Source organism: Mustela erminea, chromosome 1, assembly GCF_009829155.1.
Source record: "Mustela erminea isolate mMusErm1 chromosome 1, mMusErm1.Pri, whole genome shotgun sequence".
NCBI classification, from domain to species: Eukaryota; Metazoa; Chordata; class Mammalia; order Carnivora; family Mustelidae; genus Mustela; species Mustela erminea.
In genome coordinates this window covers 148,248,227-148,392,405 of record NC_045614.1, presented here as the reverse complement: position 1 = coordinate 148,392,405, position 144,179 = coordinate 148,248,227, and the positions used below count along the sequence as shown (strand labels likewise).

The 144,179-nt window shown below is 36.4% G+C and overlaps 1 protein-coding gene across 2 annotated transcripts; it reads right to left on the bottom strand.

Moving 5' to 3' along the window:
* Positions 1–41,150: 41,150 nt before the first annotated feature.
* On the bottom strand, positions 41,151–136,024 carry PLOD2 (procollagen-lysine,2-oxoglutarate 5-dioxygenase 2). 2 transcript variants are annotated; one of them, XM_032346492.1, is made up of 20 exons: positions 135,376–136,024; positions 92,979–93,070; positions 89,499–89,635; positions 78,064–78,227; positions 74,534–74,646; positions 72,279–72,342; positions 70,745–70,842; positions 63,684–63,785; positions 60,645–60,770; positions 58,866–58,987; positions 56,447–56,551; positions 52,589–52,714; positions 49,783–49,924; positions 48,549–48,611; positions 47,421–47,534; positions 44,426–44,491; positions 43,278–43,382; positions 41,937–42,083; positions 41,702–41,827; positions 41,151–41,522 (listed from the first exon to the last, which is right to left on the bottom strand). In XM_032346492.1, the coding sequence occupies exons 1-20, from the start codon at positions 135,482–135,484 to the stop codon at positions 41,367–41,369; spliced, it is 2,277 nt and encodes a 758-aa protein (XP_032202383.1). In that variant the 5' UTR covers positions 135,485–136,024; the 3' UTR covers positions 41,151–41,366. The 2 variants fall into 2 exon arrangements, with proteins under 2 accessions (XP_032202383.1, XP_032202390.1); XM_032346499.1 differs by lacking the exon at positions 48,549–48,611.
* Between the last annotated feature and the right edge of the window lie 8,155 nt (positions 136,025–144,179).

Sequence of the window (144,179 nt, the reverse complement as noted above, 5' to 3'; positions counted from 1 at the left end):
GGTAGAGGATACAAGCCAAGATGTCCTCCAGGTAAGAGTTATTGGAGGTGGCCGAGACCTCATATTGAGCTCACTATTCACTGGTTCTTCAGAAATAAATGAAAGGTGGCAGCTCTGGTGGATACCAGAGCCAAATGTATTCTGTAGTGCATGGTAACCCTCCAAAGTTTTCTGGTTCCCTCAGCAACACTGATGGTTACAGTGCACAAACAGCTATGATCAGGAAGTTCTTTTTGACCTGCAAATTGGGCATTCTACCACCAAGAAAATAAGATTTTCATCTCTCCAATACCAGAGAACATATTGGGCATTAATATCCTACGCGGTCAAACACTACAAACCTCTATTGATGAATTTCACCTCCACATTAGAGTACTTAAACCAGTTCCATAGAGAAATACCAGTTGGGAACTGACAAGCCTGCCACCCCTATGAAGAATGGTAACTCTCAGACAATAGAAATTGCCTGGCAGGCATAAGCACACAGGAGAAACTATCCAAGAACTGCACCAAATGGGTATTTTATGTCCTTCCCATAGTACTTTCAGTAGCCCCATATGGCCAGTAAAAAAGCCAGATGGTTCATGGCAGATGATGGTGGACTACCAGGAACTGAACAAGGTAGAGTTCTCCATCATGCAACTTTGCCCAACATTGCCATTTTGTTAGATACCTTGGCCATGGTCCTAGGAATATACCATGTTCTACCAGACTTAGCAAAGGCCCTTTTCAGTATGCCCCAGCACTGGGTCACAAGATCAATTTATCTACACACAGGAAGGGCAGCAAGGGGTCTTTTGAGTACTTCCCCAAAGTTACCTGCCCAGGCCCACCATATGTCATAGAATGGTAACCCAAGACCTGTTTCTATTCTTCTTCCCTATATCAATAAAATGGGCCCATTATATCAATGACATAATCCTAACATGGGAAGACTTGCCTCTGCTGCTGGCTTTGCTGGAACATCTGTGAAGGAGAGGATGGGCAATGAACCCACAGAAAATCCAAGGCCCAGGCACCACCATCAGGTTTTGGGAATCATTTGGTCAGGTAAGATGTATGTGTACTGTGCTTAAGAAGATGCAAGCCTACCCAACCCCTAAAAATATAAAGAAAACACAAGCCTTTGTATGACTTCAGGATTTTAGGAGATTTTTATTCCCTACCTGGTAGTACCACCTCCCTTTGCACTGGAAGTTGCAGTGTTCTAAGGAGATTAACTCTATGATTTGGACAATGGGAACCCAAGGGTTGGATGATCACTAATAAGCCCCTGTGTGGTCAGGATATATAGAAAGTCATTAGATCTGCCTGCAAGAGCCTGAGGCCGTCTCCACAGTTTTCCACTTCCCAGTCCATAAGGAACTGACACCCTGCTGGCAATCAAGAAGCTGTTGCCCTCAGGGGACCTGAGTGGCTCAGTTGGTTGATTGTCTGCCTTTGGGTCAGGTCATAATCCCAGGGTCCTGGGATGGAGCCCCGCGTCAGATTCCCTTTTTGGTGGGGAATCTGCTTCTCTCTCTCCTCCCCATTCATGTGCTCTCTCTCGCTATCTCTGTCTCTCTCTCTCAGTCTCTGTCTCTCTCTCAAATAAATAAAATATTTTAAAAACAGAAAAAGTAAAAGAACCTGCTGCCCTCATTCATATATGAGCTCTACCAACTGACCATTCTGTAGATACACCAGATGGGATGCACTGAAAGAGTGTCCACCGTTGCCCCCCAGGCAGGTTGGTATATTGGCAAGGATGCAAGATGGCCCTTAGAATACTTGCTTAATGCAATAACAACATGGCATATGTGTTCTAAACAAACTGCCAAAGGAATCTGGGTCCATCCATCAGAGTTCCCAGACAGTGAAGAATTGGCAAATTGATTATATTGGCCCCTTCCCTCTGAGTGGGAATTCTAAGTTTACCTTAGTTTGCATGGACAGTGTGTTCATCTCAACCCAAGCTTTTTCCTGTCACTGTGCAAACGAGGCTGTCACCATTAGAGGATTAGAGAAGCCAAGCATCATGTATGGATACTCTCGTTGAATAAACAGATCGGAGGTCACATTTCAAAAGTCGGAATATGTAAGACTGGGCAAAAGAACCTGATAATGAACAAAGGTTCATCTGTCCTATAACCTACAAACAGCAGAGTTGGTAAAAAGAAAAAAATGGAATATTAAAGCAGCAAATTAAATTACTAAAAGGTAAAAGCACTTGGCCAGGAGAACTAAAGTACGGTCCCAGGCTTTAACACATATGAATTATCAACCATAGGGCCTATTGCCCTATATGCCAGACTGGGACCCTTGTCCAGATACCCAGTACCATAAAGGTGTGGAAATCACAGGAAACAGCCATTGCCCCAACCCTCATCATAAATTAACATGCTATGCTGCTGAGAATACTAAGCCCCACCATGCCTGAAAAAGGAGTTATGTATCAGAATTTACAATGGGGCATCCCATCAGGATGGGTGAGTTACTTGGCACCTCTGAGGGTGTGGGGTTAGGGACTACTCAGTCTCCACTGGAATCCCACTGTCCTGCTACTAGCTGGACCTGTTGAAATACACTGTGTCCAGAATGGAACATCCACCATGAAATAGGGGTGAAAGCTGGAGTCCTGGTATGGCATATCCTACCCTCAGACCATCTTCTCATGCCTGAGAGTGCTGCCTCTCCAAACCAGTATGTATGGTATATAAAATCAGGTCAAGTTCCTAAAGCTGCCAACCTTCATCTCCTTAAGGCCAGTTAGGTATGTTCTGTCTTCTACTGGTACAGTTATTTGGCAGCTCTTCTTGTTCTCCCACTGTCCTGGAGGATATTATAGCACACACAGAAGCCCTCACTAAATTCCCTCAGCAAGCCTTCAATGATAACCAACAAAACCTGGTCTTCATCGGACACTGGAATGTCTCTGATGAGAAAAGCTGTCCTCTAAAATAGGATGGCCTTGGATATTATTACTTCCTCATAAGGAGGCATCTTTGCCATTATCCGTCTAGAATGTTGTGTTTATACCTAATGAGACTGTTAATGTATTATCTTTATTAAATTACACAAGGATAAAAGTGAATGTCCTGAATGATCTGATTCCTAGCCTAGGGGACTTAATAAATCAGTAGTTCAGATCATAGGGCTCTTGGTGAAAAAAATTGTCACTGACTTTGGGAACCATTGTCTTAATCCGTGTTTCCGCTTGCATGTACCTGTATCATTGCTGTGCCATCTGCCTCCAATGCAGCCAGAGAGCCACCAAACAAGCGGTACCTTGCTAGTGAAACCCCTTGCTGACCACTCAGGGCACATTGTGGAAGAGGCGGCCATAAGAGATTTTAAGAGCTGGTCACAAGGGATAGAGTATTGGGTGGGGTCGCTGAGAAGCTATGATGGTGAGTTGACCCCGAACTGGACCTCACCAATTAGAAACTACCTACTCCCTCTCCTGTCTCTGGAATGTGCATTCAGCATGTCTTCCTGCTTCTAGAAGCTGCGCTAAGGACAGAGCCTTGGCTTAGTGACGTGGTGTTGAAAACACCTGGAAGGCATACATGTACAATATGTAGAGAGACTTGTACAGTCAGACTGGCTGGCTGATGTAGAGATCTGCTTCTTTTATGGTTATCCAAGACAAGGCTCGTAGTAAGTTCCCTTATGAAATCTGCCACGTACTGACCTGCAGTGGTCCCCCACTTCTCTTCAGTCTCACCCGCCTTCTGAGTACTGGGCTGGTTTCTGATCCCACCCAGAAATGCCCTAGGTTAAGAAATAACACCTGGAGTCCCATGTTTCCCAAACTTCAGTTTGCATCAGAATCACCTAGAGGTTTTGTTAAAAACAGACTGCATGTCTAGTAAGTTCCCTGGTGCTGCTGATGCCACTGGTTTGGGGAGCACACTTTCAGAACCACTGGCCTGGCCTAGCCTGGCTGGCAGCGGCTATGAATCTTGGGGCTGAATAATAGTTTGAAGAACTCCTACGTAATTGTAGATAATGAAGCCAATATTATTGTTTATCCTAATAAGCTAATGAGATGAACATCAGCCCATCTATGTTATGAGAAATTAAGATTATGTATTAGATGGAATTTATTATTATTATTATTATTAAATAATAATAATTAATTATTATTAAATAATTAATTATTATTAAATGTACTTTGATTTACACTATTCTATCTCAGGTATTGTCTACATCAATACAGTGGCATCTCCATGCATCCTTTTCCTTCGCCAGCCATTAGAAAATACAGGGGTTACATTGTATTTCAATAAGGCTAGTCACACAATTTAAAACTTGGCTTGGAAAAAAAAAATTCCTCTTAGATGGTCTCCGACAAATGGTACAATTTATTTACTAATCGACAAAAAAGTAAAACTAATTTTGCTGAAACAGTTTCTAATAAAAATTAACCTGGAAATCACAGAAATGTCTCTAACTGCCCACAAAGGATAAGGACTTTATTTTCAGCAAAGATATCCAAGAAAATCCACTGCTTCTATCTAATGTGATTAAACACACACACAGAAAGCACAGACAAAACCCCTCAATACCCAGGTATCTCACTCTCCTTCACTTGGGGGCAGTGTGGGTAGCCATATCTCCAACAATGCCCAACAGAACATAACCAGCCACATACAAGTAAAAAGTAACTTTTAAGAATGACTCTGTAGCCTGTGCCCAGTTCTTGTCTTCTAATGCCACTCTCCAGTTTTTCCTTGAAGAATTAGCTGATTATAGGATAGGACAAGTTGAGCCTACAGCATCTTGAAGTGCCAGAAAGTAAGAAAGTGTATAAAAAAGGACACAGAAGCCCACGGAAAGAGCTCCAAATGGCTAGAGTTGGAAAAATTGGAGCAGCAAAAAACAACACACTATTGCATTATTACCTAAAGTACAAAATAAATATCTAAGAATCCATAGTCAGATAAATAAGTCATTAGATAAATATATAAATAAATGGGAGAGAGAAGACAAATCTCCCCTACAGGTAAATTCTAAATAAATCATATAAGTAATTATGTAGATCTCCCCCACCCCCAGGGAAATGGTGATTTACCTGTGGGCTATGCTTAGTGATTTGTTTCCAACTACTACATACAGTGTGGAAAGGGCAGTGGGAGGAACAAGTTACTTTATAGTGGAGAAGACTGGCAAATGCTTCCTTTCCTAGGTGATAAAGACTGGCAAATGCTCCCTTTCCTAGGTACATACATAAAGGTATGTACATGGATCATACATACCTTTCATTTATAATGTTGAGAATAACGTTTCACCTCTGTTGTCTTCCTCCCAAAAAATCATAATCCACTTCGCCTGAGAAAAACATCAGACAACCCCAGACTGAGAGACATTCTACAAAACATCTGATCATCACCCTGTAAAACTGTCAAGGTCATAAGAAAGCAAGGAAAGTCTGAAGAATTGCCGCAGCCCAGAGGAGCCTAAGAAGACATGAAGACAAAATATAATCTGGTATTCTAGATGAGACTTGGGAACAGAAAAAGAACATTAAAGAAAAACTAATAAAAAATACAGTATGGGCTTCAGCTAATTATTTTTAGCTAAATATTATATATATTTATTTATATATATATAAAATATTATATATTGATTCATTAGTTGTGAACAATCTGTAATATTAGTATAAGACAGTAACAATAAGAAAACTCAGTATAGTAAATGTGGAAACTTTGTGGTCTGTCTTTGGAACTTTTCAATAAATCTAAAATTTTCTAAAATAAAACTTTTATTTAGATATAAAAAGATGGTAACTACTTAAAAAGAAAGTCCTCATCTTTTAATTATGAGATAGCTAAGACAAGATTTGAGTCTTTCACATCCTGAATGAACTTCTAGAAATTTTTCCTGACCAGCTTTCTCAGAGGGTGTCTGTGTCAAGTAAGGAATGCTCCCTTCCTGAAGACCATATGTGAGCCTTCAGTCTGGTGAGATTTTCTAGTGTTCAAAATGACACAGGTAATTGTTTCAACTAGGCTTGAAAATGAGTTTCAATCTATGACTTGAAATAAACTGGACGATGGAAATGATTCCACTCAAAGTCCCTGTCAACTGATTTATAACATACATAGAGTGTGGAAGCCAGGAATGTGATATGTGTTCAGATTTCATACATAGACTTAATCCCCAGTTGTTCTCAGGGCACCTCTGCGGCTCAGTGATTAAGTGTCTGCCTTTGGCTTAGGTCATGATCCCAGGGTCCTGGGACTGACCACATCATCAGGCTCCCTGCTCAGTAGGGAGCCTGCTTCTCCTTCTCCCACTCCCCCTGCTTGTGTTTCTTTCTCTCGCTGTGTGTCTCTCTGTCAAATAAATAACATTAAAAAAAAAAATTCCCAATTGTTCTCATATAACCAAATTCAAATTTCAAGCTAAAAATGTTTTTACAATCTTTCCTTTATTTTTCCCTTTGACCTCTCTCTCTCTCAATTTTGGAAGCTTGTTCATAGTTCTCCATGTCCTAGAGAGACACCTGAGGATGGGAGGTTTCCAGGGAAGCCTGGGTGCCTGCTGCTGGATGGGACAGAATGGGATGTGCACACATACTCCCATATCCCCGTGTGATGCAGGGCCAGCCCAGGGACAGCATTACCTGCCCTGTGTATTCGCACAGCTGCAGAGTCATTGAAATGACCTATGGGCCCTATCGCTGTACATATTCAATTAGAACCCTTTACTAATGGGCCAAAGATGAACAGGGAAATGGGAAAATTACCGTGCAAATTGCTTTAATCCATCCAGTCCTCCTTGGCTGTGCCTTCCCTGATTAGTCTCTAAATTTTTTCTCTTTACTTATCCTCTGTCTATAAAATCTATTTACCTTACTTTGTGGTGTTCTACATTTATTTTCCTTTCCATTTACCATGCACACACATGCACACACACACATCCCAGAGGTGCACTAATGTACCCCTCCCTGTGAAGGGTTTCTTGACTATACTAATCTACTTGCTCCTCCCTGCATATAACTTCTTGAAAAATACTGCCTAACATAGTGTTCTAAATCTCATAAAATGAATAAATATATGGACTAAGGGGAGAATTCAGTGTTTGACTACAATTTTGTAGGAATTGTATAGTGCTACTGACTTCTAGATAAGAAATTAAAAAACCCTTAGTCAAATAGTTCTCTACATATATCCCAACCATGTCCTTTAAGAAAATCACATTGGGTTCAATTCATCAGACATCTTAAAGTTCAGAATAACAAATCAGAAGTCATCTTTTAAAGTAAAATAACTAAACATAAAAACATACCTACTGATTATTATATAAAATCTACTTTTTCTGATAAGGTTAAAGTGAATCATCCAGACAGTAGTTCAGACCCAAACAATTCTTCCTGGTTGTATATAAGCAGAATAAATCTCCCAAAGATATTACTCAGATCTAAACCATGGATTAAAGATTGTGAGTCAATGATTTCTGCATTTGACTTTACAAATATCTGCCTTTAGCCCTGCATAATTTTTTTTGGTCATAAATTATTTATTTTGCCAAATCTACCATATGGGCCATATTATGCTGTTGGGTTAGGTGTAATGGAAGACACTGAGGATGGTAAAATGCAATTTATACCCTCTGGGAAATTATCATTCATTTATCATACTATTATAATATAAAAGAACACAGTTCTGCCACCATAAATGTGAAGACATATAGGTAGACTGAAAGAGTCAATGTTACAGTGACATTCCTCATCGGCACCCTTACCCCTTCCTATCTACCCATATCTAAAGAAGCGCCACATTAAACAAAAGATACTGGGCTTATTTAAAATGTTTTTTTAATATTTATAAGTTTCCCCTTTCCTTTTGAACTGCTGTGTGTATCACCTCTCCTAGTCTTTGACTCTTCTGTGCTTTTTTTTTAAATTTAATTTTATTTATTTGAAAGTGAGAGAAAGAGTACGAGCAAGGAGAAGAGGCAGAGGGAGAATCAGACTCCCCACTGATTAGGGAGCCTTATGTGGGGCTCAATCCCAGGACCCTGAGATCATGACCTGAGTCAAAGGCGGGGCTTAACCCACTGAGCTGCTCAGTCACCCCTGACCCACTCTATTTTTAATCTGGAACTGGCTATGGGGAGCAAGGGCCCTGGAATGTACCTGGCTGTCTCTTGGGAAGCTTTGTGCCCTTGAACAAGTAATTTACCCACTCTGCAACTCAGCCTCCTCCTCTGGTAAATGATGTTAATAATAGAACTTTCAGCATTTTCATGAGGGTTAAATAAATAATGGTATTAAATGTTAGATATTGGATAAAAGGGTTTGATATATAACAAGCACAATCATTTAATAAATGTTGACTGTTATTACTGATCTAGTGGTTTGCTGCCTCTATTAATTGCTTCCTTGGATGTAGGAACTAAATCACCAGCCAGATGCCCCAAGCTCCTGCAGCCAGATGATGCTTTAAGGCAGCAACAGCCAGACCCGTATCACTAGGCTCTGGGAAATGGGGCATATAGCCATTCAGAGGGTAGAGAAATTGCTTTTTCAATGTAGGACAGTCAGATAAAGCTTCACACCAACATGAAATTTGTGATTTTCCCACACAAATATATAATTATATTGAAATTCTCTTTACAATGCTTTCTTCAAAAATTTAAAATAGACTTGGCTTTCAATACAGGTTGAAATGACAACGTGTTGTATTGATCCATGACTCCTCTCATGGAAATCATGCTGATATATTACCAATTGAAATTTAATTTTGCCTTGTTCTTTCGTAGCTCATTTTAACTATTACTTTGGGTTAACTCTTTGCTCTGAGAGCCTTAGGTTGACATTTAAAGGCAACCTCACATCTTCAACCAGGGAAAGGTCTCACAGCGGATGAGAAATTTGAACGTACAAGAATTCTTATCTCTTGAAGCACAGCCATCATCAGCAGACCATGAGTAAAAATATAAAAGGATAGTACTCTACTTGTAAAGAATTAAAGCATTTCCACCATGTAGAACAAAGAAAAGCTACACAAAGGAGAACCCAGGTTCTCCAAAGGGACTGCAATCATTTGGCTTTAAGTGACAAGGATAATTTACATCAATTTACAAATTAACCACCAGTATGACAAACATGAAGCCAGTCGGTATTCGACGTGGGGATATTATTAAATAACTGTCATCTTGCAGTATGTTTAAATTAGTTAATTTGTTTCAATTCATTAATTTTTAAATTAATCAGTTCTATATGTTCTTTTGCACAAAACAGGAAGGATTTTCCTGCAGCTCAACATTGCCCTCCTATGGACTAAAAACCATAATACGATATTTCAGATATTTAAAAAAGAAATAGGAAAGTCATTCTCCTGTATAGCACAGGTTTTAAAATAAGCAATCAGTCTCAGAAATCTGAATAGCAGCATTGTTAAGTGATCGTATCGGATTTGAACACCTCCTTCCACAGATCAGTTCTGCCCTGGAGAGATGTCCTGACCTTAGACTACGTTCATGTGGTCTTGTGAGTGGGCAATCATTACAGAGAAATGAGCAACATCGTGAAGAATCAGTTATTTCACTGAATCTCACCAGTCATTACAGGGACATCCCAAGGTGATTTTGCTTACTGGGTATCAGGTATTTTCTAAGGTAACAGTTTATAAAACCTGGTAGATTTCTGGGAGGTGTGGTGAGCTTACAAATAAAGGATACTTTCTACCAATTAGGATTAGATTATAAGTGCTTGCCAGTTTTGTAGTCTAGGCTGCCCAAGAGAAATAAACCCGATTCTGTGAGGAATTCAACTGACCTTCTGGACTGAATTTGTGTAAGCGAGAGAGTTCAGTGATTGAGTATCCTAGAAACAACCAGGGAGTCATCAGATGGGATCAAGCCGGGTCAAGGAAAACAAAATACGGGGGGATGGGGCAATGATATTTTTAAAATAAAAACCATAAAAAAAGAAAAAAAATTAAAAACGATTACACTCTCCTTTTTTGAAATTACAAAATTAAGAAAATGTTTTATGCATATACAGCATATACAGATAATAGTGGGAAAAGTGCTCCAACAGCAATCACAAAGTGCATGAAAAGCACATTCCTAAATGATTGTAAAATAATAACAAATCCATAATGATAAGTTATTTTAACCTTTATGAGTCTCAGTTTTCTCTTTTGTAAAGTAGTACTTCCGTTCCTATTTTGCAAGTTTGAGGGTAGAGATAAGAAACAACCTGGAGAAAGTCTCTCACTTAGCACACGTATCAGTACAGCCATTGTATAAAGGGCAACTGATTAATAAACAGTATCCATAATTGTCACCTTGGATTTTAGAATTTATCATGTTTTTTTACAGATATTAATTAATTTTATTTTATTAAATTTGGTAGCATCGTCACAGTCACTACTCAGTGGCGTAGCTTCCTTCAGAGTAGAGAACAGAGAGATCATTCTAGCTTGGGGAACTTGAAAGAATGTAATGAGACTAAGCAACAGATTCATCATCTCAAATGCAACCGCCAAGAGCACAACCTTTAGCCAAAGCTTTATTAAAAAAAATCCACACTTGAATGCAAGCTGGTGCAGCCACTCTGGAAAACAGCATGGAGGTTCCTCAAAATGTTGAAAATAGAACTGCCCTATGACCCAGCAATTGCACTATTGGGTATTTACCCTAAAGATACAAACGTAGTGATCCAAAGGGGCACGTGCACCCGAATGTTTATAGCAGCAATGTCCACAATAGCCAAACTATGGAAAGAACCTAGATGTCCATCAACAGATGAATGGATCAAGAAGATGTGGTATATATACACAATGGAATACTATGCAGCCATCAAAAGAAATGAAATCTTGCCATTTCGACGACATGGATGGAACTAGAGCATATCATGCTTAGCGAAATAAGTCAAGCAGAGAAAGACAACTATCATATGATCTCCCTGATATGAGGAAGTGGTGATGCAACATGGGGGCTTAAGTGGGTAGGAGAAGAATAAATGAAAGAAGATGGGATTGGGAGGGAGACAAACCATAAGTGACTCTTAATCTCACAAAACAAACTGAGGGTTGCTGGAGGGAGGGGGTTTGGGAGAAGGGGGTGGGATTATGGACATTGGGGAGGGTATGTGCTTTGGTGAGTGCTGTGAAGTGTGTAAACCTGGTGATTCACAGACCTGTACCCCTGGGGATAAAAATATATGTTTATAAAAAATAAAAAATTAAAAAAAAAACCCACACTCACAATTGACTAATTGACTAAATCCCTTCTCATCACTTTTACAAATCTACATTCCAAAAAAAAGTGGTAGGAGCCATTTGCAAGAGAAACTGGAGAAATGAGGCCAAGGCCTTCATCTTCAGGTCAAAGTGTTCCCAGAAGTCTTTTCTGGAAATCATATCTTTTTCCTCAATATTCTTGGTGTGCCAGGATAGGAAACTTCAGCCATTCACTCTACAAAGCTTTACTGGAGGGACGCCTGGGTGGCTCAGTCAGTTAAACATCTGCCTTGGCTCAGGTCATTATCCGGAGTCCTGGGGTCCATGCTCATTGGACTCACGGGGCTCCTTGCTCAGTGGGGAGCCTACTTCTCCCTCTGCCTGCCACTCTCCCTGCTTCTGCTGGCGCTGTCTCTCTCTCTCTCTTTCTCTGACAAATAAATAAATAGAATCTTAAAATAAATAAATAAATAAAGCCTTCTTTGCGCTTAACACACTCCTATCATTTTGGTCCCAAGGACTATTTACCCCATATGCATACTCTTCAACATCCAGTATGTTTAGGTAATTCAAATACTAGCTGCAAGCAACGGTGGGGAAGGTAAAGCTTCCATTTATTAAATTATGTTCCAGTCACAGAAAGGAGCTGAACGAGTCTTCTGAGGCAAAAGAAAACACAGTATGTTACTTGCAGTTCTCAATATCAATATGCCCAAAATATTAGTAGACATTAACTGTCTAAAAAAACACTATCAAAATATACAGAAAGGAAATGTAAGCCAAACCATAAAGTGGTTTGAAATAATAAGAGTTAGTATTTCATTAATGCTAAGGCACTATTCTAAGTCCTTCACATGAATTGACGCAATTAATCGCTATAGCAAGCATATGAAATATGAACGTACCATTATACACGTTTTACAAATTTGGAAACAGGCCCACAAAGGATAGGTTCCTTACCCAAGATTATGTGTGTTAGCTAAGTATACCCATATTAAAACCACAGACAGGGGCTCCTGGGTGGCTCAGTCAAGCATCTGCCTTCAGCTCAGGTCATGATGCCAGAGTCCTGGGATCCAGCGGAAAGCCTGCTTCTCCCTCTCCTACTCACCCTGCCTGTGTTCCCTCTCTCACTGTCTCTCTCTCTCTCTGTTAAATAAATAAAATCTCTAAAAACAAACAAACAAAAAAAGTCCAACAATAACGAAGATAAACCCAATACACAAATCAAAGTTGTCCGAATCTAGAGCCTGAGCTCTTATCACTCCCTGGTACTGCCTTTTTAAAATTATTAAAACCATTCATACATACTTTTTTCTCATAAAATATTCCACAAATCAGATTTCTTTGTATTGGTTAAGACACCTAGTAAGTTTGATTTAATATGTCTCCTTCTATGAGGTAAAAATCTGAGCCAATGTAATTAGACTTGTACCTTACTAAGAAATGACACAATGAAAAATCACATCTTCTGCTTGAGGGAGAGAGGCTTGTGAAAAGTTAGTTTTCTTTTGAAGGGTGTCATCTTTGTGGGAGAATATGGAATGCCTGGTCCTGAGTCACAGACCAGGATTGCTTTGGGTGACATTCCATTGTCCCTAATTAGATGCTGCTCAGGGATCCAAGTCCACCCTGCTTATCTCTCTGAGACATGAAAATGTAACTCTATGTCCCTGAGCCATGGCAAGAGGGCATCACTTTCAGCAACTACAGAAATCATTACTTGTTCCAGGGGAAAGAATGCCTGCCCCCTAAAATTAATGTATGCTCCAATAAAGACAATGAAAAGATCATAGTTAATGACACTTTCTTCTTTGTTTATAATACCCAAATACTTTTCTTTTCCCAATGTAAAAAGTAATTAATTTAGTTGATCGTTTTGTTTGGGGATGGAACAATTTACAGGAGCTGCTGGAAAACTTGTCAAGCTGGTATGGAAAGCATTCTGGAACAGACCCTTAAGCTGAGTCTCCCTAACAAAATGCTTAAGCGGAGTGGGACTTATCAGGAGTCAGACTAGTTCATTTTAGAACTGACTTTCCACAAGTAGAAAGTTAAAGTCAGTTATAGCATACATAAATGAAAATAAAATGAGGCTCAGTTTTGTTCAAAAGAAAGAGAGTAAGCATTAGAAAACAGACTTTCAAAGTCTTGACTATCTGGCTCTTATGGAGGAATTCAAAACCCTATCAGAATCTTAACCAATTTTAATATAAATTTCTTATTAAAGACAATTATTGATGTCAGAACAGTAATGAATATTAATCAACTGTAATCAAGAACTTTGTTCGCGAAGAGAGCACATTGCCAGAGAAGGAAACAAGGCAGTAAATTAGAAATAGTAGTAAAATTCAGCCCTTATTAGCTTTGAAAAAGACACATCTATTCCAAAGATCAGCAGAGGACTAGATTATAAAGGGGAGAGGGGATGGAGTGTAGCCAGATATCACAAGGTAAGTACTGCATGTTAATGAAGAGGAGCACTGAAAATAGTCATTTGTCTCAGAAGAAGATATAGACAATTTTCACAATGCTTCAAATCACCATTCAGAAACAAAGATAAGCCAATTAAAAGGTTTGAGCTTGAGAGACATTTATTTTAAAAGTTCCCACAAAATTCACGATCCCAAACACAAACCCTGCCTCCAGAGACCAACTGTACATCATGATTGTGCAGATTCCTTCTGTAAGGCATATTTGAAAAAAGTTAACAGAAAGCTTTTCATGTTCAATAATACTTGATATAACTCCAATTTCAATTAGATATATAAATGTTGCAGGATGCATTGTCAGGTTTAAAAAGAAATGAAACAAATTAAATACACCAATGGCCCTGAACTTAATAGGAAACATGGAAAACCATTCGGAAACAGGCTCCAGGTGCCTGCCTTGCCTCTGTTTCCTTGTTTGCCTCACTCACTCAGGGCATGAGAAGGCAGAATGAAGAGGGGAGAGGCAGACAGTGGTGAGGGAGGAGAAGGGGCTTGGAAAAGGGGGAGACATTCTGGGGATGAAAGGAAGAATAAGAAACAAAAGGAAGAAGTGTGTATTGGGTGGAAAACTTGGGGTGGAGAAAGAGAAGTAGATAGGATATGGAGGGAGGAAAAAGCTTCTTGATCTATTATTTCCCTAAAAGATGAGACCATTGGGAGAGTCGCCTATGTTGGAGTTGCTTAAATTCTCAAGCAAATGCTTTGTAAGTTTTAAAGTTGCATGCTTTGTAGTCCAAAAAAAGAATCAGTTCTAAAGGAGAACAGGAAGCCATTTTTTAATTACATCATCCTGTTATGAGGATATGGTGGTTAAAGAGAAAGTCAGTGTCTTCAAAAGATGCAGGAAGATACATGGTATAGAAAGTCTGCCACCCACAAGGAGAATCTGGAGGAGAACAAATTTCTGGTTATGTTACTTAAGTCTGGTCTTGTACTAAGGTTTTCCAGCCTATTTGCCAGGTTGCTGAAATGGCAACATAAATAAGATGTAATTATTGGTTTGCCTTTGAGAATTACAGACTTTCTGAGATGAAAGGAAAGCATCAGAGAGGTCACAAACCTAAAATCCCTTAGGTCACAAACCAGACATATGGACTGAGGCCAGGGGCATGAGTGTCTGTGGGGGGCCCAGTGGGGAGCGCAGTGAGCAGCAGAGGTGAGCCTGGGGAAGGGGGCAGGTGACATCACTTAGCCCCAGCTGGTCTTGCCATGTGAGAACCCAGGCTCTGCAGGGTCAGATCTTCTAATCTCTCACAAGAGACTGGAAACACAGATTTTTTTTTTTTTTAAGATTATTTATTTATTTATTTATTTGACAGAGAGAGATCACAAGTAGGCAGAGAGGCAGGCAGAGAGAGAGGAAGGGAAGCAGGCTCCCTGCTGAGCAGAGAGCCGGATGCGGGACTCCTTGATCCTAGCACGCCGGGATCATGACCTGAGCTGAAGGCAGATGCTTAACCCACTGAGCCACCCAGGCACCCCTGGAGACACAGATTTATATGTAAAATAACCTAGTTTTCTTTTTATATTTGCTTATTTATTTTAATCAACTGTTTTCTGAGTAGTCTGTTCATGACAAGATTGAACAGAAGGTAGAGAACTTCCATATACCCCCACACATGTATAGCTTCAAATCATGTTTGTCTGATTCCACATGCCATGTTATTTTCAATGTGTCAAATGACTTCTCAATTCCAAATGCTTCCAAATGCCCACCAACAACTTTTTTTTTTTATTAATAAACTTGATTTTTTAGAGCAAACTTGAAGGAGTGGCAACTGAGCACAAATGGAATGGAAAATAAGAGTCCTGGGTGCCCTCCTCCCCGACACATGCCCTGCATCCCCTACTACCAGCATTACCCACCAGAGTGGTACATTTGTTACAACTAATAATCCGACATTAACTCATCATTGGCCCCCAAAGTCCACAGTTTCCACTGAGGTTCACTCTTGGTGCTGTACATTCTATGGGTTTGGATGAATGCATAATGACATACTGTGCACTATCATACAGAGAAGTTTCGCTGCCCTACATATCCTCTGCTCCTTGCTTGTCCATTCTTCCCTCCCTCCAACCCTGACCACCACTCATCCTTGTATTGTCTCCATAGTTATACCTTTTCCAGACTGTCATCTAAGTCCCTAACCATGCAGTATATAGCCTTTTCAGATTAGCTTCTTCCACTTAGTAATATGTGTTTAAGATTCCTCCATGTCTTTTCATGGCTTCATAGCTCATTTCATTTAGCACTGAATAATATTCCATTGTCTGGAAAGGACCTCAGTTTTTTTATCTGTTCACCTACTGAAGGATATCTTCATTGCTTCCAAATGTGGGCAATTATAAATAAAGCTGTTTAACCATCTGTGTGTAGGTTCTTATGTGGACATAAGTCTTTAATTCTTTTGGGTAAGTACCAAGGAGTCCAATTGCTGGATGGTATGGTAAGAGTATATTAGATTTTTTTTTTAATTAACATATAGTGTATTATTTGCTTCAGGGGTACAGGTCTATTAGGTTTTATAAAAAACCAGCAAACTCTCTCCCAAATTGACTGTACAATTTTGCATCCCATCGGCGATGAATGAGAGTTCTTCTGACTCTACATCCTCACCGGCATTTGGTATTGTCAGTGTTTTGGATTTTGGCCATTCTCATTGGTAGTAGAGGTATCTCTTTGTTGTTCCTGGAAGTTTTTAAATGCTCAAGAATCTTTGGGGGCACCTGGGTAGCTCAGTCTATTAACCATCCAACTTAATTTCGGCCAAGGTCCTGATCTCAGGGTTGTGAGAGTGAACCCTACGTTGCACAAGGTCATGCTCAGTGGGGAAACTGCTTGAGGTTCTCTCTTCCTCTCCTTTTGTCCCTCCCCCACACTCAAGAAAGAAAGAAAGATCTTTAACAAAAAAGAAATGCTTTGACTAAAAGCAAGAAGAAAGAAAGAGTGGGAGGGAGGGAGGTAGAGAGGAAGGCAGAGCACTATGTGAATCAAATAAATCACACCTAGGGGCTACCAGAGTTCTGATCCCATGCAGCATGTCAGAGACAAGGAGACAAAGAGCTTGGTCCATGAGATGGGAATGACTTGCTCAAGATCATACAGTTAGTTATTGGAAGAGCAGAGGTCATCTTAGGATGCAGGTTTCCTTTTCCTCAGCTCAGCTTGCCTGGTTTGTGCAGATTCAGATATTTTCACAAATTCACACTGAAATTCTTATGTCTCTTCAGAGCTTGGCAGTGGCCTTGTTTGTGTGCTTCCCTCAATTTAGCAGTTTGGTTGAAAAGTTTCCAGAAAAACTCTAGCTCCACAGCCAACGTTGCTCTGGTCCATCAAGTAAATCTTCTCTCAATCTGGGAGGCAAGTTGGAAAAGAAGGTTAAACACTGATGTTTTATGGAGGATCTGAGAGTTGCAGTCAGTGCAGTTGAAACCTTCACTCCATGCTGGGCCTAATGTTCTGGAATCTATGTCTTTTCTTTCTACTAAGTATTTCCAGTGTGTTGGTGCTGAGGCGAATATAAAAGTGGTTCAGGAATAAGTATTTAACAAAGGTTTTTGTTTACTTTTGTTTTGTTTTTAAGTACTCTGACTTGACTTATATAAGTAAACCCTGGAGACAAAGCTTCCATGAAAGAAACCAGGTTCTAAGTAGTCAGAAGCATAAAGATGTGCATAAAATGATGATTATTAAAGGCCAAGGGACAGAAAGATGACAAAAAATGAGGGGGGAAAGTGTGCTCAGTTAACACTATTATGGAATGATACTATTTCATTAAATTATAAACATGACTTAAAAGGTATTTTTTAGAAAAGGGATCCTTCAGTACACCTTCAATGATATACAGGAAAAATTAAGGCAGTTTTTGAAAAGTAATTATGTAAAATAAGTGTCTATGGCTTATAGCCCCTTCACTGTCAGAACTCACTCTTACAATCAATCACTCAGTAGCACATGTGTCTGTTTTTTTTACTCTAAAATTGGCCCCGAACAGAAACTTGGTAGATTTCTAGAAATTCTCATATAATGATGATTAATTGAAGAATTAGGAGTACTGTGAATTATAAGTATTTTAATTATATCTCCTTTTATATACCAAAAATACTTACCATTTTAATGTGTGAGAGATTTGAGGAGGGCGATATTTTATAGTAAAAAAGACCTGGTGATCCCAGAAGCCAGAGCACTATTTTCTTCTGGGAACTGATGTGGTTATTGTCATTAGAAATCTCCTTCAAAGACCTGGAGATTTTGATAAAAGCAATAGAGAGCTACACATAAATGGGAAATCTTTTATGAGCATTCAACCAATAGAATTCAATAAGATACAGTTCCTGTGTTTTGTATCTTTTTATTTATTTTTTTATTATTTTTTTATTTTTTTAAAGATTTTATTTATTTGACAGAGAGAAATCACAAGTAGATGGAGAGGCAGGCAGAGAGAGAGGGGGAATCAGGCTCCCTGCTGAGCAGAGAGCCCAATGCGGGACTCGATCCCAGGACCCTGAGGTCATGACTTGAGCCGAAGGCAGCGGCTTAACCCACTGAGCCACCCAGGCGCCCCAGTTGTATCTTTTTAATTCAAATCTTCAGATTTGTCTGCTATTGTTGATAACTTTAATCAGCAAAACAAACATTTTGGGTGAGAAGAGATGTAGGCATAGTATTTACCATTGAAATTGAGGAAGGGAGGAAAATAAAGGTAAGGTGGTAAGGTGGTTTGGGTTTGATTCTTTTTCTCTATCAGTATTAATAAAGACACAACTTTCTGGGCGCCTGGGTGGCTCAGTGGGTTAAGCCGCTGCCTTCGGCTCAGGTCATGATCTCAGGGTCCTGGGATCAAGTCCCACATCAGGCTCTCTGCTCAGCAGGGAGCCTGCTTCCCTCTCTCTCTCTCTGCCTGCCTCTCCATCTACTTGTGATTTTTTCTCTGTCAAATAAATAAATAAAATCTTTAAAAAAAAAAAAAAGACACAACTTTCTGATAATCAAATTCATTTCCAGAAATGCTGTTACAAAATTTGGAATATCTTTTGTCGTACCTCTAGAATAAAGTCTTTTCTTTCTGCCTTGCTTCCCTATTGAGGCAGCCTGTGGTCAGTCTGTGTGGGATGTACAGAACCTCCTAGGATAACTACAAACATGGGGCCCTCCCCTCAGTTGGTACAGCATTGAGAAACTTGACCCCCCATTCCACAATTCTTTGGATTGTGTCATCAGCCCTGAACCTGGAGACTGCTTTATCTTATGCCCTAATACTCTTCTTGGGGTTGGGGGGTGGTTTCCTCATCTAACCACATGATGGGAAATACTACCTTTATCCTTAAGTCATATGGATTTCTGAGGAAGAGGATTCCAGACAAAAGAACAATGCACACAAAGACAGATGGGAGCTGAGCCTAATCTAGGACAAGAAGAGGCTTAGGAGGTAAAAGGAGAAGATAGGGGTGAGAGCAGAAAAGAGGGACTAAGGGGCAGATGGCACAATCATTAGGCCACTGACAGCTCTCATGTACACTCTGGTTTTATTTTACCTAGAATGGAAGCTATTGAGTTTTAAACAGAAGAATAATGGGACCTTACTTAAAAGGATTACTGACTGCTGTTTGGAGAAAAGACTGTAAGAGACAAGGTGGGGGAAAAGAGAATATTTGGAAAACTACCGCAGTCAGTAGCCTTGGCAAAAGCTGATAGTAGTTTAGACGGCTATGTAGTGTTGGAAGCAGTAGGAAGTGGATGTTCTTGGAACACATTTTGAAGGTAAAGTCAAAAGTATTTGTAGATGTCTGGGACACAAGTTGTGAGGGAAAAAGAGGAGTCAAGTGTTACACCATAGTTTTTATGTGAGCAACTAACAAAGTAGAGCTACCATTGTGTGGAGATAGAGAAGTCTATGGCAGGGCCAAAGATGGTAGGGGGAAATCAAGAATTCAGTGTTGGGTAGGTAGATTTGAGATGGCCGTGAGGGATCTAAGTGGAGATATAGAGGACCAGTTGTATATATTAATCAGAATAGATGTAGTAGTCTCCTGGCTTTATCACAACCTGAAATTAAACTATGTGAGGATTAGGACCTGGATTTAAGTTTTTGTTTTTTAACTTTTGAATTCCTATCCTTAAAATGTGCTTGGCACGGGGTTAGGCATTCCATAAGGAATTGATATTTGATTAATAAATGTGTAAATGAATTTCTAGTTTCATGATTTGGAAAGGGCCTCAGGCATTTTGGGTGATTTCTGAGTCACCACCAATGATTCTATGATTTCATTTGATGACAAACAATGTGAATCAGGAATGAGGAAATGTTCACTCCAGAAAAGTGTACTCTGAAACAATATCAAAAAGACAACACAACTCATTTTCACTGGGCAAACCAGGTGGGGAATTGTTTACTGGAAAATTTACAAATTCCACCTATTCAAGGTCTAAGGGTCTATGATCTTGTATCCAAGAGATACTTACTAAGCTCTGTTTGCATAGTCCACCTGTGATAGCCTAATCACTTCTTCTTTGTAACTGTGATGAAGTAGAGACAACCGCCCTCAGTCAGCAGTCACTGCCAAGTCTAGGCAGGAGCTTGCAAACTGCCCTCAGAATCTAGATCTGACTTTATTCAGTGTTGGCCTAGAGAGTGCTAAAAGAAAATTAATTGTCAACTAATAAATAATGAGAGAATTTTACTAGTATTTGGATTTCTGCTTTTTAAAAAAATAACAAAAAATGGTAATATTGAACCACACAGGGCCAGTCCTCTGGTTCTGCATTAACTGGCTGGCACTGAGTGGCTACTCTGCTCTAGGATGGCTATGAGCTCCCACTCCAGGAAGCGATCTAATTAGTGTTATATTGGGCTGACAACAACGACCCAAAAACTCTCTTTCTTAAAAATATATAGTTAAAAAAAAAAGTATCAGTATTGTCTCAGTATTGTCTGGGGGGAAAAATGAGCTTCAACCCATTCCTCACTTCATATAGAAAAATTAGTTCGAGATGGATCATAGTCCTAAATGTAGAAGCTAAAATTATAGTTTCTAGAAGAAAGCGTAAGAGAATATTTTCATAAATTAAGGTTAGGCAAAAGTTTTCTAGATAGAATCTAAAATTAATTATTCTAAACTATTTAAAATAGACTATTTTTAACTATCAATTATTGAAGTACTAAAAATCAATGCAATAGACTTTATCAAAATTTTAAATTTCTGCTTATTAAAATGTTAATTTTCTGTTCATTAGGTTACCACCATTGTGTTCTATTCATTAATACATTGAATAGGAAAGTCTTGGACTGAGAGAAAATATTTCCTATACATATAAACAATTCTAACTCAATAAGAAGGAAAAAACCTAATTTAAAAACGGGCAAAAGGCTTTTGCAGACAATTCACAAAGGAAGAAATACCCATGGCCAAAGAACACATGAAAAGATGTTCAACACCCTTAGTCATTGGAGAAATGCAAATTAAAGTCACAATAAGAAAGCATTACATATCCACCAGAATGGTTAAAATAAAAAAGTCTAATACCACCAAATATTAGCAAGAATATGGAACAACTGGAACTTTCATACATTGCTGGAGTATAAATTGGTAAATCAGTTTGAAAGTTAGTCTGGCAATTTCCTATTCAATTGAACATGCACCTAGTCTGTGATACAGAAATTCCAATTCTAGGTATTTACCCAAGAAGAATGAAAAACATACCTCCACAAAACAATGTGTACAAGAATATTTATAGCGGCTTTATTCTTAGTAGCTAAAAACTGAAAATAATAAAATGTCCATCGGCTGTGAATAAAGAAATTAGGGTGTCTTCACACCATAGAGTAGTATTCAGTGACTGGTAGTATTCAACAATTGACTAGGAAGAATTTCTAGGGTGTGAAATATTTTCTATCTTCATTATATGGGTATATGCAAATATCCACACTCTACAAATTTTATATTTAAATCTATGGATTTCTCTATATGTTAATTTTACCTCAATTAAATATTTTTCTTTTTTTATTACCAAAAGAACATTGTATTCAATTAACTAAATGTAATTATCTCTACCAAGCACCAAACTAAACATAAATACCCAGTAAGTAAATGTTTAAAGAAAACAACAGGGACCGGGTGGCTCGGTCGGTTAAGTATTCGCCTTTGGCTCAGGTCATGATCCCAGGGTCCTGGGATCAAGCCCTGCATGGGACTTACTACCTGTTCAGTGAGGAGCCTGCTCCTCCCTCTCTCTCTGCCCCTCCCCCAGCTTGGGCTCTCTTTCTCTCTCTGTCTCTCTGACAAATTAATAAATAAAATCTTTAAAAAAAAAAAAAAACCCAACAGTTGTTTTCTTCACTTAGTACCACTACCTCAGATATCAATTTAACTAATAAACCTCTTAGCGAATTTTGATGAAACTATTATGTTGTTTTCATCAGCTTACACTTTGTACATCTTAGTGGTGTAGTAAAATCAAAATCTGACAGGTCCAGGGATTACTGCAGCTAAACACAGCTTCATAAAAGCCTAAGCAGAATCCCTCCTTCAGCAACAGAGGCCCCAAGGAGCAAGTGAAAGCACATACTTTTTTTTTTTTTTTTTTTTAAGATTTTGTTTATTTATTTGACAGAGAGAGCGCAAGCCAGAGGAAAGGCAGACAGGCACAGGGAGAAGCAAGCTTCCTACTAAGTAAGGAGCCCAATGCAGGACTCCATCCCACCACCCTGGGATCATGACCTGAGCGGAAGGCAGACGCTTAACCGAGACACCTGGTGTTCTGAAAGCACATACTTTTGCTTAAACATCAGAAGTTCTGCCTCTATCAATATTTCTAATCCACAGCTCCCCACCTGTCCCTTCCCAGTTGGCAGAAACTGACAGAAAATAATAAGGATTACTCAGTTACCATCTGTGTAAAATTCCACCAAGAAACCCCCTCCCCTGTGTCTTTGTCCATTTGGACTGATTTAACAAAATACTAACAACTGGGTGGCTTATAAACAACAAACAGTTATTTCTCACAGTCCTGGAAATGGGGGAGCCAGAAATCAGGCTGTTGGCAGATTCAGTGTCTGGTGAGAACCTGTTTCCTGGTTCTTAGTTGGCTGTATTTTCTCTGTGTCCTCACTGGGTACAAGGGGACCACTGTGGTCTCTTGAGATTTTTTTCCTGCTGTTTGTTTGTTTGTTTGTTTCCTTCTTTCTTTCTTTCTTTCCTTCTTTTTTAAATATTTTATTTATTTATTTATTTAGCAGAGAGCCTAGAAGAGCCAGAGAGCACAAGGGGCTGGTAGGGGTAGGGGTGGAGGGAGAGGACAGGAAATGGCAGAGGGAGAGGGAGAAGCAGGCTCCTGGCTGAGCAGGGAACCTGACGGGTGGCTTGATCCCCAGGGTCCTGGGATCTTGACTTGAGCTGAAGGCAGCCTCTTAACTGACTGAGTCATCCAGGCGCCCTTTCCCTGTTTTCTAAAGAGGGCACAGTCTCCCCTAACCTCACTCAGATTTCTGATTCCTCAGGAAGCCTCTGAACTACACTAGCACTTTCCCTTGCTGCCCTCAAGAGCGTAAAAGCCTGCGACTCTTCAGGGCTCGCTTTCTGGAACAGCTTGATTCTCTTACCACAGATGATTACCTTTAGAACAACGGTTTCAAACTAAAACTAAATGAGACTTTAAAAGGCGATATGAAATGATTTTGTTTTAAAAAGTTGCTGTATTGACTACCCAAAGGAAATAAAATCTTTTCTTGCTTACTTTAATCCTCAAACACTAAAACCCCATATATTTTGTTCCATAGTAAATAGAAGTGCAATTTTACTGGAATCCAGGGCATCTCCACAGTCTTTTCAAATTCCATTTTCCCACAATATAATTTTTTCCTCCAGAGACCAGTAGTCTAAGGTTGATGTGGTGTCCCACCCAAGGAAGGTTGAGAAATTGAGTATTTCCACTCTCCAGCTGTGATAGTGACAAGAGATGAGAAATCTGAATGACATGTAGGCAGCCAAAACTCACACCTGCCTATAAACTGACATTCTGGATGGCTTGATGATGACACAGAAGGGGCACCAAAAGTCACAATCTATAAATGAAATTCTTCTGTACAAATATGGAGTATATCAGCCTTTTGTAATAGCACCTCTCACAGAAGTTTTGACTCTTATTCAGAAAAAGATGAGATATAGACATTGTTTAAATCACCTAGAGTGTTTGCATATTGCCTTTAGCTAGGGTCATCAGATGTTGTTCTTTAGAACACAGTTGATCTCTCAATAACATGAGCCAGATCTTGGTCAGATGCTAGATGTAGCTAGACTTGACCCCAAATGTGACTTTGCTGTTACTGTGGTAAGTTTGAATTACCATTCTCTGTGCTTTATTTATCCTAGGCTTGTAAATTAGCAAGTCGTGGCAGTCTGTACTCTCAAAATGCATGCATGGCAAACCTCAGTATTGTCTGCGTGGCACAGACTAGGAGCATACAGGACTGATAAATTTCACTAGGGAGAAGTAGCGGTGAACTAGGGCCATAATTAGAGCTGGATTATAATGTGATAAAATACGTAATAATTATCTTTTTAAAAAGACGATTCTTGACCAAAGTTCAGGTCTTCAGTACATGTAAGTTTCTCTACTTACTACCTCTACTTACTACCTTCTGAAGTACACATATAAATCAATAGATTGGCATTTTAATGACCCCTTTCTAGAATTAGATCTCTTTGTAGTGAATTTGGGGATTTTAAATAGATTCATAAATTAACATCCATGCTTTACCTTCAAAATATCAAATTTCTTGTCTAAAGCTATACTGTCTTCATTTTCTCTTTTAATAAGTATCAATCTCCTTGCATTTCTTTTGTTTATATAAACTTAATTTACACAAAAACCTAAAGTCAGTCGAAGAGAAAAATGATTTTGAATTGTGTCCAGTCTTGACCATTAAAGATAGGAAACAGGAGTCCTACAAGAAAATGAGGTTACATACATACAATTTATTGCTGTGTTATGTTCCTTAATTCTTAAAATTATTTTTTAACTGAAAGAAGCAGGAGTTGTAAACAAGGATTCAGATAACACTTTGCTAAACACCTGGGCTTTATCTCTAGTATAACAAATGGTACAACTACATAGCCTGGATTTTTGTGGCGGTCCCAGATTCTAAGAGGGCCTTCTAATTACTTTTACATAATAGACCATGGTGTGAAAAATAAAGCCTTGAATGGAACTTTAGAAAGATAACCAAATATACATTATTTTATTTTGTGTCTGTGGTTCTTTAAAGCCTCATGTCCTCCCCAAATATCTTTTCTTTCTATAGTCACATGCCTGTCACTGAGCAAGACTTTCCATTTGACACGTAATTAAAAGGTGTAAAGATTTTGCCAAGGCTTACAATACTCTTATTCAATGTTAAAGATACCATAGAGAAGACTTTTCTAGAATGTAATTATAATATATAGTTCTACATTTATTTCTGCTTAAAAGACCTATAGCAAGGAAAATAGCTGACAGACAAGTCCCTAAACCTATTCAATTATTTCTTGGGAACTCAAAATGTACAGTAACCTTTCAGAGACTCTAGGAATTTCTGCTGTAGGGAAAGCTGTTTAGCTTTGTTTAACATGGGTTCTCAACTTTTCAGGCACTGTAATATTTATTAACATGGCTGTGTATGTTTAGGGAACCACCAAAAGTGAAAAAGTTGAAACAGGATAAAATGTTTTCAAATTGCATGTAGGTATTCAAAAGTCAATATATCACCACGATCACAATCCTAGGGTACCTTACAGTTTACAAAACAATGTCAAATATGCCATTTCATTTTATTTCTGTAAATATCCTGGGAGTTAGAAGAGGCAAGTATTAATCACATCTACTTTGAAGATGAAATAACTAAAGTTTACAAAACTTAAGTGAGGTTTCCAGTTCTGGGGAAGATGAGATAAGCAAGTCCACTCTATCTTATCATCTGAGTTGACCAAAAGTCCCTCCCAGAATGCATGCAGTGAATGCTCCATGACAGCTCTAAGTAAATGGGAGCAGGTGATTTGGTGAAGAAAACCAGAACTCAAAGTAGAAGAAATCAGTGGAAAGTTTCCTTGTTTTGTTCTTTTTCCATCCATATTTTTTTGTCTTTGAGTCAGCACAAGTCACAGAATAGTATAGCAGGCATGGACAAAAAGAGCTCCAAGAGAATTTTGTTTGTTTGTTTTTTGTTTTTTGTTCTTAGTACTGGAAAGTGGAGCTTCTCAAAGGAGGATAGACTATGGAGAAATTCATGGTCTTTTCTCTTTCTCTCTCAGCTTTATCTCCAGCAGGCCCCACTCCTGAAGCTGGCAACAAGAGGTAGATACTTGAAGGGAAGAGAATCCTTCTCTCTAACCAGAGAAACTCTGTGATTCAAGGACCATGGAGGAAAATCTTCATTTTCCCTTCCATCCTCCTGCCACTTGCTTCTGGAAGCAGAGGGAGACTCAGGACATGTATGTAGTGTAAGGAGACTAGCATGGGACAAGGAAGGAGGAACCCTGGGAGCCAGACCATCTAGGGAAGACAGGGGAGAAAGAAAAGGACCCAAACATTTTATATGAGCCCTTGGGCTTACTCCTGAGCTGAGTAGTGGATCTGACCATAAACAATATATCAAAAGCCTTGAGGACTGAAGTAGGAAGTAGACAACCACCCAAGCCTCAGACAGGCCCCCAGGTGGGACACATGCAGGAGAATGCTGAATAATAGCAAAAGCTTTAAACAGTATAAGGACATTTGAACCATAGTCCACATAAGCATTTCAGACATTGCAGCCAGTACCCAACTGACTCAACTGCCTACTAAAACAAAACAAAACAACAATAAAACATTCTCCATAGGATTCAACCAGGACCCAGAGCCTCATAACTTAATATTCAAAATGCCTAGCATCCAACCCCAAATTATTCAACTTATAAAAGAATAAAGAAAATCTGACAAATTACTAATGGAAAAGAAATCAACAGACATCAATTAATATGAATCAGATGGTAAATTATCAAAGACATTAAAGAAGTTACCCTAAAATGCTAAAAAATGTAACACTCTTAAAACAAATGGAAAGATAGAAAGTGTTATCAGAGAAATAGAAGTTTTAAAAGAGAATCAAACAAATTTTAGAACTGAAAAATACAATTACTAAAATTAAGAAGAAGATAAAAGGAAAAGAATCACTGAATGAGCTACATAGCAGAATGAAGGAGGAAAAAGTTAATGATAGATTAGATAGATCATAGAAATTATCCAGTCTGAACAATAGAGAGGAAATAGTTTAAAGAAAAAATGAACAGTCTTAAAACTTGAGGACAGCATCAAAAGGTCTAACATTTCTGTCATTAGAGTTCCAGAAAAAGAGAAATGCATTTGGAGAAATCATGTCTGAAAACTTTTCCAATTTGGATAAAGATATAAAGTTACAGATCCAAGAAGTTCAGCAAACCCCCAATAGGATACACTTAAAAAAAAGATCTATGCCCTATTGCATCATAATCAAACTAATAAACATCAAAGATAAAGAAAAATCTTGAAAGCAGTTAGAATTAATGTATTACATATAGAAGAGTAACTATTTAAATGATTCTAGATTGGTCATCACAAAGAAAGCTGGAACAAAAATGATATTGTATGATTGAAATCACAATTTTTAAATGTATTTAAACTAGTAAAACTAGTTTAAACTATTTAAACTGGTAAAAATAACTTTCGTTCACAAAATAAAGACATTATCAAATGGATGAAAACTAAGGGGATTCATCACCAGTAAAAACCTGCTATGAAAGAATTGCAAAAGGAGTTTCTTTAGGTGAAAGGAAAAAGATGCCAGAGGGAAATAGATTTGGGAATAAAAAAAAAAAAAAAAAAGAAGAGCAACACAAAAGGTAAAAATCTGCGTAAGTAGACTGTACATTCTTTAGTAGTTGAAAGTAAAAATTATATCATTTTCTGATGGGTTGTCCAATAAACATATAGTTAATGAATATTACAATTGGAACATAAAGGGAGATATGGTGGTAAGGTTTCTAAATTCAACAGAAAGAGTAAAATATTAATTAAAATATGTTAAAATTTACAGAATTATACATCAAAACCAGAAAAGGTTAAAAAACAACAACAATAAAAAAACCATTAAGTGAATTGCCCAAGACTGTGTGACTTTTATGTGGTGAGTCAGAAGAAAAAGCAGATGCATTTTTACTGGGTTCTCAAATATTTGTTGAAAGAAATGAATTGATAAATGAACCAGCACTCTTCTCTCAAAATAATAATTTAGCAATATAGTATTTCATTGTAAAGATTGAAATCACAATTTTTAAGTGTATTTAAGTAAGGCTTTATACCTTTCAACAATCCTCCTTGCTTCAACAGTCTCTGCCATATGACTTTGGAGTTTTTAAAGGTTCCACGTATATTTCTCCAACCCTCAGTCTGGATTCAGCTACGTGACTTGCTTTGGCAAAAGTATAAGGTAGAAGTGATGATGTGACCATTCAACCTACAGCCTGAAAGGCCTATGTTTCCATTTGCCCTCTTATGCTTCTATCAGTGCTATGAGGAACACGTGCTAGGATTAGCCCACCAGGCCTGGGAAGGAAATAAGAAATTTGTAGAGAAAATCCCATTATACTGAGCCCACGGGACTCACAGATCCATGAGTCTTTTGTGTGGCAAAATCTGACTGCTAGCTTTCTAAGCACAAGCTGACCCCTAGTCCCTGAGAGGATCCCAGTCTTAGGGTAATAGCAATGAGACTCAAGATATCTAGGAAGGTATTCAGACAAAAGGAACAAGACAAACCCAGTTCTAGCAAATGGAGTGTAGGATTTCTCCACAGTCTCAAAATAAAACTTGGTTAACAGATCTGAAAGGGAGAAGTCAAAGGAAGACAAGCATCAATCTTAACTTGTTACTTGATCTACTTGGGGCCCCCTTAAACACAGACAGGATTAGAATGGAGTTAAAATCAAGCAAGACTGAATCTCTAACGGCCTAATAAGTACAGAAATAGAAAAAAGAAAAAAAAACACAAGATGGTAGCTGAGGAGAAAGGAACGCCTTTATGGCAACATAAAGAGGCCACGACATAGATAAGCACTGTGTTTCTTCTTTTGACTTGGATAGCAAGGGAGCTTAATGATAAGTTTTATGTGCAATTACCGTAAACTTCTTACCACTTCCTGCAAATGTTTCCTGACCTTTTTTAAAATTTTCAATGGAATGGTATACACACTATTCCTTTGGATAAAATAAAAAACGAAAATAAAACACTATTCCTTCAGACTATCCATAATTCATTTTACAGATAGGTATGACAGATATTATAAATATCAATGTATGATGCCTTAGCCTATGAACTAATGCCTTCAAAATTGTACATTATGATCATCATCAACAATGTACTCAATATACCAAGAATAATGGGGGTTACTACATGAGGGCTGCTTCTGGCCTTTTAAATAAAGGTCTAATAACATTGACTTTTGTGAAATTCTCATTCACTACACTGAAATATTCAGGCAATATTAACAACTTCGAAAAAAAAAATGCCTTTGCCAAATGCCCCAGAAATGCAAATTTAAGTAATTACAGTTGTTCCTCTTAACTCTTACTCAATACTGTGATTAATTTCAGATGTGCCAGACTGAAAGCTTTCTGCTGCCAAACTATCTGAAAGAATGCTCCTTTTAACAGCTGAAAGATATCAAAAGTCAAGGGACCAAAAAGTAGTTTAATTTGGATACGCCTTATAACCCAGTGCTTTGAATAAAAAGAGAGCCAACTAGCATAGCATTAATGCTTGTTTTATTTGGAAAGACCTTGAATTTGGAAAACCACTCTTTTATCCCATGCTTACTGGGCCATGTCATTTGCTATTGATGATCATCCAAATTTATTCATACTATGATGGCAGAATGCTTTTATATACAGTACAATTATGTTGTGCATAAATTCAATAAGATAAGAAAAATGAAGTTGAAATGAATTAATCTTTATGCTTTTTCAAAATCCTTTCCAAACTTTTCTAAACATTTTGTGGACATCAATAGCAATTTCAATATTCTAATTTAGTTGAAAATTGACCTCATAAAATTACATTTGGATATTCTGGGAATCCTATTATTAGAGATAATTACACTGGGACAGAACAAAATCTGATATTTACATTCAAACTTCAACATTGCATTTACACATAGGTGGAGAGAAACATCATTTAAGAGCAAAACCCATTTTGTTATACAGTAGAATTGCTGAAGCACATTTAAAAAATACCTGTACGTGGGTCTTCCCTCCAGAGATGCTGGTTTATTTGGTTAGCGCCAGAACATTAGGCATCAGTATTTTTTATTTTACTTTTTCTAAAGATTTATTTATTTATTTTAGAGAGAGACTGAGAGAGAGAGTGTGGGGGAAAGAAGCAGAGGAGAGAGAATCTCTTCCAGCAAACTCCCCGCTGACTATGGAGCCCAATGTAGGCCCAGATCGTGGGGCCCTGAGATCATGATCTGAGCTGAAATCAAGAGCCGGATACTTAACTGACTGAGCCACTCAGGTTCCCCATGCATCAGTATTTTTTAAAAGCTTCACCAGGTGATTTTAATTTGCAGTCTGTTTTTAAAACCACTGATCTAGTATTTTCCTTTAAGTCATTGTGGTATGACCCCCATAAAAATTAATAAAATCTTAAGTGCTCTTTCTAGAAGTACAGTGACTAGACCAAAGGAGGCAATCAGAACCACTGCCATAGTCGATGCTCTACTCAGATGACACATGGCAAGTGTCATGTTGACAAAGGAGAAAGCAGCAGGGAGTCACAGAGGACAGGATGATGAGATGGTTGCGAAAACCTAAGATATTTACTTTGGAGAGCAGACTTAGGAAAAGTACAATCCATTGGCATTGCTAACACATGGAGAAAGCATTCAACTTAAGTCGATGTTCCTCCAGAAAGCAGAACTAGAGCCAAGAGGAAGAAGTTAAGAGGGTAACTTGCATCAGCTTAATACACAGAAAATTCTGATAACAAAAGCACTTCATCCACAGATGAGCAATCTAAAAATCCTCAAGTAGAGGCCAAGTGATCTGTCACTGACATGGGAAGGAGGTTGGACAAAATGATCTTTTCTTTCTCATTGTACTAATAAGCTGAAAGAACATCTTGAAGTTTCGTGAAATTTCTCAAACTCTGTTCTAGTGCTTTGGGAGCTAAAGCAGAAGAAAGAATTGACTACAGGAACTTGGCTGGAACCAAGGCTGTCTATAATCATAATCTGTTTTTTGTGTGGTGTGTGTGATCACGCTAGGTCCAACATGGCTGCCTGAGCACAGCTCAAGTCTCTGGATATAGTAACCTAGGGAGAGGTTGGTTATTTTTGCCTTCCAAGATAGAAACCTTGAGATTTCATTTAGATTGCCATTTGACGATTAGACACTTTCCATTTAACACGATTCCACGGATTAGCTGAAAACCCTCATGCAGTAAGCTAAGTATAGGTTATGAGTATTGTATGATAATAGAAATAACATCTTTGTTAAAGAAAAAATATTTAATGACACCATTAAGTTATAGTAAGGCGAACTTTATTCAGAACGATTGCAATAGGTACAGGGATCACTTGCAGTGAGGGGTAGAGACTGGGGTCAACATGGAACACAGCGTGGGCAGTGGGAATATACAGGTGAGGAGCAGGGTGGAGGTCAACTGATGGAAAATTCTTAAGAGACAGCACCGGGGAAAGGAGGAATTCTGGCCAAACCAACCTAACAGGATTCTTGCTGAAGGCAGGCCAGAGCGATCAAACATCCATGGACATACTGATGGATCATTCCAAGTGGAAAGGAGAGTGCTTGCTGTGATGTTAACACTTCGTAAAATCAGCAAGCCACACTGAGCAGGAGGGAGGTCCAAAGGTCATCATACAAGGACTAGTGGAAAATATGATATTTTAACTGTGGAAAAGAAAATATGGCGAGGTGAAGGGGTGAGGGTGGGAGCAGGGCAGAGATTGGACTACCTAGCTTCTAAGACTGCTTCCAATCCTGAGATTCTATTGTCAGATGAGCAAATTAAATCACTAAACCCTATAATAACTCTAGGTTTTTATTAATTTATAATCAATACATATCTCAATCCATCTTCTCCAAGCAAAATATGTATCATTTTCTCAAACATGTGATTGGTTTTATAAATCAGGTGAAAAGCTCTCTTTCAAAGCCTTGAAACCTTAACATATAAAGCTTCATTTCTTTCTCACACGCATCTGTTGTAGGCCTGGCACCTGTTAAGGCAAACTCCCTTCCAAATAGTGACTCGGGACCCAGACATTTCAATTATATGCTTTAAGGGTCACTACTGTGGGCTCTTAAATGGTTGGCCTTGGGAGTGATCCATACCGCTTCTGCTCATAAGCCACTGGTCAAAAGCAGTCACATGGTTCCACCTATGAGTGGGAAATCTGGAAGCATATGGATATTCTGTGAAAAGCACATGAAATTGTCACAAAAGGAAACCATCATTGAAGATTTAGATTCTGGGCTACAAGCATCTGAGAGTGTATACCAATTAATCATGTCACATAGACAAGCACATATTATTCTGCACTTCTTGTTCCGTATTCACTTTGCACCTTAAAAAATAGTGTAACATTGTGCTGAATATTTGCAAGAAAGTCTGTTGACGGATGAAACTGAAAAACAGTGCACACGACATACAAAAAAGAATAATCTGACATTTTAAGGTTGATACAAATGTCCCAAGTTAGTAGATGTGACCCTTCTAATTCATGGTAAGTTAAATGTAGGTTTTTGCCCATTTGTCATATTCTTGTTTTTAAATATAATTAGATTGATTATAACTTCTGAATCTCATTGCTCTCTCCCAAGTTTTTACACACTTGAATTCACTGTTTGTTATCTTTTAAATGTTTCAGAGCTACCAAATCCTTAACCAATTTTTAAAAATATTTTATTTATTTATTTGTCAGAGAGAGAGAGCAAGTGAGAGAGAGCACACAACCAGGGGGAGTGGCACGTAGAGAGAGAAGCAAGAAGCCCGATGCCAGGCTCCATCCCAGGACTCTGGGATCATAATCTGAGATGAAGGAAGAAGACCCTTGACCCACTGAGTCACCCAGGCACCCTAATCTTTAGCCAATTTTAAGTAGTTAAAAATAGCTCCTCCATATTTTATAAAAATACTGCTACCCAAATCTGCTTTATTCAAACTCTTCTTTACACGCAGTCAAGAAGTTTCTAAAAATTCTGGGTTTTTCTGACATAATCTCCATCACAACTCTCCTACTAAACAAGTCTTTTTTTTTTCTTTTTTTAGATTCATACAGGTCCATACTTCTGAAATTATGAAGTTTTAATGCCATTATTCGTCACATTTCTAGGACCACACTGATGTTAAAAATGGTGCTTGGTCAAAATCAAGGAGCCACACCCAACAGCAGTGCAATCTGTAACCATAGTAACAACCTTAGTTCAGTGAAAATGCACATCAAGGCCACACTCTCCTTGAGGTTTCAAAATGCACTGTTTTCCATTTTTCTATTTTATATTTTTCTGTTTAAAGTGGGATGATAAAACAGAGTTTTTAGTTGCTATATAAGCATAATACTTTTTAAAGCATTTTGTTAAAAACTGTTTGAGGATAGGTAAAAACAAATTCATGCAATTCAAAATACTTATTGAAATTCTAATACACATATGACCACTAAACAGGTTACTCATGAATTGATCACTCCCTGTCTCAGTTCTTCAGCAGAAAATGCTGAGAGTAACAATGAAATCAGTTTTTTTTAATTAAATTTATGTATTTTCAGCATAACAGTATTCATTAATTTTTTCACCACCCTGAAATCAGTTTATTTTTACAACATCATAGTATATCATTCTATCCAACTTGAGGCCACCTACATATCCCTTTATTCAAGAACAAACTGTACAATCTTTCTCAAGTCTTCCCCTCACGTCTCAAAACTGAAATATACATTAAAAACAGATTTATTTTTATTTTTAGTTTGTTAAATTCAAAACTCCTATTCCCTTCAGGGATCATTTTGATTCAAATACAATAAAATCTGACATAAAACCAACTCTCCATTACTTATTCACACATAAGTGTATACTATATGCCAGGCTGTATGCTAGGGTCTAAAACAGGAAAGACTAAATAAGGCCTGATCCCTTTCCTCAAATTGCTTATGACCTCACTGAGGAAAAGGAAAGGTAAATAAACAATGCAGTATGTTAAGTGCTCAGAAAAGCAGGGGCAATTAGAGAGGCAGGATAGGAGATTATCCCTGTTTCAGTTATCTGTGGCTATATAACAAACTACACAGGACTTAGTGACTTAAAACAAGGTTATCTATGTTTCTCATGGTTCTATGGGTCGACCGGGCCTAACGGGTAGATTTTTCTTGGAGACTCACATGTGGTTGCAATAGGAAGTCAACCATGGAGACAATAGCCATCTGAAGATTCAGGTGGGCTCATCACATCCAAATAATTCACTCACGGGGTGCCAAATCACACAACAGCCCAGCTACAGCTGTTAGCTAGACTGCTTGTACATCGCTTCTCCATGTGGCCTGGGCTTTCCACAGAATGGCACCTGGATTCTAGAGGGAGTGTCCTAAGACTGAATATTCCAAGACAGCAAAGCTGCAAGTTCTCTCATGACTCAGCTTCACAGAAGACCCACCCAGATTCAACATGGGAGGGAACAGGACAAAGGTATGAATCCTGGAAGTCATGGCTCATTGATGACCACCTTTGGAGACTTGCTGTCAGAGGTACCAAATCATTTAGGTTTCAATAATACATATATTTTTTTTTACATTTCTTTTTCTCTTACCTCACAGAAGGTCAACAGAGAAGCTGTCTTGAGACAATGTGGAAATCCGTGGAGTCACTCTAGGGTTAGAGGGGGAACACCTGAATTCAGTCAAGCAGCCAGGGCACAGGGTGACCCAATGGAAGGAAAGGCGATGGAGAGGATGTGTGGTCAACATTCGAATATAGGAGAGCTGGAGTAAATTAGCACTATTTTAGTACATCTCCTGTCAACAACTTCAGCAGGAACACATTTCATTAATCCTCAAAAAACCAAAAAGGAGATTATTAACTTTCATAGTTTGTCTGAATCACTCAAATTTCGTACCACAGGAATCCTGTCCCCATTGCTGCCCTTACTAGCCCTTTGCTGATTATAAAGGAAAAAAAAAAAAATCATTGTGATTCATCTTTGCCTACCATGGAGTTTTAAAAAATGTATTTATATTTGCAATTAAACTCTGGAACTGTTCTAATGTAAGGTATTTTGTCTACTCAAAACCAACTATTGTAGCAGTTGTAGTTGAGTCTGACCGTTTCTACACTGATTTTATTATTCATCTAGGCCCATATTCCATAGTGAACGTAGATTAGCAGTTTACAAAGTAGGTAAAAAAAAAAAAAAAAAAGAAGAAGAAGAAGAAAGAAAGAAAAAGAAAACAAATAGGGACACCTGGGTGGCTCAGAGGATTAAGCATCTGCCTTTGGCTCAGGTCATGATCTCATCGTCCTGGGATCGAGCCCCCCACTCCTGGAGTCCTTGAGCGCCTACCTTGAACCCCAAGTAATCTGCTTCTCCCTCCGCTCCTCCCCCTCCTCGCTCACCCCCTTCCCTTGCTCATGCACACTCTCTCTCACACATGCATTCTCTCTTTCTCAAATAGATAAACAAAATCTTAAAAAAATAGAAAACAAATTATTTCCTCAGTACAAACTGAAAATAATGTTGGCTATCCTTTATTTCAGAATAAGGTATCTAATTCTCTTTAAAATATTGTATTATATTACCAAAATAAATAAGAACTCTCCCCCAACTCATCCAATGTTATCATTTTTATTCATATTCGCCTTTAAGAAAAATTTTGAAAGTATAAAAAAAATTAAGGTTCCTGCAAAATTTTTGTATCAATTCCGGACTCTACTAGTTATCTACATTGACCACAAGATGGGGCTGTGATGTCACAATTTGGCAAGATTTATAAAATACATAAAGACAGATAAAAATAATTTAATAAAGCAAAGTTTAATAAACTAATCTCATGTTTCAAATATGCATATATTTTCAATTAATCAATTATCCAATCTCTAATGCTCAGCAAAGGAAAATCACACTGTAATTTGTCCATTTCTCTCTTGGAGTTACTGAGCTTTTTTCAAACGCTAAATTCTCCTTCATAGGTGCAAAATTATATATAATGATGTGATTTCTTTAAGGATTCTTGCTACCCCTTCACACTGCATTCTTAAGTTATTGAACTTAAATCAGTGTTAGGAAAAATGTCTTTTAAAAAGACTTTTAAAATTATTATATAAGCATAGAGAAGTTCATTCCTCATCACAAATCTACATGAAGTTTTTTTCTCCTTTTCTATCCCTTAGTTCTTTTTTTGTAATCTAATATAGTTGACCCTTGAACAACACAGGTTTGAACTGCACGCATACACTTGGTGAGGTTTTTTTGCATACCGTACTGTAAATGTATTTTCTTTTCCTTACGATTCTCTTTTTTTTTTTTTAAGATTTTATTTTTTTATTAGACAGACAGAGATCACAAGCAGGCAGAGAGGCAGGCAGAGAGAGAGAGAGAGGAGGAAGCAGGTTTCCTGCTGAGCAGAGAGCCCGATGTGGGACTCGATCTCAGGACCCTGAGATCATGACCTGAGCCGAAGGCAGTGGCTTAACCCACCGAGCCACCCAGGCGCCCCCCTTACGATTCTCTTAAAAACATTTTTTTCTCTAGCTTACCTACTATAAGAATACAGTATATAATACCTGTAACAAAAAGCATGTGTTAGACTTTATATTATCAGTAAGGCTTCCAACCAACAGGAGGCTATTAATAAATTTGAGAGGAGTCAAAAGTTACACACGTATTTTTGACTGTGCAAGGAGTGATGGTAGGAGGGTGGTCTGGGTGCCCATAACCTCTGCATTGTTCAAGGGCCAACCCGTAGTTACTTTGGGGTAAGGATGATTTGAAAGAGACCGTATTTTCTTTATGTTATTTATGGCATGCATGATCTCTCCATATCATCTGTTAAAACTTCTTTTAAGTTGTGTGTTTTGTATTGTTAAATAGGCCAATATTCCTTTCCAATTTTCAAAAGATTATATTCAGATTTCTCAGTTAACCATTTTTCAATTGAGACACAACAGCATGCCAAAATAATGTTACTTTAGTAAAGAAGCAGGCACCACCACCTCAAAAATCAGCTAAGAAACTATTTTCACATGAAGTGTTTTCTTTCTTTTTTTTTTTTTTTTAAGATTGTCTTTATTTATTTGAGAGAGAGAGCAAGCGAGCACACGTGAAAGGCCACAAGCAGGGTCAGCAGCGAGGAAGAGGGAGAAGCAAAGTCCCCACTGAGCAAGGGGCCAGACAAGGTCCTGGAGTGGAAGGGAACAGCTGAATTGACCGAGCCCCCGGAAGCCTCCCACGTGAGTATATTCTGACCTATTTTAATATATTAACAATGATACAAAAATATAATTTAATCTTTTAAAAAAAGCTGTCAAGACAAATTTAGATGTAGAAAGTCCTCACATCCCTAGAAAGATGTATATTCATCTTTCCAATTTTTCTAGTTCCTTTGATTAGAATAATTAAGCTATATCATACTTTGCTTGTTAAAGCATGTCTACATGTAGTTTTCTACCCTTTTCACTGCTTATTTGCATTTTTCTTCAAATTTCATCCAAAATTCATTGCTATCTTTAAAGAGTTTTATACCCCAAGGGCTTTTTCTTAAGAAAGAGTTATTCTTAAGTTTGTACCTTGCTATTCTGAAAGACCACAGGAAAAAAAGTGCTGTTTGACAAAGACTGCTTTCATGAAGTTTTAAAGACTTTAATTTTCCAAAATAGTCAACATCTAGTCAAAGAGGGCTATTTGCTGAGACTTTCAGCTGTGACTAAAAATTATATCTGGCTTTTCCTGCAACTTGAAGAGATCTGTTGAATAGACTACTCCATATTCCAAATAAATGACAGGCCCCTAAAATGTCATATAAGATGGACTGTATGGCTTAGCAAGCAGAGAAATTAATAAGTGCAGATGACAGACAAGAAAATGGGAGTGAAGGAATATATAAAGAAATTCTGCCATTAGGATGGACAGAATGGACTCAATTCATATGGCAATAGTTTTCCTTATTTTAATGCTATAGAGGGGTATTTGATCTCTTCGGTAAGTTACCAACACAAGTAAATTATTAGTGTTTTTCAAAAATTAGCAGGATCAAGAAAATCAATATACTAGACTACTACTAAAGTATCTGTATTAAGGAAAAATATTCACATTAATTCCTCCTATGCATACTCAGAATTAGGAAAAAAAGCCACCAATATAAGCATTTAAAGCTCTCTGGGAATACATATATATACACACACAGAGACACAAACATGTATCCATAAACACAAATAGTTACTATTGACATCAATATACTTCAAATAGTTACTATTGATATCAATATACTTCTAATTATTCAAATTAAATGTTATAGGAATTTTCCCCTTTTCTTTCTACTGTTTTTCTTTATATTTAACAATTAATACACAAATATATATCCACAGTAAAAGATTTCAGTTCCACAAAACACTAAAAATAGCAAGGATATGATCTAGCAATTTCATTTCTGGGAGTGTATCTAAAAGAAAATCATTATCTCAAAAAGCAACCTCATGTTCACTGTAGCAGCATGATTTATAATAGTCAAGACATGGAAACAACAAGTGTTCACAGGTGGATGAATAGATTAAAAAACATGTGGTATATATGCAAGGGAATATTATTCAATCTTAAAAAGGAAGGAAATATTACCATTTGTGACAGCATGGACAAGTCTTGGGGGCATTATACTAAGTGAAATAAGTCAGACAGACAAAGGCAGAGACTACCTATCACTTACATGCACAGTCTAAAAAAAAAAAAAAACTAACAGAAACAGGAGAACAGATAGGTGGTTGCCAGAGCGGAGTTCTCCATACATCCAATCCTACCTATTTTCCATCTTTCCAATTTGCTGGTCTACTTATGGGAATTTTTCACACTTTCCCTCACTAATCATGAATTGTTCTTTTAAAAATTTCATATCATTTCAGGAAGACTGGGACAAGAGGGAAGATAGAAAATGCTATTGACTGCCTTGATCCAATTTCTGAAAAGAAAGCATGAGATTAAAATAGTTACTATAGGTTGCCACAGATGTGAACCACAACTAAAAAGAACGAGGATCTAGCAGATGTCTTTCTTCTTAGGTATACAAGGGGCATTATGCTGGCTTGCACTGTTTTTTTATAACCAGAGTCTGCTCTGATTGGCTGACATCCATGACATATCAGTTATTACATATTTAGAATACCGTCCTTGAAGTATAGTAATGTAATTCAGAAATAATAACATGTCTCTTCAACAAAGTTGATGGGCTATAGGAATTTACTTTGAGTATTAAGTGCCACCAAAGAAGAGAAAAGAGATAGAACCCAACTTTCTTATTTCCTAAGTCCATCATCCAATAATCATAATCTTGATCATCACTATCTCCTCAGTGCTTGGAACATTGCATGGCCCATAGTAGGGACTTGAAAAACACCACTGAAGACATAAAACACAATGGAATATTACTCAGCTATCAGAAAGATTGAATACCCACCATTTGCATTGACATGGATGGAACTGGAGGGTATTATGCTAAATGAAATAAGGAGAGAAAGACAATTATCATATGGTTTCACTCATATGTGGAACATAAGGAATAGCGTGGAGGACCACAGGGGAACGGACGAAAAACTGAACGGGAAGAAATGAGAGAGGGAGACAAGCCATGAGAGACTCTGGACTCTGGGAAACAAACTGAGGGTTATAGAAGGGAGGGAAGTGGAGGGATGGAGTGATTGGATGATGGGTATTAAGGAGGGGACGCGTTGTGATGAGCACTGGGTGTTACACACAGCTAATGAATCGGTGAACAATACATCAAAAATTAATATGTACTATATGCTGACTAACTAAATATAATAAAAAAATTATCCCCCTAATAAACATGATCTGAAGAGTCAATAAATAAATAAACAAATAAATAAATACATCACTGAATAAATGTATTGAATGAATGTTTTGTCTCGATTTCTTCACTTGTAAAATAAATTAGATCAATCTCTAGTCATTATGAGACTGAAGATATTACAATTCAACTCATAAGTCAATAAGTAGAGTTATAATATTAAGTTATAATATTAGTAAATATACCAATCAAAATGAAAAAATCATAGCCTATTACATCTAGATATTCTTTTAGGATACTCCCAATCATACATTCTCTTCTAAAGATAAATCACCAGTAATAAAGAGACCAACAGAAACTTATTTTAAATTATTTTATTTTTCATAATTTTCTAACACATAGTGTTAGAAAAATGAATTTTGGCACCATGACTTAGAACTTTTTTTCAAGTTTAACCTTTAAATTAAAACAGTAGCTACAATAAGTATATTTAAATCTCACTCAGAGAAATGGTGAAAAATCAAGTCACAAATTTTTTGTGCTGGGGAGTTTTTTAAAAATGGGATTAAGAAAAGGTAACAAAAAGAGTAGGAAGGATGAAAGGAGACTATGCTGGAAAGACAAAAAGGCAAATAACCTTCTCTAAAAAAAGAATAATGAGGGAGACAAGGGGCAAAGAGAAGAAGAAAGGCTCACCAACTTTATTTCCTGATATAAATTCAAGTACTTAACAAAGTTTTTAAAAAACTATAAAATGTACTAGTAATCTCGTGAAATTTTCTTTTTCCTCATTATTTTCTAGAATTAAAATCAAAAGCCTGTTTTGACTTAAGGACACTTGGCGATCTTAAGTTCATATTTGATATCCTTTGCAAAACGGAAAGGCTTGAAAACTTTCCTAAATCTAATACCTACTCAATATAATCCACCTTGGAAAATTAATCTGAAGGAATATAGGGTTTGATTTTTTAATACAAACATAACAACAAAAAAAATCTAACAATCTAAATAATGTTTTCAACTGGCTCTAAACCTCAGTTGTATTCTGTACCAAGTTTCTTGAAGAAAACCGTTGCGTAATATTTACTGCTCTTTGTATTCCTTCAGTAACTACTGTAAAAGGTATCTGTATAGGTCATCAAAAAAGTACTTACACAATTAGTTGCATACAAATTCAGTTACAACTCCAGTTTTCCAATGTTTCAAAAATTGCCAATTTTCACTTATATTCATTTTGTTCATATGTTAATAAATAAAATCCTTCCCATGCTTTTTTAATAATAAAATACTATGTCTCTTGTCCCTTGTACATTTATAGCTGAGTATTTTATCAACTGAAACACAAATCCAGAAAACTGTCGTTATTCTCAGAGACAGTAAGGCATAGAAATAAATATTTGTTTTTGCTTTTTCTTTCTTTTCTTCTTCAATCTGTGTTTTAAGGCTCAGAGCAGACATTAAGAAATATCAAACAATTTTTTTACAAAAAAGTTTTTCAAATGTTTGGCCCAAAGTGAAGTTGTTCTGTTGAAGTTATTTAAATATTCCTCTCATCTTCTCAAGCACAACTTCAAAGACATGTCCGTCCATTCCAAAAGAAAATTCAATTCAATGAAAAGCAAATAACTTAGGGGTCTATAAATGACACTGCAATGTATCTTGTTCCATTTTTAACAGGAAGTCCTTCATGCAAATGTGTGAGTCTCCCTGGATGCATGAAACTCCAGCCTTTTCTGGGTGATTCAATAGAGCAATTGTACCTTAGAAATTTGCATCCACCTCCCTAAAAGAGATGGAACAAATAAATGTATCAGCTTATTATGTTTAATGTTGAATCTTTAGGAAAATTCAAATTATGCCATCTAACCAGAATCTAAAAAATAATAATAATAATAAGGCAAAGGCCTTCTTGTGAACGTAAATTTATGATTTCAAAATGTAAAAAATCAAAGCCATAATTACCTGAAAATCTTCTCCCACGTTATTGAGTGCAATGTTGATGGTAAATGTAGATGCGTCATGATGAGGGCGAAGAGAGCGCTGTCTTTCAGGGGAGTATTTTACTACAAAATTCAATAGTGCAAACCCCTAAAAAAGCAAAGTAAACCAATGGATTTGTTTATCAATAAAAATATAAAATAGCACATTTGTGTAAAAACGAGTAGGAGGTAGATGGGGGGAATGGGAAGATAACTACCTTCGTATAATAACCTGCAAAGACCTTCAGTGTAACGGGTGCAATAAACTCCCGGATAAAATGAAGCCATACATTCTCCAGATCAATTTGCTTCATGTGGATATCATCGGTTGGGACATTTTCATAACCACCAGATATACGGCTATCCTAGAAACAGCATTAATGATGTCATAAAGTGTGGTCCACATGCAATTCACATTTATATTACCTTGGATTTTTTTTCAACCATGAGATCATAATAGACAATAAAAATAACAGTTGTTCAGTTATGGTGTACCATCTGCTTTAACAGCAAAACTATCAAAATAATATATATAACATGTTATATAACATGGTGTTGCAAATGTATCAATGATGAAGCAAAGTTGGGCAGAGTCAGTAGACTCCTTTTTTACTTACTTAATATATATGGGCGGTCTGACTATAAAGTAAATAAAACATATTTCCAAAGCCCTCCCATGCCTCCTAAAAAACTGGTTTTTTACAGTAAGCTTTCAGGCAGTCTTAGCTACTTGACCGACAAAGATCCTGCTTGTCTGCCTTTGAATCCCCAACCACTGAAAACAAGCTTTCCCTGCTATGTTCCCCACTTCAATTTTAGGATACCCAAAGTCCTTCCATGATTGCTTTCTATTATCCTACAACCTGGTGACTCCAAGTTCTTCCTCATACTTTGAACTTCTGTCTTTCTGGTCAGTTGACTAGCTAGAGTATGAAGTTGAGCAGAGGCAGTAATATTCCAGAGTATTCCCCTAGAATTCCTTGGTATTGTTAAGGAACAGGCATCTGTGGATACTCTGAGGAAAAGAAACACACTGAAACAAAAACAGCAATACTTCCTGCCAAGCCTTTGACACTGAATATAAATGCAAAACTGAATTACACCAATGGCATTCAAACAGATTTTTTCTACCAATGTTTACACACCCACAAAAAGCTTTGGCAGTCAACCAGATAAACTTTGTCTTGGTACTTCCACTATAGCTCACTGTGAAAATGGAGAGAGAATAGGAAGTAGCCCTGGAGAAGACCAATACCACACAATAGACATAAATTACCTTACCATTCCAGCCTAGAAACAGTGACCTTTAGAAACCATCCAGTGAAAAAAAAAAAAAAAGAAACCATCCAGGGTAATTATATACATAAAGGACAACCTGAGGCCAGACAAATTAAATGCTATCAGAGTTCCCCTGCCAGCCTTGTCAGCCTTACATTTAGGTCTAAGAGTCAGAGATACACAACAAAACAGATATATCCCCTCTAAATTGTCTAAAAACATTTACCCCGCATCTATCCCCACATACACATTATAGTTCTTTGTGTGAAATTACCACTTACATGATGTTTCCCCCCAGACCACTGGCCATAATGCTCCATTTCTTCCACCAATTCGTCACAGGCTTTTTCAGAAAAGATGGGAAACCAAAAGACATCTGGACAAGGCTATAAAACAAGGCATCACCATGAAGAGAATAATAGTTTTTATCTCTTAAGTAATAAGTGGCATTTCAAAAGTAACAGGATGGAATATTCAATATTCATCTCACTTAGATGCCTTTTTAAGAGGTTTGGCCAATATTACTGACATTACTGTTACAAATAATAGTAGCTTTTCTTTAAAGCTAAAACTTTTTCTTTTTTTGCATTTTACATCTGTAAAATCAAGACAGATCTTAGTCTCACATTTGACCAGGCAGCCACTGATACAGCTGTAATGCTACAGTCTGCCTTACCTTGTATGTACGCGTACATCTGTGTGTGTGCACGTATGCACACCCATATACCTGGTGTTGCACTTGAGTTGACTTGCCCTTTGAAATGTTTTCTAAATAATTTATACTACAATTTGCCATTGAAATCAAAGTTATTTTGTATACAAGGCTCTACGACATGTGATAACATCTATACCTTAATGAGCCTAAATGAGCTCTTCCAATATGTAAAAAATAAAAAATTTCTAAATGACTAGACAATGTTGTGTCCTAGTTTAATTGGCAGTATTCTTATTCTTTCTCACAGTACACAAAATAACAGCATCTCAGAATCAAAGATGCCTTACATTCTCTGAAATAAGCTATTAGCAACTGTTTGGAACATTTAGAGTTCACTTTTTAAAAAAAATATCTTTGAAAAAAGACTCCTGAAGTTCAATTTCTTTCAAAGATAAATTTAATGAATGAGGCCTACACTAGAGATTTGCCAAGGGTTCCTTATTTTCTGTGGTTTGAGAAAGATACAGCATTTGGAAGCATCCCCCAAAAAAGGGCAGGATCTTAAAATTATTGTTCAATTCCATGTTCTACATTTTTACAACTACATGACCCTTAAGGCTATAACATTGGTAATTAGGCCACATGATTTTTACCTAAGAGATGGTTTCTGTACTTTCACAACATCCTCCGCAAAAGCCATACTGGATTAATATTGTTCCCTTCTGAAAACAAGGCAAAAGTGCCTTATACAGCATAGTAATTATTAATACAAACCTGTTCAACTATATTTTCGGTGAAAATCTTTGAATAATCACGGTTTATATACTTTTCCTTCCAGTCCTATAAAAAAATTAATTGCACAGATTAAAGCAAATACCTTTTTATAAGTAATAGAAAATCCAAAGATCATGCATTTTAGAAATTGCTCAATTTATAAATGGCTGTGTGTACTAGACAAAAAGGAATTTTCAGAAATCAGTTTATGTTTTTTAAACAGTCTGAGTCTGCATATGCTCACATCATTCTATGAAAATCAAATTTTTATTTATGAAGTTATACCTCAAGATTTTAAAACCTGAGTAATCTTATAGCAATTAGATTTATATACTGTATTTTATGCATATACACAGGGATAGGTAAATATGTGCTTAAAAGTTAATGATAACAAAATCCTTAATGATAACAAATGATAACAAATGTTAATGATAACAAAAACAAATGTTAATGATAAAAAAATCCTATCAACAAATACTAGTAAAATCAGCAAATTAATAAAGTCTTACTTATATGTACTTTAGTAGTGAATCACTCTAAAATAATTTTGATTTTAAAAATTATTTCAAAATTTTCTCTTCACTTCAGTTTTTAATATGTATCAAAGAATGATCATGCATTACTAACATTTTCATTTCTTTTAATTACTGAAATTAAGGTATAGAACCATACATTGAGAAATAGCTTCTCTTCATGCTAACTTAGGAACCTGACTCTTCTCTTTGATAATGACACCTGAACCACATACTAAGATATCTCAATTTTTGTCAACATCAGCTAAGGAATCCTTTTTCTTGGTCAAGTATTTTATTTAAAAACCACATATTTAGAGGGTATATATGAAAATATAGAGTGATTTAGTATCCAAAAAGATCTCTTCTTAAATATATTTAGACATGTTTAACAAACTTTCAATTTTCTCTTTACCAAGTAAGACAAAGGGAGCCAGGAGGGAAGAACTGAGGTATAGACTCAAAATAATTCCAAACAAAATATGTTGCAGAAAATGTCTCTGAAATACATCTTTTGAGGTCAGATTTCAGAGAGGCCCTGATAATTTATACACCATTCTTAGTTTTGTACATCTTTGCCTATATGAAGCTCAGATATTTTTGATATGAAAGAACCAAAGTTATCTTCTAATTCTTACATTTCATTTATACATAGTATGTAATTATAAGAATCAAATTATTGCATTATGTCATTAATCCCTTTAATAGTGGTTATTTTCTGATTCCAAAATATGGTGGGAAATTAGAAAAAAACAGTCATTCATAACATTTCAGAATCTTTAAGTATTTTTTTCCTATGCATCATTATTGATTTTTTGGAGAAGGAAAAAAATCCCTAAGATCTTACAGTAAGGCATTTACTTCTCATTTTAGGCTAGCTTTCAAGTATCATTAAACAAACTGTGACTTTACTCATTGCTTAGAAATCCTGATAATAGGACAATAGTCAAATAGTTTGCTATGGGACATCCCTCAGGAGGCATTAACCATCAGGCTAATTTACCAAAACAAAACAAAGCCATGGAAAGAAAAGCAGTTCTACTTACTTCTGATGTTTTCCTTTCATATTCTCCAAAGATATGAATTCTGACACAAATGTCTACAATTCAGGATATAATTTGGGACATTTTTTCAGGAACTAATACTACCCAAGAAAAAATTCTATTCCTCAAAATAACCAAGAGACTCAGTGCCAAAGTAAAATATGTAATTCCATCCTCACCATTTTAAAAAGCCTTTTTTTAAAATTATACTCCTGTGAAAGATTAAGATATATAGCTAAGATGAAATGAAAATACTTCTAAAATACAAAAATGTCAAAAGACATTCTTTTTCTATTGAAGAGAGTCTTCAGAGACCACTAAAATTCCTATACCTGGGTGTCAACTACTCCTACAAAATAAAAGACAATTCTGACCAGGTGGCTAGAGTCTTTACAATTTAAAATTTTTACTATGGAAAAGGGGAAAACCATGAACAGTAGCATTACAGAGATGATTACTAAAAAGAGTATTTTCACTTGAATCAATGTTCCAAATTGACAAAAATAGGCTCCCATAAAACAAACAAAAAAAGGTAGTGAATTCTTGTACGATTCAAATCTTTAAGATACGAAATAATTTTAGAGTTAGAAGGTAATAATTTCTTCAACCTCAGACTTTTGATATATGCTGAATCCCCTTCTCTGACTGTCTTTGGCATACATTCGCAAACTTGTTATTAAAAAATAAATAAAATGATAAAATAAAATGTATGTTCCCATACTAACTTCTTGAATTCTCTTCTTGAAAATCAAAACATAATATTGTCATATGCGAGCTACTTGTAAACAGTTTTTCCAAAATTACAATTAAAATTTTTATAATGCTTTTGAATATATAAAACAGAAGTATTGAGAAAAACCATAGAAACTGATAATTCTTTTACCCACACCTAATATGCATCTTAATTAAAAAAAAAAATTCTTGGCAAAAAAAAAAAATTCTTGGGGGGTGCCTGGGTGGCTCAGTGGGTTAAGCATCTGCCTTCGTCTCAGGTCATGATCTCAGGGTCCTAAAATGGAGCCCCACATCAGGCTCTCTGTTGAGTGGGGAGCCTGCTTCTCCCTCTCTCTCTCTGCCTGTCTCTCTGTCTACTTGTGATCTCTCTTTATCAAATCAACAAATAAAATCTTTTTAAAAAATTCTTGGGAAAGACCAAAGAATAAATTATTACAAAAAGCTTTTAAAAAGAAGAAAAAAAAGAAAAATTTTTAAAAAATTTAAAATTCTTGGTCAAGAAATATAATTGCCTCTTTTAAAGAATAATATAAATAATAATATTTTAAATTATTTTATTTTTAAAAGGCACAATTATTTCTTAAGCTGCTTTTAACCTTTTTAAAGCCTCTTACCACATTTTCATATTATTAACCCAACTGACTTATATCCATTTAGAGTTATAGGAAAAGAAGAAATGAATGAAGTTGAGTGTGAAATACTTACCACAGGATTTTCAAAAATCTGCCAGAGGTCATTGTTATAATGGGAAGTATTGTAATTAGCAGTTGATAAAAGTCTTCCAAATTCATGTCTATTAGAAATGTACATAAATACACCCTATGTGCCAAAGAATAACAGTATTAACAATCTTACAGGAAAATACAAGGAAATAAACTTAACCATAGGAAAAATATAAATGAGATATTAATTTCAACTTTCATCTCTCATTCCTGAACATGCATTTTTATTTTTCATATAAAACATGCATGATTTAAAATAAAAGAAATAACATTTTTATTAATTACGGATTCAGACACCACATAAAGCTAATTGATAGCACTGACACTCAACTGAAAAAAAGAAGAGGAAGAACGACTGTTTTTGTCCCTTTCTCATTGATCCTAGATGTAGACATCAGGGGAAAAAAATCCTGTTTGAAAGCAGAAATATTTTTGAGACACCAAAGTGCAATGAATTGTACCTCTTTTGGCTTCTTTCCCTTTCAAAGAAAATGTCATATTTTTAAACAAGAATTCAAATGTCAGTATTATTTCATCAGACTATGTCATTCTTTTTATTGTCCTTACATTTAAAAACTGAACATAGAAATTACTTATTCATTAAAGGCAGCTAAAGAAAACCAGTCTCATTCCCTTGCCCCAGACCAAATAAATGTGGCAAACACCACTATGGTAAGTTTGTTTCTTTTTGTACCTGTTTTAATGATAAAGGGGTTAGTTATTAATAAAATATAAAAATAATGAAGAGTACCGCAATCTCATTGTAGTCAAGATGTACTTTATACTTACTCCTATGTCTTCTCCCCCTTAAACACAACAACAACAACAACAAAAACCTAGAAAAACTAGTAAAAGGGATTTGGGTTTAACTTTCTCATTTATCAACCACAAAATATGAATCGGCCCAAAGAACTAAGAGTTGAATATCACAATTATGATACCCCAACACAAAACATACACACACATATACAAATTAATAACCAATGAATACCAACATTTTACTGGGCTAAATGGAAAGAAGACTCTTAAAGAAACTTGACTGGTAGGCAATATACCATATCTAGTATTAATTAAATAAACAAAAACAAATAAAAATAAATAAAAATAACACCTTTGGGGGGCTGAGCATTTGGAATGTTTCCGGAGTAGGGGAGTCTTTTTCCCTTTGTAAAGTCTAAAATGAAGAGAAGCATTGGGTAAGTTGACCTGCACACCCACACTCTCTCAGGTAATCTTAGATAAATAACATTAGCAGCCCTTGATCAAAAGCTGACATTTTGAAATGTCCTTCAGAGACAACATGCATAACAAGCAAAGCTTATAGCGCACACAAAGAAACAACTCCAGCCCCACCCCCTTTTTTTTGGTCAAACATAAATCCAAGCTCATTCCTTAGTAGAATTGTCATTAGACACAAAATTAAGACAAAGGAAAAAATGTGTAAGAGAGGCCATTCCAGGATGCGCTGTTGAGTCAAATTAGCAGAACATGAGCACAAATTACAATCACAAGTACTGAAGATACTCGATATAACAATGCACATAGGTTTGTGGGAAAAACAAATATACTCAAACAATACATGCCTTATTAAACTGGAAAGAAATATTTGCCAACTTTCCTGATTTTTCCCCAAATCACATCTGCTTATATAAATTTGAGTAAAATAACCCAACCACTTCTAAAATAAAAAATTATAGAAACATGTTTTAAAACATTTACACATTTTGAAAAACAGATTATTTTTTATAAACACTGAAGTTTTAAAATGAAAGTACATTTGTAGAACAGCAATCTATCATTACTTTTCACACAGATGAAATATACTACATATCCCAATCCCTCTCTCAGTTTAGTGGTAAAGAACTGCCTTGAGGAGTGTGCAGTTTATAATAATAAAGAAATTGACATTGATTTCAGAACAAAAGTCTGTTCTTCTTAAATGTGTAAATGATTATTTCACCCTAGGTCAGTTTTCCACTATAAAATTTCAAATGGAATTGAAGATGAATTCCTAAAAACGCAAACTTATTTAATGGGCACCTGGGTGGCTCAGCTGGTTAAAAATGCCAACTGAGTTGCAACAAATCCATGTTTACGACTGAAATCTTTCTGTTGCTTATGAATTAGCCTAAGCACAGAACCTAATATTTTCCAAGCTATTTCTACAGGTAAATGTTCACAAATTATCTCCATAACTGCTCCCAATTTTTCAATATGGAACCAAAAAAATTGGCAAGTACTTACAAATTAGAAAGAAAAGGGGCATCAAAACACAATGACACATCAACTGGTAAAGCAAGCCATTTTATAGGAACATTCATGCAAGCCATCATTGTATACCCTACCATTTCTCTAGCATTTCGGCACAGAGCCATATCAGGATCCAATTTATCACGAACAAAATAGTTCCTTTCATTCATCTCTGATCGAAGCGTTTTTCCCTTAATTAAGTACACATTAGCCATGTATGGGACATTCCATATCCCTCTGAAAGTAAAGACAGGACATTCCAAAATACCACAAATAAAAAATATTTAAAGTTTTATTTTTATGTTCTCAAAACAAATGCCTTGTATGTTTTAAATTTTGTATATATAAAGCATTGAATCAAATTACATGCAAATGCAAACACATGTAATGATATGTAACATATACACACATAGATGACATTACTTACTATATACCACACAATAAATCACTATCTCCCTACATAAACTTCATTTAGGGTTATCTGTTCAGCATTTTGGCTATACTCTTTCACTTCATTTATAAGAGTATAATATTCTGTTATACAGAAAGAGCTTCCATTTAGGATCAAGCAGTTTCTTGTTGTTGTTTTTTTTTAAAGATTTTATTTATTTATTTGACAGACAGAGATCACAAGTAGGCAGAGAGGCAGGCAGAGAGAGAGGAGGAAACAGGCTCTCCGTGGAGCAGACAGCCCAATGCGGGGCTCGATCCGAGGACCCTGGGATCATGACCTGAGGCGAAGGCAGAGGCTTTAACCCACTGAGCCACCCAGGAGCCCCTAGGATCAAGCAGTTTGACAGCAAAAATAATCACATACAACCTGTGGTGTGCTAGAACTAGCTCACACTGACTTCCCAGAGCACTTAGCTATGCTCAATGACTTCATCTTGGAAGCTTGACATCAGTTATGGCAGAAGCCATTTACGCCACAGAAATGGGCAAACATTACAAATCAGGGCAACCCTCAACCTCAAGATCCACTTGTTAGACCCTTACCAGCACACCACTGAGTAGAACCTAAACTTCTCCTAAAATATATTCTTTTGAAACTCACTGAACTATCTCAAAGTTCTTGAGAAAGAGAAGATAACGAAAAAATAGAGCTAGAAGTACGTGAGGGGTGGAGATACTTTATTTTGTCCTTCATTCTTCCCGACATTTGTCTTTTTACTCTAAACATGACTCATTTCCTAAGAATAGTGAGTAGGTTTCACCGAAAGGCATATAGGCCTGTTGCTTTTAGAGAACAGAAAGGAAACATTTTGACCAAGGTAATGTAGTTAGATATTAAAAGGAATATGATTTCCTTTTGTTTTGCTAGATGAATCTCAAGGGAAATAGCCATAAAAGATACACAATGTATCATCTGAACTCAGAAATTTGTCACTGGCAGAGTATGCAGTATCTCAGTTTTGAAGAAACACACGCAGACACGCATACTCGTGTGCATACATGTCATAAGATGTCATTCCTTCATGTAGCTTTTGGACATGAAATGCATTTTTGTATTAACTACATCAAAAACTTCTCCCATATTCTTTTCCTTATACTTTAAACAACAGTGACAGGAGACTGTACAAAATATCACCAGTGCCTAAAGCAACTTAAAGGAAACATTAATTCTATATTCTACTTCTGTAAACCCTTACTTATTTTGGTTATACCCCCAGACAATATAGGGCATTTTGTCTACACAAATCATCCCAGAGACAATAAAATATTTTGAAACAACAGAGTATGATCTGAACAGTGTTTGCTCAGCTATCATGCTTCTCAATTGCAGCTAAAAAAAGCTTTTATCATATTATTCAAATCTACTATTACTATTTTCACAACTAAAACATCTTTTTAATACTCAAATATTCATCAAAAAATATGTGGGGTTTTTACTCTAAATTTAGAGGCACATATCTTTAGTCATGAAAGAATGTTTTCCTTTTTTAATTGGGCTGATATATCTGAGAAATTAGGCAAAGCCTTTAACATCTGTCACTCTGGTTCATCATCTATATGAAGAAAAAGGACAACATTCCACTTTATTACTACCTTAGCAAAAAAAAAATTATTTCAATTCTGATTATTTTTTAGTCTAAAACATATCAACTGTTGTCTCTGAAATAAGTATCAATCACGTATACACTTGGTAGCAAGTATATTCTTTTCAAACTCTAGAAATGGAAATCAGATATTGGTGAAGAAATTGATCTTTAAAGCAGAATATTAGCTATGTTACATAGAAAACTCTTGCAGTAGGAAATGTTGGAAGGTAAATCATTGCTTTTGGTATTGATTTTGTTTGTTCACTTGTAATTTTTTTTTTAATTTTTTAAAATTTTATGTCTTTATGTGAAGGGAGAGAGACAGCAAGAGAAGGAATACAAGCAGGGGGGGTGGGAGAGGGAACAGGTACCCACCCCCGCTTCCACCCATACTGGGCTTGATCCCAGGCTCCTGGGATCATGAACAGAGCCAAGGCAGAGGCTTAAAGACTGAGCAAGGGGAGGGTGGAGGGGCTGTTCACTTGTAAATTTTAAAAGCCATCAAAACAACTGTCATCCTGGCTTCATCCTGCCAATAGATAAGCTAAATGAAATTCCTTTTCTAAACTTTTAACTAAATAATATTAGTCTTCTGACACCGTCTCATGGCTACTCCCACCTACCATGCAGTATCTTAGTACTTTCCACAACAGTTAAGTTTATTCCTGGGAAGATTTAGAACTTCAATGACAGATTTTTGTAATTTTATTTTACACTAGTATTTCAGGATCTCAAGTGGTCTCCAGGTTTTCAGATTTTCACTAATCATGAAGAAAAGAGGAAAAAAAACTCAGGTAATGTGAACAAGACCACATTTAGAGATTATGGCACTTTACATTAAAAGACTGACCAAGTAACTTACACTCTATTCCCTTGAACAATATCCACATAATCTTCAGATCGGGCATAGTATCCATCAGGACTCAAGGCTCCCCAGAAGTTGGACCACAGCTTTCCATGACGAGTTACAAGAGGAGCAATGATCTTTCTAAAGACAGCGTGAAAGGAAAAACAAATCCAAGTAATTATTTATTCTTAAATTACCACAGAATTTTGTTTTGGGCTTAGCACGATACATGCAACACTAAAGCTTATTTAATACCTATGTAATGAGTTTTAAAAAAAGTAAAATAAAAGAGAAACAGGAATTCCCACTTTTTCTTAAATAAGCACACTGCTGATTTTCAATGATGTTTCTTAAGAGTAAGAAGAAAGGCAAAGTAATTGAAAATGCTAATGAAAGTATAAAAATGACTTTTAAAAGTACTTACTTATATCCAACTAAGTCAAATTACCTTAATTATTTAGTTATTTTAAGCATTTCAGAAATTATACAAAATGAAATAAAATATTTTCATTGTCATTGAGAAGACATAACAATCCCTGGTGCATTGATGTACCAATAAATATTTGTTGAATAAAAAAATGAATAACGATGAACTGAGATATTTGTAAATAGGCCAGTTTTCCTAAAGTTAAGTCCTGAATTACTTTAAAGTATGTTTCCTTTTTTTTTAAACTTTTAAAATGGGTTGTGCTAGTCCTGGCAATACTGGACATTCTTCTGGCCCTTCAACTACTTAAAAAAAACAAAACAGAGGGTAATTGCCATAGCACCCTGTCTGACTACCTACCAGTTCCTTTGAGACAAGCACATGTACAAATTCAAAATATGTCAGTTTTTTTCTTAGGAAAATCTGATTTATAATGTGTCAACACTTTCCAAATGAGGTAATTCTGGGATTCTTCTAGAATTACTTTAAAAACGAAGTGAATTATAGTGGTGTCAATTTTTAAGAAAAGCTCACCCAACTCTTCCATGAGGAAGTTTATGAACCAGGTATTTGCCACAAAAAAACCTATACTCCAGGGGCGCCTGGGTGGCTCAGTGGGTTAAAGCCTCTGCCTTCAGCTTGGGTCATGATCTCAGGGTCCTGGGATTGAGCCCCGCATCGGGCTCTCTGCTCGGCGGGGAGCCTGCTTCCCTTCCTCTCTCTCTTCTTGCCTCTCTGCTTACTTGTGATCTCTCTCTGTCAAATAAATAAAATCTTAAAAAAAAAAACCCTATACTCCAGTCCTGTGAGCACCAGGGGTGCTTTTTCCCTTACCTACAGAAAAGTGAAACATAGTCTGTAAATACTTATCATTCAAAATAGTGATTTTTGTTATTTTTCCTGGTTCCTATTAAAAGGACATGTTAACCAGAAACATTTAAATGTTTTTTTGTTTAGAATATCTATAATATTAGAAATGATAATATAAATTAACATATTATGTTAATTTAAGGAATAATTCAATAGTGATATCTGATAAGATCGAATATATACTAGAAAAACAAATCTTGTAATTTATAATCCCAGCTACCTTCCAAAGAAGGTTGGGCAAAGAAATGGAACTCAAAATCCATCTTAAGTGTGCCTCAATGTTTTGTTTTGTTTTTTTTCAAAATATTCTATTTATTTATTTAACAGAGAGATACACAGCGAGAGAAAGAACAGAAGTAGGGGAGTGGGAGAGGGAGAAGCAGGCTTCCCACAGAGCAGGGAGCCTGCTCCATCCCAGGACCCTGGGATCACCACCCGAGCCAAAGGCAGACGCTTAACAACTGAGCCACCACCCAGGCACCCCTCAACGTTTTGAGTACCGAAATACAGTAAAGCCCCCATCCATCACTTTCCATGAAGCGGATGACTTCTTCTGAAGAATCATCAGATCAACAGTAGCTTAACACTAAGTCATACTGCCTGTGTCATTCACCTCCCTTCATCTCCTCACACTGGCATTTTATCATCTCACATCGTCAAAAGAAGCATGAGTACAGAACAAAAGGATATTTTGAGAAAGATTGCATCCACATAACTTTTATTACAGTATCTTGTTATAACTGTTCTATTTTTATTATTGCTGTTAATCTCTTATGTGAACAACTTATAAATTAAACTTTATTGCAGGTCTGTAAGTATAGGAAAAAAACAGTGTATATAGAGTTTGGAATTATCTGTGGTTTCAGGCATCCACTGGAGGTCTTGGAACGTATCCATCCCTTGTTCCTCTAACCTTCAGTCAAGTCTGCTAAATCTTACAAATTTTTGTTGTGTGCAAATTCTTTACGAAAACTATACGCTTGGATACAGAAGCAAGAACCATAAGTATCATATGAACCTAAACATTTGATCAGTAACAGAAATTTATGGAATTGGAAAAATATCCTAAGTTTTATTGGCCTTTCAAGGGCAATGACTCCAGAGGGCAGTTGAGTTACTTATGAGGGAATTTTATTTTTTACAAGGTTTAAAACATTAGATTAACATTAAAGGGATATATATATATATATATATATGTTAAATACATAATATGAATTCATTAAATAGTTCACTGTAAGAATAAGTACCTGCAAAAGTGTCATATAATAAACACATATAAATATTATCTAAAAAAATGTACATTCCAGGGATGCCTGGGTGGCTCAGTCAGCTAAGCGACTGCCTTCGGTTCAGGTCATGATCCCAGGGTCCTAGGATCGAGTACCACATGGGGCTCCTTGCTCGGCAGGGAGTCTGCTTCTTCCACTGCCTGCTCTGCCTGTTGCTCCCCCTGCTTGTGTGCTCTTTCTCTCTGACAAATAAATAAATAAAATCTCTAAATATAAAAAATAAGAATTGTACATTCCATAATATTGAATTTAAATCAAATTAAGAGGCAATTAACAGTGCAAATTCAAGAAAGTATTACTGAATTCCGCTAGGTTTTAAGAGTCACAAATTGCAATTCAATCTCATATCTCTAAGATAGGCTGTTCTTCCTTACTTAATGATCAAAGCATTATTTATATGTTTTGAAAAATTGCTTGCAATTTATAGATATACAGTGGGGCTGTATATACAGATTAATACTAAGCGGTCTTAGATTTTGAAGTAATAACTGAATTCTCAAACTGGCAAATCATGACATATAGAGGAGATTAGTAGAGATTAGCAGATTTCTCATATATTTTACTCAGCAAAATAAAACCAGTAATTCTAACATTTCACTGCTAACTGTACTATTTGCTAAGAGAAATAATTGCATTAATATATGTAAACATACTTAAAAACAATACCTGGCATTTAGTAAGCGCTCATTAAAGGTGGGCTATTAGTAGGAGGATTAATGACTACTAGGAGCAATAGGTGTAATATAATAAATAATGATTAATATCATGATAAGCTGATATAGATGATTTTTCACACTTCAATTTCATTAAATAAAAATAGTCACTGCCGAGTAGTAATTACTAGTTCAGTACTAAAAAAAATCACAGATTTCTGAAATTTCTTTCAAATCTAAGAACTTAGATCTTTGTTTGCAGTAACTTTTTAGGTCATAAGTTTTATTAAATTCTACTTCAAAAATATGTACAGATAATTTAAAAATTCCAAATTTACAGATATATCATGATTTCACATTATTTTAACAGAAAAATAGGTCAAATATAATCGATAAACATTGCATTTATAGTTGTAACTAATATTAAATACTTCTAATTTTCATTAGGTTGTTTTCTATTTAACTTCTTTAAAAGAAAACTAATCAGAATTTTAAGTTTATAATGCACAGAAAATAACTTCATGTGATTTCCCTTAATTCACTAAACACAGGTATGTAAGCATAGTGTGTCCACATAGACACAGAAAATGATTATCATTTTAAAAATAAATTGACAATGAATCTTATGCAGTACCTGTTTTGTTCAATCAAAATTTTTAAGGTCCTTGGATTTGTCAAAACAACATCTGCATCCATACTAAAATAATAATCACAATTTTCATCCTGACGGCAAAAATCCCTAACATTGAAAAAGAAATAAGAATCAGATAAAACAAATAGTTGCTAGTTGAAAAATGTCAACATAAAGCTTATATATAAAATAAAGTTTCTCTACCATATTCTTCTAATCAAAATAGTAAGACAGTCTCCAAAGGGATAAATATTGTCTTAGATTTCAAAATGGTCACTTTATCAACATAGATATTCATATGGAGATCAACACTAAAAATTTTAGGTCAAGTATAATACATTTTCAAGCTACTAAAAAGTTTAAGGCATAAAAGACCTAGTCAGAATTGCAATTTAGAAGTTAATACTTAGACCTCTCTAAAAGGGAAACAGAGTTTATCTCAATATATTTATCAACAACTTTTTTTCACAAATCAAATGTTTTTTTGCACACATACACATACACACAGTGCAAAATCTCGTTTATTCAACAACTCAGTTTTAAGTGAAACTTGGAGATACAAATGGGAATCTTGGAGATACAAATGTATTATTGCTGATAACTGATTCCTAGATATTTAGATATACAAATATCTTGGAGATACAAATGTGTATTATCAATACTTTTTAAACTTGATTTGCATGGAATTCTTTCTAAGACATTTACTCCCCTGCTTCTTATCAGGGGTCAGGGATTATGATATATGTTTTTCTTGGGAGAGTCTGTAGCATTATCATCAGGAACAAGAAGGAAAGAACTACTTTTGGTACGCAGGACGCTTCCAAGTATTAATGGTTTCTATATTCGGGGCTCTCACCTTTTGAGCTCCGCTCCCCCACTGCTGATCCCAGTTACCACTTTCCACCATTGTCAGTATGTATCCCTATTCCACATTTGTTTCTACACCACTGTCATATAAGACAGCAGAGAGGAAACTTTGCTAAAACTTTGTGCAAAGAAATAGAGAAAACTTTTTTAAAGTTTTGTAATTATGTATGATGATAGATGGTAACTAAACTTATTTTGGTGATCATTTTTCAAAATGTAAACAAATATTGAATTATTATGTTGTACATCTAAAGCTAATATATGTGAATTATAAAGCTAAACATATATTGACTCTAACCCTACGCCCTAGTTAGTCTACTCTAGGGTATTTTCCTAAAATATACTGAAGCAAAATATGTACACACATACACATAGACATACACTTCTAATAAGGAGTTTTCATTAGCAATCTTAATCAAGGGGCTCCAAACTGGACATGATCTAATTCTATCAATCAGTAAGAATAAAATCATTTGTGGTATATTCATATGACAGTCTTAGTGATGAAAAGAATGAATTGCTGATAACTGTATTGACATGAGTGAATGAAAATACACTGTACTGAGCCAAAGAAGCCAGACACAACAAAGTATATTAAAAAAACTTAGAGAAAATAAGTTCCAAATGTGGATCCATTTATTCATTCTCCAATGAATAAATTATGGAACCATTAGTTTTGTCTTTCTGAGGCCCGTTTTCCTGCCTATATCTTTATTCTCACATAAGGCACTACCCATCACTCTGTACCGTGAGCTTCCACAACACATGAGAACATCTGAAGAGAAGTCACATGACTTATTCACCTTTTTCTCACCAGCTCTTAACTCACTGCTGGCATATTCAATTAACATTCACTGAAAAATGATTGTTTTATTATAACCAGAACTTTACTAGTAATCTGGCTAAACAAAGAACCTAAAACTTTCTTTGGAGGGTTATAGTTTTATCTAGATTAGTAGGTGGCTAGAAAATAGGAATACCCTTCACACCCCATAATCTGAAACACACATTTTCGCCACACATAATCTTCAGATAGTAAACATTTAAATCACTGCTACCACAACCATACTATTGATTTGTCTAAGGATTTTTTTTAATATCTTATTTTAAGTAATCTCTGCTCCCAACGTGAGGCTCAAACTCCTGACCCAGAGATCAAGAGTCATATGTTCTTCTGACTGAGCCAGCCAGGCACCACTGTTGGAGTATGTTTTAAAATCTTGATCTGCAGTTCAATTAATAGTTTGATTAAATATGTTGACTCTTAGCCATATCTGTCTGTCTCTCTCTATATATGTATATCTATATGTATTATGTATGTAATTTCCATTGCCAAGTAAATACACACAAATGTAGATACAGTGTAACAGCAGAGGTGTGGCTCATGAGCATACACAAGTACATACACATGAACACACACACACACACACACACACACACACACACACACACACAGTTGACATACTCAAGTTCAGGATACTAATTTTGAAGAAAAGTTGTTTTTCTTCATATTTCTTTAGTAGCAATTACTTAATTTAAATTGATTAAAACATACATTCCCATGTTCCTGGCTTCAGCTTGACTTAGATTTTCTTCTGGTCCTACTATTTTTATAGTATTGATTTCACGTTTAGCTTTATCAAAAAATACTTTGATGTCCTTTTCATGATAAACTTCCTGTAATATATTTTAAAAATGGAAAATTAGTGTGAAAATGACAATAGGATGACTGAACTATTCAGAAGCATTCATATGTAGCTTTGGCATCATATTCAAAGTTGTGAATTCCACAATTAACATATTCCCTCAATTACAGATGAAATAACCTATATCAAACACATTATATTTAAATGTCACCTAAATATCAAATGAAAAATCTAAAATAGATACATATCAATATCTTATAAATAGAATATACACAAGATTTTTCTAACATCTACTCCTGGACATGTACTTGAAGAAATAAAAATCCTGAGTGCTACAAAATGTTTCTCTTTGAAGGAAAAATGGCTCGTAGACTGAGAATTTCAGACATGTGCTTTAAAACATCCAATATCCAAAAAGAAGTCTATTAAACCTAATAGATATTAATCTAAGTTATAAATATAATATTTTATAAAATAAGTATTATAATTCTCTCTGAAGCCAGAGAGAAAAATGGTCATATATAAAATTGTATTTTTACAAAAAGTAGGTAAAGTTTAACAAAACTTTGTTGATAAGGAAATATAATAGGAAATCATGAACATAAAACTCATCAAATTAGTATGATTCAACTGTGCTAAAATTTAGATAAGATTATGTGTGTCCAACATTAGAGCATTTCAGAGCTTTTTGTGTATTGTTTCACACTAAGTTATTTGAAAGATTTTCACAGTTTGTTAAAACTACATATAGCATAAAAGCTGCACAGAGTTAATTTTATATATAAAAAAAGAGAAGACAAAATCCCTTCTCATCACAAGGTCCTATGAAAGGAGGGGGACATAAATATAATGACACAATATAAAAAAAAATTTCAATGTAAATAAATATATCATGACACATTTTACGAAGCAAATGCTAAATGATTCACCCTTTAAGCTAATTTTAGCTGGTTTTCTGCAAATTTAAAATATTCTCTGGAAAAGGCAAATGATAAGCTGACATATACATTAGGAAGAAAGAACAATGTTAAACAAAAAGCATTGGGCAAAACAGAAAATGCATACTTCATAGTTATTGTATTTTTCTAGAAGATGTTGAGTGTCAATTGTTTTAACTGGAAAGAGACAAGTAAATGGGAAAATATTGAGGAAAAATGTCTTTAAGTTTAGATTATATGTGGGAGGTTTGGGGGAGGTTCTGATTATTTTTGGAGGAAATGACAGATTCAAAATCCTTTAGGGAAGAGAATGCCATTATATGATTAATCAAAACAATACAATATCTGGAAGCTATTTTCAGTTCTGATGTCACAGTATTAACTTAAACTGCAAACAATTTCATGACCAGTTCCATCAAAGGTCCTAGAACTAACCCAAAGGCAAAGGAATATGAGGACCTTTGGCATTTCTTCACTTATATATTAAACTGAGCCATATGAAAGTAGCTGATATTCCACTATTTGGGGTCTACAAAATTGGGTTTCATGGAACTCACTCCAATATTGTGATACTAGTTTTCAGACTCTAAAGTCCTTAGGTCCTAAAAAACCGGGCAGTAAATTACCCCTCAAATTCTCCACTGTATTTAGCTCAATGGGTTATTTTAGACATAAATAAATAATAGCAAATAGTTCCAAAGAAGATCAAAAACAGTTTTCACATAAAATATTCATTTCTCAAATACTTACTTTGTTATGAATAAAGAGTTTAAGTGCGTCTTTTGGGTAATCCAGTGTCAACAATATGTCCAGAAATCGAGGTAGGAAAGGGGTTGGTTGTTCAATAAAAACTCCTATTGTTACATTTGGATGGACCTTTGTTTTATGGCAAACATAAAAGCAAATTATTACTAGTGTGGATGTACTCTAAATACTATTTAAGTCTTAATCAATACAACATAAAATATATTAGGAATATGAGTTCAACATAATCTGCTAAATATAATCGTCCTGTGGCAATTGTCTAACACTTAGAATACATTCCTATGGCCCCCATCAAAGTGATTTACCCAATCATATCTTGACATTATGACTTAAGTTTGAAGAGGAAACTCACTATCATATTTATTATATAAAAGTAATAAAGGAAATTGCCTACTCTACCATTCAATGCTTCCTTTATGATAGTTTTTAAAGAAATGTCCTTCAAATTTGAATCTACTTATCATCTTCATCTAAGAATCAGAATGCTAATTGTGTTTCCCTTTTGGTTTCTATGGCTTGGAAATTCAGCGTTTAATTTATAGCTCAGATAAAGCAATCATAGAGGTCTTGAGCCTTTATCTCTATCTTTAAACATTTCTTTTATTCTCCTTTATGGATAGTACTTTATTTTGCTTCATTATTATATATATAAGAAAACCATTTTCTTTCACTAACATAGTTTATCTTGTTCAATCTATTTCTATAGATTTTTAAGAATTCTTTTTGGTTATGTTTTAGAGGATAGTTTATCTTTCATTCATTGCAATGAGAACTCTTGAAATAGTCATTATTATTTGTTCATCCTTATGATGAGCAACACTTACAACAAGGAGTAAAACGTTCCTGGCTTAAAAAATTTACAAATGATTGTGGAAGACCGAAACGTAAGTAAATGACCATGTAATAGTGTTATTATCAAAACTATATGAAAGATTTTGTTATAATGCCTTTTTAAAACATGTCTTAAAGCCTGAATTTAAAAATTAAAGATTTTTATAAGTATCATATATGTTTGTACTGAATTAGGTACCTCCTCTCCCATCTTTTCATGATGGATGCTTCATATATTTGTTACCTGGATCATAACTTATTATTTGTTTGCATTCAAGTACACCTTATATACTATCATACTTCTTTATCAATTTATTCACTCACCCAAATATTTATTACTGAATAAAAGAATACAAACAACTAAAGACAAAATATCTACCCTCTAAGAGTTCTCAGTTTAAGAGGGGAAATAAGTAAAAAGAAGATTACAACTCTCCTTTATTAAACGAAATAATACATTTCATAATAACTTTAGAGTTACTTATTATTCCAAATTTCCACATGAGGAAAATGGAATTTACAGAAATTAAGCAACTCAGAATACGTAATTAGTAGGTAGAGATCAGGGTTTCAATGTGTTATCTTTTCATTATCCATCTAAGTTTGTTTTATATATTAATGATAATACAACAGTTAACATATATTGAAGGCTTAGCACTTCATATGTATATATAATTTATACATATAAAATATTATTTATATAATATTTCTTTACATGAAAGAAACTTGCCAATGCCCACATCTAAGAATATGGTAGGCCTGAGATCTTAACTACCCACATAATTTTAATTTTCATATCCCTACTGCATAATAACTAAAATGTTTAAAAATTTAAGTATTTTTTAACTTAAGTAAATATTTTTCTATCTTTGCACAAGAAAGTTTATGTAAAAGAAGACCAAACAGATAAAAAGCATTAACGCTCCCTCTAAAGGACAACGCTACTTTCTGCAATAAAGATCAGGATGGATTTTTAAACATCACGGTGCTGCTTCATTCAGAAATATTCTGGCACTCTTTCCAGATAGGAAATATTCAGTTTGTTATTTGAGAGACCAGCCAAAAAGTCTTATTTTTAAGAAAAGTAAGGCTCTATTCAGAAGCTCCTAAATGGGCACAAGTTACTCTTTGTCCTCCTTTTAGACAGTGATAAGCAGAGAAACTAATTCAGGAATTTCAGTTCTTTCCAGTGAGAGTATATTATATTCACACGGATCCAGGAGTTACCAAGACCATATAACTGGGAATTTTATTTTTGCTTATATTGGTTCTACCTATCTGGCATGTGGTAGAAACTCAATAAACCTATGATGAATGAAGGAAAGAATCAGTCTTAATGACAAAATCATCCCTAGAATCCAGCTGTTCATATACACAATAAATCTTCCAAGTAACGAGCAATTTCTTGGAAGAAAAATGTTACTATAAGGTATCCTAAAACTGCTCTGGTTGATGACAGAAGAAGAATGCATCAAAATGTTCTATAGGTAAATATTATTTCTAATTGCTCCTTTACCCTCAAGGTATAAAAGATAACCTACAGCTATAATTGTCTATGAATGTCTATGAAACATATAGCACCGTGCCTGGCATATAATATGTACCTGCTGTGGTCAAGAACACAGGGTCTAGAGCTGACTGCCTACATTCAAATGCCACCTTTAATGCCTAAAAAGACCGGGTGTCCTTAAGCAAAATTATTTAATTTGTATGTACTTCAGTTTTTCATTTGTAAAACTGAATCAATGGTACTTAAGAGATTTTGTGAATTTTAATTGAGTTACTTTATGTAAAATACTTATAATAAAATCTTTAGTTCTATAATCATATATTTTTTTAAATTATCAATTTTGAAAATCAAGCACAGAGAATACTAGTCAATACAAATGCTAAAGCATTTTTTCCTCAGTGTTTTGATTAAGTTAGCAGACTAAAAACAAGAGCATCCAATCATAAAAAGCTATTAAATATTTAACAACTAAGTCCCTTTTGTTGTAGCCAGTTTTACTTTCAAAAACAGTTCAGAAACACACAAATCTAGCAATTTTCTGAGTCATCATGTTTTGGCTTTATAAATCCATTATCTACCAGATCACTAAAACTATAAAATGACACGCTTCTTTTGAAAAATCATTGCATTTCATGACACTGTGCTTTTTATTTCTACATTTCACACATAGTCAATTCACTCACATCTACTGTTGATAAGTCAATGGTATCCAGATCACAAAGAGTGCAGCCATTATCCTGCGTCCATGCATTTGGTACATAGTTTCCAAAATAGTTCAGGAGAATCTAGTAAATGAAGGAAAACTGTATTAAGAAAGTAAGCCTTTCCTATCAATGTGCTTTCATTCCATAAACATCTAGCTTCAAAGCAGATTTTCTGCATTAGATAGATTCCTTAATAATTCTGCTAACATTTAGCACCTAGAGGTATACACTGAACTAAATTCTCTCCAGACAATGAATCATAAAATCAGGGCAAACTTTGTCTAGAAAGGCCAAAAAATTATTTATAACTCACAAGGTCACTTTATTTCAGTATGTAAGAAATAATACCAGATGAGACAGAATTTAAGAAATATGCCAAATAATGAAACACAGTTTTATTTTTATTTTTATTTTTTTAAAAGATTTTATTTATTTATTTGACAGAGAGAGATCACAAGTAGGCAGAGAGGCAGGCAGAGAGAGAGAGGAGGAAACAGGCTCCCTGCTGGGCAGAGAGCCCGATGCGGGACTCGATCCCAGGACCCTGAGATCATGACCTGAGCCGAAGGCAGCGGCTTAACCCACTGAGCCACCCAGGCACCCTGAAACACAGTTTTAATTGAGCTAATGAGACTTAGCAAAAACACCATTGATAAGAGCCGTCATGGGAACTGTAATCTGGTAATAAAATAAATATGATAAAAGGCCTAGTGCAGACACCTGCAGTGGATGGGGGCAGTGCCAGTGTAATCTCTTGCCAACCATCACCACACAAAACAGGTATTATATATTTACCTTATCACCAAAAAGCACTAAACTCTTCCAGGAAGCTCTGCGACCTATGACTATAAACTAGGCTTCTGGGCAGTGGTTCAGGGGCACTGACTTCAGGAAAAGAAAACTTACAGATTAGAACAGATCTAGAACAAGGTCCTAATTACTGCCCCCTACCCCCCACAAATCCTATCAGTAAACTGAAGTACAATACTGCTTCCCCATCTACCCCTTTCAGACCACTCAGAGCATCTCCTTTGTAACTCATCTTCCCCTCTCCTCAGGCATCTACTGGCAATCATTTCATCTGTAAAATAGGAGTCGCTTGTATGTGTTTTGGGTGAAGAAAATGAAGATAGAGACAAACACTAAAATAGGAGCCCTCAAACAAATCCAGAGTATTTCTAGAGTGCAAACATTATAGGGAAAATTCTGATTTACTTTTTAAAAAATCAGCACACTTTTCTACTGCAATTTCAATACCTGAAGTGGTAAGAACATTTGTAGTTTTTAAATTTTTATGTTTTTAATTTCTTTTCAAAAACTATTTTACCTCAAGACAGTGAAGCTGCAGCAAACTAGCTTTAGCTGTGATTTTATAGTACTGTGAAAAGGAAGCACATAAAATCATCACTATGCTTATAAAATCATTAAGTCTTCATTAGAAAGGTGAGATAAACTCAAAAGAAAAACATGTCAATATATTAAAGATGGTCAAAAATGTACGGAAGTGCCAACTGGATTTTTCTAGCTTCCTAAAACCATAAAAGATCCTCCAGTTCGGAATAGGCGAGGTAATTAGTATAGTACCATTTTTCTAGATTCCTCTCAAATATTTCAGATACCATCCACATATTTCTTCTGTACTAAAACTGAAACAAATGTTGTTCAAACAGTACAATATTCATTACAATGAGAATATCTTTCTGTAATCTGTACAGTACGATCATAGGACGTGGAAAAGTAACTCATTCACATCTCTTTTGAACTACATGATAATTCAGAAAACAAATTACAAGGCAGGAAATATGTACTCATGAAATTCATTAATGACATTTCAAGAGTCAATGTGGTCATTTTAAATGTGCCTCTAAAGTAAAAACAAAAGTTTTGCTATTGTCAAATTACAAATGCAAACATTAATCATTCACATTCTATATAATATGGTTTTGAAGGAAGAAAAAAGATTCATGTGAAAATGGATCCTATACTAAGCATTATTTCTAAAAGAAATTTTAAAACCCCTTTTTAAAAGCTAGTGGGAAATATAATTTTTTTTTTTTAAAGAAAAAACCTCCCCCAAATAGCTGGCCATATCTAGAATTCCCAACAATGTGTAAACACTGGGACTTTCCTCATCTCAGAAATCTCATAAAAATTAAATATTTATTTCATGAATTATTGATCAGTCTATTAGAACGCTTATGTGAATGTGAAAATAATCAATCTCGTTTAAAAGGTTAGAGCATAAAAGGCATTACTTTTAGTTTTCAGAATTAAGACTTTATTTTTAACCATTCCACTTTCTTTTTATACCTCAATTTAATTTTCATAGGATAATTAAGATATTTTAAAAGCATTACTTTTGACTGGACACCTCTCTCTTTTGGATCTCTCACTACACATGGAGAAGCTTTCCATCACCCACCCACCCCCCTTCATTTACATCTGTTTTCTTCATTAAAATCTGCACACATTTATGCTGGCAGTTTTGGAAAGTTCAGAAAACTGTTTCTGTCGTTTGGCTGTTCCAGGCAGTTCTCAGCTACTAGGTGGTAGTACTTTCCTGATCCTTCTTGCACAATTATCAAACCCTTTCCAGGAATGATGTCATTTCATTGGCAGAGAAACTTTTCCAACCAATCTTTTCTTTTCTGTTTCTTTTCTTTTTTCTTTCTCTTTCTCCTACTCTTTCTTCCAAATCATCCAATTATTCAAGGTCATAGTGAACAAGTATGTACAAAATTAACATCCCTATTTTTATTGCAAATTATTTTCAGAAATGCTTATTTTCATATGCATAGTAGGTGATTGGATCTTCTTCTGTTCAATCTTAGCTTCTATAAAAATACCACCAATTTCATGATTACTTTAACATGTATATTATCTGATATTTAAAAGAAAAGGTTAGGTATTAAAGTAAGCATCTTATGATGTGTTACTAACAGTAAAAGAGCTTCAAGAATAAAAAGTAAAGTTTCAGTCAGAAATCACAGTTCCTGTCTAAAAACTTATTTATATCAGATTCTATGTATCTAACCAAGTATGAAAATAATTATGTAGATAACATATTTCAAATAAAATGAAACTTTATTTTAAATAACCCATTTTAAATAAAATAAAACTTTATTTTAAAGAACATATCTTAAATAAAATATTACTTAAAAACAAAATTATTTACATATCATTATGAAAACAAATGAAAACTTTAATGCTTATAGATATAGACTGAAAGGACATAAAAACCGAAAGAAATCATGAACAAAACAATATCAAAGTGTAGGTTAGTGGAATAAAGTGATCTTTTATTAATTAAAAAATTATATATAAAAATTTAATTTATAATTAAAAATTTTTAATAGCATGAGATTTAGAGAAAATAACTTTAATAACTTCAGTCCACAAACACATTAAAAACAATTTATCATTTACAGATTATGTTCAATTTTTAAATGAAAGAAATGGCTTAAATTATTATGTTAGGTCAATGTTATGGTCCAAAGACACTGACATTAGAATCACCCTTTACTAAATAAAATAATAAGTAAAATTAACTTACAAAAATTCATACAGAATATCCTTTTGCCTTTCATGACAACTAAAAAAACCAAGTTTGTATCTAGAGAATAATCTGCTTTCTTTCCCCATTAGCCTGGATGCAGGGGAAAATGTGATATATTCATGTGCCTCTAACTTTAACATAATATTACTAAATAAGTTATTAACATAAAGTAAAAGTTTATTTACATGATCTTTTCTCAGATGTTTTTGTTATAGTAAGTATATTTTTTTAAATTAACATATGATGTATTATTTGCTTCAGGGGTACAGGTCTGTGAATCATCAGTCTTACACAATTCATAGCACTCATCAGAGTGCATACCCTTCCCAATGCCCATAACAAATATAATTTTTATAATAAAAAAAATTTACTTCACTTTGTTGCCAAATAGAATCCCAGGAATATACACAAGATGGGATCATTTCACTGTTTCAACTTTATGGAAGTATATTTTAAAACCTGAATAAAGTGCATGATTGTGTAGGAAAATATAAGATATTAGAAAAAGGGCAAGGATGAGGAGATTAAAACAATGAATTTACATTTGATTAAAAAAATTACCAAGAAGCAGCAGCACCCTACTTAGTTATAAAAGATGTCTGGTTGTGCAAAAGTCCTGGCCTAACTGGCACTAAGGGTCTCAGACAGAGAGCTAAAACAGACACCGTGAGCATGCATGCACATTCACAAACACACGTGCATGTACACACACGCACATCCTGTAAAGTGCTTCATAGACAAATCTGTCCATTTATCTGCTTATGGAGAGTTCCAGGACCCACCTCCATTTTATGAATTTTTGCCCTGCCAAAAAATCATCTGTCTTAACACTTTCAAGAATAATGCTAGGTCATTAGATTGTTTCTATACTCTTAACATTTTTTTGAAAGGCTAATATACGCCAGACATGGGCTGGACCCTGAGGAAACAAAAAGTAAATTTCACCCCTGTCCAGCGTGTGGCAATATGTACTGTGACAGAGGAAGTTCCAAATATTATAAAAGTATGCAGGAGACCTAAGTCTTTAGTCCTTAGTCCTAAGTCTTTAGTCCTTTAGTCTTTAGTCCTTTTAGACACCTAAAAGGTAAAGAAGATTTAGTAAGTGGGTACAGCAAGTGGGAACTGGGGCCAGAGATGTGAATGAAAGGCAGGTACATAAGATTTGTAGAAAGAGAAAACACTAAACTTGCAAAGTTCAAAGTAATTCAGTATGGTAGGAGTTAAGGGAGACAAAGGGGGAGAGAATGAGTGAGTATGAGAAATGGATGTGTGGATATTTGTAGGGTCAGGAGAGGGGTAGTAGATGCAATGGTGACCACTAAACCCGGAGTGAAATTTTAAAAAGTGAAATTTTAAAAATTTTTAAAAATTTTAAATTTTAAAAATTTTAGGTCTCAGGGTCCTGGGATCAAGTCCCGCATCAGGCTCTCTGCTCGGCGGGGAGCCTGCTTCCTCCTCTCTCTCTCTCTGCCTGCCTCTCTGCCTACTTGTGATCTCTACCTGTCAAATAAATAAAATCTTAAAAAAACAAACAAACAAAAAAAAAACAGTTGAGAATTTGGATCTTTGCCCTGAAGTCCACCGAGGGCATTACACAAGTAAGTGACGTGACTGGCTTTCTTCTTTAGCCAAATGCCCTAGTTCCAGGCACCTGGTGGGTGAATGTGAGGGGTGGTAGGGTGCAGGTGGCATGAACTAAGGAAGCTGTCAATGGCACTGAGAATATTAGACAAACCTCCATGTACAGAAGTCAGAAAAAGCAGCTCTTGGATTGGGAGTGGGCAAGCGATCAGAACGCAAACAAAACCTAGTTTCCAGTTAACCAAATGGAAGAAAGAAGAGGCAGAGCTGGTCTTAAGCTCCAGGTCTCATACGATACACAAATAAATCTACCAACGAAGTATGCAGACGTGGAGGTCAAGGAAGACACAGGAGCTAAAGCAAGGACTTAGAAATCACCAGCATTAAGATAGGATTGGCTGACGTAGGAATGAAGCAAATTAACCAAGAATTTGTGTAGAAGAGAAAAGGAAGAGGTCTCAGATCGATACCTGTGGAATGCCTCACTGAAACTAAACTAAGTAAAGGGAATGCCCCCAACCACCCCCAAGTCACCCCCACACACAATGTGTTAGATTTTTTAGATTTAATAAAGAGAAAAAGAGAGAGATTCAAGAGGCCAGACAATTAGTGGACAAACCAGCAGAGAACTGTGCAAACAAAGAGAAAGAGAACCAAGTGGGATGAACATGGTCAAATGTTATCTTTGGGTAACGTAAAAATGAGGGCTGAAAAGGATGTCACAACAGATGTCAGCGGAGCACTTCCTGTATGGTGGGAAGAGGAACTAAGGCGGCAGTAAGTTGTCTCTTCCTTAAAGAATGTGGCTGTGAAGAGGGGGGAGACGCGCAGGACGGAAGGCCAGGGGATGGAGGAGGATGTTTTAGTTTGTGCTGGCTCCGTTTTGTTTTAAAATGGGAAAAACTAGAGGATCTTTAAAATGCTGATGAGTATGAGAGGATAGAGCAAGGAAAACTGATCCAAGATTGAGAGTCCTTACTGACCCAGCAAGAGGGATGTGCAGGAGGTCTGGAATGGGACAAAAAACAAGGCAGAAAGATGAACTAGAGAAGAGGAATCTACTTCTTCCAATCTGATCACGGAAAAGCTGCCAGTATGGGCTTCCCCTTGCATTTCTTCCCATCCATATAGCTTACACTGGAATTCCAGACTACTCAGTCCTCTGAAACAGCAGACATCACCCTACCCGCTCTTCCCACAGCGCAGATCTGTTCATCTCTTTTCCAGGGACTTGTGAGTACACTAGGCATCTTAGTATCTCCTAACACTGCTTTAAGCACAATTTTTATGAAATAGATACCTAAATGATAAACAGATAGATAACTACCAAACTTATCCATGAATTTTTCTCTCAATAACATTTTCAGCAAGCTCAATTACATATATTTGAAAAGGATCCAAAATTTCATTAGTCACATTAAATCTTTGTCAATGATAACCCAGTAAACTTTGTAGAACATAAGTGCAAGAAGCTTCCGGCCATAACAAGTTACACCTCAATCTCAACAGAGTTGTTAAGCAAGAAAATGGTGACTTACAGACCGGAACATTTCCTATTCAGATAGGATATCCTGTATGAGGGAGATACGGCTTATTCTCTCGTTTGCTGTTATTATTAAGCACTAAAGGGAAATGTGTTAAAAACAGAATGGAAAGGTATCCCTCTGCTTAGGAGATCTCATCAGCTGGATGAATCTGAAGGAAACCACATAATATACAGTGTAAAACATGAAGCTAGTAGATTGCTAGCATCAAAATAGAGCCTCTTAAAGACACTAAAAAAGGACGAGGGGAAGGTGAGGAAGGGAAGGGGATGAAGGAGAAGGAGAAAGGACATTCTACATGTTGCTCTAAAGTCTATCTCCATGAAATAAAGAAACGGGGAAAAATCACTGTGACTCACCTTGGTGGGTCCATTTCCATTAATTGCCACTGGTAAGGTTTCATAAAATACATTCTTAGCTCTGGCTTTGCCATTTTCAAATCTCAAAACAACTTCATCTAGGTTAAAAAGAAAAAAAAGAACAGATTTTAGTCATTTAAAATGTGTGTGTATTCATATCTACATATATGTGTGTACATTATTCTCTATCTTCTGGTTGCTAGAGAATCTCCCGCAAGTGCCATTCCATGTGCCACAACATTTCTATGAATTTTGCCTAAGCCACACCAGAGAGCACTTCAATCACTCCAGCCAGGCACCAGCAAACTGAGGTGCTAAGCCACTGAGGTTTCCGGCAGAAGGAAAGCTTCTTTATAATCCTGCCCCCAAGGACTCTGGATAGTAATGTGATCCAGGATGAACTAAACCATTGAATTGATTCAACTGTGAAATGGGATCCTTGCCTGCCTTTGAAAGTTCTTATGATGATAATAACAACATAAATATGGGAAATAGAACACTGCCAGACATAAGCAAGGTCTCCACAGTTGGACATCATTGAGAGCACTGCCAGTTCTTGAAAATCAGGCCTCATGCCAATTCCAGGAATACACAGGTCAGGTGATGTTGTTTCCCACATTTTCTAAACACTCCAAACTAAATGCTTTCATCCTGAGAAACTTTATAGCGTATGCACTGCCTTGAAGAGTTGTACTGAATTGCAATGTATTTTTAATGTTTAAAGTATTAATGCATTAGTGAATTAATGTGTTTTTATTTTTAATATATCAATTAATTGATGTATTAGTATATTTTTGCTAAGATATATGTCTATCAAGGAAAACAAACACAGGCATACATGCATAGGCACACAAAAACACAGACACACAAACACCCACACATTCCATAGTGTATGTGCCTGATTACCAGTTACCTTCAGCTAGGTAAAGTACTCTAATACTCATACTCCTGATAATTCACAATATGAAGAATTTATACTGAAAAATGTGTAATAATAAGGTATAATTAACTTAAAAATATATCTACAGTCTCCAGATGGTGAAACACTAAATTCTAAATTACCTAAAGCTAGAAGCTTATCTTTTTTTGCACCAGTCTTAGGACATGATTTTAAGTAAATGAATTTCATTATGTCAAGTTAAGCTCAAGTCCATTATTTTGTATTTTTATTCTATTTTATTTTTTAAGATTTTATTTATTTATTTGACAGAGAGAGAGAGATATCACAAGTAGGCAGAGAGGCAGGCAGAGAGAGAGGGGGAAGCAGGCTCCCTGCTGAGCAGAGAGCCTGATGAGGGGCTCGATCCCAGGACCCTCGATCCCAGGACCCCGAGACCATGACCTGAACCGAAGGCAGAGGCTTAACCCACTGAGCCACCCAGACGCCCCCTCAAGTCCATTATATTTTAAAAGTGGTAATATCTATACAATAAACCTTAATCATACCCCCAAAATAGATATGACAAAGGACAGACAGTTGAAAACACTTGTATTCATTTGTATACATGAGCAATTCAGTATTTAGGAAACATACCTACAGCTCCGTTTAAAGCCTGGAAAATTTTGCATTTGTGATCCAATGTGATGTTAATAGCTTCCTAAAAAGGAGAATACAGATACCATTGAAATATGCAAACAACACTATCATGTTACTATATTTTATTTTTTGCAGATTTTAAGGATCTTATTTGTGAATTTTTCCAGCAATATTCTTCTGAAAGACAGAAAGACTGTAATTTTATAGTTGATTGAGTTAAAGGATAAAGGGAATGGCAAAGTATTCATGCTACCCTCCAAATATTTCCACTTCCTTACCTTATGACTAATTCTGACCAGTGACTTTTAGCAGAGCTGAAATATTTTGCTTCTAACCTGGAGCATGGAGCTTACAGTTTGAGACCCTAAGTGTGCTCTCTCTCTGGGACATGCACTGGGAAAGTCTAAGATGGCTGCTCCATCAGCCCGGGTCCCAGGTGAGAACAGTAAGCAGAAACCCTCTGCGGACCTACAGTGGACGTAGAGCAGGAGAATCAAACCTCTGTTGTGTTAAGCTCTTGGGGTTGGGATTATTATTGCAGCATAATCCCCAATCTGCCTACTACAATAGGTTTATAATTATCAGTGTAATCATAAAGATTAATCTGCTTTACAAACTTTATGATTCTCAACATACCAGTTTTTCAGCATTTCTCTGTATAATAATACTCCTAAAATTGACTTTATATATTGTTAGAGACTGATGTTTGTGTCCCCTCAAAATTCATATGAAGCCCTTATCTACAATGTGATGGTTGGTATTTAGAGACAGGGCCTTTGGGAAGTAATTAGGATTAAACTGAGGTCATGAGGGCGATGTCCTCACGATAGAATTAATGTCTATATAAGAAGAGACACCGAAGAGTTCATATATACTCTCTCGCTCCCTTCATGTATGTCTGAGTGTGCCTTTGTGTCTGTGTGTGTGTGTGTCTCTCTCTTCAGCATGAGAGGACAGGGCAAGAAGCTGCTGTTGTCTACAAGCCAGAAAGAGAGTCTACACCAGAAACGAACCAAGCTGGCACCCTGATCTAGGACTTGCAGCCTCCAGAACAGTCTATGGTATTTTGTTATGACAAACAGACTAGGACACATGCTAACCAGATAAAATTTTATACTGCCAGAGAATCTTTTTTTTTTTTTAAGTTCAATTAGTCAATATATGGTGCATCATTAGTTTTTGATGTAGTGTTCAATGATTCATTAATTGTGTGTAACACCCAGTGCTCATTACCACATGTGCCCTCCTTAATACCCATCACTCGGCTACCCTATTCTCTCACCCCCTTCCCTTCTGCAACCCTCAGTTTGTTTTCCAAAGTCCAGAGTCCTGAAAAAAATCTTAAACAGGATTTATACGACTAAAAATATTATGGACTCAGCAGTGAGAGTTCAGAGAAAGCATCCTGAAGCAGAGACAACTAATAAGACTCAAAGTACATTCATAGTTGAACTACACTGAGAAAGACAAGCATGATGCTTCATGGGCTAGAACTCATGCCAACAGTAGGTCTCTCCTCTCAGATTAAAAGCAAGTTCTCAGGCTTGCTCTGTCAGGCACATAAGTGGGAAAGCAAAAAATGGAGATGAAGAACAATAAACATTTTAAGAATAAACATTTCTTCAGTATTAAGTGTCTAATGAAAATATTTAGATGATTAAACTATTTATCTAAGGAACAGAAACAGCTAGAGTTGGAAACTCACCATAAAATATACTTTAAAAAACTTGTTTAGAGTAATACCACCTACAAATTACACAATTCAGGACACTTGAGAACTATGTCAGTTCTAACTTATATCAGTTACATACAGTGAATTTATGAAACATTAACTTACATTATGTAAATATACTAAAAATATTCTCAAATTAGGGAACTTCGGTTTTACTTTCCTCCAAGGTTTCATTTAAATCAATCTCAGGATTATTCTCTCAGGGACTGGTAACACAGCTATTGTCCCTACATTCCGTTCCTTAATAATAGAACTCAGATTTTCAGTAGGATGTTTCTGCTTGAAATAAAGGCCAACATTTTCTTTCCATATTGTGCATAGCCACATAAATATGTTCTGGTCAAAGAAAAGAGAATTTTTTTTCTTCTAGAAAGGTTATTTAAAGAAAGTTGATACAACTGAGATGGCCCTTTATTTACTATTTTGCCTGTTAACTGCCTAGAATATGGATGCAATGGCTGGAGCTCCAGTAGCCATCTTAAACTAGGAGGTTACATTGAAAATGGGAGCTATTCCATACCCTCTTCAGTGGATCAATGTAAATTTTGGTGTAAAATAGCTGATCATCATCATTGTCCTGGAGATTCCATTGTTGAACAATCTTGTTGATATATGGAGCATAACCAATAAATCCTGCAATATAACAGAGTGAGATTAGAGAATTTAGTAGTCAAAGACCAAAGCTTGTGTCTATAAATTCCACTGACCAGTTGCATAGAATTGTAAAGCCATTAGGCCTAATCCTTAGGTTGGAATTTTACAGCTCACCATGAAAAAAAAGTTATTGAGCATTGTTTGTTTTATATGTAAACTAAAATAGAATGAGTTTTTACTACCACCAACTACAAATCAGAGACTCACATAAACACATTCCCAAAATTAACTGACACAAGAGAGGGAGTAATGTTTTCCAAGGCCCCTAAGGGAAAAAGTTACTAGGAAAAGAATAGAATAAGACAGAGAATTTTCTTCTTGACCTTCTAAAATGCTCTTTCTTGAATCCTTTGGAGAGAATTCACTGTTTCTGGGAAAAAAAGAAATGTCTCTACTACAGTGGTTTTAATATCAGTGCCAGTGATGCTAACAAAATCAAAGGAATGTTGGAAATGTCACTGACTGCAAACATCTCAAAGAAATTCTATATCTAGGCCATTTTGGGAATTTTTCCTTTCCTTGAACTAGTCATTATTGTACCTGCTAAACCATTTTCTGGCAAGATTTTGTGTGTCATAGTCTGGAGAAGGAAGTCTAAAATTGGATTGTTCCCCTTGGCCTTCGAGCATAAGTATTAAATTTGCCACTAACAGTTGTTTATAAAAGACAGACAAAAGGATCATTTTTCCCCCTTTTGAATCTTCCTCTCCATTTCAGAAATGCAGCCAAGATGCTAAGTTTCATTGACATGCAATACTTCTAAAAAGGGACCAATTGTTAACTCCTTGAATTGAAAGAAAACCTAATTTTTTATACTCAGTATTAAAATTTCCTTGTAGGAATAAAAGAATGAAAAGAAATACGTCTAGGAATAATGTTACCTAGAGAAAACAAGACAAAATGAAAACATGCTTAAACCAATCATTGGTTGCTCATTCTTATTATTTTCATCAAACTAAAAAATTCTAAAACACTGAAAAATAGTGCATTTTTAATTCCTATGGCCCAACTACTATGATGAAAAATATGTCCAAGTAGTGACACATAACATTTTCCAAAGGCTTATATTGCTGTTTTTCAAAAATTAGTTTCTCTTATCCTTTTTATAAATCTATTTCAAAATTGAAAAGAAATTCCATCTATTTTCAAATTATGTGAGATATATTTCATATGGTTTATATTTTTTATTAAACTGCCATATTATGTTTATAACATTGTGAAATTTTCCTGGTTAGGAACCATGTTTTCTTTCCATGGCATATATTTTTAAACTAAATGATAAAATCACAAACAAAACTCTTGTCCCTTAAATAACTCCCCATTCATGAAATTACATACACTTTTATTGAATATATTTAGATTTCCCAGCATCACTTTAATTACTATGACTTCAGAAAGCACAAAAACCATGTTTTGATGTCCTTATATGATCTCTTTCCCACTTAAAAGCACCTTTTCCTTAATTAAACTAGCTCATAAAGGCACTCACTTGCTAGTCTTCTGCTGTTTCCACAGCACTGTACATCTGTCTGAAATTTAGATTCCTGAATAAATATATCAATATCTAGATGAATTTACATATGATATTTTATTACATATGTCATGTTAAGAAAGATTAATATATATAAAATAAAACTTCTCCCAGAGGTCCATAGCTAAATGGTTTTTAAACAATCTAGGACATCGGATAAATTAAAAGCTGTGTGTTACTGAGAACCTGACCGTTTGGAAATAGAAGTTGCACCAATCCATAATTAAGAATTCAGACAGAGACATCAAAAGTGAGCAACAGGGTGCCTGGGTGGCTCAGTGGGTTAAGCCGCTGCCTTCGGCTCAGGTCATGATCTCAGGGTCCTGGGATCGAGTCCCGCAATCGGGCTCTCTGCTCAGCAGGGAGCCTGGTTCCCTCTCTCTCTCTCTGCCTGCCTCTCCATCTGCTTGTGGTATCTCTCTGTCAAATAAATAAATAAAATCTTTAAAAAAAAAAGTGAGCAACAATCTTAGGAAAGGCTTCATCAGTATATAAAACCATAAATCCAAGAGGAAAGGATGGCTAAGGCAATGAGGTCGGAGCGACCAATCTGAGAAAACCTAGGTTCTGACTTGAATGTGGAAGTAAAATCCAAAGGTGGTAGATAGATTGGGAGAATAATAAAATGATCAAGAGATCCCCCAAACGATAAACTATGGTTGTATTGAAATGGAGAGAAAAAATGAGCTGAAACTAGCCAATACAAACTGGAATTTAAGGTTTCAGAAGTGCAGTATTTATAATGGGCTGACCAAGTTCCAGGGTACAACTATGGGAATGGGTTGCTAAAATATATTGTGGAGAAACAGAGCTGGCATTGAGGCATCTCAGAGAAACTGTATTACTTGCTAAAGGTTTCATTGCTATAAGCAGCTTGAGCAGAGCCTAGAATCCAAAAATGTTATTACCTCAAGTAGTACTTACTTGAACTAGACTGAATAGCATCAGTTATATACATGCAAATCACCCAAAAAATTTTGTTTTCCCACTTGCAAATTCCATCCAAACCGTTTTTCTAACACGTCCCCCATCCTATTTGGTTACATCTTCTGGTCATATGTTTATATTAATCTCAGTCTAAGGAAAACATTTTGGAGTCATAATAATGTCCAAAGTCAGTTTTATTTTATTTTTTGAAAGGAGAGGGAAAATGTAATAATTTGTTCCTTTAATCCATGATTAAAGCTAATGTAGTACTTTATACCCAGACACTCAATGCCGAACTTTTTGACTAGTGACTCTGATATATTTAAAATATAGATAAAATTAAGTAATGCCTATTTTTACAGCTACGTAATTGTAGCTTGCACTTATTCCTAAGTATGGGAACTTACTAAACCCATTATCCTATAGCCAGAAAATTCTCCATCAAACTATGATCAAAAGACTTGAATCCATGTTGTTTTTCCTTGAACAACTGAATGTCTTTAGGAAAAGTCACTTAAATTGGGGAAACATGGATTTTCCCACTTTCAATCTGGAAATAATATTTATACCACTTAGTTTTGTTAGGAGTATCATATAATATGATATGTGGAAAACCTTTTGTCAACTACAAAACACGCCATGGATTCTAAACTGATATATTTTTTCATAGTAATAAAAAAGATAATGGTTATTTAAAGTTTCATGTCTATAGCTACATATATCAAAAAGGTTGTTTCTAAGGACAATGGGGAGGGTATGTGCTATGGTGAGTGCTGTGAAGTGTGTAAACCTGGCGATTCACAGACCTGTACCCCTGAGGCTAATAATACATTATGTGTTAATTAAAAAATTAAAAAACTTTCAAAAAAAGGTTGTTTCATCAATCTTTATAATTTTTTGTGACTAGCATTAAACTTCTCTGCCAGTATCTTACCCACCTCCCGAATTCAGGTAGCGTTTCCCAATGTGCACAATGGGATACTTGTCTGCTAGTCTTTTATCTGGCCACAGAATTCCATCTGCTGCAAACACAACTTTGTGGTTTGACTTTTGGAACTTTTTTAGAACTTCTTCTGGACCACCAGCAAATATGACATTAAAGCTGTTTAATGAGGGGGGAAAAAGAAGTTTTAAAATACACTTGTGAGAATTTAGGCACATAAACCAAGAAATAGTCACTAATAAAGTTAGAATTTAAAATCCAACCTAAGATTAATACCAGCTATTTACAGAATACTCCCAAACAATTTTCCCTCAAGTTAAATTATATGGATTGTATTAAATTATTCATGTTTACATTACACTAGCAAATGAAGTCCAAACAAAGACAACTTTTCTTAGTACCAGCTTAGTATCCTCCCAAATGAAAATGCTAAAACAGTGCTTAAAAGGTTAAGAAATCAATAACTCGCTATAGAACTTAATAAAATATAGATGTAAAAGAAGCTGCAATTATAATTGCCTAACGTTTCAATGTAATTTGTACCCTTCCATTATAATGTCTGAAGATTTTATTATCTTTGATGAAATGTGTTCAACTACTCAATATCACCTATATAAATTTATATTTGAATCACTATTTAGCCTAAAATCTTAAAATAAAAGTGTTTAGACAACTGCATCTTTTTAAAGCTCAATATATTTGGAAAAAAAAGTCTAAAAGTTGACACTAGAATTTAATGCCTATGGTTTCACTGATTTTTTCTGGAGACATTATTCTTCATTGTTCATTCATAGAATGATAATGATTAACAAAACTGGAAGTGTAACAGTCACTACCTGATATGCTCCCACTCTGCAAAAAAAATTCTTTATTTTCGTTATAACCGACAAATTCTTCGGCATCCTTTTTTTTTTTTTTTTCCCCACATCAGAGTACCTCAAGACCAAAAGTTCCTAAAGATCATAATTTATTGGCCTGACCTCCCAGGCAGCAAACAATAAGAACAAACAAATGTTGATTAATTCAGCACCAAGTCTTCCTACCAGCTGGTCGTCTAGAGTCACTGCTGTGATATGTGATTGGAGGAGTAAGGAGGCTGTTCCACTGCCTTTACCAGCCACCCTTGCTCTTAAAGAGCTTGTTAATGTGCCAAGATATTAATAATGCATCAGGCAAGATATAAGAACTTTCTAGATGTGAATTATTTTATCAAAATAAAACACACTATTGCTCATCTGTCAAAGTAAAAACCCCATGAAGTTTTAAAAATTGCTTTAGCAAGATTAGTGTAAGTTTATCCTTGTGGCAGAGATGCTGACTGATCCCATATACTTTCCTGAGCATTTATGTGAGTAATGGAATCCCCCTGTGTTAACTGGGCACATGGCCATCCTGCTAAAGACTACTCTGAAGATAGATGTGGCCACATGATTACGTCTGTCCCCTGGGATGTGGGCGGAACTGGTGTGCTTCTGTAATCTGCAGGTCCTGTACTTTACAAAGGAAGCTGCTTGTCCTCTGCTCCTTCCCTCTGTTTCTTCTGCTTTCATGGTGAACTACACTTCACAAGTAACAAATACTTGACATACACACACCTTCACTGTATAGCACATTTTTGAATCTTAAAGCAAAACTGAGAGAGTTAAAATGTTACTAATGTACAACTCAATTTAGTAATTGTGCCCAGCCAATTTTTTAAAAAGTAAAAATAAGGCTGGGATCAGAGAGAGAAACTATTTCTTTTCATTTTATGTTGTTCTAGAGGATTTAAATTTTATGATCTGTTTTTTTCTTCAGTTACAGAAAACAGTACCTCAAAATTAAAACATGTCTATATATATACATTTTGATACATAGCTTTTTCTTTCTTCCAGAATCAATTGGCAAGCTTCTGTTAGTACTATTAATAATACTATTAATAGCATATTCGTAAAGGGACTGAGGCCATGCAATCTGAAGTCTGCTAGTTGGATTTCTAATTTCAGCTCTGCCACATGCTATGTGAGTAACCTTAAACCAGTTACTTAAACTCTTTATGCTTCCATTTCTTCATGTAAAACATAGGAGAAGGGAGCACTGATGTCATTGAGTTATTGAAAAAAAACCAAAAAATTAAGAACAATACATGGCACATTATAAGCACTCGCTGAAGTGAGTGAGTAACATTATTGTTACTAGAAGAGACTGCAGTAATGGGAAAAGCAGGAGAAAAACTCACTTTTAAGTTTATACCAATCTGTAATTTAAAATAATTTTATTTTTATATACACGTGTGTTAAGGTAAATTTTAAATCAGAATAAATATGTTCTAAAACCTCAGACTAACTTTTCCCTGTTGATTTAAAAAACTGAATCTGACTACACAAAATAATACTTTAAAAATATCAATTTCCTCTTTTTCTTATAAACAAGTACAACCTAGCTCCTCAGTATGACAACTTTATATTTCTGCCGACTAAGATAATCCTATCTTTTCTAACAGGGCTACTTTCCTGAAGACTACCAGTTGTTGATATATGCTTTTTAATATTAAAGATTAGGAAAGAAGACCAGTATCATAGGTAACTGAGTCACAAGAAGCAAGGCAAATAAATTAAAACTTCTGAGACAGAGACTGACCTACAAGTTGCAGAAGAACCCCAATACATTGTCTGGACACAGAAGAAAGGGCTTATTATGTCAGAGAATCACATGATTGGATACTGAGGCCAAATGACTCAGAAATTTTGCAGGTAGCATTGTGTCTTTAGAGGTATAAATACACATTTGGAAAGTGAGAACTTTCTGTCTTTATAATCCTAGTGAAGGATATAGTATCCACATTGTATGTCTCAAACTATTAGCAAAAGCCAGTAGCTTGAAAAGGAGGATTTGTAGCAACTTTTACTTTTATGATTCAGTAGTTTATAAGTATGCTTTACCTTTACAACAAAAACGAAATATTTTAAAGCAAAATGTAAGTGCAAAAATTACATTCACGTAATTCAAGTAAGAATCTGAATAAAAACTTAAGGTTGCTAAAACTTTCCCATCGTATTTTAGTGGCATTCTTATTTCTGTGTTTAAGTACTTTAGAAAAGCTCTCTAAATTGATTTAAAACCTTTCAAAGGGAAGAAAGTTTTTCTACTTAAAATTACTTTGGCCAGAACAAGCCAAATAATCAAATTTTTAAAAAATGCACAACAGTCACAAAAATAATTCTCGTAGGAATTTGGTCCATTTAAATAGGAATAACAAAATTTCTCCATAGTTAACTCTAGTAAATATTCCTGGGTCCTGCAGAAACTGTAAGGTCCCACCTTATGTGGTCATATTGAGTTCTCTAACAGACATGTCAGCGTTCTGTCTCCAACAGTTCATTCAAACATTTACAAGCGTTTGTCCGTCTGTGTTCCCTGTTTCTGTGGCACCATCAACCACCCAGTCACCCAAATTGAAAATCTTTCCTCCAGCCTTGCCTCCTCCCTTTCTACAGCCTCTCTCATCAAACATTGCACCAAATCCTACTGATTCCATCTACTTAATCTATTTAGCATTCAAATCTTCTCCACTCTCTCTAGAAGACACTGGAATAGATTGATTCAAAAACCCTAGGAGCCCTCACATTACCTATCTCCACTCCACTTCTGATAAGGACTGTCTAATAAACTCTCCTGAAAACCATTCCGGCCAAGACTGGATCAGTGGTTCTCAACTAGGTCTAAAGCAGGACTCTACAAATAATTACTATCCAGTCATTTACAGAAAATACTTTTGGCTTTGAGGGCAAAAAATTTTTAAAACAATTTTTAAAGCAATTTTTAAAACTTCATGGGGTTTTTACTTTGACGGAGATGAGCAATAGTGTGTTTTATTTTGATAAAATAATTCATATCTAGAAAGTTCTTAAATCTTGCCTGATGCATTATTAATATCTTGGCATATTAACAAGCTCTTTTTTCATTTTGGGTCTCCTTTTCAAGGACACAATTCTGCTCTTGTGATGCACAAGCAAGCAGAAGCAATGGACATAGCTGTGTTCCAATAAAACTATTTATAAAAACAAGAAGTAAGCTAGACCACGGTTTACCAATCCCTGACCTTGGAATAAAGTCTAAAGTAATCAGCATCACAATAATAACATTCTATTAAGTAACCTGTTCTGAGACCAGACTAAATTATTCGATCTGTCATCTGTGTTTACTCATAATGTTCCATCCACTTAGCACATCTTTTCCCAATTGGGTCCACACCATTCACTCTTGAGGCCCATTTCAAATCTCACCTCTTCTAAAAACTTCTAGTGGATCAGCCTAAATGGAAAAGATCACTCCCTTTCTTTTAACCCCCACAGCTCTTTTCATTTCCCCTTTCATGAAACATTTTATTTCTTGCTCTCCATGCTAGGAATGCCTATTTTATACTAGACTGCCTGTTCTTCCTTCATCGGCTTGATCCACATCTTTATTTATCCATGTATTACCCTATGCCTTGTATTTTGAAGATAGTAAGTATTTGTTGAACGAATGAACAAACAAATGAATGAATGAGTCATCTCCAGTCTTAACAAGAAGCAAAAGTTACTGGGTAGCCAGAAAAGAAAACAACAGAAGTGTTCCCTAATTTTATTTATTTGTTCCTCCCCAATCCAACAATTTCTTCATCACTGACACAAACCTAAACCAAAAGTTATAATCACCCAAACTACTTGCAGCTAGTGTTTAAAAGCTGAAGTCTAATGAAACTGAAGCACATAAGTAGCAACACACCTTTAATCACATCCTCATCTTAATACATGTCAATATTTCTATAGATAATACCACAAACCAGTACTATGAAACCACTGTCCCTTCCCCCTGGGAAAAAAAAAAAAAAAGCACTTAAAACTATCAACCAGGGGACACCTGGCTGGCTCAGTCAGTACAGCACGCAACTCCTTATCTCAGGGTTATGAGTTCGAATCCCACACTGGGTGTGGAGCCTACTTTAAAAAATAAATAAATTTTTTTTAAACAACATTGACTCAGTTGAACTTACAAAATACATTACAATAAAAGCACAGTATAAAATGATAAATTTACTGCAAGAATTTTGAAGGAAGGGGTAGGAATTAGCTCTTAAAAAGTGGGTACTACTTTAAAAACTAAATATTACTGGGAGACTTATTTCTCCAAATGGTACAGACTTTCATTTCCTATACAGAATTCTTACTGAGGTTGGGTAGAGGTAGAAGTTAATGAGGACACTGCCGTGCTGGAGAGTCATTTTCTCCAGACTGTTTTCTGAGTGGCTAGCGCTGGAGTAACCTAACAAAGAAGGCAGCCAAGGCAGGAATGGCACCAAGACACCAAACTACTCAAGCTGCTAGCTAGCCACATGTGAGGCCACGAGTCACTACTACTTGTTTCCGGGTCACTCTCCATATTGGGAAAATAAAAAGTCAAAAGGTTGGGTTAATTAAATGAAAAAATTTCCTCTACATTTAAATAATAGTTAAATTGGGGCGTCTGGGTGACTCAGTGGGTTAAAGCCTCTGCCTTCAGCTCAGGTCATGATCCCAGGGTCCTGGGATCGAGCCCCATGTTGGGCTCTCTGCTCTGCAGGGAGCCTGCTTCCTCCTCTCTCTCTTTCTCTGCCTACTTGTGATCTCTGTCTGTCAAATAAATAAATAAAATCTTAAAAAAAAAAGTTAAATTTATCTCTGCATCATGAGAACATTTAAATCTGACACATATTAAGTACACAGTAAATATTCAATAAATCAATGAGGGAATTAAAAAAAACTTTTGAAAATCCCCCAAACTTATTATTATGCAGCTACAACATGCCAGATACAATATTTATAGAGCTATGGATGGAAAAACATATCCGGGGGCAAGATTTCTGTCCCATTCAGCCCTTTCTTCCTGATTCCAGTTCCAACCACGGGGGCTAGCACCGTATTTTGCACATTAACAGATACTTAATACATGTTTACTCAAAAGAACAAACTTCAAGGAGTGGCAATCTGGTTTGGAAAAAAAATATATATATATATATATTACATATTATACACACACACACACGTGTATTTGTATACATACATACACAGGCAAATTAACGCCATATGAGAGTATGATATATCAATTTACATACAGACAGATAATATATAAACATACATTTATATATATATAAAAACACCCAATGCTTCTCTTGCATATAACTTATTTCATCTTCATTCCAACATTCAGTAAATATTAACAAGAACATTTGAACAATTTGAAAAAAACAAGTCACTCATTTCCTACAAAATTCCTAACCATATTTCAGACTACTCTGGATGAGCCAGAAGGCAGTGCAATATATTTAAGTGACAGCTAATGATTTCTTCCATTCAAAAAAGGGAAAAAAAGAAAAAAGCAATACTAGAACTAAGAACTGTGATACACTTTGCCCTTCTTTCACACTAATGTAATGAAATGCTGTCCATTGCTAATGAATAGGTCCTTTGTGTCGGCACACTTAAATTGTCATCACTGCCAGGAAGGAGGAGTCCATCAAATAAATCTGCCATAGTTGGTTAAAATTATAGTCATCATACTTGGAAAGCTTTGCTTTCAGAAAATTTTTTTGTGTCTTCTGTATCAACTATGTAAGACAAAAACTGCAGGCATATTGGGTATGTAACCTGAACTATGAAAGGTAAAAAATACTTATTTCATAGAATAAAATAGATAGGATCAGGTCATCTATTAAATGAATAATATAAATTATATTTATGACAACAATAAAATCATAAAAATATTTTTATAAATAATCAAAACAATAAAACATAATCTTTGACAATTTTCTAAAAGTAAATGATTCTAAAGAGACTATGCCAAAATGCAATTTTTTTTAACATCCAAACTTTTGGAGACATATTATGTCTTTCAAATTAGGTCTGTTCAGTTTTATTTGCAAAATTAGTATAATGTGAATTCCTTGAGCGTGGGATCTATGTTTATCTTTCTCGTAGTGTTAAGTTTAATCCCTAGATCACAGTTTGTGCTTAAAACATGAGTACTAAATGTAAAGTGAAAAGTCTTTCCACTTACCTCACTTTCTCAACAAAGTAATATTTAGATAAAGTAAAAAAAAGAAACGTTGGCCTAGATATGGAAGACCAGAAGCATCATATTCATGACATCTGACAATCAAAATTTGTTTTTCTAATAATTTCAATCTTTGAGATTTAGAAAATTTGGATGCTTTCCTTCCTTTATAAGTCATTTTGTTTCTCTAAATGAATGAAGAAAATCCATCTTTATTTTATTTTTTTTTAATCACAAAAAGTTTATTGGACTGTTGGAAAACAATAATCTGCTTTCAGAAATTTATATGATAAAATAGTTATTCCTTTTTTTTTTCAGTTTTTAAATTAATTTTTTATTTTTTATAAACATATATTTTTATCCCCAGGGGTACAGGTCTGTGAATCACCAGGTTTACACACTTCACAGCACTCACCAAAGCACATACCCTCCCCAATGTCCATAATCCCACCCCCTTCTCCCAAACCCCCTCCCCCCAGCAACCCTCAGTTTGTTTTGTGAGATTAAGAGTCACTTATGGTTTGTCTCCCTCCCAATCCCATCTTGTTTCATTTATTCTTCTCCTACCCACTTAAGCCCCCATGTTGCATCACCACTTCCTCATATCAGGGAGATCATATGATAGTTGTCTTTCTCTGCTTGACTTATTTCGAGGGAAAATCCATCTTTAAAAACAGTTACAGGGCACCGGGTGGTGCAGTTGGTTAAGGGCTGACTCTTGGTTTTGGCTCAGGGTTGTAGGATGGAGCCCCACTCAGCATGGATTCTGCTTGGGGCTGTCTCTCCCTCTGATTCTCTCCTACTCTCTCTCAAAAATAAATAAGTAAATCTTTAAAAAAAATTAAAAACAGTTCAAAACATTCACTATATTTCTCCTCTTGGAAGAGCTATTCCTCGCTCTTTTAATGCAAGTTTCTGTTAGCTAAATTAGTAGAAACTTCACTGCCTGGAAATAAGGAGAATTAGAATCCAAGATGATAAGTGAATGGAAGCTAGCAACATACAAGGGGTAAGGCATACACATTAACACAGAAAAGATTTGTATGACTAAGATTATCCCTGCATTTTGAAGCAGTGCTACTTACCCTCAATCCATGTCCCAGAACAGAGCCAACTAGAAAACTACTATAATTATGGCTTTACTTTATATTCATTTTAATTCTATATTGACTTCTGTATTGTAACATTTACTACAATTCTAAGTTTTTAAGTTCAGTCTTCCTTACCAATATCATTAAATAGCAAGAGCTTATAAACAGCAAAGTCAATTCCTTTATCTTACCTCAAAGTCATAAAGTTAATTATATTTAAAGTTAATTATATTTAAACAAATACTTAAATGAACGGAGTCATAAAGTTAATTATATTTAAACAAATACTTAAATGAACGGAGGAGTCTCTATCTACCAAAATTCTTGATATTTTCAGAAAGGAAATACTCCTTTTTGGTGAGGCCAATAACCCCCACCAAATAAGTCTTTTACATATCTCACATATTGGGAGTCTTTCAAAATGTAGCACCATCTGCATTCTGTTTAATGCCATTATACTCAACACCACCAAAAAAACATCAATTTCTGTTTTGTCCAAATTCAAACTCAAATAATTATACCAACTTTATTTCTAATTACTTCTAAAGAATCTTGGAACACTGAAAAAATGAAACAAAATTTTAAAAAAGGAATTTTCTTAAGTCTAAAAGAAAAAGAATTAAAGAAATAACCAAAGTTTTCATTGGACATTAATCTGATACCCAAAATATTCTACATCATGCTTATTTTGGAGTCTGGATTCTGCTGGTTTATAATTTACTGTATCTAGTACAGAACAAGCCGTGGAGATATTCAATTCGTGTCTAATTTACTTTGTTACATACTGGTCTATACATTATTCTAAAAAAAAAAAAAGGAAAAAACCCTGTTTATTATGTAATGATTATTAGATCTGACCATCTGTCTTCAATGTGACTAAAGTAAAAGAAACACATAATTTACAAGGTAATTCTAAAAGTATTGCAATGTGCCTTGTAATAAAACTCAAAGGGCTCAGACACCTTGATTAAGGTGAATTATAAAATCATTATGGAATAATTTTTCTCCTTAAGGGAATATGCAGCTACCAAGCTACAATATTTGTCCTCAAAATTGTTATGAGTCAATTCCAAAAGAACTCCTCACACTCCTCAGTTACTAGTCATCAAATTCATTATAATTATTGGTAGTTGCTCTAATCAAGAAGAGAGTGTCAAATTTATAAAACATCTAAATTATATTCACACATATACAGACATACACACACTACAGTATGAAATAACTTGAAAAAAGTTTGTAGTACTTTCTTAAATGAACAGCTTCAGTTTTCATTTTAAGAACCCAAACCCTTGACAAATATTTGTTTATATCTAAATTAAATACGATAAATCTTACCCTATAGAGTACATTTATAAATATCTAGTCTCTTAATTTTAAATGTTCATCCAAAAGACAGTTTAGAATACATATTCCCATGGAAGAAATGTTATAAATTGTTTCCAGATTAATTCACAAAAACCTATCTAAATAACACAAGGGATTATATGGAGGTATTGGAAATGTTCTAAAGAGCATCTGGGTGGTTCAGTTGGTTAAGCAACCAACTCTTGATTTTGCCTCAGGTCATAACCTCAGGATTGTGAAATCAAGCCCTGCATTGGGCTCTGTGCTGGGTATGGAGCCTGCTTAAGATTCTCTGTCTCAGGGTACCTGGGTGGCTCAGTTGGTTAAGTGCCTATCTTCGGCTCAGGTCATGATCTCGGGGTCCTGGACCTAAGTCCCGCATTGGGCTCTGTGCTCACTGGGGAGCCTGATTCTCCTTCTCCCTCTGCTGCTCCCTCTGCTTGTGTTCTCTCACGCTCTCTCTCCAATACAAAAAAAAAAATCTTTAAAAAAAAAAAAAAAGACTCTCTTTTCCTCTCCCTCTGCCCACTCCCCCAAATAAATAAATCCTACTGTTGTCTTTTTTGTCAAGCTGGATCTTAACATATCACCTGAATAAACAAATGCAACCTCAAGCAGTTTTCAGATATCTCAAAGTATCCCTTTTTTAAAGAGAAACAAATGGTATCTTATTACATCAGCTTCTCCCAAGGCTAAATCTTAGATTGTGAGTGGTGGTGGGAGGAGGTCGAATGCGGCAGGAGGGTAAAGGTGGAGGTTAAGAGGTTCTTCTGAAAACACAAAAGGAGGCTTGGGTGTCTAAAACCATTACTGACACACAAGCAGAATTTGCCTCAAAGTCAAGATCAAAATGTACATGTGGCAAGTGCAAGCTCACCAAAATGGTTGTTTGAAATCCATGGTAATTTTAAACCAAAACATACTTAATATTTCATCTGAACAGTTATTATGAGCTTTCTACTCTTTTTCTCAAGGATAAAAAATATATAATAATAGATTCTGCAGAAAAATTGCCAGTATGCAAGCTGATAACAGCTATCCCACATTTCATGTTGCAAGAACAGGTTAGCTATGAGCAGAACTTTATTTCCTTCCTGGTAAACATTAGGGAATTCTAATGAAGCAAGTATACAGAGCCTCTCAACTTTTAATGGTTGATGGCACCAGGACTTCATTACGTCTATTTTCATTTCAAAACTTATGCCTTTCTTATTTATATATCTGCATAAGTTATAGTTCTGGATTTTCAAATTGAGGGAGAGATATAGTTTATGTGCTGCTGAAGCGAACACACAAATTGAGGGGGAGATATAAATAAACTGTCCTAAGTTACAGAGGGAAGTGCATGGGGATTTGAAATGAGCAATCAATGACCAAAAAATAAAAATAAAAAGGTAGGAAAAAATGGAAGAAAGAAGGTAACAATCACTAATAACTCATGACAACTTGACATTATAAAAACTTGTAGAAAGAAGGTAAAGACGTACAGTGGACACTTGAAATGAGGTAGAAGGAAAGTAAAACAATATGCAAAAAGATATTCACAAATTGGAAAGGCTTTTCTTTTTAAAAATGGGCTTTCTCATTTCTCACTTAAAGCTTTTCATGATCTGTTTCTTTCTGGTTGACCAGGATCCACTGAGTTATTCTCCTCAACAGAAAAGCTCAATATGATCTTTCTTCTACCTCAAGTTAGGATTAAAATATGAATTTCATAAAAATGTTAGCTCATGCCATGTTTTCTCATTGTTGCTTATTCATCAGATTCAATCCATTACAATTATATCAGACCATGGTTTTATAATCATGAGTAAAATCTACTTTTTAAATAATAATTCCTTATGAATAAAATAATTTATTATATAATCTGCAAATATGAATTTTGACACTTTTTATAAATAATTTCATGTAAACTTAAAAATCTATAGAGTATTTCTCTTACCATTCAGTAAACAAAATAACCAAATCCTCTTGATTGGCATAATGTTCCATGACTTCTTTCATTAATCTCACTTTCTGGCCCCCTCCAATACTATTAATTCCATCACCACCTCTCCACTCTTCTCCTTGACCAAGGACCTATAAATGAAATCAACATTTATCACTGAGTAAAACTCAAGAGATGACAGTAACATAAAAGCGAGAAGTCATCAACACCTTATAGAGTATGACATAGTATCCACTCTCAACATTTTACAAAATCACGAAATCACGATGCTACAGAGAAAAACACTTGATGCACAGGTCAGGTCATGATTCTTCAATGTTATCCACCCCATAAAATGCCATTCTTAATTTTACCATTTCAAAAGGAGAGTCTAATCTAAGGAGATCAAGAGGTGCAGGGGGGGCGGGCACAGATAGTATTTCTCGTATCTTATTTTTAATTTGTTCAGATAAAATAAAAAAGAAAATACAGAAATTTCCATAACACTTTTCAATCTGGCAGGAAATCTGTATGATGAACACTGAAAGCTCAGTAACTCCTAGACAGGGCCCTTGGATGATTTTCCTACTGAACCATATGGGTCATTCAAGGAAAGACAGAGGGCATTAGGTCCAATGTCACCTACTTTACCTTATAAATCTTAAAACTCCCATAACCCTCAAAAGCGTCATAATTTATCAATGCAAGAAACTGCCTAAGCACAGTTAATCAAAGTTAAGCTTACAGCTGTTCTCCTGTTTGTCTTAGGCTCAGCAGTTGGCTCCCACTTTGGAAACGCGTGGTAACATGGGGCTGCTTCCATAGTTTGGTGATTATAAATAATGCTGCTATAAACATAGAGGGGCATGTATCCCTTGAATTAGTTTTTTTATATTTGGGGGATAAAAATCCTATAGTGCAATCACCGGGTCATAGGGTAGTTCTAGTCTTAACTTTTTGAGGAACCTCCATACTGTTTTCCATAGCAGCTGCACCAGTTTGCATTCCCTCCAGTAGTGCAAGAGGGCTCCTTTTTCTCCACATCCTTGCCAACACTTCCTTTCCCTTGTGTTTTTGATTTTTGCCATTCTGACAGGTGTGATGTGATACCTCATTGTAGTTTTGATTTGCATTTCCCTGATAATGAGTGATGTTGAGCATCTTTTCGTGTATCTGTTGGCCATCTGGATGCCTTCTTTGGAGAAATGTCTGTTCATGTCTTCTGCCTATTTTTTTAAATTGGATTATTTGTTTTTTGAGTATTGAGTTGTATCAGTTCTTCATATATTTTGGATACTAACTCTTTATTGGATATATCATTTGCAAATATCTTCTCCTACTCAGTAGGTTACCTTTAAGTTTTGTTGCTTATTAGAAAATAAATACTATTAGCTCCAACATCACTAAACCCTGAACCAAATATAAACCTGGCTGGCAAAGCCTATGGGGCTCCTAGCCTCAGATCTCTAGTTGTTACTTGATCACCATCTCTACTGCAGGTTGGAGATAAACGCTACCAAGAAAACTCAAAATTGATGTGCATCTGGATTCATATTGAGGCTAGTCTAGGAAAATTATTAGTCTAGTAGAATTGTTAGTTTTTGTCCTAAAAACTGCTTTCCTATAACCCTGTGATTTGCTATACTTCCACTCCAAAACCCTTCTGGATTTCTTCAAAATCACAGTAATACCAGACCCAGCCACATGCAAAAGCCTACTCTGTGCAGTGCACCACGCTAAGCTCTATTCTCTATTTTCTTTCCACTCTATCAGTGTGTCAAATTTTAGTATGAATCAAAATCACACAGAGGGTCTGTTAAAACACAGACTGCTTTGGGGTGCCTCAGTGGCACAGTCATGATCCCAGGGTCATGGGATTGAGCCTAACATCAGGCTCTGTACTTAGTAAAGAGTCTGCTTGAGATTCTCTCTGTGCTCCTCCCACTCATGACCTCTCTCTCTTAAATAAATATTTAAAAAAATATAGGATCCTACTGTCTCTGACAGGGTCCTGCTGCTAGAGTTTGTGATTCAGTAGGTCTGATAGCAGCCTTGAGAATCTCCTTTCTAACAAATCCCCAGATGATGCTGATGCTGGTGGTCTGTGGTCCACACTTTAAGAACTATTACATTTCATGATTGGGAAGACAGCAAGAGTCACTCAAATGGGCTGGTTCCAAGATTTGACATTTCATAGCTATACACCCTAGGGCAAGTTTTCCTTTCCTAGAAATGAAGTAATATCTAGCTTATATGGTTTCAACAGAATACAATATATAAAGTTCCAAACAGCTTCACATATAAGGAATATCCCACTCTCCCCCCAGTCCAAACTCTAAAAAGATTCCCCCCCACTTACTGGATTTCAGCATTATGTTACTCTGATTTCACTGTTAATTCCATATGTCTCCTATCAGTACATACTACTATATTTTTCCTCTATCCTAACAAACTTCTAACCTATTTCTCATTTATTCCACACTAAACATCTGGTTGTTAACACTAGATCTCTTTTCCAGCAGAGCTCAGCCTCCTTAACAGCTGTTCTACATTAACATTTGTACCTAGTCTCCCAGGGGTTATGTACGTGAATACCACCTTATTTCTACATTACATACTAAAACAGCTCAGTTTTTCCCTAAGCAAAACGATCTTCTGCTCTTTTTTTTTTTTTTTTAAGTTGTTTTTTGTTTGGTTGGTTGGTTTTAGGTTGGTTGGTTTTTGGGGGGAGGTTTGTAAATGTGTTCAGTTTGTTGGTTAGTTGGCTGGTTTGTTTTCCTACTTGGGATAACTCCCCATCCACCTCTTATTTGTGAAAAGACTTGGCTGACAGATCCTCATTTCTATAAAAAAAATATGTAAGTAAAAAAAAAAAGGCAGGCCTTTCACACTCAGTTTACTAGTTCTACCAAAGTCCCCAGGTTTCCTCTGATCATTTATCAACGAGATATTCTCCTGGAGGTCAGTCTTCTAAAAAACATTTTTATACTTTTATAACCTTCACAAACTCCTCTAAAACAAAACAGGAGGAACAACTCTCAATAATGGGACAGAAAAGCTATTCTCCTCACAGCCATGTTTCTAATTCTCTATAGACAAAGAAACAGACTATGACAGACACACCCATTACAGAAAAAAATCCTTCAAAGTAAGTGAAAAACATTACTGTCAAATCTGTTATGCTGTGCTTATATATGACCCCTCAAAAGAAACATATATATATATATATAAAACCATATTTTATGTTGTTTTATATTATGTGTTTATATAAAGCATTATCAAATATGAAGAAATTATCTAAGTGGCACAGTATTAATAAGGTCAAAGTATACCCATAAGACAATCAACTATATACACGAACTCAATAACCATGCAACCAAATTTCATCTCCCTTGTGTGGACTGCAGATTGTGGTGGTGGTATTGTTACTACTATGAAAAAATGTACTTCAGTCATATATTCTAACATCTCCATGAATTAAAAGATATACCATACCTTCACAGTATAATTGAAGTATTTGGCAGATTGCATAAATCGATGGAATCCATCACTTTCTTTCGTTGCTACAGTTATGACTAGTAATTTATCTGTAAAGACAGAAGGGCTTACATAAGATGGTTTACCAAGAGTTTAAATGATCCCACTTTACAACCTACAATAGCGATTAGAGTCCTCACTAAACCTACCCACCTACCTCCTGTTAGTTTTTGTAATGAACTCTTAAAAGCCATAGCAACATTGACATCACAGTCAGTACGTCGTTTTTTTAACAAGTAAAAAAACCCAAATCAGCACTACTCTAGTAAATACACAGCTTTTAGTCACCATTTTATAAAGGATGATGATTATTTTCTATCCAACATAAAACCACTTCTTAGTAGGAGTAGGTACATTTAAGAAATCATTTCAAAATATCCATAAAAGCTATTAAGGAGAATCTTTATCAGGAAAAGCCACATTGGAAAATATACAAAGGAAGCAAATACATTAGCAGATATCAAAAGTGCTGGGACATTTCTTTTAACCATAGGACATGGAAGGACCCATGGACTAAGAAAGCAAAAATTAACATCTTTTCAACATTCTAGGCACTGAGCTGTATTGCTTGATTCTCACTTGCCTGTTACCAATAACCAAAAATCCATAAGTTTATAAATGTCTTCTAAGTAATAGGCAATTATTGGAAATAGCATCAATGCATTAAAGAATTTAATTAGAGGGGTGCCTGAGTGGCTCAGTGGGTTAAAGTCTCTGCCTTCAGCTCAGGTCATGATCCCAGGATCCTGGGATCAAGCCCTGTGTCGGGTTCTCTGCTCAGCAGGGAGCCTGCTTCCCCTCCTCTCTCTGCCTGCCTCTCTGCCTGCTTGTGATCTCTATCTGTCCAATAAATAAATAAAATATTTAAGAAAAGAATTTAATTAGAAATAATTCCATATAAATCAAAATAACTTTCCATCAAATTTTTTAAATAAATAAAACAATATAATATATAGGTGCAATACATATAAAGAAATAGCAGATTCAAACATTCATTAGTCAACCAAAAAAAGAAAACATTTCCATCGAGATAAATATCAATATTCTTACGGGTTTTTTTTTCCTGGAAAAAGGTGTATCTCACATAATTTTCAGCATTATGAGAAAAAAAATTTAAGGAAAAATAAGTTATTTTCATAAAGCTGTCAGGCCCCAAATGAATATATTTTAAGAGTGCTTTTTAAACTAACCATTCTTTAAAAAAAAAAATTTCATTTGTAAAGTTTCAAACAAGGCTTAACTGACTGAAAAAATGTGATATACTACCATTCACAATGAATTTTGAAAGGGAATACCAGATTTTTTGTAAATATTTTATACACAAATCTTAAGAATTATCCACAAGCTTAGATTTTGGTCAGATGGATTTTTGATACTTACTATTTTCAGTATGAAATTAACAGCAAGGATTTCAACATCCTTAATAGGAAAAGTAATGTTGGCCAGACCACTGTGTAGACAGAAATGTTACCAAATCCAATGACTCAGAAGGCAAAATTAAAAATGTGTAGTCTGACTATGTCTGGCAATCTTTTGCCAAATAAGGACTACTGTTTTGTTTTACTATTGTTTCTAATTACAAAACAAAAACAAAAACACCAAAAACAAATAATGAATTAGTAATTTTGTTAAAGAAAGTTATGTTTAATAGCATTACATATAAACACGTTTCCTCTGACCTGTTATTCAGTATCATTGCTAGGATGAGAAGTAAATCTTACTCAATTGGGAGCAATAAAAGAAGAAAGTGTTGACATGTACCACTCATAAGTTTTCACCCATCAATTCCAGAGTCTAACTTGGTCATCATTTATGAAGTACTCTATCAAAACTTTAACAAATTTGATACATACTTGATTTCACAAATGATTAAGGAATCAGTGGCAAAAGGGAAAAAGAATGGAAGGGAAACTAATAATATAGTATATTAATAGAATTAAGAGATAATTCAACCAAAGTAAACCAAGGAGTTTAGCTGGGTTCTAATTTGAAAAAATAACTGCAGAAAGGTATTTTTGAGAAAATTAGGGAAATCTGAACACTAATTGGATATTTGTTGTCTAGGAAATTACTGTTACTTTTTTATTGTGCTAATAGCATTGATTTTTTAAAGAGTCCTCATAATTTCGAGACACATATTAAGTACTTACCCAATGAAATAATATACAGTATTTACAGTTTGTTTTAAAATTGTCTGAGATTGAGAAGAGGCAATGAAGGAGGAGCATAAAGATTAAGTAAGACTGGCCATATGTGATGACTGTTAAAACTGGATTCTTTTGTATATGTCTGGAAATTCCTACAATTAAAGAGAGTTCAAATTTATACACAATCCCTAATCTTCCAATAAGAAAAATTACAGAAAAATATTCAATATGAAACTCTTAACCATTTAAATAAGTAAAAAGAAGGATGAAACAGCAGAAATAGTCTAACCCAAAAGGTTGTAATTTAATAAACTACTAATAGTACATCACTCAATTCATGCACCACAACCAAAATGATAATGTGAGATGATGGAGGAAGGAAATGGGCTTGAATAAGGGGCACCCAACAACCATTACCAAAACCAATCTATAATGGTGTCAAAGAAAAGGCAAATGGAAGTTTAACTGTGACCAAATGTAACCTCTATTGCCACAGTCTGGTCCTATCATAAAATAGATTAATACAGTTTGCATGAGGAAGAAACACATAATGCATCTATAAAGTATGGTAGATTAGAACCACCATTTATCAATGAAAATTGACACCATGGCAAAAAAAAAAAAAAACTTCTGTAATCATCTTTACATGCCTGTCATTCTAATAAGATTTAGTAAATATGAAGTCGCTAAATATATAGCTCTCTATAAAAATTCAGATGAATATCAGAATTTCTCAAGAAACCAAGAAGTCAGTTTATCTAGAAATGCAATCAGTATGCTATATTCTCTCTTACTAATGCAGTACTGGAGGCAGGAGAAATACATTGTTGAAGAGGCATTCTTTCTCCAAATAGTTGTTGCTATAAGAGCAGAATATATCAATATTTAGTGCTGACCTAATTTTTCTTTTCAAAAGCAAACCATGGGTTTTAAAGAGAAAGTTTTGTGATAATATACCATCTCCAAATGCTAAACCAGCACATAAAAGTCATCTGAAATTCAATGTCTTAATGACAGTCATCACATTAATTAACTCAGCATTAGCCCTGCTGCTTTTGATCCTACTATGGAAGGATAAGTTTATCTTTCCAAGAAACTTTCTCCGCACAAAGTCAAACCAGTCCTCAATTTTTGAAATTTGCAGATAGCAAGAAAAATAATTCTAAAAACTAACTCATTTTATGACCAGTCCTTTATCAATGACTCTCAACCTTCTACTGAAAGAACATATCGTATCTTCTTAGTAATGGTTAGCATAGTGCAGGGACTAGCAAACTTTCACGGTAAAAGGCCGAAAAGCAAATATTTTAGGTTTTGTGGACTATATATAATCTCTGTCGTGATTCTTCTTTATATTTATTCTTTTTTTTAAAATGCTTTAAAAAATTTTTTTTAATTATTAATTTTTTTTTTTTTTTTTTGGCTCTCTTTACAAAAACAGTGGATCAGATTTGACCCAAGAATCATAGTTTGCCACTGGGGTTGCCCAAATGAATCTTAAGACAAATTCTTGGGTTCAAATCCCAGCTCTTCCATTTATTTGTTAGAAATTGGTCAGCTCTGTGTGTCTCCAATTATGCTTTATCTATAATATTATGTGTAATAATAGCACCTGCCTGATAGGTTTGTTGTGAGAATTAGATTAGTTAATATATAAAAAGTGGCTAACACTGTGAAGTCTACATAAATCTACATAGATAATATCCTCTTGTTTCTACTCAACAAATGCATGGATAAGGTAGGTTTTAGTTGTGCAAATCTCAGCAGGTTATAACTCCATCTCTAACCAGAGTTACACACTCAAGAATCTGATATCCCGGGGCGCCTGGGTGGCTCAGTGGATTAAGCCGCTGCCTTCGGCTCAGGTCATGATCTCAGTGTCCTGGGATCGAGCCCCGCATCGGGCTCTTTGCTCAGCGGGAGGCTGCTTCTCTCTCTCTCTCTCTCTCTGCCTGACTCTCCGCCTACTTGTGATCTCTCTCTCTGCCAAATAAATAAATAAAATCTTTAAAAAAAAAAAAAAAAAGAATCTGATATCCCTTCCAACTCTCAAGATTTTATGGTGCTAGTAATGATTGAAACACACAAACACAGAAACCCAACCTCTGTAAAAACAGTTCAGCTTGAAGCTATTTATTCAAATAGTTTAGCAAGAAAATGCAGTATGACTTCTCAAATATTTACATTTCTCCCCATCTCCAAGGAGGCTATAACACTAACTCAAATTACGGCCATCAAGCCCAGGCTTCTGCAACAGTCTCCTAAACCCACTTAACCCACTCCAGTCATAGCTCTACAAAGCAGCCAGAGTGATCTTTTCAAAACACTCACTGCTAAACACCCTTAAATGGCTTTCCATTGCTCTTCAGAAGGTGCCTAAGTGTGGTCTTTGACAGTGGCCCTCTCCAATGTCATCCACTACCACTCTCTCCTTTCTTCTCTCTGTTCCAACTGCCCTGGCTGTTTTTGACCCTCCAACAACACCTACTCCTTCCTACCCAAAGAGAAGAGCCTATACAACATCATTATCTAATTCCCCTCCTGACCTCTTGATGGAGTCAAGAAATTTCAGATTCTCAAAATAGGCTATTTCCTTAGGAAGACAGTCCCTGACTACCTCACTTTCAAGGCACTTACCACAAATTGTGTATTAATATTCACAATTATTATTTGAGATTAAAGTCTTCCCCCCCAGCTAGACTATAAAGGTCTTACAGGATGTCTTTTTCTCAATACTACCCCTCTAAGGTATACCAGTGTTCAGCATATAGTAGGTTCTTAATAAACATTTGTTGAATGAGTAGATTCAGGGATGAGTAAATCTATGCTTCATATGTATGTATATATAAAATAATGTGTTCTCAACAAAAGCCCATGTCATTAGCTTTATTATCTCCAACTCACAGATGAAGAAAGTAAGGTTTAAATAAGTTAAACAATTTCACTAAAGTCAACCAACAAATTACTCGCAAAAGCCAGGGATAGAACTTCAGTTATTTCTCAAAGTCCGTTTCTTTCCGTTGTTTCACCTGGACTTACTTGCTAGTGAGAAGTTAAGAGACTAGATACAAACTTTGAGTTTTACTACATCTGTAGAAAAGAGAGAACGTGGCAAGCCTGAAGCTTCTATTCTTAGAAAGACCTGCATGCAGGGTTGGTCCTTAGCTGCCATCTGGAAAACTGGATATAGGGAGGGTTCCCACCATTCCCGATAGGAATGGTTCATTGTGCCTAAAACGTAGAAACAATGTACTTATGTTGAACAACTGCTTTCCTTCAAGGAGCTTGGAATTTTGATACAGAGCTTGCCTATATGACCAACCCCCACTAAAAACCTTGGGCACTGAGTCTCAAATGAGCTTTCCTGATGAATAACATTTCACATGTGCTGTCACCGTTAATTGCTAGGGGAATTAAGCAAATCCTGTGTGACGCCTCTGGGAAAGGACTGTTGGAAGCTGCATCTGATTCCCCTGGATTGGCTCATGTGCCTTTTCCCTTTGTTGATTTTGCTTAGTATCCTTTCACAATAATAAATCACAACAATAAGTATGACTTAAATGTTACATCCTCTTAGTCCTCCTAGTGAATGGTTGAATCTGGGGGTGGATGGCCTTGAGGATGCCAGACCCCACATGCTTCTAATTACAAGCAGCAAGTCTTCATCTGAAAAAAAGACATTATGGGCCTAATTGGTTTTATGTGCCTGATAAAGGGATAGGTATTAGGTTTAGGGCTCAAAGGTCACACTACAGAGATACAGAAAAGACTCCAGACTCCAAAGAAGAAGTATTTGGTACATAAGACAATCATACTCTGTTCCTTCGCCAATAGTAATTTTATTTTTATTATTTGTTTTTAAGATTTCTTTATTTGACAGAGCAAGAGAGAGCACAAGGTGGGGAGGGCGCATGACTGAGCAGGGAGCCCAATGAGGGGTTGGATCCCAGGATCCTGGGATCATGATCTGAGTCAAAAGACAGATGCTTAATCCTCTGAATCACCCAGGCGCTCCAGAGTCATTTTATTTTAATGTAAATTGTGACTTCATGAATAATATAGCAAAGTCCACTTCTTTTACATAGGAGAAAACAAGACCTAAAGAGAAAACACTTGTTCAGGATCCTGCAACTCAGTGGTAACCAATCTAGGACTGGACTTCAAGATTCTCAGTTATTAAAAACATGGTTTTCCTAGGTCCTATTGAACAATTTTGTTGCTTTCTTAAGTACTGCGTCACCCAAACACTATGACAATTAAACCAAAGCTACAGTGCATAGGTAACAAACAAATCATACTCTGCGAAATTCTTAGAAAAAAAAAAAATCAAAAGAATAATGCCTCAAAAACAACTAATATCAAAAATTCCAACAAAGAAAAAAACGAAAAGGAGTATGTCAGACATCAAAGAATTCCTTAGGATTTTTGTAGGAAAGGGTGGGGAAAAAAGGGGACACTTAAAAAAAAATAAAAATAAACTTTCAACCACTAATGCTACATAGGGAACAGCTTCACACATTCGCATTCTGATGGATGACTGAGCTTCCACATCCTACTCTGGATAATGCACAGATCTACAGCAAATCAGGAGATATCCCGTGGGATAGAGGGGAAGGGCAGTATGTAGGGTGACTATCACTCCAGTCAGCCCTGAACTAAGACAGTTCCCAGAGCATGGGGATTTCCGTTTTAAAACGTGGAAAGTCCTGGGGCACCTGGGTGGCTCAACTGATTAAGCATCTGCCTTGGGCTCAAGTCAGGATCCCAGGGTCCTGGGATAGAGCTCTCCCCGCCCCCCACCCCCAATCTGGCTCTTTGCTCAGCAGGAAGTCTGCTTCTCCCTCCGACTGCGATTCCCCCTGCTGTGCTCATGCACACACGCTCCCTAGCTCGCTCGCTCGCTCTCTCTCTCTCTCTGCCAAATAAATAAATAAAATCTTTAAAACACACACACACAATTAAGACAAGACAAAACAAAACAAAAAACAAAAACAAAAACACAGCTTGGAAAAGTCCTGAGCAAATCAGGATGATTTGATCCCTATGGCATTATGTGCAGTGGGATTAGAGAAGGTGAGATATTGCCTGTTACATATAAAAGACTGAATGACAAATGGTCCAGGAGCCAAATGGTAGGATAGCATCACGTTAAGGATAAACACTTCTAGAACCAGAAGTTTAACCAACACCAGATATCAAGTGAAGCAGGACCAGAGTAAGACCACCAGAGGCCTTAGGCACCTAAAAGGTCAAAGTCGACAAAGACCACCTCTCTCCCTCATAAGTATTTCAAACCATAATATACATTTCTAAACTTTTCTCTTTTTTTCAAATAAAAACTTGTACATACACTAAATATCACCTTTTTAAAAAATGTTTTCTGATTTTCTTTAGGGGGGCCCATTTTTCCTGATAGTATATACCCATGTTTAGTTTATTAGGTAACCTAGTAGTGAATGAAGGACAAATTTGAAGACACAGACAAAAGAGATATTTAATATTATACCTGATAATTCCTAGCAGCTAGTTGCTTTCACAGTGCTATGAGAAGTTAAAGGCATTTAAGAACAGCATTCAAACAGACAATTATATTACAAAAAACATCAATTTTAGCATACGTGTGGTCAGTAAAACTTGAATAACTATTAGGATAACATTGGAATTTTAGAATGAGGTGAAATTTTTAATATCCAAAATTGTGTGCTCCTCTTTAACCATATTAATCATAGCAACCATTGAGAAAATTATTTTAAAAACATTGATATAAATACATATTTAATAAATTTAAATAAATTTATACTTAAATAAATTTGTCTTCACTTAATCACAAAAGTATTTGCATACTCTGGAAAAACATTAATATGAACAATATAATCTATTCAAACTGTGTAAAAACAACAACAACAACAACAACAACAAACTTTAAGAACTCCAATTCAAGGGCGCCTGGGTGGCTCAGTGGGTTAAGCCGCTGCCTTCGGCTCAGGTCATGATCTCGGGGTCCTGGGATCAAGTCCCGCATCGGGCTCTCTGCTCAGCAGGGAGCCTGCTTCCCTCTCTCTCTCTGCCTGCCTCTCCGACTACTTGTGATTTCTCTCTGTCAAATAAATAAATAAAATCTTTAAAAAAAAAAAATTTAAGAACTCCAATACAATAACTCTCTTTGGTAATACCCCACCATCCTTCACAATAAATATCCGTGACCTAAATTTTAAGAATTCAACCTAAAGGTGATAGATAAGATGAAAATTAAAGGAGACCCACTCCTCTACAGTCATCCCCATCCCCTTCCAGAAACATGGAGATAAAAATGCAAGGACTTGACTGCAGCCAAAAACTATACACTGAGTTCCAGCAAATTGTTTCTGGAGTTTAGAAGGGGAAACTAAATTTTAAACACCAGGAATGATCACAGTAAGGGGGGCTTTGATCAGGGTAAACAAAACATGACTTTAAAAAATGAAAGGATAAAAAGTACCCTACAGGCTTTATCAGAATAAAAAACTCAAAAATGAGCCAATGTATGAGACAGCTGGCCAAAACAAACAAACAAAAAGCTATCTTGACAAGAGGGGTGAGGATCCCTCTGTAATCAGTGTAGCCCATGCATGAAAAATTATGAGATGTCTGGCATGCTACACTGAGGAAAATTTTGACAAATATGGAGTTTGACCATCATTGTTAGAGGTCTGACAATTATTTCATATACTGAATAGTTGAGGGATTGAGAATTTTTCTACCTGAAAAAAAATCCAACATCTCCTTACCTTATCACATTTGAAAAGAAAAAAATAGACTTCCTCTATTTTATTTTAAAGAAGATAACTGGCTGGGGAAGAATTAATGGAGAAGACAGATTTTTATATCAGTATTGTCTTAGTCCATTCAGGCTGCTATAACAAAACACCACAGACCCTGTAGTCTATAAACAACATAAATTTGTTTCTCACAGTTCTAGAGGATGAAAGTCCAAGATTACCTCACCAGTATGGTGACAGCCCTCTTCCTGGTTTACAAACAGCACCCTTTCCCTGTGTCTTCACATGGTGAAAAGGGCTGAGGTCTCTTTGGAGACCTCTCTTTATAAGAGTACTAACCATATTCATGAGGTCTCTACCCTTGTGACTCAAGCACCTCCCAAAGACCCCATCTTCTAATACTATCACATTTGGGAGTTAGGTTTTCGACATAGGAATATTGGCGGGGGGGAGGCATAAACATTGAGGCCACAGCAAATACAAAGTATGATTAAAAGGATCCAGGATGAATGGACTGTCTTGGAAAAGCAGTGTTTCCTATCTTTATAAACAAGTCCATTTTCCAGGATTTTTGACTTGGGTGGTATACTTGATTCATTCAAAATAAGGAATTTGTACCTTGGTTATAATTTTAATGTCAATGGGAAAAGATGCTGCCCCGTTCACGGACAGAACAGATTTTAATCTGTAGAATTCCAAGGGTTCAAAGGTTACAGCAACCTCCAAAATAGAAAGATGTAACAATAATGAGAACCTCCATTGAGTGGACTGGGGGAACCCATCTGCTAGCCAAATGCTTTAGCAGAGACTATGAACTGTCTGCCAAAAATCTGGTCCCAAGGTTATGTAGTTTATTCAAACAATTTGATTTATTGCTGTTTATTCCACATTTTACATAGGCACTAAAAATATTTCCCAGAGTCATAAGCAAAGGGCATCAATTGCAAACTTAACAACCAGTATAAAACAGCAGAGGCTAAGATAACATATTCCTGCTAATTCAACTACAAATGAAAAGAAGATCTGCCCTTGGGCAGAGGCCAACTTGACATGGACTTGTGGCTAAGCAAGCTACACTCTGAGAGAAAGTTGGAAGGATGAAGTGTCTGATCCAAAATGGCCTTACTCCTCCATAATGGAAAAAGAAAAGTCATTATGAAGTCTGCCTAACCTAAAGGAATAAAAAATAAATGAATCTGGGGTGCAAAATTAAAAGCATACCTAATAAAGTATAGGCTGAAATGGAAACAAAAAAGTCATAACTTTCATTCCTCATCTTCAAGTATAAACATTTGCTTCCTCTACTCCACATTGCCATGAACACATTATAAATACATTTTTTCAAAGACGGTATTTTCCATTGTATCCGTTTTGCACAAAATGAGTACATTTAATCTGAGCAGCAGCCCATCCCCACACTGTCTGGAAAGTTTTATGACATCTATTTTGGCAGCTCAGAATCCTCCCACAACAACTTCCTAGTTCTCCACATTGTTCAACAAACTGAACTTGTCATATTTAAAAGATTTCTAGAAAATTGAATCTATACATTTGATACCTGGGGAACGTAAAACTAAATGTAGATGATTTGATATCTACAATTTATGGATAGCTCCTTCTATGGAATTACTATAAGACTCCAAAAAAAAAAAAAAGGAGTTTTATTGTTTAATTTGTGTTGTAAACTGTCATAAGCTTTCATCTTTTTATAAGAAAAATATTCTATTTTTTGGAAAGTATGTCCCAGAAAATATAAGAAACATTCTAGTATTCACTGTGCCAAGCTAGAGATTTAAAAAATATGTTTATATATACCAATGACTGATTTTTCCTTCCCCAGCCCTTAAATTAGTAATTTACTTTTTTGGATTAGGTGATAAAGTAGGAACTGATATTCCTTCCCAGACCTTTCTCTGAGACTTCTAGCTGACTTTCCCCTAGGAGATACCAATAATGTTGTTCTTATGGATGCTTCAAAAGATGTCAATATATATCCTACACTCCAATTTTGCGTATTTTAAATTTTTTATTATTCAAGTTATTTAAAATTTTTTTTAAAAAGCAAAAAAAGTTTATCCATTTTTCCTTCCCCTCCCCTATCTCTGACCTCTGGCAACCACCAAATCTGTTCTCTGTATCTATAAATTTGGTTGATACATATTTTAGATTCTACATATAAAAGTGATCATATGACATTTGTCTTTCTCTGATGTATTTCACTTAGCATAATGCCTCAGTTGTCGCAAATGGCAAGATTCATTCTCTTTTTATGGCTGAGCAAGTTTCCATTGTATATATGTACTGCATTTCTTTACTACCTAGCATCGATGGACACTTAGGTTGTTTTCAGATCTTGGTATTGTTTTTTTGTTTTTTTGTTTTTGTTTTTGTTTTTCCAGATCTTGGTATTGTAAATAATGCTACAATGGACATGGGGTGCATACATAACTTAAGAGTTAGCGTTTTCATCTTCTTCAAATATCCAGAAATAGAATTGCTGGATCACATGGTATTTCTATTTTTAATTACTTGAGGAATCTCCATACTGCTCTCCATAGCGGCTAAAACAGTTTATATTTCCATCAAGAGTACACAAGTGTTCCCCCTTTTCCATATCCTTACCAATACTTGTTATGGTTTATCTTTTTGACAATAGCCATTCAAAAAGTGTCTGTGATCTCACTGTGGTTTTGATCTGCATTTTCTTGAAGACTAATCATGCTGAGCATCTTTTTATGTATCTGTCAGCCACCTGTATTTCTTCTTTAGAAAATGTCTATTTAGACTTTCTGCCCATTTTTTAAAATCAAATTGTTCTGTTGCTGTTTTTGTTGAGTTACATGGGCTTTTATATATTTTGCATATTACCCCCTTATCAGAAGTATGGTTTACAAATATTTTTTTCCCATTCAGTAGATTGACTTTTCATTTTGTTGGGTTTCCTTTGCTATGATGAAGTCTTTTAGTTTGACACAGTACAACATGTTTATTGGTTTCGGTGGTTTTCTCTTTCTTTTTGCTTTTGTGTATTTTATTGTTGCTTTTGATGCTTTCGCTTTTGGGGTCAGATTCAAAAAATCAACTGCTTTTGTTGCATCTCATGAATTTTGGTACATTTCCATTTTTATTTGTCTCAAGGTATCTTTCCTATTTCTCTTTTGATTTCTTCGTTGATCTATTGGTTGTTTAGTAGTAGTAGTATTGTTTGTTTAGTAGTATGTTGTTTCCCCCACAGACTTGTGAATTCTCCAGTCTTCTTCATGTAATTAACTTCTGGATTCATACCACTACAGTCAAAAAGATGCTTGATATTATTCCAATTCTCTTAAATTTATTAAAACTTGTTTTGTGGCCTAACATATGATCTATCTTGGAAACTTTTCCATGTGTTATTAAGGAGAATGTATATTCTGTTGCTTTTAAGTGAAATGTTAACTGTTAAGTCTATCTGGTCTAATGTATCATTTAAGGTTGGTGCTTTCTTACTGATTTTCTGTTTCGATGATCTATCCATTGATGTAAGTGGGATGCTAAACTCACCTACTGTTACTTATTGCTGTCTATATCTCCCTTTAGATCTGTTAATATTTGCTTTATATATTTGTTTATATATGTTGGGTGCATAAATATTTATAAATGTTATTTCTTCTTCTTGGAGAGCCCTTTAACATTATGTAATGTCCTTCTTTGTCTCTTACTATATATAGTCTTTGTTTCAAAGTCCATTTTGTCTGATATAAGTATAGCTACTCCAGCTTTCTTTAGTTTCTATTTGCATGGAATATCTTTTTCCATCCCTTCACTTCCAGTGTGTCCTTACATCTAAAGTGAGTCCATCATAGGCAGCATATAAATGTGTCATGGCTTTTTCTGTCCATTCTGCCATTCCATTTCTTTTGATTAGAAAATTTAGTTCATTGACATTTAATGTAATTATTGATAAATATGTGCTTATTGATGTTTTATTAACAGTTTTTTGGCTATTCTGTATCTCTTTTTAAAATCTATGTATCTTTGAGATATTTTCAAATGTATTCCAGCTACACTATATTCCATCATATAGATAAACTACAATTTAATAGAACACTATGCTAGTGACAGGTATTCACATTGTTTCCAATCCAATGTTATACTTTAAAAATCTGTAATGGATAATGATTTATATAAGTTTATTATGTTATGTTAGTCACCATACAGTACATTTTGATGTAGAGGTCCACGATTCATTGTTTGTTTATAACACCCAGTGCTCCATGCAATATGTGCCCTCCTTAATACTCATCACCAGGCTCACCCATGCCCTCAACCCCTCCCCTCTAAAACCCTCAGTTTGTTTCTCGGAGTCCATAGTCTCTCATGGTTTGTTTCCCCACTCTGATTCCCACCCACCCCACTCCACCCATCATTTTTCCCTTCCTTCTCCTAATGTCCTCCATGCTATTCCTTATGTTCCACAAATAAGTGAAACCATATGATAATTATCTTTCTCTGTTTGATTTATTTCACTTATAAGATTGTATCTGTAGAATAAATCCAAAGTAGAACTTTCAGGTCAAATATTTTTCTCCCATTTACCATTTATCTTTTGATTTTGTTTTGATTGTATGATTTTTGCCAGGCAGAATTTCTTTCTTTTTTTTTTTTAGCACTGTTTTTATCAGCCATTAACTCTTTTATGTCTTCTAGGTTTTAGAAAGACTTTTTACCTTCTACAGCTATACAACAATTCTTCCTTCCCTCTTTTCTTCTAGTGCTTTGTTTCATCTTTTTACATTTCTTTCTTTTCTCATATCTCTGATGTTGCACTAATGAAGTAATGAACCTGCTGAGATTTTCTCTCATACTACTCCAAACAAGGAAGTCGTTAGATTCCATTCTGAATTATCAAAATTTATGAGGAATTAACACAATAATGCTTTGTGAAAAGTATTACTTACTTCAACTCTGACCGGATAGTGGATTGAAATGTGATTGTTTTAAAAACAGAATAAACCAAAAGGTAGTTTATATGTCTCAAAGTATACAAATCCCTGAAACACTAAAAATAACAGGAAGACTGTTTCATAAAGGTTTTTTCTAAGTAAAACTGGCTTTCTAACACAGTTTTGATTAGATATAAAGACTTATATAGAAGATTCTCTATAGAGAAGGTTCTCTATTTGCTCCCACCTGCCACACTGACAAAAATTCACCTAAGGTGTAATCACCTCTGTCCCAATAGGCTTCCTATTGTCTAAGTGCCAGTTTTTCCTCCCTTCTTATTTCTTCTCTCAATTTTAAATAGTGACTTACTTGAATTCTGAACCAAATCATATGTTCAAATACATGCATGGATGATTCTCTCTGACAAGTCATTGTTAGACAAATCCAGCCTGTGTCTGATTAACCTCACAATCTTAAAACAGCCATCCTCCCAGTACAGCCTCAGTCATACCAGTCATCGTGCATCAGAACCCCTGCACTACACACCCAGATCTAGGCAAATTCCATGAGGTGAGGATGATGTGATATGGATAAGCATGCACCTCTAAGCCCCTCATGGGACTTAGAACACTTGAAGGACAGCAGCAGAGAAACTCTACACAACTGAACGTCTATCTTATTTCCTGCAAAACATAAAATCCTGAACATGTTCACTTTTCTAAGTTTTGTGCCCATGGTGAGTCAGTTACAACAGGGGCCAAAAGTCTTTCTAAACATGTGCTATATTATCCTGGTGATTGAAGCACTGTTTTATTCAAGTTCAAAATTAGGGAGAAAAGGTAAAAAAGATTGATATTACATAGTAAACACATATATACAATTAAAATATTTTCTCATAAACAGAAAGCTATGAAAGTATTTGATTTCAATCCATTATCATTCTGGCAATGAAGAGACAGAAAGATGTATAATTTATAAATCACCTATCTTCAAGTAAAATATTTAATTTGACATGTAACACAGAGTAGACACTGTTGACCTTAATGATTTATGTGAAAACCAGCCCCTCTAAACACTACGTCTGAGGCCATTTAACTTTGTTCCAGCTCACACTGACATATCCTCAGTGCTCAGGTTCTTCCAATTCCAAGCTCTTCTGCAGAGATATATTCCTTTCTTAATAACTGTGTTTCTTAGCCTACTTCCATCAGAAGTCAGAACTCTATCATGACATATCACAGTAGGTGACTAGAATCTGGTTTTGTACAATCTTCCTTAATTTTAGCTCCTGTCAAAAGAGCTGTTATCTCAAATGCTCACCACCCAAAAAAGGATATATGCATTGCCTTAATCTTTGCATGGCTTACCATTCTCAAGATTTGCCTGATACTAACACTCATAACTTCCAAGTTCCCTGCTAACCATCTAACTTCCAAGTTCCCTGCTAACCATCTATTTTCCAAAATTTACTTAACAAGAAAGTCTTGGGCAGATTTCTATTCCCTTGACTCTCCTTTATCATGCAGACACACTTCTCAGTTTCTGAGAAATGTTTTTGTGTACTCATTCTTGGAACATTCTACCTCTGGACCTCCTATACCCAGCTTAGTTTCCTTCTACCCCTAGAGATCCCTGAACCCTGAAGATCCAACAAGATCCTTAATCCAGACTTTCCCAATCTGATTAAATTATGCCAATGTCCTTGTCCAGTGTTTCACAAATATTAGCACGCATTAGAAATACCCAAAGGTTTATTCAAGCAAAACTTTCGAGACCATGCCCCCAGAATTTCTGATTTGGTATGTCTTGGGAAAAGCCCAGGAATAACTTCTGAGCACCAGGCTTCAGCACCAGGAGATGGTGATGATGCTGAACAGCTATGCCAATGAATATACATGCTTAGGTAACTCCAATTATAAATTATAACCCAATGAGGATGTTAAACAATGAAGGAAGAAGTCAAGAGTAGTTGAGATATTCGCACATAAGAAAAAGTTTTAGGTGGGCCTCAAAGATGGGATTAAACTGCCATCGTGGAATTTACATGCATGTGGTAGACAAAAACCAAACAAAATATGTTCACTTAACTTATAGGATTAAAGAGAAGGGGGTAGATTAGGGAGTCTTGAATATATTACAGTTTGAATAGCATAACCAAATTTCACTTAGAGGGTAACATGAAGCATAGGAAGTGAGCCTGCTAGGCAGACACCTCAGGAAAAGCTTTCCAGTAAAAGGAAGCAAAGAATACAAAGAATCTGACTAAGCAGGATCCAGTTCTCATATGTCCTTGGGGGAGTGAGGAGAGGACACTACAGATACCAGAATGGGCAGAAGAGACTAAACAAGAGAGAAAATGAGATGAGTTCAAAAGTCAGAATAAATAGATTGCGCAAGGCCTAGTAAGTAGGTCATTGTAAAGATTTGCCTTTTGTTCCAAATGCAATACAAAGCTCTTAGAGGATTTTGAGCGGAAGGGTGACATGACAGTTGCTAAATACTACTATTAGTACTACTACTACTACTAATAGCAGTGTCTACCATGTAGATACTATTAATTAATTTAATCTAAGTACTATAGTGTGATATAATGATTTGTCAGAAATATATATTTGATCATTCCAATGACCAAAGCATATTTCTCAGGTATAATTTAGTCTTCTTCCACAGTTCCTAAAAATGCCTCAGAGCCATGAAGGTGAAAATGGGTATCTTGCTATTAATGAAGGTGATTTTTGGACTTCACCCAAGGGGGTTAGTTGTCAGGAGGACCAACCATGTGATTAGAGGGTTGGAAAATTCAGTCACACCCCCTGACCTCTGGAGAAGGACAAGGCACTGGAGGTTGAATCAGACAATGGCCAATGACTTAGTCAATCATGAAAATGCAATGAAGCTTCCATAAAAATCCAAGAGAACAGGGTTCAAAGAGCCTCCAGGTTGGTAAACACATCAAGATTAAGGGAGAATGGCACATCTGGAGAGGCATGAAAGTTCTGCACCCTCTCCCCATACCCTATCTTATGTATCTCCCCCATCTGGATGTTGATACATATATTTTACTATGTCCTCTAATAAACCAGTGGTATGTAAGTGTACCTCTGAATTCTGTGAGCCACTCTGCCAAATTAAAAGAACCTAAGGAATTCATTGGGACCTCTAGTCTACAGCCATTTGGTCAGAAGCACATGTAACTTCCAACTGGTGTTTGAAATGGGGGGGTGAGATGCAATCTTACAGGATTGAGAACTTAAGCCATGAAATCTGATGCTATCTCCAGAGTAGACAGTGGAGAATTGAGTTGAATTCTCAGACACCCAGCTGGTATCTGAGAATTGCTAGGGGTTATTGTGGGGAGCAACCCCAATAGGCATGGGGTCCAGAAACCTAAAAAGATAGTTATTCCTGTTTTACATTTAAATATGTTGCCCTAAGTTAAACAGACTGTAAATGGCAGGACCTAGATTTGAACCCAGACAATGTGCCTCCAAAGTCTGTGCTCATAACTGCTATGGGATAATCAGATTGAAGTTTAACAGGATTACGCTGACTGCTATGACTGAAAGAAGTCAAGGATAAAATTGGGTAGCCTGACTAGGAAGTGTTCACAATAACAACCTAGGATAGAGGCCATGGTGATACAGATCAAGAAGTAGCAGTAAAGAAGATAAAAACTGGTCAGTTTGGGTATGTTTTGAAAGTAGATTAAACAAAACTGACTGACTTATTAAATGTCAGATTTGAGGAAAGGAGTGAAGAAGAACTCCAGGTTGTTTAAGAAGACAAACTTTAAAAGACTGGCCTGCTATGTGGGTAAAGTGGTAGGAAAATGTTTAAATTAAAAGTATTTACTGTGCCCTTTTGATAATAAAGATGCCAACTGCCATATCCCCTATCCTGAAGGGGATACAGGCCTTATAACTTCCTTTTAACATCTCCTTGTCATTTGTTTGCTCCTGGAGGAATTATAGACACCCCTAAATGTAGATTAAGGTTTTATTATAATGCATAGAACAGGATAATGACTGAACTCATCCTAAAATGTGAAGCTTTTCTGTACTTCATAATATTTTATTTAGATTTTTATTGGTTTTAGGCAGAATATACAGAAATTTTTTTTATAAAAAAATGATTTTAGAATAAGCAAGGCATAACTGCACATTCCTATATAAATGTCATCACTTTGAGTCATTAGTAAGAAATGTGTTACAAGGATTAGAACATGTACTTTGAAAAGCAGCTGAGGAAAAGAAATATCAGCTGTTGTCAAAGAGCATTGTTGGAGGATGGTCACTACGCAAAAGCTGATCTCTCCCTCCCTCTCTTTCCCTGTCTCTTGTACAATCATGTTCTACTAATACCTAGCTGCAACAAATTAGAAATGAATAGTTCAACTGGTTCTTCAAAAAGAACAGAAACATAGCAAGGCATTAAGTAGCCATAAACAAGATGCATATTTAAAACAGATGTTTATAAAATAGCTCTCTTCTGAATGCAGTCTAATCTCAGCAGTATCAGTCCAATCAGGGCAGGATGCTCTTCGGTACTGGGTCAGGTTGTTCTAAATGAGCCAGCATTTCAGCCATAGAACTTCTGTAATAGGAATGAAGATCCCCTGGTTGGAAAGCTCGGCCCGTGTCATGTGGGACCCACTGATGTGAGGAATCCCCCAAAATCCAAACTCTCAAGAGTAAAACGAGGAGACATTCCCACTGCTAAAACAGTTCCTGACATTACTCATCAGAGCCCAGCTCCCCAGTGAAGTCTGATTTCACTGTGACCTAGTAGCAGGGGTAAGCGTTCCGCATTTCTCAGCATCAAAGACCTCTCTGGCACCCCTCACTTGCTCTTTATTCTGGAATTTCTCAAAATAGAGAAAACTCACAGTGATTTCACAAACAGGTATATTGCTTACATCAGAGATTCTGGATTAAGCTACATTATCTATGTGTCATTTTCCAGAAATATACAATATGCCTTAAAGTAAGAATAGAAAATATTGTCCCAAAGTCAGAAATTACTCTGTTAGCATTTTTAGTCATTAAGCATTCCAGTCAGTTAAACCATGGAGCCTTTGATCTTCCTCTAAACACTTAATAGAAATCATTCTATAAAATACTCTAATTAAGCAGAGAATACCAAATATAATCTCTTCCTGATGTTTCATGATCACTCCTTACTTTATCTTCCCATGATATAGTAATTCCCCAAACACATCTAATTCTATACAGCTATTTATCCCCATGCTTTTCACATGCCATTTCCTTCCTTTATCTTCTTAGTCTCCATTCTGACGTCTGAGTGTATGTCTGCTTCTATCAACAACATAATATGTTTCTCCAGCTACTGCCCCCTTATAATTTTCATAACATACTATGTACAAATGAGAAGACTCATTTGTTCATACTCTATATTAAATAAAGTCAATAAATGGCTTTCCTATCTTTAATTATCAGTAATATCAAGAGACAGCTAGATGTTTAGATTATATCCAAAAAGAAAAGTACAAATTTAAATATATTAAAATTAAAATTTCTGTATTTCATAATGTTTATCAAGTGATCACTCACTACCACTGGAAGTCTTTAGAGATGTATCTTGCAACTTACTTAAACTATATAAACTCCCCAAATGCAGTTATAAAATATTATCTAACTTTAGGGAGGTTCTAGTTTTTATTAAAAAAAAAAAAAAAAAAAAAAAGTCATGCTGACCTAAAACATTCTCGGGCTGAAGCAGTGAAAAATATCTCTGGCTTCCGTGGTATTTGGTGAAAATTTGTGTTGCTTTGATAATTATTAGAATGGCATGGAAAAAATTCAAAACTCCTTCTGGGGGAAAAATGCACAACCAAACATGCACACACCCTACCTAAAAACTCTTCTGGCAAAATAAAACAAGCAGTATTTGAAGTGAGAACTCTCTAGACATAAACTTCATTCTCTTGTTCCTTTAGGATAGTAATTTTGGACCTGATATGCATAATGCAAACACCTAAAGAACTTAAAAAACAAACAACAAAAACTGGTGCCCCAACTCACCTCAGACCACTTAATCATTCAGTATCTCTGGATTATTCTTATTTCCCTTTTCAGAGAGGTAGATCACTATGGTTAGAGAGAAACCCTTGTTCACCAAAGGAATACCACATCGGCAGGGGCACTTGGCAATTTCAGCCTGCGACAGGGGAAGAGTCCTAGCTTCAGCAGTTTATATTCCTGAACTACAGATCTAAACCTTGACTGCATTCTATCATCAATGGCTTTCATCTTCATTCTTTCAACAAATAGTTATTGATGGTTCTCTGAGAACCAGGACCTGTGTGCTAAATGTCAGAGATACAAGCAAACACCAGAATTTAAGACAATGTAAACTTTAAGAGCTGTGTTCCCAACTCCTAGTTGACACATAATAGGCACTCAGTAAATATTCTTGGAAGAATCAACCAGTGCTTTCATGGATTTTACAAAATAATAGGGAGTAGGGTGGCAGATAATAAGAAAATAATTACGTAACTAAGTATAAGTGGAAATTTTGGTAAATGCTAAGAATAAATTCAAAGCCAGAATGAGAAGGAGATTTTAATAAAGGAAACTGTTTTAAATTGGAAGGTTAGGAAAGAACTCTCAGGAATTCACATCAAAGCTGAGACTTGGAGGAAAGATGAGTTAAGGTGAAAAAATGTACTGTTTGTATAGAGAGTGGAACTGAATATAATCAATTTTATAATTGATTATATTCATATAATTGAATATAAGCAATTTTTACATTGCAGGAGTCCCCTCTTTAAAAGACAGCTATTCTGGATTTTTTTCATTTCTGTTCCTAGAGGGTTAGAGATGTTGTCACAATGTCTCTTACTGTATCATTTACCAAATGTTCCTGTCAGAAGAACAATTCCCAAATTACAACTTAACACAATAAGAAAATATCCTGTTGAAAGTAACTATAAATAAACTGTAACTGAAGCTACTATCTACTACTTAATTCCCTTCATTAAAAGAAACTAATTTTTTGTCACCCAAATCAATGGATGGCATTTTCTTCTCAGTAAACAGAAAATTATGCAATCCAACAAGTCTCCTTGTTTGATTCAATTAGCAAAAAAGTTTACCACCAACTTCACTGTCTAGCTGTATCAAACTATTCCCTCCAGATACTTCTCTCTACTGTTTTTTTTTTTTTCTCCTCTCTTTGCTTATTCATTCTCAATGTCTTTCTCCAGTTTTTATCCACCCATTTCCTTCAGAAAACTAACAGTGGCACATATCAGAAGCCCTGGGGACCTTTTTCCAGCTACAGGGTAGCTCCATGTTCTTTGCAAAGGATAGCCAGTAAAAATACTGCAAAATCCAACCCTCTCTTACATGATTAATTTTCCCATTGAATTAAAGGGAAAGCAGGTGAGGAGAGTATTTTCCCCATACATCCATCTCCTTCCTAGTGTTTGCCTTTAAACGTATCAAGCATGATAAATAACAAATAATAAAAGCTGAATTCAAATTAAGGTTTTTAATTAATACACTGCATTAAATTATAAGAGAAAGGTATTGCCAGCACATTCCAATCTCCAGTCAAATCAAACGCAATGATGCCTTGATGTAAACCACAGCTCACTGAGGGGCTGCAGCAGCACTAACAGATCTTCAAGTCATGAAGCCAGAGCTTCCCCCCATTTGTTCCCATCTTCCTTGTTTTGGTTATATGGCATTTCTGTAAACTTAAAAATCTGCTGCAAGTTGCTCTGTAATTTTTCAGCACTTTAACTATCATTTTTGCCCAGTGCTCCCTCCCAAGCTCACAGGTCAGTAAATCATAACAGCTATTTTGGCTTTCTTCCTGGAGTTTAACACTCCGACTTCTCTTGCAAAATTTCTGCTGTAAGGGATCTGTTTTTCAGTACCAGCAACTTACCAATAAACATTTGGATAACAATATTATAGACACAAAACAGAGTTTAAGTTTTAATAATGGTGATTATTAAAATAACCGTATAAAATAGTTACCAAAATCTCTCAGGGAAGTTCCAAACCACAAATCTCACAAAAACGAGTTATAAGAATGGCAGCTAGACTATATTACTAATATAAATTTAGGTAAATTTAAACTTTTTTCTAGTTTTATTGAGAAATAATGGACATACATCAATGTGTATGTTTAAGACGTGCAGCATAATGGTTTAACATATATAGGAATGCCATACCGCGCGCACACACACACACACACACACACACACACCCCGCTTATTGGTGGGTGATATATTCCAATACCCCTGGTAGGTGCCTGAACTGAGGACGAATTTAAATTTCTAATGTGCAAAACTTTGACTACCTTGTTCTGCTCACATTCCCCATCCATCTGCAAATTCTATCAGCACTACAGAATCCAGCCTTACCCAACCACCATCTCTGTGAGTGGTCTAAATCTGGGTACCATGCTCTTCCCTGGACTACCAAAATGGCTTCCAGAAGGATTTCCCTGGATTTAGTCCACTCCAAACTATTCCTTACACTGTCCCTAGAATGACACATTTACAACACTGTCAGCTGTTCAGTATCTAACTGAGCAGTTGTACTCGACATAGCCACCCAGGCAAGGGGCTTGTTCTCAATATAATTCAAACTCCTTACCACAGTCTCCAGTTCCGTAAGTGATCTGGTGACCTTAAGTGACCTGTCCTTCTGAGTTCCTCTTCCATCACTAGCCCCTCCCTGCCCCTGCTGCAGGTACATGGGAAAACCTGCTGTTCCAGGGACACATCAAGCACATTCTAAGGCATTGGTACTTGTGATTCCTGCTGTCAAAAACGCTCTTCCCCCAGCAACAATTCCTCCCTTCAGGTCTGTTCAAATATAACCAGTATGAAAAGTCCTCTCTGAAAACAGTACCTAAAATGGCACTGCCAACCTCAGCACTCTTGGCCCTCATCCCATATGATTTTTCTTTGTGATACTTGTATCTACCTAGTATACCTGTTTATTGTCTTTTCTTACTCCACTAGAATGTATGCTTCATTGATCAGAAGATGCAACTCACAGAGGAAATAGAAAGGACAAAAAAATGATTTTATTTTGACAAGTAAAGAAAGAAACCATTATAAATTTGAGAATCAAATTCTTACTTCCCATAGAAACTAGATGAAAATCTTTTAAAAGTAATGTTACTGAGAATTCCACACAACAGACCATTTGTGTGGAAAAGATGGAAGAGATGGGTAAAGATGACAATCCATATAACCTCTGAAAAGCAACTCAATAATGTGCAACAAGAGATAAAAAAAGAGTTCATACCCATTGATTTCCAAATTTTGTTTCTTGGACCTGTCTTGTAAAAATGGAAACCAAAACACATTTTCAAGAATATCCCTACAATGTTATTTCTGCTACTACAAAATAGAAAAGAAACCATATATCCAATAATAGAATAATGGTTATACAAATTATGACATAACCCCACAACAGATATCAAAATGTTACTGAAAAATCATGACTTGATCAGTATTTTAAGCCATGAGAAAATACTTACAATGTAGTGTTTTGTAAATAAAGTAGAACATAAAATCATCTCCTTATGGTTTTCAATATGTGTATGTGTCCTGATTTTATAAAGTTTATGAAGAATTATGAACGAAGAAAGGGAAAAAACTATCAAAATGTTTTATATTATTTACTAATGATAGTGGGATATGGATAAATTTAACTTATTCTTCTTAAATGTCTTAATTTTCATTTATATACATTTATTTTCATTATAACCAAAAATACAATTTTTTTAAAAAGATTTTATTTGGGGTGCCTGGGTGGCTCAGTGGGTTAAGGCTCTGCCTTCAGCTCAGGTCATGATCCCAGGTCCTGGAATTGAGCCCTGCACCGGGCTCTCTGCTCGGCGGGGAGCCTGCTTCCTCCTTTCTCTGTGCCTGCCTCTCTGCCTACTTGTGATCTCTGTCAAATAAATAAAATCTTAAAAAAAAAAAAAAGAAAGATTTTATTTATTTGACAGAGATCACAAGTAGGCAGAGAGGCAGGCACAGAGAGGAGGGGAAGCAGGCTCCCCGCTGGGCAGAAGAGCCCGATGCAGGGCTCGATCCCAGGACCCTGAGATCATGACCTGAGCCAAAGGCAGAGGCTTAACCCACTGAGCCACCCAGGCACCCCCCCCAAAATATAATTTTTATTTTTTTTTAATTTTTTTTTTTTAAAGATTTTATTTATTTATTTGACAGAGAGATCACAAGTCGGCGGAGAGTCAGGCAGAGAGAGAGAGAGAGAAGCAGGCTCCCGCTGAGCAAAGAGCCCGATGCGGGGCTCGATCCCAGGACACTGAGATCATGACCTGAGCCGAAGGCAGCGGCTTAATCCACTGAGCCACCCAGGCACCCCCAAAATATAATTTTTAAATGAAATTATACCATCTTCATGAGTCTATTGTATCTTAGTTCTTACTGACTCCCACTGGTGCTTCAACATGTCTTAGGAAAGATCTGTCAATTTTTACTAGTTTTCAGAATGATTTTCAGGTGAAAAACATGTTTAGAAAGGGCTAAACTAACTGCTTACTGGGCACATGCCATCAAAATAAATCCAGATTCACCAAAGATTTATTTTTATCTTCATCAAAATGAAAGCAATTTTTTTCGAGATTTATTATTTTAAACACATACACATAAAACCAAAAAAGCTAAACTTTCCATGGCCACATATTAAACCTGTATTAGCATTTATTAATCTAAACCACCCATCTCCGACCTAGTTTTGTTTATTTGTTCATTTTAACACTGAAGTGTATATACTTATCATCTGGGATTGTCAAAAATTATCAAAAATAAGCAAAACAAATGTAATTTAAAAATAAATAAAGGCCATGTGTACTTCCCAAAGAGCTTAGAGCCTAGAGAAGTAAAATGAAGCACTGTATGTCTCAGCTCTGATAATTGTAAGGAAGCCCAACATTCTAATTATAATGCAAGATTCTCCTGTAATTTACTCAGCAGAAGTTTCGGCCACAAGCTTATTTATAGTTTCCACAATAAGCAAAGAAATTACAAAAGTTAAAAAAAAAATTACATGAAAACCAAATTTACATATAAAAATCATTAAATCTATAATTGTGAAGTATAGTTACAGTGATCCAAAAGTTTTCTCTTGTACTTTTGCTTTCATGACTACTTAAGAAGTGGAGTCAAATTAAATCCTTCCTTCCTAAATGAACCAGAATTTTTCTGCTATCTCTTGACCTTCTCAAATTCCAGAAGCCTTAAATAAGCCCCAGTTGTTTCATCTCAGAAAAGTGACTTTAGTTAGCTAAGTAATTACTGAAGACCAATAGGGTGTTGTGTGAGATGAAAGCGCTAGAAAACAAGATGAATGAATAGCTGAAAGTCAAATAAACACTATAAAATTTTAATTAGCGATAAGTTGCACTACATTGTCTTCCACATTAAGTTATCATCCACTGGCCTAAAAGAAGAGAAAGAGAGACTAAGGGGAAATAAATTCCTATTACTATAGTTTTATTCCATTTTCCCCACGACTTTCTTCAGCAGTTGTTCTTAAAACTTGAGAAAGTACTCAAAAATCTTAGAATTTTATAATAGACCTTCATGTTAGTAAGTAGAGCATGTGTTTTATGTAATGCTGACCCCATACTTGGATTCCCCACAGCCAAAAAGACATAAAATTCTGAAATTCCTGAATCATTTGTCAACCTTCAAGAACAATCACTGAAAAAAGTCATACAAAAATAAATGTTAAAGCTATATTTCTCCAACTCCTTTGGAGCTAAACTTCTAGAAGAAAATTATGCCCCATCTTTCAGATTCATGTGTATGAGATGTGGAAGACGATGGTCTTCTCCCCATGACTTCTGGCTGTTTCTACTGGGAGATATGTTTCAACAAGATGTGGAGTTAGCGACATTAGTGTTCCAGTCTTCCATTTTGTGTAGGAAGAAAGAAGAAAGGGAGAAAAAGGAGACAGGGAAGGAGACACACAGACAGACATGTTGCAGAGGCAGTAGTTCAACTCTGCTTGCTAGAGTCTAGTCACCAGCCTCATGTGAGTAAGGGGTCAGTGGAGACAGCTTCCTGATCCCTGAATTGTATTTATGTCAGCACATTCATAACTCAGTACACCCCAACTCTAATCAAGGTAGTAACGTCCTACTTTGGTCAGCTGCTCTGTTGTCCTAGGTGTCAAGGCTGAAGGCTCAGTCTAAAGCCTGCCCTTCCAGCCTTCCCCACAATTGTGTAAGCCCATACCTACTTTCGTTAAATCCCTTTCTGCTCCAAATATCTAAAATGGCTTCTCTTTTCTGAATGGAACTCTGACAGACATAGGTGCCTACTCCTCTCAGTAGTTGTGACTGAGGTGAGCCACGGATTACCAGACCCCTCTATAGGATCCAAAAAGAAACTTCCAGAGGCTTGCAGTTCTAAGGCATAGCAATTCACAGACTTGGTACCCACAATAAAAGATACCGTTTCTGTCCTCTTTTATGTAAATCCAGCTAAGAAAATGAAGTTAATTCACATGAAAAGACTGAGAATAATATATTAAGTACCTAATTAAGTAACAGATTATATATTAGCATGGGGAGGGACAAAGAATCAGGAGACACCCTGAATGTATCACTTAATACTTCTACATACAGTTACTTGGATTAGAGAAGCGGGGAGGTAGTAAGGGAAAATATTAACATCAGTCTTCTTTTAGAAAGTTCCCAGCTCTGGGGCGCCTGGGTGGCTCAGTGGGCTAAGCCTCTGCCTTTGACTCAGGTCATGATCTCAGGGTCCTGGGATCCAGCCCCGCATCAGGCTCTCTGCTCAGCAGGGTGTCTGCTTCCCTTCTCTCTCTCTGCCTGCCTCTCTGCCTACTTGTGATCTCTCTCTCTCTGTCAAATAAATAAATAAAATATTCTTTTAAAAAGTTCCCAGCTCTAATAAGATGATTTTTGAAGAATAATGCAATAAGGTGGCATCAAAGCCATCTTCATGAATGGTAAAGATGGAGGTCTTAAAAGGGACAAATGGGATTATGACAGTGGGAGGGAACTGGAAAAACAGATATGACTTAAGAAAGGTGAAAAAGCATGATATCTTCCCTGGATAATGAGGAGTCTGGTATGAATACAGAGTGAAAACTGAGAAATAATAAATACATTTGAAAATAGGGAAGGCACTAGAAGCTTCTGAATAGGGCAGTGAAATTAGAAATCAGAAACATGAGGAGCCTGATAAGTCTTTCTTGTGGGGGCTGTGCTGTGCACCACAGGATGTGTGAGCAGTATCCCTAGCCTCTGCCCACAGAATGCCAGTGGTACCCACCACTCATGACAGTTAAAAATATCTCCAGACATTACCAAATAAACCCAAGGCTGGGAACAAAATCACTCCTGATTAAGAGCAACCGGACTCCAGAAAGATTAGTGTGGAAAGATGAGATAAGAATAATAATTTAAGAAGCAATTATATCTATCTCATCCTGTGATGTGTGCCCAGATCAGGAGTTGCAAACACACATTAGTGAAGAGGCCAGGTGGGAGTTGTGATGAACACAGGTGCATAAGCAGCATCTCAAGGAGAGAACTCCCCAGCATCAGTCAGCTGTTGTTGCCATGGGAAGGCAAATCCAGGCTTCCAGGTCTTTCTTCCCTACTTCCCCTTCCAAGAGAAGAAAATTCCAGACTTTTAAGTAAAATTCCCTGATTTTAAAAATAAAGGACTTAGTTTAAGTTTTCTGGAAAACAATAAACAGGATGGGTTTAACCCTCAAGCTACCCAAGATTTGCAGCCTGGACTAAGGTGATGATAGCTTAGGGAGTTTAGGAGAAATTAATGGATACTAATCAGACAAACCCACTGTAAAAAGGTAGTTTTGAGAACAGCTGGAAAAGTGAACTTGAATAAGCCTTAGAGGACATGAAGGAGTTACTATTGAGTGTGATAATGGTATTAAGATTATGTTAAAAAAAAAAAAGACTCATCTGTTTGAGATATTTAATTATATGTTATATAGAGATATGCTTTCCATTATAGATGAAACAAAAAAAGAGAAAATGAGTGGAATTCAACACAACTGAATATCAAGGATAAATCTGAGGAATGAGGAAAAGGGACTTCAAAGATTTGAATTTGAGCAAATAAAGAATATCACCAAAGAGACTGAACCACTAAATTTTTTATTTATCTCCTTTAGATTCTCCTGGAAAAACCTGTCTAGACATCTTGTTGAAACTTATTTTCTAGAATTTATTGACAGCCTATACTTTTCTCCCATTACCAATCAGAATACAAGAATTCTAGAATACAGGAATACAGGAAGTCTAGATTCCACTTTAGAATAATGTCAAACAGAATTCTGTTTAAAATAATAACATTAGTTAGTAGAACTTACTGGGCACTTTCTGTTCCCAGACACTGTGTTAGGCTTTACTGGCATTACCACATTTATGCCTCAAATCAACCCTAGGCAACAATTATCATTATAAAGAAACTATGATTCAGAGATCTTAAGTAACTTGTTCCAAGGATAATCAGCAAATGAGTATAGAAAAGAGATTTAAATTCAAGCTGCCTGATTCCAAAACCCTATCCCCTTAACCATTACCCTATGCTGTCTCCCACAGTGATCTTTCATAATCATCAGGCAAGCAGTATATTAGCCTCTGGCCTTAAAATAAATCATGTATGCCAGTGAGCCAGGCAAGCCCATACATACCTTTAATTCACAATAAGAGGTGTCCAATCCTCTTCCTGTATGGTAAACCCTCTTTGGCTATATCTAGAAAGCAAACATTCTCTTCTGTACCACTTAATCCTTGAAGAACAAAGTAGCATTTCTCTCAAAGTATTAGTATCATATTCAAGATAGAAGTGGGACCAAGACAGTTTTCCAGATAATTCAAAGCACAACAGACTTGTACTTCGGTTCATCACTCATACCAAGAGATATGAGACATCCTCTTCCACCATGAACACGGCCACGGTTGGCTTCACAGAGTCACAGTATCTACGTTTCTGAACTTCTCCTGATCCCCAAGACAACCAAATGAAAAGGGAATGCATAATGCACGGTCCCTGGTGTGGGTCCCACTAGGGTCCATGAACACAGGACAGCAGGCTAGGGGTCAGGGCATGCTATTATGGTTAATATGAAATGTTATACCAGCAACTAGCATAATACAGATAAACAAATTCATTCCATATGAAAACATGCAAACCATATTTCTGTTTGGTGCATACCCAATTTATCATAAGCAATATTCCCTTTTGCTAGCATTTGGGGCAGTGGCTTCTAGTGCTTCTACAGCAGAGTTTTTAAATTACTTGTCTGAACACATTCAAATAACATTATTTTATAATTTTCTAACATGCTTACAAGTAATTTTACCTCCTTTTCTCCACTTACCTTCTACCTTCCACCACTTCTTCACCCTGAGTAGGATTCATTCTCAAAAGGATTTTCTACAATTCAAACATGCTTGAAAGTAATCCAAGTGTGGGCTACTCTGACATTTAAGAAAAATTCATATCTTGCAACTACAAAGTATTTAAATACAGTTACAGAAAAGAAGATGTAACTATACCATAGTCATTTCTTAAGTTTGCATGTTTGGTTTAAAGTATGCTGCTTACTTTATCTTTCACCTCAACCTGAAAAATCTTACCTATCCACTCGTCCATAAACCATAGCCCATGATGGGGCTGCTGGTACTGCTGCAATAGAGCCATTCAGTGACTTGGCTGTTTAGGATTTTATACCGTATGAAAAAACCAATGCTTATATTGTGGGATACAAAAATACCAACCACTTTATATTAAATAATAATATAAAGGTTAGTTTATCAGTTTTTAAAACAGATCTTTCTTTAACTTGCCTAACCCATGGGAAAAACATCTGCTAATGCTTACTTGCTTATTCAAAAAATCACAGTTAACCTCCAAACACAACATCCAGGCTAAATGGTTCTGTGATTTTTGGTAATCTTACTTGAAAAAGCAACAACTGTATATATTTTCAAAATTAAGCCACCCTCTTCCTCCTCCAATTGTTTTATTTGAACTGCTTCCTTCAATTTACATAAAATCCCTCTGCAAATAGTAGGGGGAAAAGCCAAGAAAAGAGAAAAAGCACTGGGCACCACTATCTCCTCCAAAGACTGTATCTAAGACAATACCACTTGCAAGGTATGTTCCATTCTAGAGGTAGAAAAACATGTTGAAAAAATGTTACTGTGCCAATGATTGAGCAGCATATCAAAGAAAATTCCAGATCAAAAGGCATTCCAACTTTCTACTCCATTCTTAAGGCTTAACAGTAATCTCCATGGCTAGAGACACATACACAGAGACAGATACACAACTACTTTTCTCCAATAAACTGATTTTCTTTTTATTTACCATGTTTCTAGTTTACTGAATGCAATCACATTTTAGTGAAGACATTTTAGTGAATCTAAAAATTAGATAGGTGATTTGATAACTGTTTCAGGAACAATTTGGAAGAGGTCCCCCAATTTTTAAACCACACATTTCATGTGGACATATGTGCTATGGTGGTGAGTGCTGTGAATTGTGTAAGACTGATAATTCACAGACCTGTACCTCTGAAGCAAATAATACATTGCATATTAAATAAATAAACAAACAAATAAATAAAAAACCACACTTTTTTCTAATTTTAAACAGTTCCAGTATCATTTCTGCTAATCAGTAGGGCTTAAACAGTCAAAACTGAAGCAGAAAAATACCAAGTTTTTTTTTTAAAACAGCTTACAGTATTCAAATGTACTGAAGAGTATATGATTCCTTTCAGAAGACAGAAAATAGCTTCATATAAACACCAGATTATTTTCTTGTCTCACATTAAAGCACTTTGGAATATTTTTAAATGTAAATTTAATTCCAGTTATTCTTAGATTTACTTTCTAAATCAAAAGTTAATTAGGAAAAAAAGCAATCTCAAGTTTTGTCCAAGTCCAACTCCTGAGTGAATAACTAGACTTTTAAAATACAAAACAGGGGCACCTGGGTGGCTCAGTGGGTTAAGCCTCTGCCTTCCGCTCAGGTCATGATCTCAGGGTCCTGAGATCGAGCCCCGCATCAGGATCTCTGCTAAACAAGGAGCCTGCTGCCTCCTCTCTCTCTCTCTCTGCCTGCCTCTCTGCCTACTTGTGATCACTCTCTCTGTCAAATAAATTGGGAAAAAAAAAAAAAACCTTTAAAAAAATAAAATAAAATAAAATACAAAACTTTATATCTATGCTTCCTTTGGCATAACGAATGTATTAATAGTAAGTTTCCTTCAGGCCTGTTTTCTGATTCCTGCAGGCTACTCCACATCCTGACACTTAGAATTCAAGAGCCATCAAATAACAGAGCTATAAAGATCATAAATTACAAAGGAAGTCTGGAAAGCAAGGTAATTGGCTCAACGTTGGTGGATGGAAGGGTTAGATCTTAGAGCAAGGTTTCCTGATGCCCAGATGTCAGTGCTCTTCCCCATAAGCCAGGCTGATTCACTTTAAGTGCTTCTTTGGTTTGTTCTGTTTTACACACGCAGTATTTCTCCCACAAGAATCTTAGAATTTCAGTGCGGAGCAGGAACTGAGCCTGGTGTGTTTTTTGTTTGCCTTGTTTTGTTTTTCTATTTTTCTTTCGCATAAGGCAACACAGAACACAGGCTAGTCACTAAGTAAATACTTGAATTAAATTCCGAAATATTAATTGTCATATTCAGAGTATTACACAATGTGAATTGTTCTTAGCATACATTTGTATCTAGGAAGTTACAATATGATAGTTACCTCTAGGAAAAATATATTCTGGGAGAAATGTTGAAGTTTAGTTAATTAAATAAACATACGTTTATTAAAGTATGTAGACTCATAAAATGTAAATTGCTCTACAAAATGAAGAATTAAAGCAATACCAACAGAATTATAAGCAAAAAATGCATAAAAAGTTTCACTCACAGAAGAAAATAGATTGCCTAATGGCTAAGGTAGTGCTGATATGTCCCATGAAACTATAAAGATATCTAGTCTACCTATGTCTACAGAATACACAGTCATGTCTCTCCTCTACCACTCACACATAATACTTTTGATACCAGATGTATAGATTTTTTTTCCCACACTGCCAATTTCCCCACAGCAGCTAAGTGTCCGGTAATTCAATTCAACTCAACCAGAATTAGCACAAACCTTACAGGTTAAGAGCTCAGTCCCAAAAGACTGCTCACACTTCAGATGCCAATCACAAGTAGTAGGCCCCCAGGTACCCACAACTTCTGTCTGATTTGACTACAAATTAGAAGTTCCGAAGACCTCCTCCTCCAGTTTGATAGTTTACTAAAGCAGTCCACGGAACCCAGGAAAACAGTTTACTATTGCAGATTTATCACAAAGGATATTTTAGAAGATGCAAATGAACAGCCATATGAAGAGGTAAATAGGATGAGATCTGAAAGGATCCCAGTGTCCCCATCAATTTGGGGTACACCACCTTCCTCTCACATAGAGGCAATCATCAACTTAGAAGCTCTCCAAACCCCATAACTCAGTTCTTTTTGTAGAGGCTTCACCATGTAGGAATAATCAATTATTAATTTATTTCCTAACCCTGCTCCCTCTTCAGAAAATGAGGTTTAGGCCTGAAAAGAAAACTTCAAGCTGCTGCTGCTGCTGCTTCTGCTGCTTCTTCTTCTTCTTCTTCTTCTTCTTTTATTAAGATTTATCTATTTTAGAGAGGGAGTATAAGGGAAGGGTCAGAGGGAGGAGAGAATCTCAAGCAGACAACCACCAAGCGCAGAGCCCCACATGGGGCTCGATCTCCTAACCTTGAGATCACAATCCACGTCAAAATCAAGAGTCTTAACTGACTGAGCTACCCAGGCACCCCTGAAAGCTTCAATCTTCTAATCATGGCTTGATCTTTCTGGTGACCAGCCCCCATTCAAGAGCCCAACAAGAGTCACCTCATTAGAACAAAAGATGCTTTTTTCACCCAGGAATTCTAAGGAATTTAGTAGTTCTATGACAGATACTCCTATCACTCAAAAATTATCAGGGTTTTAGGAACTTTGAGTCAGGAACAAGGGTCAAAGACCAAATATTTAACAAGAAACAGAGGCAGAGACCAAAATATATTTCGTACTATTTCAAAACATATTAACACTTATGGACTTCTAAAGTCCATGATTTTATAGACTCCAACCCTGGAGAAGAAAGAGCTGTCTATGTAAAAGAAAACGATAAGAAGAATTAGAAGTGGGATCGAAGTGTGGAGAAAGAAAAGCTGAGCAACAACACAGAACCTAGGAAGCCCCCAAAATATGCCAAGTATGCAGGTTTCTAACTATACTCCAGTCAGAGTAGAGTAAGAACTCTGAGTCTCTACTTTGTAAGTCTGTTCATTTCTTTGCTTTGGTGGTTTTCCAGTTTGGAGCTTTGTTTTGTTTTGCCTTGGTTACCTAGTAAAGTCACTGTTTTAAAAATTCTAACCCTGTTTAAACTAAAGTAAGAAGAAAAGGAGAATTGTCCTTTTCTAGATGTGGCCGAGAAGAATTTCAGAGGGTCTGGACAAGCAGAGTAGTCTGGTCACAGTGGTGCCAGCTGGAGGCCAGGAAAGACCTAGCATGGCTAGAGAAGGAGAGGGGGGACTTCTGAACACAAGGGGCCTCAGAGCTGGCTTGGGCACGACTGGAAAATCCCATCAAAGAATCAGTTTGCTCACTGCATAACAGCTCTGTTAGACTTCCCTAGATGACTGAATTAGGAAGGTCATTTTAGTCTGCCTGCAAAATGTTTGCCAGCTTCTTTTTGGTTTTTTTGTTTGTTCATTTCTAAAGAAATGATTTAAATTCTATATTTGCTGATAATTTTCTTTTGAGACGTTGAAATAGCTGCTGGTGTTTATCATCCAGACAATCAGGAAGAAAAGGACTGAAAGTTTAAAGAACTGGTAGGAGAATGTATTTAAAATATCTAAAAGTAACTGGCTTCCTTCTTAGCCCTGTGTAATCCCTATAGGTAATTAGCACCCTACGGCCCCATGAAAGTTGTGGCTTCAAACCAGTCACCAATCAATGACAGAACATTGCTAATGGGGCAATGGCTCTGTGCCAAGACTTTGTGGCCACTGGAATTAAGGAGTATAGCTTCTGGAGTTTCTCCTGAACAATGCCCAGAATCAGGAATCTGAAACTGCCAGGAGTTCCGCTTGCTGCTGTGCGTGCTATATGTCCTGATGCATATTCAACTTCGTGTACTTGAGTGGGACTGAATGCAGATGGTGGTGAAAGAGATAAAAATTGCATGTGCTTGAAAGTTCCTTCATGCCCTAAGAACGTTTACCTTGTGAGGACCACAGCATGGATAAGCAGGACCACGTTAGCATTTAAATCAGAGGAAAACCGTCTCTCTTTCTCTTTGGAAGGCCCTTTAAAACAGATAAACAGTTAACTAGAAAATAAAGAGAATTCCTTCTACAAGTTTGAGAATGGAATCTTAATGGAAATGAATAGATGACCAGTAAACATAATACACACTGGGATGTCTTATCACCCAAAATAATGAAAGCAATTATTAAAATCAAAATAACAATCTAACAAATGAGATTCAGAAACTGAGCCATTTTAAAAATTTAAACATATTTGTTAGAAACACTTTTCCTCATTTAGCCCTTCACTTTAACTGTATGTTCACCACAACTTTTATTAGTATTAAAAGCTGTATATAGTATATTTGTATACTTATTATAATGTATATGCAGAGAATACATTTTTGCAGGTTCTTTGAATTGCATTAAAATTAAAATGTGGTGGGTTTTTTTCCCTTGATAGTGAAAACTTTGATTATAAAAGTAGTAATTCTCCAGAAATATGAGCCTTCAGCCTAAAGGGAGAAGATACTCAGATGTAGTAGACCCTGCTATTCCATCTTAATAATGGCGGAGTGCTCCCATCACTCAGAAACATGCACAGAAACTGGATGATACTCCCTTGGAGGAAGAATAAAATTCAAAAAGAAAAAAAGAAAATATTTCAGTGTTGATCTTAAATGAAAGCAAAGACAAGACTGTCTACTACTCACTGTTTAAAGCTTTTCTCTTAACAGACAAAATTTAATTCTAAAGTTATACAAACTAAACTTTAAACCAAATTTCTTGGGGTGTCTGGGTGGCCTAGTCGTTAAGCGGCTGCCATTTGCTCAAGTCATGATCTCAGAGTCCTGGGATTAAGCCCTGCATTGGGCTCTGGGCTGGGCAGGAAGCCTACTTCTCCCTCTCTCATTCCTCCTGCTTGTGCTCCCTCTCTCACTGTGTCTTTCTCTATCAAATAAATAAATAAAATCTCTAAAAACAAAAACAAATTTCTTGTAGAAGAGAAATAGTCAACAAAGTATATTTCTTTACTAACAAATTAAACTTCTTCTCACTTAATCACATCTTCTTTAAGATATAAATTTAAGGGGCACCTGAGTGGCTCAATTGATTAAGGAACTGCCTTTGTCTCAGGTCATGATTCCAGGATCCTGGGATCCAGCCCACATCAGGCTCCCTGCTCAGCACAGAAACCCGCTTCCCCTTCTCCCTCTCTCTCCCCTTCTCCCTCTGTCCCTGCTCCTATGCTCACTCTCTCTCTCTCTCAAATGAATAATTAAAATCTTTTTTTAAAAAGATATAAATTTAAGATGGGAGAAGATACATGCACATTTCAGCAAAAATAAAAAATGACTGCTATTTTCCCAAAACTGCTACAGTATGCTACTAATACAATTTAAGGCCTGAAAAATACTTGAGTCAACTCAACAACTAAGTATATAAATCCACTATCCTGAATTAGCTTTTTTATAAAGAGATTTATATTTAAAAATTAAGTAAAATTATTAACAGAAGTCGATTTCCCTCTTTCAACAAAGAAAAGAAAATATGTAATAGAAATCTTTCCTCTGTGTATAAAAATAACATACCTCCACTCTTTGAATTATATTTTAAAATAAAGTTATCTTGAGTGGGAGATATTGAAAGTTATTTTCTCATTATAAACAATAGTTTTTGAAGGGGCATTCTTTTTTCTTTTTTTTAAAAGATTTTATTTATTTATTTATTTATTTGAGAGAGAAATCAAAGAAAACACAAGCAGGAAGAGCAGCAGAGGGAGTAGGAAAAGGAGAAGCAAGCTCCTCACTGAGCAGGGAGCCCCATGTGGGGCTTGATCCCAGCACCCTGGGATCATGACCTGAGCTGAGGGCAGACACTTAACAGACTGAGCCACCCAGGCATCCCTTGAAGGGGCATTCTTATGACATAACTGATACGAGAGTAGTAAATTCTGTACTGCTAGACCATCCTAACAGCATTTCAAACACAGGTTGCAACACATAAGCCTTAAGGTGGTAAGCAGTACAATGACAACAAATCATAACAGACTATCTATAATTCTACCCCTCAGGCTGACTGTTTCTTAGCTAACTATAATTTTGATAGCTGTAAAAATTAGTTCTGTTATTTAAGTTTAATTCAGTGAGGCAAGCACAGTACTGCAAAAGCAAACAAGTAAAATGTAAAAGAGAAATAAAATATCTGTCACTTTAAAACCCACCAATTTCTCAGTTTAGCCTAATTCACAGCAATTGTTGAAGAAAAATAAAAGCACTCACTGATAAATGTGCTAATCATTTCCTCCCAGGAATGGAACCACAAATTCATAACCAAGTTTCTAGACCAAATTGTAGAACACCCACAAGCTATGAAGAAGAAACATGCATCTCCTTTCCAATCGGTCATCAGTGTCTTCTTCCTTTTTGATCGTGAGTACACTCTTTCCACCACAGCAACATGTCTATTTAGCATCAAGGGCCATGTTTAAAAAGACGTAACAGAGAAGCTCTATCTTTGAATTAAAAACACCATAGAAATCACTGGAAAGTCTAAAATGAAAAACAGACCATTCAAATGCCTGGAATCAGCTGTTACTGTCCAGAATCCAGCTCCTTCCAAGAGAGCAGCAGCTCTGCCCAAGCCACAGCTGAATTGGGGATGTCACCTCCTAAGCAAGGATCCACAGAGTTTTTCTGTACAGGGCCAGATAGTAAATAATCTACACTCTACAAGTCATATAGTCTTTATGGCCACTATAAGGCTCTGCCTCAGAGTACCAAAGCAGCCACAAACAATATGTAAATAAATAAATAGAGCTGTCTGCCAGTAAGACTTTATAGGCCCTGACTACTGAATTTCATAGAACCTTTACATATCACAATATACTACTTTTCACTTGATATTTTTCAACCATTTAAAAATGTAAAAATTATTGCTAACTCAACAGCCATACAAAAGCAGACAGCTGTGGCCTGCCATATTTGGCCCATGGGCCACCGTTTGCCACCCTGGGCCAGGGCCCAGTTTTCCTTCAGCCGTGCCAATCCCTTTCCCCTCCATTTACACAAACCTACAAATACATGCTTTTATTTTAGCAAAGCATTCCTTTTGCTTCTTGAGGTCTCTGATGTCTAGTCTCTATTTATTTCCCATAGGTTCCAAAAGCCCAGCAGAATAAGGAGGTCAGGAAAGACATAGAACACAGCCTGGAGAAAGGACACAAGCTCCAGCCATGTTGCTTTCCAGCTCTGTGATCTTCTGCATGTTATATTACCATTCCAAGTGTCCATTTCCCCACCCATAAAATTTTAAAAAGAAATTAAAATCATGGTATCCAATCATCTGAGAGTATTTCTGAAGGTGTGACTTTATATTGAGGAAGGTAGGTAGAGCAGAAAAAAAGGACATGTGGAGAAAGTTGCCAAACCTCAGGCTAGTCCTTGCCAGATATTTCATTGATAAATTGCTGGATCATGGTAGTGTATGGGTCCCTGGGTAGAGAAAGGATGTTAGGGGAATTCAGTTAAAATCCTAGGAAAATAAGCATCCAGCAGTCTCACTGAGATGCCATTTTTCAAAATTCCAAAAGTGGGTCAGACACTCAACAAACACACATTGAGAATCTTTGTGTTAGAACATGGAAGAGACTATGAGGAGCCCCAAAATGAGTAACTTCGTCCCTCATTTCAAAGAATCTACAATTTATTAAACATAAAAATCCATCACACAAAGCAGGTGTGATCTATATAAGCCAATGGCAGTAAAAAGTTAGAAAGTGAGCCAAACAAAAGATAGCAAGGGGTGGGGTGCCTGAGTGGCTCAGTCAGTTGAGTGCAAGACTCTTGGTTTCAGCTCAGGTGGGGATCTCAGGGTCCTGAGAGTGAGCCTCTCTGTCCTTGGGCTCAAGGCTCAACAGGGAGTCTGCTGAGACTCTTTCTCTCTCCTCTCCCCACTTCAAATAAATAAATGAATCTTAAAAAAATAGATAGTAAGGGGAACAATTTCCTGAGACCTGGATTTAACAATGAATAGAATTCAAGAACAGACACAGAAATTTGAGAGTACTGTGCATGTATGTATCTAGAATTATAGGGTATGTGGGTTATCAATTCCACTAGACTGCTGTCCAAAAATGATGTACTTCTATCAACAGTTAGCAGGTTCCCATACTTACAACATTTGTTATGATCAGAGTTTATTTTAATGCTTTAGTCGACATAATGGGTAGAAAAGCATATCTCAATTTAATTTTTACTTTCTATCCTTACATACTCCATAGATATTTCATAGGTTCCTTCTTATATTATGAAATAAAAGGCAGAGTCTGCTTAAGCATGATGAATCGTTCTGTGTGGCTGGAGTCCAGGACACAGAAAATACACAGAGGACAAGCCTCTTTCTCTCCCTTCCAGAGGTTTCTCCAGGACCTTGGCTTTTCCCTCTCCACCCCAAAAATTGTCAGTTTGCCTCAGCAGATGGGACAAACCTTTCCTTTCCTTCCTGAATGTGCCAGAGTAAATTAAAGAGTTCATAAATGAACATGGTTGAAAAATACTGGTCTTGACAGAAACATCTGAAACCATTTCCTCCATTTTTGCCCAAAACTTGGTTTCCGCCCAATTTAGAACATGGAATACTCAAGGTACCTTAGAAAACACACAAAAATTTTGATCCAAGCCTGGAGACCCAGTTGTAAGTACGGGGCAGATATACATCCACACTTCTCTCCCTCTCATCCAGAAGGCAGAAAAGTACAGGAAAGATATATCAGGGTTTTAACCTGCTGTGTGGACACTCATTAGGAGGATTTTGCCTCAAAAGCTCCCACAGGGTAAAATTTTAAGGGAAAATTCCTATAAATAATTCTGGGAGAAAAATAATTGTTTTGTTTTGTTTTGTTTATAAACATATATTTTTATCCCCAGGGGTACAGGTCTGTGAATCACCAGGTTTACACACTTCACAGCACTCACCAAAGCACATACCTTCCCCAATGTCCATAATCCCACCCCCTTCTCCCAAATCCCCTCCCCCCAGCAACCCTCAGTTTGTTTTGTGAGATTAAGAGTCACTTATGGTTTGTCTCCCTCCCAATCCCATCTTGTTTCATTCTCCTACCCACTTAAGGCCCCATGTTGCATCACCACTTCCTCATATCAGGGAGATCATATAAAAATAATTGTTTTAACCAAAATCTTATTTAGATTATTTCCATGCTAAAAACAAAGTGGCAACCAAATAGGAGTGAACACATAACACAGCGAAACCCTCGGTAGGTATAACGAAAAGTAGTATTCTCAACTCCAGTCAATACACAGCATCAAAGAAAGCTAGGAAAAAACATATTCCAAAACTTGATTAATGTGATTCAAACAGCACATTCCCTACTACAGTGGAAAATTGGAAAATCACTATAAACATTTGCTTTCAAAAAGGAGTTGCTAGTATTATTCCAGTAACACTATAATACCACACTGCCTCAGATACACATTTTTCTAATCCAGGGGTTTCAACCTGGGCAATTCTGCCCTTCAGGAGACATTTGGACATTTTTCATTTTGAGGCATTTTCCATTCTCACATCTGGAGGAGGGTGCTACTGGACTGGGGCCAAGGATGTTGCTAAACATGGCACAGTGCACCAGACAGCCCCCCTCCAATAAATAATTTTCTGGCTCAAACTGTCAATTGGGCCAAGAAAGCGTGGTTTAATGTATTTCTTCATGGCTAAGTGGGACATGGTGACAAATACATGACAAATACATGGCTTTTCCCTCTCCTCGGACAGAAATGTTAAGTACTTTTCTTAAAGACCTCCTGTTAAGCAAAACAAGTTAGAGTTCTAAAGCTCAATTGATAGGGGCGCCTGGGTGGCTCAGTGGGTTAAAGTCTCTGCCTTTGGCTCAGGTCATGATCCCAGGGTCCTGAGATCGAGCTCTGCATGGAGCCTCACAACGAGCTCCGCATTGAGCCTCACATCGAGCCCCACATCGAGCCCCACATCGAGCCCTGCATCCAGCTCCGCATCGGCTCAGCAGGGAGCCTGCTTCCCTTCCTCTCTCTGCCTGCCTCTCTGCCTGCTTATGATCTTTGTCTGCCAAATAAATAAATAAAATCTTTAAAAAAAATTCACTTGATAGATAGATAAATAAAATCTCCAATTTAGCAATTTTCAGTTGCAATATTTTAGGGAGAAAATGGAACATGGTCCACGACTGGCCATGTTACTGAGCAGTGTATCATCTGTATTTATCAGCTCATCACATTTACCTACACAAAAGTTCATAATCCAACTGGCTAGTGCTGCCTCCATGTACTACAAATTAGTATTTTCTTGCGTTTAGGCGCTAACTGAAATCCCCATGCTTACCCAACAAGATAGATGAGACATCGGATTTCAGCAGTGGGTTTTATGTGGTCAGTTTCTGAGGAAAACATTCATATCTAAAATTCCCTTTCCGTTATGTTACAATCCATTAAAACTTTAGTATTCAGATCCTTGAAACTTAAAAGCCAGAGTGGGAAAGCAAGATGATTTTTACTGTAAACCTAAAAGAAGCTACAAAGAGATGCCTTCTCTTAAATGAAAAGGGGAGGTGGTAATGCACTGAAATAAAATATACAAAGGCTAAAGAGATTCCTCTAAAAGTAGCAAAGCCCTTCGAGGTTATTTTATTTCCCAGTAAGGTTTCCTTGGATGCTTCAACAAAGAAAGTCATTTTTCTGGCGATTTTTTTTTTAAATGTCTCCATTTCCAAGTTTGCTGAAGGCATTTACTTGTCTATTTTCTAGGTGTTATACTCAATGAAAATTTAAAGTTATGGAAAAACTCAGTTCAAATTTAAAAGAACTACACAGGATTCAGAAATCCATTGTGAAACCAACACATATCTAGGAGAAAGAAAAGCATCATCTACAGGGTGAAGTTTCACACGCTAACAAAGCAAGTACTGTTTGGCAGGAATGTAGAAAGATGGGCAGTTTAGCCCACTGAAGCCTTCTGAAACACTTGAAGATGAAGACAAAACTACTGCTTAGAGGGACTAGCTGGGTTCTACACCAAATGTCATCTTCCGACTGTAAATCCAAAATAGAAATTTGTCCTTGTGCTTAAAGTTCAAGCAGAAAAACGCCCTATTTACTTACCAAAAAGAGAGAGAGAGAGAGAACAGAATGATCCTAACTAAAAAAAAAAAAAAAAAAAAAGGAAAAGGAAAAAAGAAAAAAAACTACAGCACAAGGACATTTAAGTGCGAGATCTTTCAGAAGGCTGAGCATAGAGTCAGAGCACAAAAGCGGAAAACTCCAAGGATATCTCCTGTGCAGCAAATGGCACCGAAGTATGTTTAGGCAAACAAGTGGTGAAACTTTAATCTTGGTAAATGTAAAAAGTTTTGTTTTACAGGAACTTGACTGGATTCGTCGCTGCAGTTCCAGCTTCTGAAAACAAGAAACGGCACCAGGCTTAGGAAAAGGGCGGCTGAGGGGAGATGTGTGTCCACAGCTTCCCCTCCAAGTCCCGGAGGAGGAAAGCTGCAGCCCTGAGGTTACTGGGTAGCCAGGCCCCCTCACTGAAAACAACCAAGGTTTTGAGCGTTGTTTTTGGCAAAAGGTAGGTGTTACCGGCTGCTTCCTGGGGCGCTGGAAGGAATGTGTCACCATCAATCAGAAAGTACACTGAGCCCCGTGTTTAGGTCACAGAGGGACTACTGCCTCTTCCAACACGCATAAATCATGCCAATTCCAGGAAAGAAGGAGAAAGGAGAGCTGCCCGAAAGGTGTCGGCGCCCAGTGACCTGCAAGACGAAAAGGAAACCGCAGCTTGTGCTGAAGAAAACTTCATGCGCTCGAGGGTTACGGCGAACTCCCAGAACCGACGAGCGCGGGGGCTCCCACACTTCCCCGGGGACCCGCGCCGCCCGAGCGCAGTTCTGGGGAGGACTCAGCGGTGCTGAGGCGGCAGGACAGTCCCTCACCTCGGTGGTCCGGGCGAAGGACAGGCGCCCACCTACACATCTCTGCGGTCCTGGGGAGGCACGGGCGCCCCGCCGGCTCCCCTGGCAAGCCCCGCGCGAAGGGCCAGTGGATGAATGAACTGCCCGCGCGGCCGAGCCCCCTGGGACACGGACAACCCGCCGGAGGGCTCACCTGTGCGGATGCTGGGAGCCTTCTCCGAGTCTGCGCCCAGGCAGGGACTCCAGAGCTGGAACAGCAGCTCCAGCAGCAGCAGCTGCAGCTTCACCCCGCAGCACCCCATCTTCGGCCTGGAGAGCCCGCGCCGGCTCCGGCGCCCCGACCGCCCAGCGGCGGCTCACTTCTCGCGAGAGCGCAGGGACCCCGGTCCGCCCGGGGCGACGACTACGGGCGGGACCCCTGTGCCAAGTGCGCGCGGCGGAGGCGCGGCGGGTGGCTGGAGCGGCGGGCGGGCGGCCGGCCGGAATGAAGCCGTCGCGGAGGCGCGCAGGAGTGGGCGCCCCCCGGCCGCTGCGGGCAAGTTATAGGCTCCCCGAGGGGGAGGCGACAGGGCGGGCCGCACCCCGGCTATTGGCCGCCGGCTGACCCGCCGCGCCGGTGCGGTCGCCTCCGCTCGCCTTCCCCGGCCCTACGTCTGGGATTGTTTGCTCAACTCCGACCTATTTAAGGAGCTGTCTGCGGCTACGTGTAGAGGCTCACGCAGGGCTTCTGGCTGGAACAGGGGAGCGTGTGCTTAAGTTTGGGAGTGGGCCTGGGAGAGTGGGGAGGAGCCGCGGGGAGGCTGGCGGGCGGTGCTCCCCGCCCCTGCTCTGCTGCCTCAGCACCAGAAGCTTCCCAGTAGCCTCAAGGGGTGTGAATTTGCTCTTCTCTGCTTTGGGAGACTACTTTCTAACCAGCAGGGACTGCAAATTCTCAGCAATCTTAGCTGATGAGACCTCTTAAATCAAGAAAATGGATCCCCCCCCCTTTCTCAACCCTTACTCAGAGGATGAGTTTCTTCACTCTGTAGTAGGAAGGCCCTGTTTTTATTTTACCCTGTAAACCGAATTTTTTTTTTTTTTTATTGTGCAGTGAACATTTCTTCCTCCTCCGCCTGTGCCAGAAGAGCCATAGACTCTCTCCAGTAATGGCTTGTAAATCCTGCGGAATTGGAGTCCAGCATGTGTAACCTGGGGCTGTGCCTTACAAGATCTTCCTTCAGCCCACATGGAAAATCACTCCCAGAGCTGTCTGAGCGATCTCTCAGGGCCCTGGCACGTCCTCCCCTGCTTCCAGTTTTGACTCATGTCTAAGTAAATTCCCTTTTTCTATATTACATCTCATCACATTTTAACGAGCCCAGTATTTAATCTGTTGGGGTGACCAGGGGCAAAAACTTCAATTGTGACAATTTTGTTTCATATATTTCATAACATGAGCTATCTTATGGAAGAAAAAGAATCAGATTGGTAATACGGTAGTATTCCGTAATCTTCTACCTATATTTTCCTAAAATGAAAAAAATATATTAATTTGAGCCAATATCTTTTGCAATTCGGAGTGTTTAAAGTTAAAAACAGAAAATTATTGAAAGAAAATCCCATTATGACCACATTTTATTTAAAATTAGCATGATTTCAAGATAAGATGAGTAATAAATGTTCACATTTAAAACAGGTGGAAAAAAACCTGCAAAGAATTGTTGCCTGGGTGTGACATTTTAGAAAATAATTTTCTGTGCCCAGAACTAAGCCAGTTGTTACTGCTTTGAAGGTTCGGTCTCAGGATTTTAAGAGGAAAATTGGAAAAAATTCAGAGAAGACTAACAAATAATTAAAGAAATGGAAAGTATGACCTGTGAGAAGAATGAAATAGGTTTATTTAGTCCAAAGAAGAAAAAACTAAGGGATGGATTCCTTAATAACATCCTTCAGTGTGTGGCCAATGCCACTCCGTAAATTTGGGCAGAAAATAAACAACTTCAGTCTTCTGAATCTGAGGATTCTGAAAGGAATGACTGGTCTTTGGGCCAAATCTAGGTCTCCAGAATTCCAGAACCTGCCAACAGCACCTGAACTCTGCCAGACTCCTTGAACTGGACTTCGAGCTTCCCTGGTTGTCCAGTATCTTCAAAAATTCACCTGGTCAGAGACTACCTTCCTGCCCTGTCACTCCCCCTTTTGTCTCTATAGACACGTAAAGCCTCTCTACATCCCAAGTATGTATTTCAATTGCAAAGTCCACCAATGGGTTACTCTGAAATTTCTCTGTTGAGAGTCACAATGTCAGGACTGTAAGACTTGAATAAAGCAAGCGTTTCTTTGGGATTTTCACGTAGCCAGGCACACTTATCGCTGTTTAAAAGAGCCCCTATTCGGAAACCAAACCCTTCCTGCCTTCTTATATTTCCAGCTGTCCGCTGAACGTTTATGCTTGGATATTCCACTGGCACAAACTCCAAATGTCTTTAATTCATCAAATCCAGATCCCACTCACAGCTTCCTCATCTCTGTTAACGATACTTCTGCTCTCTAACTCACACAGCCTCGGACATTTTCTGTTCTCCTCTCACTCCCACAACTCTCAGAACTCGATTCCAAATCCTGTCATTTCTTCCCTTGACATTTTCTCTCCATTTATTCCTTTCCATTCTCACTGCCACCTCACTAATGCACTCCTGAATATATCCTAACTGTGCTGCCTGAATGTTTCCTTAACTAGACCTCTCCTGTCCCCAGTACAGTACCACTATATGCCACAGCTAGATTCATCACACTCAGATATAGTTTTGATTACACTACCCCCAAACTCAAATTTCATAAGGAATTTGGAAACAGTCCAAATCCCTTCATGTAGAATTCAAATTCCTTTCCTAACAAACCTGGTCACCTCTCCCTACACCTATACACAACCAATATGGCTTGCTTTATTATCTCCCAAAGCAAGCCAAAGACTTTTGTCATTTTTACTCTCTAAAGTTTGGGTAAAAGTCATTGTCTTCATTTGAGTTTTTCCAGAGGTCAACCCTGACCCCAGATTCAAGGATCAACAGTTTGTTGGGAGTTTCAAAGAAAAGGGGTAATTGAGGGTGAAGTGACAAAGGAAAGAGAATTTAGTTGATAATGGGTACATTAAATCGACAACAGTAATTAGAGTTCAATCCTACAAAATTGCTGTACTTACCCCTCAGAAATCTCCTGGCCATGAGGCAAAAGAACAAAGGTATATATACCCCAACACGCACTAGTCATTAAGAGCTGAGGGGTACTTATTAATTCTCAGGCATTCCAGCCTGCTTATGCTCATAGGTGCGGCAAGCTCCCAGTAATGAGGCACCTCTTGGCCACAAGTCAGGTTGACATATTTGGAAATGGTAGAAAGCTTTGAGGAGAAATGAGAGGAGTACTAACAGCATCTGTCCAGATACCATGCCTCTGTTCATGATGGCCCTCCATCTAAAAAGCTCCTTTCCAAACCTCGCCTTTCATTGGGCTAGCTTTTGTCAGGCTCAGGTGCTGCCTCCTACAGGAAGCCCAGTTTTAGGGTCTCATCCTACCTCAGGCTGAGTTAGGTATCCCTATTCCAGGCTTTCTAACACCTTAAACAAAACTCTCTCATTAGTGAGTTTTTTTAATTAGTTTTTTATTAGTTTGTTTTTTGAGGGCAGAATCCAATTGTTTTTTAATCATTGCATACCAAGTAACTGGCACATAGTAACATGTATTCATTCATTCATTCTTTCACTCAGAAAACATTGACTTTGTACCTGCGTACTCTGTCTAGGCACTGTTCTAGATGCTGGTAAAACAGATATATCAGTGAAAAAACAAACATCCCTAAGCATTTGCTCTTACATTAAGAAAGAGAAAATAAACATATCATGGGAATAAGTGGTAGAGAGAAAATAAATCAGGAACAGTAACTAGGAAGGACCAAGGGGGAGAGAGTATGGGGAAAGTTGGAATAGGAAGTCCTAGGAAGGCCTCACTGAAAAGATGATGCTTGAGAAAAGACCTAAAAGTAGTGAGGGAAAGAGAGTCATTCTGCTATATGGGAAAACTATGCCTGGGAAGAAGAGACAGGGAGTTTAACGATTCTGAGGCTAGAACATATCTGACTGGAATGGTAAAAGAAGGCAAGATAGCAATGAGCAGGAGTTCAGTGACAGTGGCTAAGATCAGTGGGAGATGTAGGTCCTGAGAGGTGACAAGGAGGACAAAGGTAAGCAGACATGCAGACAGTGTGAAGTCACTTATAGAATCTGGTAACATCTTTGGCCTTAAAGACATTATCCTGAAGTGAGATAAGCCACCGACATCTAAAATAGTCAAACTCACAGAAACTAAAAATAGAATGGTGACTGCCAGGGGCTGGGGGAGGGGAAAAAACGGAGTTGCTAATCAGTGGGTATAAAATTTCAGTTCTGCAAGATGAATATGTTCTAGAGATCTACTGAACAACAGTACATCCATAGATAACAGTAATCTCTTGTACATTTAACAATCTGTCAAGAAGGTCAATCTCATGGTAAGTGTTCTTACCACAAGTGAAAAAAAGAGAGAGAATGCCATTCGGATGGTTGTACCCATAATCTGGTGTGGGGTTTGAAAAGGCTCACAGAATCCAGATGCATGGTAGATTAAGGAACAGGAGAAAAATAAAATACAAAGCTCAGAGACCGGTTTGGAAGCTAATACAGTGGTCCGGGAGAAGACGGTGCTTTCAGCCTGTTGGATAGCAGTAAAAGCAAGTCAACTTCTAAATAGATTTTGATTACCAAGCCAACAAAATTTGATGGTTTGAATGTAGGTGTAAGAGAAAAAAAGGAGATGAGGATATTTATTCAATGAATATTTGTTGAATGAGTAAGAAGCCAAACCTTGAGAACACATGAAATAGCCCTGGGGGTGGAGATGGAAGGAGAGGTTAAATGCAATAGATGAGAAGGAAAAACAGCCAGACAGCCAAGAGCTGAAACTTGGAGAAGACTAATGCTTTTAGGGGAAGGGGAGGAGTCGACAAAGGACACTGATAAAGTCAGAGAAACAGCAAACATTCTGCAAAAGAGAGACTTGGAAACAGAAGAAACCCTAGGAAAAGACGGGTGCTCGTAGCACCATGAGGCTGAGCGTAAGCTCAAATGCTTAGATGGAAGCAGAAACCACAGTGAATGTGATATAAACTGCAGATGAGGGCATGGAGGTCACAGTGCCACTGACGGTCAGGCTGTTCCTCTAGTCTAAATCAGCGTCCCTGCACATGTCAAAGGCGGCCTTTCTAAATCTAGGGTGAGCAAGTTGTCACCAAGCTGAAGGTATCTTCTACGAATGAGAGGTTCATAGCACATGCTGTGGGCCCCAGCCATCTTCTTTTCAAATTCTTCAAGCTGCAATTTGAGAGGAAGGATTTCCAAGATGATTTTTCAACAGTTGGCTATTCAGACAAGACCAGTATGAGTAAATAAACACAGGACTTTAATCGCCCAACAAAAACATTAACTTATCATAGGGGAAATATGCATGTGCTGTATTCCAAAGTTTTCTTCTTTTCTTGCTTCTTTTTGTCTTCAGGAAAAGAGAGAAGCCCTTAATACATTCGAGTTACCATTCAGCACTTCCAGCCACTTTTTTAAACCTTCATTATATGAGTTAGTCATCTGAGCACAGCTGTACAGACTCTCCCTCTAGGTAGATATGAATTGTGAAATACTCGTACCTAGCAAAATGATTTCAGACATAAAGCTGAACACAGCCAGATTCAAAGTAAGAAGAGGAGGCCAGGAAAGAGAGCCAGAGAGCACACAAGTACTCCAAAGATGATCCTAACAGATGTTTTGTGACCATTCACACAGATTGGGACGGAGCTGTCTGGGCCATGAGTCACTCTACAAGGTCAGCAGAAGTAATGTGTGGCTTCTGCATTCAGTCTTCCAAACAGTTTTACCAAAGTTTCATACCAAAGCTGTGACATATTTGGTGACATAGGTGACACCAGAATGACATTAAGTCTGATTAACCACAATATAGTGTCAAAAATTCCTTATTCAAATAGTAAGTTCTAATGATTTCTTATGGTACCTTTTCTGATCCTCATTCTCCTGGACCTGCTTCTTCTCAGGACCGTTTAACTCCTTTCTGTGGAAACATGTCTACCTAGAGGCACATTTACTCTGCGCTAACAGAGTGTAAGCATCAGTGCCCTCACTTGCAAGAGCCTCTGGGCATATCGGGAGTGTCTGGGAATTGTATACTATCCTGTATTGAGTACAAAGCAAGGTTGTAATGAGGAACAGTTACTAAAAAAACACTTCACAGAAACTGCCAAGGGAGATCCTAGAAAAAAATGGAGACCTGAACCCCAAGGTTTACTTTTCTTATCCCCAATAAATACTCACTCTTTACCTTATTCTATATTTGTAACTCTATGGTCTATTTCTTCTTAAAAAGGGCTAAAATGATATCAACTTTAATCCTTTGATTTATTCCTTGTCCTACCTCTAAATCTAGACCCAATTTTTCTATAAGTATTGGGAATATAAGGAATCCATAATCAGTAATTCCTAATCAGCTTGGAGTTGGACCTTCCTGAGTCAAACCTGATCTTATACCATGCCCAATTTCCAAAAATGGTATTGTCACCTTATTCTTATGTGACTGAGCTCTCCTTTGCATGCCTTAGCTCTAGTATTTAGCTATATCTTGGGTTGCTGTCTGATAGCCTAATTGATCTCAGACTGAGAGCTTTCTTTGTCTCAGAAATCTCCAAAGAATGGAGTTCTTTAGCTTGGCCAAACTCTGAACCCCCTCAAGGCCTCCTGCTGCCACCATCTTACTACCTGCTATTGGGTGCTTCCTTATGTGCAATGCCCCATGGTTTGCTGGTCTGATTCTGAGCATCCCTGTTCTGGCAGAGCTGATCAAGCCAGAATTTAACTTAGCACACATTGATTATAAGTGTTTGATTCAGCCAGAATACTATGAGTAAAATGATTGTATTATAATTTCACTTGGTGAGATCTCCAATGATGTTAACTGGAAATGAAGCATAGCCTCGCTAAGAAAAACATGGATCCATTATGCAATAAAACAGATATAAGTAGCTCCAATATTAGAGGTTATAAAAAAAAGAGAGGGAGAGAGAATAAAAACAGAATGTTATAAAACATTGGCTCCAGAGAAATACTTATTATTTAAAAATATGCCATGAAGGTTCTAGTACTATTTTTAATTCATCATTCCTAAAACCGGGAAACTGAATTTTGTGACATACATTAAAGGAAATATTTCTTCAATAGAACTGAAAGGTAGAAGGGTTTCCTTTAAAGGATGTGCCAATAGAGAAAAGCATGGCGTTGGTCAGCATGCCACGCCATGCACATTCTGAAGGCATCCCCAGAAATTATAAGTGTTGTCTTCTTTAGAGCATTTTCCATGACAGGTTTCCAAAAGAGATGGTTTGCATCAGATGTAATTTTCTGTATTATAGACACAGATCACAATTCACAGAGTACCTTCACACGTTTGAAGATAGTTGTAATGATCATGCTGCCCACTTGCTGACTCCTTGTGAACCTCTTTGTATCATATGTGAATGCTCAGTGAACTCCCAGCAGGCATCATATTTTGCAAAGTTCTCTGACATTATCTCTGACACCACTCTGGTATCTGAAGGTAGCCATTTGGCGACTGCCCTCTAATTTATCTTTACCTTCAATCACAGTGTTTTTCTTAATTACTGCTCTCCTGTTACTTTGTTCATGTGTGGCCCTGGTTTTTTTTTTCCAGCTATTAATATGATTCTTAAGAACTACAATTTTAACCCAAAGTGGAAACACTATTTAGTTGCAAAGGATTATCGGCTTTAAAACAAATGTTTCAGGAATAGATTATAAAAGGCGAATAATCATGTAAAGAAAACGTTTTTAAACAAAGATATTTTTTCTTAAAAATTTAAAAATCTCTTAAAATGAAAAATATTTTCAAATCAGTTACATAAATGCCAACTTTTGAGTTTTTCAGTTTTTCAATAATTATGATTTACTGCCTACATCAAAACAAATGTTGCAACTAGTATCCACACAGCAAAATTGCCCCAGATCAATCACAAAAGTGGGAAATCCTTTTCTCTCTTTACTCCACCTATGTTTTCCTTAAAGTAGGTGCATAGCTGTTCATTATTCAGTCAACAAATAATTACTGGGCAGGTACCCTATTCCAGACACTACTTTGTTATCAGGATTTCCAAATGAATTAGACACTTCTCTCATTTTGTATATATTCATGCATGTCTAAATCACTGCGCTAAGTAGTAAATTAAATCATGTTATACATTTCTTTAGCCTATAGTATATCTAAATAAAATTTTATTAAAGAAAAAAGTGTTCTGAATTTTGGATAACAGAATATTGGGGATAGACCTTGATGTCTCAGATAACATAATAACTTGAATTATCCTCTCAATGTAATTTTTTTGTCATTTCTCATTTATAAGGATAAGAGTAGCATCTGTTGTTTACTGATTTTGGCACCTAACTAAATAATAGAATATTGTGTTCTTTCAAGTCTTTTTGTTGTTATTCATGTCAATTCTCAGTAAAATGCACACCTAGGAAATAATTAATTTTTGAAAGTATAGTGTATACCTAGGAAATAATTAATTTTGTTACTTCAGTTACATTAAAAAAATTACCAAAAATGCCAATTTTTGCAAAAATAAAGCATTAGTAGGTTAGTTACTAAATTTTTAATGTAGTCTTTACTCATGACCAATACTGCCTATTAGCTAACTTTCATATGCCCTAATTTTTTCCTCTGCCACAAAAACAGTTTTGTGAGTATACAGAGTATAAGTATACTTTTGAAGTATACACTGAAGGTATTTCATCTGTGACAGTTTTGCATTCTGTTTACCTCAAATCTTTGACTCAGGTCCCCATCCTAATTCTATCCCTTTATAACTGTGAAATCTTGACCTGGTTTCTTGACCTCTTGAGTTGGTTG

Bases quoted from the DNA above. Each gene is read 5' to 3' on its own strand.
- PLOD2 (XM_032346492.1), bottom strand. From the start codon at position 135,484: ATGGGGTGCTGCGGGGTGAAGCTGCAGCTGCTGCTGCTGGAGCTGCTG. The intron at 74,647-78,063 runs GTGGGTAAGATA...GTTATATTGCAG, and splicing joins ACGCTACCTGAATTCGGGAG to GATTTATTGGTTATGCTCCA. The intron at 43,383-44,425 runs GTTTGTATTAAT...CTTGTTTTATAG, and splicing joins CCGAAAATATAGTTGAACAG to CCTTGTCCAGATGTCTTTTG.